At 41.0% G+C, this 127,126-nt stretch overlaps 1 protein-coding gene across 4 annotated transcripts; it reads left to right on the top strand.

The window, feature by feature from the left end:
• The first annotated feature begins 2,247 nt into the window (after window positions 1-2,247).
• PIK3CB (phosphatidylinositol-4,5-bisphosphate 3-kinase catalytic subunit beta) lies at window positions 2,248-115,871 on the top strand. Of its 4 annotated transcripts, XM_035334498.1 has the most exons (26): window positions 2,248-2,400; window positions 7,080-7,240; window positions 9,391-9,497; window positions 53,892-54,011; window positions 69,687-69,872; window positions 73,048-73,273; window positions 74,862-75,085; window positions 78,137-78,319; window positions 78,558-78,728; window positions 79,670-79,747; window positions 84,457-84,708; window positions 85,264-85,360; window positions 86,282-86,412; window positions 88,250-88,303; window positions 89,844-90,032; window positions 96,176-96,297; window positions 98,346-98,489; window positions 99,361-99,460; window positions 101,910-102,088; window positions 102,578-102,687; window positions 102,985-103,063; window positions 110,207-110,374; window positions 110,830-110,953; window positions 112,008-112,153; window positions 113,686-113,818; window positions 114,329-115,871. In XM_035334498.1, the coding sequence occupies exons 5-26, from the start codon at window positions 69,720-69,722 to the stop codon at window positions 114,464-114,466; spliced, it is 3,201 nt and encodes a 1,066-aa protein (XP_035190389.1). In that variant the 5' UTR covers window positions 2,248-2,400; window positions 7,080-7,240; window positions 9,391-9,497; window positions 53,892-54,011; window positions 69,687-69,719; the 3' UTR covers window positions 114,467-115,871. The 4 variants fall into 4 exon arrangements, with proteins under 4 accessions (XP_035190389.1, XP_035190393.1, XP_035190390.1 ...); XM_035334502.1 differs by lacking the exons at window positions 2,248-2,400; window positions 7,080-7,240; window positions 9,391-9,497 and adding an exon at window positions 33,917-34,068; XM_035334499.1 differs by lacking the exons at window positions 2,248-2,400; window positions 7,080-7,240; window positions 9,391-9,497 and adding an exon at window positions 34,954-35,015.
• Window positions 115,872-127,126: the final 11,255 nt, after the last annotated feature.

Here is a 127,126-nt window from a genome sequence, read left to right on the forward strand (position 1 = left end):
GGCAGTTTATAATTTCAACATCAGGAAAATGTGAGAGTATTTGAGTGAAGTGATATGCTGAAGTCAAGAGGCTTCTTGCCAGCAGAGAAGAACTGAGGGCTGCTTGTTTAAGGGATGCTCTGAGGTGGTTCAGCTTAACCTGGTGCTTATCCCACAGCGAAGTTCAAATTTGACTCCAAGCAAATTTGTCCTTGCAGTTTTCTCAGCCTGAGGATTTCCACAGCTGCTGTAGCTGCCTGACCAATGTACAGAGTGGATTTGTGCCTGTGGCCTTGTAGGGAAGGGAGCAATGTGCCAGTTTGGGGGACTGTACAGACACCCTTGTGAAAGCCAGCACGTCAACAACCCGTGATAACACCGCACCAACCCATGGCAGATATTCCCTCTCTGAAAGCTCCTGCAAGAGGAGGTAGGCGATGTCACTAATGGGGCAGAACTAAAGGTAGTATGAGGACATGCGAGCTCCCAGACAAGCTCCTTTCACACTGAGTTTTGGTTTTGGAGAAGGTGCTGCCCTTCAGACACACATTTTCTCCTTTGGACAGTATTCAACATCTCAGTCCCATTGCTTAAGGCCCACGGTAAGGTAGTGATTATATCTTCTGTTATGAGAAAATGCTCGGGTCACAGTTGACTTCTTCAAGGTCATATCCTTATTATTCAAGCCGAATGGGAAACGTTAACAAAGTGATTCCCTGGCCCTTCACTTCCTGAGAAAATGCAAATTTATCAGAACAAACACTAGATTTATTTATTTATTTATTTATTTTTCACATTGAAGATTCCCAGTATGTCAAAATATTCAATTTCCCATCCAGGAAGAGAAAAAAAAATGTTGATATCTCAAAAATTTGGGTTGAGGTGGGTTTTGTGGTGATACAAACATGCAGAAGGATATATGGCCAACTGGCCATGTCTAGAAGTGTGAGAAACAGTACTGACCACACGGAATGACCCTGCACTGCTTTGACTGGAGTGACTCAGCACTACCGACTGTCAAAAACTGACCCTGGGCAGGTTGGCCAAGCCTTGCGACTGCTGCTGCGCTCATTCGGCCACACCAGCTGCGTCACCGATGGTTTTCCTAGCCATAAGCCAGAGGAAGCAGGCAGACAATAGCTGCAGTGGTAGGAAGCTTTCCAGCCTCACCCCTGCTTCCTCCCTGCAGGAGGGGTATTACCTGCCTGTCTGCTCCTCTCCGCCAGCTTCACCTTCCTGCAGTCCTCCAGCTGGGACAGAGGGAGCTGTCTTCAGAGTCCTGCAGAAATGAGGTTGTTCTCAGGTTATGTTTTTGCCAGTGCACTGTTGCAAGCTCTGTAGAAACTGAGGCAGCATTAATAGCTCTACTTCTGCCATGTGAAAGAAGAAGGACATTCGGCTCTAATACATCAGTAAAAGTTAAAGCAGTTTCTGCCTTCTCTGTTACACTATGCATCAATGAGAATGTGGTAAAGAGCTTTTTTGTACTGCTTAGCATCTGACATTTCAGCACATCTTGTAACTGCGCATGGGGAGAGCACGATGTTGCTATATTTGTACTTGCAGACTTGGAACAAGAATAATATCTGGAGAGATGTGATGTGCACATTGAATGTTTTCCAGGGGGGCTGATGAAATCCAGCACAATGAAGTGTGAGCTATATTGAAACTTCAGGTTAGTAATGGAGGGAGGCAGAGTACATATCAGTTTTGAAATGGAACTGAGATTGTAGAAACTTGTGCCTGCTTCTCCAAACCCTGCTTAACTGTGGGATCACACATACCACAGTAAAACACTGAAATAATGGTAGTTGCTTTTTTTATTTTATTTTATTTTATTTTGTCTCAGTTACCCTCAAAATGTGTTGTTCCTTAATTTTGTCTCCTAGGATGTCAGTGATGGAGATAGGACCTCTCTCTAGTCATTTTGGGAGGGAGCTGTTGCTGTTACAAGAGCTATACTTAGGCAAGCCAAGCTTTTCCTGCTGAGACCATTGTACCGCAGTCACCTTTCTTTGCAGCAGCACACTCTCTGCCCATACTTTGGTCTCAACTGTTTTCTGTCAGATCCCTTCCTGCCTATTAGTGAGGTCTCTGGAATCACAGCAAGTTTGTAGTCAGCAAAGCTACTCCTGTTGTGTCAGGGCCCTGAGGGCACTAATAGGCCCTAATTAGCCTGATCAGCTTTACATGGAGTCTCCACCCCATACCCATGCCTGTGGACCCAAAAACCCAGTTCAGCTCTTCATGAGCCCTTCAGTCCCTGCCTGAACCCCATGATGTGAGTGCTTGTCTCCAGCTCAGCTCCAAATGTGCTTGACCATGGATCCTGCTGATCTGGCCCCCAACTGTTGTGGTGATGTCCCAGCCTGGCCTCTGACCTGCCTTGTTGCTGTGGATGTGCCTCACAGACTGGGACTGGTATGTTGGTAATGTAGTGAGGAAGCAGCTGCCTTTCGATATGGGAGGTGTGCCCGAGATCTAACCTCCCCATCCTCCTGAGGAGGAAGCAAGTTTTGTCTGGAGGCAAAGAAATTCCCTTGTGTGAGGTGCAGGAGTTCCTTACAGGCAGCTTTGTGCTGGGAAGGTCAGTGTGTCCTAGCAGGTGGAGATAAACTGCAGAGAAAAATGGTAAAGCTCTCCTGTCTGCCCTCCCCTGTTTTTCAATATTTAGTCTTAATTAGCATATTTGCAAGTTGTTTCTCCCTTCTAGGTTCCTTTCTTTGCTGCTCTCTGGGTTCTGCTTTGTCTCTTTTTAAGAGTAACGTCATTTCCCAGGTCTCCTTTGCTTCTTTGTTCACCTGTGCTTTGCTGGTAGTATTTCTTGTTTCCAGCAGAGGATGCTAAGGCTGCTCTTAAAGCTAGCAGGGCTCCAAGGCAGCGTGAGGGTGGCTTGCTTTCTCTCCTTCCAGAAGGCCCTTGGACTCACGCATTTCAGATAAGCCCTCAGATAAGCTCTCAGGGGCTTTCTGCCCCAGCTCAAAGCTGCTGCCCAGGCTGCCAGGGGACGTGTCCCCTTCCTCCTGTCATCCAGCCCTGTTCTCTGACCTCCTGCACAGCTGCCTGGGCTGAGGGCTCAGAGGGGACTGCACGTGGGGCCACGAGAGGCCATAGCATGGGTAGGTGAAAACACAGCCACCTGGGGTGTTCCTGGAGCCACAATATTGGAAGGACTTCTAACATGTCTGTTAGGGTGGTGGGTTTCCTTGGTGCTCGTTAAGTAGGGGTTGTGTAGATTCTTGCTCAGCTTGTTTCATGGTGTCAGACGCTTGTTTTCTCCCCCTGCCGTGAGGAATTCCTTTCTCTGCAGGCCTGGAGCTCTAGCCCTGAGCAGTGGCTCACAGCTCGCATGCTAACAGGCCCGTTGGGCAGAGCAGAGCCTCGGGCTGTTGGTGACTGCCTGCAGACAGCCCCCAGCTGCTGACTCCTGCAGTCCGTGTTGGACCCACGTGGGAGTTACAGAGAGCCCTTTGGAGGCATGGGGGCTGTGGCGTGGTTCCTCCCGGTGGAACCAGCTACTGCCTTTCCTGCTGCTGTGGGCGGCTTTTCAGGCGCCTTTGTCCCAGGGTGCTGAGCTGCAGGATGCTGCGGACCCGGGCCCTGTCAGGCAGCACCGCACACTGCCCGTGTTTCTGGCAGCGAAGGAGGATCTGCTGCTGCCATCTTCTCTGGGCCTGAGAGGCCCGAGGCTCCTCTAAAAAAATTGTTCTGCTTCCAGACCTGGCAGAGCATGCTTTCTGTCATGTTTTACTGTTGTTTTGCCATTTAGGCTGGAGTATTTCACTAAGTGATTCCATGTCAAAACCTCTGCTTTGGCCGTGCAAAAGCATAAAGAGCTTCACGTGCTCAGTTATCCAAGCTGTTCTCCTTCTGACCTTTGGGAAGTTTTCTCTGAAACTGACCAACACCAGCGCTATGTAACTGAATACCGTGCCGGGGAGGTGACGGCAGCGTTCGCTGAGGCGTTAGCGTGAGTGGTTTCTGCTGCCCCTCGGGCTGAGGGCACGCCGAGCTCCGCCGGCGGGGCCAGGCCCCTGCACCCCGGGCCCCGCTACCCCCAGAGCCGAGGCTCGGCCCCGGCGTCGGCTCCTTCACCCCGCGGGGCCCGGCTGACGCCGCTGCGGCCGCCAGGGGGCACCGCGGGCCTGGCGGGGAGGCCCCGCCGCCCAGGGGCTGCCGGGGGTGGCGGCGGCAGGCGCGGGGTCGGGCTGGGAGCGGCGCTGAGGGGCGCTGCTCGTGGAGGCCCGGGGGCTCCGCTGCCGGCCGCGGCAGGGCCGGAGCTTCGGCCGGTGCGCGGCCAGACAGAAAGGGGGTTGTGAGCGACATCCTCGTCCTGTGGGGGGCGTAGTGCTGCCTGCTGGAGTCCTTAGCCCTGCTGGCCTGTGTGCCGCGGGGGTTTAGCAGCCTCCTTTGCAAACACCCGGCTGAGAGGTTACTGCCCTTGCCCCAGGTGGAATCAGGCCAGCTTATAAAAGTGCATCTGGTCCCTTTCGGACACAGCAGGAGTCTCGGCTCAGGTTAAATCTCATGGGAATGGAATCCACGAGTTAATAATATGCTGTAGGGAAAGTGATTTATCATTTTAATTATTTCCTTCAAAATTGTGTTGAAGTCTTCTTGCTCTTCTAATAATAGAAGAGGGTAACTAGTTAATGAACATTCTTTATTTAAGTTTCCTTAAACACACTTTCTATCCAGCCAGTACCAGTCTTGTCAACCTCTTTGCACAGGCAGGCCTCCCACATCTGTAAGGCTGTGCTGGGGTGTGTGAAGCTAGTGACAACACCCCCTGGTTCCCAGGAAGAGCAACAATACTTCCTAACCCTTGTGGATGGTTTCTTAAGTCATCGTGCTTCAGCATCAGCTCTGATGCCATTCAGTGGAAAAATGAAAAGGTGACTGACTTGGCCACGGCTCTGAGGATGACAGCCTTCCGAGGCCTTATTCAGTGGAAGGTCTGTGTCCCAGCAATGGTCTCTAAATCAGCAGTGTTTTTGTTAGGGACAGAGCCGCAGGATTTTGGCCTCTACTTCAGGAAAACAGAGATGGCGAGGAAGGGCTGGGAGCAGGGCCTGCAGAGCCCAACCCTTGTGCCTGTCAGGAAGCAGCGACAGGAGTGTGGTGCTGCTGGAGGGATGTGCTGCTTCCACTGCTTGGAGCTGACAGCAGGGACTCGAATGGTAAGTTTAAGGTCAGTTTCACAATGGATTAAGCATAACCAGGACTTGTGTTACTATCCATCCATGCTACTGTCTAGACTCACATTAGATTATTGCGTGAAAACACGCTTCCTTTCCTCAGATTTGAGTTTTCCACTCTTCATTTCCTTGCATAGCCTTGCATTCAAACATGAAGACGGGAAAGAGACAAGTTCCCATCTACTGCATCAATCCCGTTTATTCCAGGGTATGCTTATACTGAGTCTTCTCTTATTCACCTCTTTTCAGGTGAAACCTGAAAAGTTTCAGTCTTTCACTCCAAATTTTCACAGGCCCTGCTTTACCAGCATCTTTGTCGAGATGGAGGAGCCAACATATTGAGGGCTGGTGTTCTATGCTGAAGCAGGCAGGGCTGTGGTCTCCCTCCCTTCCTAGTGCCACTTAGCTTGCCTACCAATTATTTCCACAAGCAGTAAGAGCAGCCATACAACTTCATGTAATCTCAGCTGTAGCATGTTCAAATTTCTCAGGTTCCTACAAAGATATTTTTTCACTGTTCCATACCTTAAGCATCCATGTGTCTTCCTGGCATCTTTGATCATAACTATGCCTTCCCATGAAGGCTTTCCTAAACTGTCTGCAGTAATACCCAGGTAGATTTTGTATTAGCATCATTAACCGTGAGCAGCAGTGTCTGAAAACGACCATACCTAATTACTGAAGTACAACTCTCTCTTAAAAAGCCCAGACTGGACTTTCTTTATCTTATGTCCTGTAATTGAAATTTGGCTTGAAGTGTTTCTAGCTACAGCCAGTAAATAGAAACAAAACCCAATCCCTCAGCAATAACTTATTCACCCATTGTCCAGCAATGTCTCAAATGATTTATTTGATGACTGTTACTTGGCCACATACAACGTGGGGCGAGCAGTGGAAATGATGTGCATTAGGACAGATAGGAGCACTGATGAAAAAGCAGATTTGACTATTGCTGAATGATTTAGTGCATAGGAGACAACTAGAAACTAGAGACTGAAATGTATTTTTCTATAAGGATTAGGAGAATGCATCACAATATGTATCTTCAAACCAGCTGGCATCCAGATATTGTTACCCTTATTTAAGGTTATCCCAACAGGCCAGCTCAGACTTTCCTGAAGTTTGCTTAGGTAATGACTGTTTCCCTCCCTCCCCCATGGATTTTGTCCAGAAAAAGTAGGGAACAGCTATCAGTGGGTTTCCAGTAGTGCCCTGAGCAGAGTGTACAGCCAGCACATATGAAAATAAGATAGCATTACTCCTTATAAGATGTAGCAAAATATGGCTTGTAGATATCACCACTGTTTTTCCACTTATACAGAGCATTGGTCATAGGCCAATAGAAAAACCTGCCAACCAAAATGTTTTAAGAAAGGGAACACTGTTTGAAGCCTGGCAATAATTTTTTTTTTTTCCCCTCTGAAATATGTGCTGAACATAAAGAAGACTCAGAAGAAACATCTAGTGAGGTTTAACATTTTGTAATCATGTAGATGAATTTGTAAAGGTTTTTCATGCTTTGTTGTTTAATAGATGAGCTATTTAATTAGTCCTGTTCAGTTAAACAGTAACTAAACACTGAAAACAATAGATAATGTAGTGCAGTTGGATGAATTCACAAAAAAGCAGTAGTATAACACTAAAATGCAAATGCCATGAAATCTTTGGTTTAAAATTACTTTGCTGTTCTGCCACTTTCTTTGTTTCTTTACGATACTGTTTTTTGCTTGCCAATGAAAACATCGGATGACAATAGCCATGAATACGCAGAGGAGCTGTCTCCCAGGACGTGTAGCTGCAGCCTCTAAACCCAGCATTATGGCAGCAGTCGGAATCCACGTGGCTGATTGTTTTGCAGACATAATGGTGCTGTATTTATGTATCTCTAAACTTGTTTTTCAGGATCTGTGGCTGCCTGTGTATCATGAAGCTTGCTGCTTAACAACAGAAATAAAGCACTCATCAGACAGAAGCGATGCGTCAGTGCAAAGTGGAATTCTCAGGACTAAAGTTTATGCGAGGCAACAACAAAATCCACTGTGCCATTCTCTTGGGCAACAAAGGTAATTTGTTATGCAACATAATGAGGACTTGTGTGTGACAGACAGCAGTGGCGTTCGGTTACAGGGCATTGGCATCAACAAGCACATGCAGTGCACAGATATGAGAATTGCTATACACTGAAAATTCAAAAGCTTTGATTGTTATTACTGTAATTTGTTTTTTTTTCTCCAACTTAAAACATGACAGAATAAACAAATAACTGGGACCAGTCCTGCAGTCCTTTATGGTCTGGGTAGGATCTTAATTGTTTCCTTTTGGATTGGTCTGTGTCTTAGACATGACCATCACCTAATGGGCCACAAGGTCAAAGCTCGCATGTGCTATGCATTTTATGTGGCTCTGACACATTTAACAGGTCTTCTGCCAGCCCACAGAAAGAGAACAAAGTGGGAAGTGAGATACCCTCATAATAGTGTTTACCAATACCCAGAAGTCCACGACGTCCCACGTGCTCCACTGCTCCTGTTGGTGTCTGTACTTCCAAAAGCCAGTTATCCTGCCTGTAGGGAGGCCGAGGTCATCGCTTATTTTATAGATAATGTAGCAAGTGGGCTGCATGCAGTGCTAGGAACAGAACTGTGGCTCTTAAAGCAGTGAGGTTCATCTGCTTTTCAAAACAAATCTACCTGCTGGTGTGATTGGGCCTCATGTTTATGATGACTTAAGCTGCTTGCTGCCTCCAGAGCTGGGGTTAGACCCAAAGATCCTGTTTGCTGACATTCCAGTGCTGTCTCAGCAAACGCTTGTGTAACTCACTGCCAGATTATATTCTCCTGGCCCACACTGAATGTTTCCCTTGTTGCTCAGCTGGAGGAGAGAGTCTGGGAGCAACCTCCTCCTGAGAGTTACAAGGGAGAGTTTGGGATCAAGATTCACTGATCAGTTTATGCAGGGGAAATCAAGACTGTGCCATGCTATGTGTATAGAGGAGGACTAAGCTGAAGCTGTGTTGGGAACCCTTGTCCTGGTACTCTGTAGGATTGGTTTTGTTTCTCCAGTGTGCCTGTGACATCGTACCTTATATGTGCAGTATTCTGGAGTAGTCATAATCATGCAGTTTTATTCTGTGACTTCTGTGTTTAATCTGGAGGTAACATTTGTTTTCTCACTCAAACCACACAGTCAAGCCTGGCTGGCCAGACTACATTAGCAGAAGCTGTTTCTGTAGAGAAGCTGAAGACTTCCATTCCCTTTTGGCTTGTGCCTTAAGCATCACTATTCATGGCAGGATGTCGGAGTTCTTCTGACTGCCAGTGACTCAGCAAGGGCCTGATCTGTTTACCTGTACTCAAACAGGAGCCTAATGACTGCTTAGTGCAGTTATGACAGCAGAACAGTTAAGGGTAAACCACAGAGTTAGCCATGACCTTGGCCAAGCTACCTCACTTCTCTGTGACTTGGATTTCATGGGAGCATTGTCACTATGAACTTACTTTTTGGGGATTTATTCAAACAGGTTGAAATTGCTAAACAAAACATGTGAAAGAGCTGCACTAAGTGAGTTATGGTGTAAAGCTGGGCATGACGCTCATGCCAAGGTTTTCAAACTGGTATCTCATTGAGAACAACTTTGCTTTTGGGTACCTAAACAGGCACCTGCACTTCATTTCCAGAGCTGCTGGGCACATGTCATTCAGCAGTGCCTTCCTCTCATTATCAGGCACATGGGGTTGCCTGGACCTGTTTTTCCTCTGTGTCTTTTTTACAGCTCCTTGAGCAATAGGGATCTGGTCCTGACGGAGATATTTTAGGAGCCACCATGATAGAAATACTTTGATACAGTTTTTTTTCTCTTTAATTTAAGCAAGGTTAATTTAATTACTAGCCTACATAATTAAGTCTAACCAAATGAATATTACATCATAAGAAGCAATAAGATTCCATACTGTGAGGATAAGAGGCAAACAAACCAACCCCGCCCTTCATGCGGAAGATGCTATCTGGCATTTACATAGATATTGTACACGTAATTAAAGCCATCCTTAACGTGTAATGCTGTTATTACAATCCTTGCTATTTTGTAGCAGTTGCTAGATCTTAGAATGAACAAGTGGAAAAATATCCCAGGGAATATAGAAAGCATTACAGTGACTTTGCAGGCAATGACTGTGTTAAAGCAAACCCCACGAGTGTCCTTGTGTTTTTGCAGGGGGAAAAAATCCCACCGTGTTAGCGTCTGTCAGGATGAGTGCCATCTTACATCACAAAACTGCTGATGGTGGAACAGCCTGGGCGCCGTGCACAGAAAGCTCACAGGTGAGTAAGCCGGCTGGCTCTTTCAACAGCACAAGTACAGCGTGTTTTCAAATTCCCCGTGCTGCTTGACTGAGCCGCAGGGTCAGGGAGAGGTGAGCGGCTGCACTAGACAGCCCTGCAGGAGCTGCCCTCCCAGAGGTACCGCGCTTGGCTGCGCAGCGTGGCAGAATTGTGCAGCAGTAGGCTGTCCTGTGTTGGACGTGCCGGAGGGTTGTCTTTCTGCTTGAATGCAGCTACTTGCAAATGTTCTGCTGCTTAGTTCCTCTGCAGCCCTGTTTTCAGGACCCTGTCAAGGTCAAGGCTGTTAATGGATGGGGCTGTGAGTGCAAGTCTTCCTTTCAGCCTGCGAGGTCCGTGATACAGGGGTGATTATTTATGACATGCTTGTGCAGTACCTAGTGCATCGAAACATCACTTTCCTCAGTACTTGCAACCTGCCTAGGAGCCACACAGCCCATGTGTCTCTCATGCATCTGTTGGCCCTGCTGCCTCTCCCCAAGTGGGCAGCTGGGCTACCCTAGCCTTGGGGCTCGCACCCCAGCTACTGTTCAGAGGAAGCAGCTGGAGCAGTAGATGCTGGGGGTTAAGGCTAGCTTCTAGGGCTTCCTTAAGCCAGCCCTTCCTTTTCGCGTAGGCAGGAAGTGAGCACGTGCCTTCCAGCAGGGCCAGCACCCAGAAACACTTCTGTCAACCTTGCTGACAGAGAGACCTCGAGGGTGGGCGCTATCCTGCATCTGTAACAGAGGATGCCTCCCCACTACCTCAGCTACCCAGCTCTGTTCTGAGCACTACTCAAGTTGGATATAGCCAGATAAGGAAACAGCTCAGCAATGTTCAGTTGAATGAAGTGTTGCACATAGAACTGCACAGAACTCACACCATTTCCATCAGCAGCTTGCCAGGAAATGAATGAGTACATCTGTGCAAAACCCAAGTTCAGAAGGATTTTCACATATGAGGACAGATTTGGTACAGATGCAGAAGGACGTGTGGAGTTGTATGTTCTAGGCATCTGCTTTACAGTCTTTGAAGTACTGTGTTAGGGACAGGCTCATCTGGGTCAGGATGGTGGAATTTGCTCCTTGGCAGGAAGCTTGCCATCTGATCGATCTGTGTAGGTGTTTTTCATGTTAATGAGGTATCTGTAGTGCTTTTAAGTCAGTATTGTGTTCAGATAGCATCTAGATAAGCCTTTCCAAATTCAGGAAATGCCCATAGCAGGATTTGACTTTAATAGTTAGAGGAACCATAAATTTGAAGATCTCCCTTTAACCTGCTTGCAGTCAGATTTGAGGGGCCTGCCCCAGGTGAATGCCATGGACAGGATGAGTGGGACTGTCAAGGACAGACCATTGACCAAATCTGTGGTTACAATATTGTAATCTAAACAGGTCTTCAAGCAGGTGTGTTAGAGGTATTTACTAAGTGCCAGGGCTCTGTAAGTGCCATTAGTAAGATGAAACTTTGAATTTGGCACTTTGGAAGTAATGGCAGGTCGGGTATCTAATGAAAAATTAAAGAATGAAATCAGCGGGAAGGGGGGAGCTCCCACCAGAGCAATAATGGGCTCCCTGAAAGCAGCTGGCACCTTCTGTGGGGACAGCCAGCCTGCGTTCTTCTTGGCTCTTGCTCATTCCCTGGAGGCTGTGGCTTGGCTTAGTTTCGGTTTTGTTTGTTGTCAGCACAGGTCAATTTGAATGTGGTCCTAGTGAAAACAAAATCTGAGGATCTAGATCAAAGAGTTTCATTTGTGTTTTCATAAGTGGTCCTGCACATTGCCGGCAGCAAATGGTTCCCTACCAGCTGTCAGTCATGCCGCAGCCCAACCTGAATTTCTCACTTCACTACAGAGCAAGAAATGCTCACGAACCTGCTGCATTAATACGGGCAAAGATCCCTTCATGCAAGGCAAACATTTGGGAGTAACAGGCCCGCTTGCCCTGCATTTCCCTGCCCAGGACACTTGGCTGCCAGGAGGGCCATGTGGCTCAGACCCCCTGCTCTGCCCACAGCTTGGTCTTGGCTCTCCCCACTGCTTGGGGGCTGCTGCTGTGTGAGCCCGCTGCCTTCTCTGCCCCCCATGAAGGCAGAACGCCGAGCGCTCCCGAGCGCCGTGCAGGCAGTCACCCTGTGCTGGGGCAGCTCTTGGTGCTGCTGCCAGGCACTGGTTCTAACACATGGAGAGGGGGAGGGGGGGGTTTGTGTTGGGTTTTCTTGCAGGATTCCAGGTCTTTGAAGCTATGTTCATAAAAGAAAATTTCAACCTTAAAAAAAATACATGTAAGCAATTGTAGTTCATATTTTTTTTTTGCCTTAATGGTTGCATGAAAAAAATCTTTAAAAATGAGATGCAGCTGTAACCTAACAGGCAGAAATTAACTAAAAATCTGTATGAAAATTCTTCCTTCCAAATTTGCATGATCTATAAGTGCTAGGTATTGACAACATCTCTTCAATGCCTAAATTCAAGAGCACGATACTGCTTTTTCCTTCAGTGTTATGACAATATTGTAACTGTACTTAATACTGTTACATGATGAGAATTAGGCAAGTGCAGACAAGCAAGAAACACTGAACAACACGAAGGCAATTCATTGTCGATTTCAGAGGATCATCGGGAGATTCTCATTTCTTATCAGGAAAATATGTAAATAGCTCCTGGGGCCTTGCTCAGATAATGAGGCAAGATCGATTTCAGTAAGCTGCCTTCCAGGAAAATTGCCCTCCTCGAGGTGTCTAATGAGAGTAAAAAGAAAAGCAAGAAGAATAGAAGGCAGTGATAGATAGTGAGGAGAATACAAAGGATACTTGGAACTGGTGAGGGAGAGGCATAGGATTGTCAGATCAGAAGAATACTAAATACACTGATAACTGACGATGAGGCAAGAGGAAACTGTGGTCAGGAGCGTGTGAGTTACGCTGGGCAGATGAGCTGTCTGCAGCCTGAAAAGACCAGCTGTGCTAGTGGACATCCAAAGATTTCTTCATAGCAAAGGCCAGAAAAAAAAAAAAAAACACAACGCAGCGAGTCAGCCTTGTCCCCCAGCAGCTGAGTACTTACTTCCACCTTTCCAGGCCACGCTTCGGTGCCACAGCTGTGCTCTGTGCCTGCTGAACAGCCCCTGTTAAGAGAGCACCATCTGCTCAGGGATGCAGGGAAGTCTTCTCCATGTCCTGTAGGTGGAAATGGGAAGTCTGGATTAGGATCTGCCATGGGAACACGTGGCTGAAAATGACAGCCAGCAGCACCTTCACTGCTGATTGTTCTCTGGCTTTAACTTGGCGTGAGTTCTCTTGGTATAGGTGAATTGTTCTGGTTCATACAGGGGTGTTGAAAGGAAGCAGTGTCCTTTCAAGGCATGGTTTAACCTACAGATAGCATAAAAGCAGCTGGAAAAATGCTGCCAAAAGTCAGTCCTGGAGAGATTCCTCAGTCAAAATCCATGAATTTTGCTATGGATATAAATTCGAAAGCACCAGAAGTCTCTGAGACAGACTGAAGTGCTAAACACTTCATGCAGTCTGGAACAGAATTGTTTCTCCTAGTTGTTCCTTCCCAGCTGCTTGTAGGGTTTTCATCACAGCTGCTCTGGATTTATTTAGCTGTTAGGATGGGTGTCTGTATTTAGGTTATTAAACAACCACTTCCAGACACAGAAGTGATTGCTGGCTCATCGCTGCTGGAAGAAACCAGCAGGATATATTATTTTTCCCTTAAGAAGGCAGTTGTTAAGGAGAGGTCACGAATACATTGGGGAAAGCAGCAGAAAGCTCCATTTTAGCCCAGATTAATTCACTCATCCCACTTGTCCTGCAGAAAAGAAGCATGTGACCGTGGAAAGGCCGGGGTGATGCAGAGCTCACAGTGAGCAGCGAAGGGCAGGTGGTTTCTCCTTGTGGCATGGGTTTGTACCATGTAACACCTGACAGACCACTGGCCTTATTCCCTCTGCAACTCCAGCTGGGAGCTGCCTGGCCGGGGTGCCCCGACCCCCTTCTCCTGGTGGGAGAGATGTGTGGTGGTGTGCTGAGGCTGCCTGGGGGAGGGAAGCCTGCACCCAGGAGAAGTGGCAGGGAAGCCCCTTCCAGCTAGGCTCTGCTGTTGGGAGAGAGGCCTCTGCGCATGGCAGGGGAGAGCTCTGGGGCTGAGGGTCTGCAAGGCGAGGCCATTACATGGCCAGAGCCCTCCCCAGAGGCAGGGCAAGGTGGATCTTGGCGGAGGCGGCTCTGCCTGCCTTTGCGCTGTGGTGTCAGGCGCCCTGCCCCGATCACACCCCTGTGTGACCCACATGGCTATGGGACGAGGCTTCAGGTTGCTAGTGCTCACTGCAAGCTGTTGCCCTTACCAAGCCTTAAAGGAATACCTGGCTTTAAAAATAGCCTTGTCACATTTTTATCATTTTTTTCAACTTCATAGATCTGAAAAGTCTCATTCCACGTTTCTGCGAGTTCCAAAGTCTGTAGGAGGCCATTAACTCCGTTTCCCCTGTCGATGAACGCCCTTCTTGCAGCTGGTGTCAGCCAGGGTGCAGGAGCACGAGGCTGACCCTGCCCGGGGGGGCTTCCCCGGCCTTCTGCTGGGGCACGCTCAGAGGCGGGCCGTTCTTAGAGGCACCCCGCGGGAGGCGCGGGACGAGCAGCTCGGTGCCGAGGGGGCCGACGGCAGGTGAGAAACGCTCGGGGGGCAAAGTCTGCGTGCCCGGCCTGCCCCCGGGGCCAGCCTCGCCCTGCGGGTGCTGCCGAATGTACCCTGCGAAAAACCGGCCGATCCCAGGTGTCGCTCGGGCCGGGCCGGGGCCGGGCCTGCGAGGGGGAGGAGTAGGTGGAGAAGAGGGCCGGGCCGAGCCGTGCCGCCCCCGGTGGGCCGGGCTGTGCCGCCGAGGCCGCCCTGTCGGTGTGAGCCTGCGGGAGCCGCCGCCGCCGCCTGCGGAGCCGGGTAGGGACGCGGCCGATTTCTTCTGCCTTTCGCTTCTTCCCTCCCCACGACCCCGGCCCCGAGCTGCGGCCACCCCGGCTCGGTACGGCCCGAGGGGGCTCCCCGGCTCGGCGCTGCCTCCCGAAGCGCCGGGGAGAGCCTCGGGGCGGGTGCGCTGCGGGCAGGTCCGCAGCACCTCCGGCTGCTGGGCTGGGGCAGCCTGGGGACAGCCGGCGACAGCCTGAGGCCGGTCCGGCCCCCTGCCGTGCTTCACCTTCCTCCTGGCGGCTGCGAGCGGGCTTTGGCGTGGTCCCCTCCCTGCCCCGGGTGCATCTCGGTGCCCCGGCCCGCTCAGGGAGGCCGGCTGGGCGGCTGCCCGGTGCGACATCCCCGGGGAGGTGACTGTCCCCTCCCTGGGGGGCGTTTTGGGGCTTTCCTCCCGTGTGACTTGGGAGGAGAGGGATGAGAAGAACGGGTGGGACTGAGGAAGGGTGGATGGTGGAGCATCAGAAAGAAAGCAGAAAAAAAGTAAGATGTAAAGCGCCAACAAGATGTGGCCGCAGAGGCTGGTTTTCCAGGGAAGCTGACGCCCCAGGAGGCTGGCACCGGCCGGTGGTGGGGACCCAGGGCTGAGGCTCGCCCCCGCTGCCTGCCAGCCTGAGGCTGGCTGCTCGGGGTGTGGGTGAGAGGTCGCCAATTAACCAGCATTTCAGCTTTTTTTTTTTTTTTTTTTTTTTTTTTTTCCTTAAATACTTTCCACGTGTGCCGTCCTGAACTGTAAGCTGAAGTTTCTGAATAAGAATCAGCGTTGTCTGTCTGCTGTACTAAGGTGTTTTCTCTAGCTGTAATTAATCACTGTGCTTTTCCCTTCCAATTAAGCTGCTCACTTGGAGCACTGACAGGATCAGCGTGTGTCTTGTTGTACTCTAGACCAGAGGTATTTCCAGTTTCAGGCTATTGTGTTCTATTGGCAAGTGCAACGTGCTGGAGGTCACTTGGGGCAGTGACCTGCTAAAAGCGTGAGCGGACTGGGAGGGGTCTGATAAGAGCAGAGCCTTCACTGCGTACGCATATGTGTACTTGGGTTTACTTCTTGCACACATATCCTGTAAGAGAGCTCAGAAAACTGCTGAGGTGCTACAGGCTATACATTGCCCTTAGGTCAGAATCTACACTAAATGTTCGCATGCCATGTTCCAGTAATAGCTTTTGTACATTTTATGCAGAGATCAGGGCGATGCAGAACATTTCCTGGTGAGCTCAGTCCCTGTTGGCAATAAGGGTTGATGGGTATTGGAGCTGAGATGCTGGAGAGGGGAAGAAATGGAGAAGCAATGGCTAAATACTTGCAATTCCCAAGTGTGGGAAGAGTCTGGCAGCTTCAGGGTCTGGCTTCTGTTGTTGGAGCCTCCGGTGTCCTGGCTCATCTTCAGCAGAGGTGATCTCAAGGGGCCCTGGAAGCGGTGAGGCATAGATCTGATCACCGAATGGATTATTTTGCAGAACATTTTAAAGAAAAGCATATGACTTTTGTCAACACTAGTAGTATATGTATTTTTCAGTTTTGGATGTTTTGACTGATGGCTTTGACTCACGTGCAGACCAGTCTCCTTGGCTGGGTGGTGACCAAGGAGGCTGGTGCAAAGTGGGCCCTGGCCCACCTGCACCACTGCAGAAAGAAATTAAAAAAATGAGGAGAATATAATAGATCTTGTGGTAGTTTGGGGTGGTATTTTTAGAAATAAAGTACTTGGCAGAGTGAGTGCTGTAGTGGAAAGACTTTTTCCTGATTAACGCCACAATTTTCAGGAGAACATCTTGAAGGGTATTTTGAGCAGCTCTGGGTGGCAGCTGGTAAGATCCAAAGTTCACGGAGGGCTGAGAAACAAATGCAGTTGATCTTCTTGCCTGCTTCTTCCCTTGACAGCATCCATGAGTGAAGCGCCCGCAGCCACGTCATCCTGGTGTGGCGCTTCCTTCCCCACGAGCAGGAGCCCTGCACCAAGCTGCACGCTCTGCTCCAGAAGCCCGCGTGGCGTATGTGGTAATGCTGCTCCCTGTCACACCCGGGTAGGTCTTGTGCTGCTTGTACGCCAGTACCCAGTTCCTAGGCTAGCAGAGCAGTGAGTATCCAGGTTTATTTTCCATGCTGCGGAGGCAGATGTGAACATTTTTTAGGACCTGGGAGCTGTGTTGGCATGCTGTGTGCTGTACACAGTGCCATTCTTGGGGAAACATTTCCTGAGCTGGTTCTAAACTTTATGACCTCGTCTGGCATGCTCTGAATAGCAGATCTTGTTTTCTGCCTTGGGTAACATTTCTTTAGTTTGGTGGTGAATTTTAGCAAAACCTTTCAGGCCTGTCCTGTGGGAATCCCGTTTAATACAGCCAAGCAGGGTGGCTGAGAGCCTTCCTCTGCAACAGCTGGGTATGAGCAGTGCTGGAAACAGGATACTTGGAAAAATGAACCTCGTCTCTGAACCATTGTGGTTTTTCTAATGAAATCAGTTTGCCACCTGCATCTCTCTGGGGTGTGACTCTATTTTAGAGATGTTGTAAATGTATAAACAACCTTCTGACCTTCCTCACTTCCATCTTTTGCTTTATTCTCAATTTCCTTCTCTTCCTCTTCATCCTTTCTCACAATCCTGTGTCCTTGCAGACATTCCTTATTGCTGGCTGGAGACATGTTACCAATTGAGCATTGTTTTGTAGCTACTTTAGACAAGAGGAGGAAAGAGCTTGCCCAGAGAGATGGAGAGCCTTCAGGATTTAATGAGTACTGCCTCAATATCACAGCAGCTAAGGTCTAATTTTTATTTTATTTTTTTGGAAGACATCACATAGCGCTGGTTCTTACCCTTTGAATCCTGAGCGTTTGCAGAAGCTCAGCAGAGCCTGCTCAGTGCTGGAACCTCTGTGTGCATACATTGTTCACAAAATGTAAAAGTTAATTCAGGGTGGACTTTAAGAATTCTGAATGGTGAGACTGAAATTCTCCAGTGACCTTTGATCCAGGAACTCAATCACCCTTGACAGAGTAATGCTGTGAGAGGTTTATTGTAAGTTTTTCATGGAAGCTTCTCAGGTATGAGGAAGTTGTATTCAAGGCCTGAATATTTGGGATTATATTTTTAATTTATTCTAATCAGTAAAAACAGCATTGGCACTGAAACTTCTGTGGGAAGGTTGTTTGTGAACTATTAATTATTTTCAGTCTACTTGGCATAATGTGAAGGATTATTAACATAACCAGTCTTGCAGGTGATGATAAATTCAGCAAGCATTACTTCTACTTTTTAAAGAGGCTGGTATTCATTATTAGTAGTCTTTCATGTAGAAGCCCTCTTCCAGCTGACAAAAAACCCCTATAGAACTGACCTAAACCTTGTACTTTGCCAGGAATTTAGGATGGCTTTTTATTTAAAATACAATTTTGCCCTCTGTTTAACATAGCAACCAGAAGCAGGGCCTTCATTTTGACTTGTAGAAAACAAAACATTATGATGATATCTCAACACTGCAAAGTTACTGTACAATAAATTCTGTGTCTTACAAGTCTGCCCTAAGAGGAGGAATATGTCTGTTAGATCACAGGGTGATTCTCATCTTCTGCTTCAATTAAACCTCACCAATATGGCCAGGAGGAAAGTTGTTTTCCATTGTTCCTATGTATTAACTTTCAATATTGAGGGTAGCAGCCTGAATCAGAGACGAGCCTGAGAATGCAACTGATGTTTAGACCGACCTGCGCTTCTAATCTACCAACAACCTCCTTTGTCAGGTTACTCACAGCTCCAACATAATACTGCTTTTGTGGCTTTGATGGGCTTTTTTTTTTTTTTTTTTTTTTTTTTGAGAATACATTTTATTTTCTTGCTGGAACTAGTATCCAGCTTGAAATGAAAGTCTATTCAGTCTTACCCATTTTACTGTCTCCGTTAGGTGTTTCCAGGTCATTTTCAAGCATGTGTTTGCTGTGCAGTACCGTATTATATTGACTACTAAAGCATCCCATGGGCTCAATGGCTTCTGAAAATGGAGCAATAAAACACAAATTCATGAGAAAGTAGCATAAGAATGTGAATGCACATCTATTATATTGACTGGAAGGCATGTGTGAAAAGTTAGCCTGCTGATAGTCCAGAGAGCTATTCGTGTATCTGTAGGAAAGGAGAAAAAGAAGTCTCTTCCCCCCAAGGCTCCCAGGTTTGTGGGACTGTGATACTCTACAGCTCCTTCAAACCTCTCATCCTTTCCCTTCCACTTTTGTCTCTTCTAGCCACATTGCCAGTAGGCAGTGTTGTTCTTCATTAATAGTAAATATCTTTTCCCTTAGTGGGCGGGTGGGGTGATGCTGTATCTGTAGTTACAGGAAGTTCATCAGTCAGTTGATTTAGTTACTCACTCGTGTGTGGGCAAGAGATGTGAGAGGGTCACTTGGTAGGGTTAGAAATATTCAGGTTGTTTTACAACAGGAGCACTGGTCTTCTGAGGAAAACATACCTTTCTGTAACACACCCTTACAGTGCGACCCTTACAGCTTTATCAGTGGCTTACTGAACTTTCCATAGTCCAAACAAAGCTGTGGTGCTGCCAGTTGGGCTAGTTTTTCTCAGTGTAGACCCTTCTTTTAGTTCCCATGAAATCTACCCTCTGTTCTTTTGATGCTGACAGATTTATGGAGCTTGAGATAAGCTATCATGAAAAATACTGTTTCTCCTAAGCTGAACATATTGCCTCAGCACCCAGAGCAGAGTACAGGGCATAGCCGACAAGCAATGATGGCACACGTCATCTTCACATGTCCTGCAGTCTTTTTGCTTCCAGTTAGAAACACAGAAATGGGAAGCAATGCAAATAGCTGCCCATGTCCCTTTTTTCCACATGCATCTCTGATTAAAATGCTGCAGATGAGTTAATAGTAAAAAGGCATGTCTGCTTCTTGTCGTGACTTCTAACCCAAGTTGTGTTTTGATAGCAAAGAGTCTATTCTGCCATTTGTTGTATGTCCCTTCTGTTGTGTGGTTGCAGCTAGTAGCAGTGTGTATGTAATCTTTATTTAAAAATACCCGTTACAGAGAACACAGAGATTGCAGAGAAGCCAGTGTTATCAGTACACATTACATTTATCCTTCAGGAATACAGCTTGCGTCAAAAGTCTGCAAAATGTCCTCTCAACTTTGTTTTCTAAAATACAGATTCAGGTGATTCTTCCTTGCCCTGCAGCTAAGCTGTCAGTGAGGGAAGCTTCCTCAGAAGGGCTCAAACCTTAATTAATACATTTAGCTAAGTTTCTGATGATTGACCTTTGTGACTTCTGCAGTCCTGTCAAGTTTTCTACTTGCTTGTTTTTTAGAGATTCTTCAGCTGCATGTGTTACCTACATTATTTGTGCTCTGTCTTTGGTGAGTGAGATGGGAACACGGAAATCCCATTTTCATGTTCCCCAGCTGCACAGGCAGTGTACTATAGTTGCACCTGTGTTGGCAGGGTTTTCCTGTGTTAGATTAATTTTGTTGAGCAACTCCAAGTTCCTCTAAAAGAAACGATTTTCCTTTCCTGTATGGCAAGGGAGATTGCAGTCTTCGGAGGCTGTAAACTTGTTTATATCTACCAATAAAGCAGTCGGTAGCATTCAGAGGTACCTAATTGTCTGGTTTAAATTCAGTTTGTTTATATGGCTGTTAGTCTGAGGAGCTGCTTTGAGTTCCTTTGCCTCCTTTAGAGGCTGTTGTCCTTGTAGCCAGTGTTTCATCCAGTTAGAAGTTTGCCTCTTGTTCTCGTTATTTCTTCATTCAGAGTCACAAAAGTTGCTCTCTGTGTTTTTCTAAATTGCTGTGGGTAGCTTTGACACTTAAATTCTGCAAGTGAGCAAATGTGGTTTCGAACATAGGTGCCCAGTTTTGATGGCCCTAAGCATTCGTGTGCAGCCAATTTTTACTTGTTTTCTTCCCCCCTGTCTACCCTGTTCAGCTGGTTGAATTGGCCAGCACTTTTGCCTCACACAGATAACTTAATCTGATCTAGTTAAAAAAGCCAGAGGAAATGACCTTTACCTACTGAATTTTACCTCAGACAATTTTTTCTCAGTCGTGTCTACTGCATTAAAGTGACAGATTTCTTACCTTGACATGGAGTTCATTTGAACACAGCTTGCTCAGAGAGCTAGAGCCTGGCCTTGTGCTCTGTTAGTTGGGCTAGCACTGGATTATTTGCGTCTTCTGCATGGTTCTGTTTGGTTGAATGTTGCTGTTTGGGTACACGTGTGCCCCTTGTCCTCCTAGCTGTGAGCGGAAGACGACGGCCCTGCTGTGGCACTGCCTGAGGCAGCTGGAGGGGCTGGCGAGGGGCCGCGTCCGCCTTTCTTAGCAGGGTGAGGACGCACCCTGTGAGGGCCAAACCAGGCAGAGGAGACACCTGCAAGCTGAAGCCCATGGGACATGTGCTAGGTTTGTGTTTTGAAGCACATTGGTATGACCCACGAACCAGAAGGAAGTCTCTTTCCCTGTGGTGTCCACCTTTCCAAGCCCAAGCTTCGCAGCGAAGCCTGTCCTCACAGGCTATGCTTGGTGGCAGAGCAGCTCGTGCTGGGACTGCCAGCCACAAGTTCTTTCTCTCTCCACAGTCCTACAGGTTTGTGAAACCCTGCTAAAGTAGCAGGGGCACACTTGGGGCAGTCTTATGTTCTTCACCTCTCAAGTACAAGTGAGTGTAAGTCCCAGGAGGGAACACGCTGTTATTACCGTTGCATTGAGGCCGAGGCGGGCTGGCGGAGATGAAGTAACTGAGCCAAAGCCTGCAGCACGGCTGATGGTTTCAGGTGCATCCTGAGAAGGCAGCCCAGTCTCTCGGGATTTCTGGCACGGTCGTGTAGTTATGGCTTCTGGGTATTTCCCAGAACTCAATGTTAAAACTAATCCCAGTCTTAAGGTGCACCTGTTACGGGCTTCTGTCAGCATACTCTGATCGTTCTGCTTTAAACTGGGAACAGTCAGGACAGGTAACAGCATGATTTTTAGCAGTCCTAGGTGGTGCTTGTATTTTTCTTCTGTGCTTGTATTGATGGCTTACTTGGGGGAATCAAGAAAGGGAAGGTCTTTTCCTAGCTGGAAATTGCCAGATTCCCCAAATGCCAAAACTTGGTGTATTGCAACTCTGAATCCAGCTTGTGGTTGTAGATGAATGCGAAGTCAAGAAATGATCGGAAGGGGAAGAAGGGAGAGTCAATAAGAGGAGGGACAAGTTAAGGACACAATTTGTCATTTTAAATGAGCAGGAAAATGTGGAGAGAATGGAACAACTCTGTGAGAGGACATTAAAATTTTCAATCTTGTTTCTAATTTAAGCACAAGATATAAAAATATGTATTCATATATCTCTCATATGACTTGCTTTGAAGGCCGGTAGGGTTTTTCATGAATAGAAGTCTTTGTTCTTCTCTCTGACCTGTCATACTCAATCTTATAAAATAGTAAGGACTTAGCAGCAACAATAAGAAGATATTTGAGATGGTCTCCTGATCCCACCCTAGCATCCAGAACCAACACACCAGTCGGTGTTTAGTAAAAGCTGGAAGAAATAAGCAGCTTGCTCTGCATATGCCAGGGCCACAAGGCTTATGGGAGATGTCAGGGCAGCAGAATGAGGTGGTGTCCCTTTGCATCTTCAGCAGATCTCATCAAGCCCACATTTAGCATTGTTGCTTTGTGTCTACCTTCTGCTCAGGAAAGAAAATCATTCCTAACAAGATTTGGGAAATACTGCTCAAGAGACCTAGTATTCCTCTGCCTACTGCTCTGTCTAGGTGGAATTTTGGCCACAAACCAGACTTTTGTGTGTTTTTTCCACCATGTACTACTTCGTTTGCCTCCTGCAGTGTTACTGGGTTGGACTAAAGGGTGTCGGCTCAGCTAGAAAGTGTTTTTTGATCAGATGTAACAAAAATCATTTGATACCAGTTTTAAAGCTAACACTGACCAAAACTGGAAAAATAACTTGACAAATGACAGGCTTCTGCCAAATACCTTAGAAAAGGTCATACTCAGCCAGCCAGTTTGGACAAACGCTGTGGAAAGAAACTGAGCTAAGCTATTTCTTTAAAGAAAAAAAAAAGTCTTAATATCATTACAATGTACATCAGATAGGAAAAACTGAAAGGAAAAGGGTGAATTTGAAACCTTGGAAAATTGTGGTCAACTAGATGGAAAGGGTATAAACAGATGGGATGAATTGGAAAGGGCAAAATGTACAGAACCTGGCACGTGCTGAGCACGTACTGGATTGCAAAGATGGTTCAGCTCCGCAGGATTGCTCACGTGTAAGGTTACGTGTGTGGGTATGTGGAATCAATCAATACAGACCCGAACGGGAGGCAAATTGTTTTTCTGTGCATTAAAAAGGCAGATTGCTAGTTAGGATACTAGGCATCTCATTATCTGTCAAATAACTTGAACTGGCAATAAATTTGTTACACAGGCATTTGTTCCTAGTCTCATGACTCTAGTAGCCTTACATCTAAAGCTAATGTATTCATATGCTATTACTTGCTAAGTGCAAAGCACTTTGCTAATATGCAGGTCACTTGTTTGCTACTGAGTGAACCGGTTGTGTATCAGCTGCGGCAGCTTCTTGGTGCTTCGATACTCGACACACGTGGAAGAGAAGAACTCATGTTTAGTGCAAAGACTGGGAGAAACAACCTCAGGATAGCTAAGGTTTGTAATAGTCTGCAGGTAATGTCACAGGTGTACCCATGTGCAGCATGATTTGCACTGCTTGGAGGTTATTCTAAGAGTTATCTTACTGGAGGGGTGATTTATTCGGAGCCCACCCAGAAGAGTTTATTCCAAACTGTTTTGTTTCAGGGAATATGTGCAGAATGGAAAACCAGGTTGTCCTTTTAAACTATGCTCCAGAAACGCCTTTCAGGTATATTTTATCAGGGCGTGGAAAAATAATATTACTTTATTACAATCTTCTGCATGTTTACAGGGCTGGAAGGGACAGGCCCCTGGAGGAGTTATCACTGGTTGTAATGAGAAACACAAAGCATCGTTGTTTGAGTCTCCCTCCTTTATTATTCTAATCCAGTGTTTACACAGTGCAACAGTCCCACTTCTTTATTAGATACTAATTAGAGTCTATTCATATTTTTCATTTCCTTTTGAGGGAAGTTATCTGATCTGTAACAACTTGAAATAATCAGTTTTTTAATAGAGTTCATATGGCCAACCCACTGCAGGGCTGCATGCCTATTCCCTGAGCTGTTGGCAGGGGGGAAGGGGAGAAAACAACAAGAAAACCAGGATCAGTTTTGCAAGATAAACTTATGGTAAATGATAATTTATCTGAGCACTGACAATTCCTAGGTATGTGTAAAATGATTAAGACGCAAGGTGTCACGGCACATTTTTGTCAGAAAACCTGGCATCCTCTAACAGGGCCTTATTTTGCTAATGTATGTGTATTTCTTTTTAAGCTCACGCATACCTGTGAAAAATGATAGTTTGAGATGCGACTAGATTAGAAGAGATGAGAGCACGTTTCTCTAATACTTTATTCAAGTCTCTTTCTCACAGGAGTATTTTGCATTACAGTTAAGGTTTAAAGGTTAAATATGCATTTTTAAGTTAACATTAGTGTTTTAATAATTAGAGTGTTTTAAGAGGTTGTTTTGAATATGTTATTTGAAGAAACTGGCACAGGATGGACTTTATGTGTACAGGTATTGTTTCACAAACAGATTTTTTCCTTACAATGTGGAGAAGATTTCTTTTTCTATGTTGTGGCTGTTGTAGGTAATGGATCTGTTTGTTGTTAACAGTGCTGGGGAGCAAAGATGCTGTTTTTAAGGTGCGTCAGAGCTGATACTCGATGCTTTTTGCTGTCATGAAATACCCCTTGAATCCACACTGTAACTGTTTGGCTCCAGCTGGAAGTTGTCTTTGTCAGAAAAACTTTGAAATCTAGTTTAATGACACAATGTGTGCGATGTTCCAGTTTAAACAGCTCTGCGTTTGTACTAACCTTATGGTGCCGCGAGAAATGCTGTCGGAGTTGCATGGAGTAGTTGAAGGCAGCGTGCTCTCTCCTACCGGCACGGCATCGCTGCTCCGTGTTAGCAACGTGCTGTGGGTTGGGATGTGGATCCCTGCAGCTGAAACGGGCTCACCAATGTCCTCTGCTCGAAACTCTGCGTAGTAAGGGTGTGGAGCTCTGGGTAGGCAGGTATGTAAACATTGCCATATGCCGAGTGGGTATGGGCTGTCACCACCCATTCTTGGCCTAATGTAATCTCTGTCCCATGCCAGATAACAAGCCTGCTCCTGGCTGCACTGAGCTCGTGCAGAGGGCTGGGGGCTGCTGCTATGCTGCCAGACACTGCTTTATGGCACGAGGATGCTGGGGAATGTCAGGGTGGCGTCTGTCCTTTCTTGTACGTGGGGCCAGGCTGCTGTGAAGCTGGGGGGAGCAGGGGTGGGGGGCTGGAAGGCGTGGGGGCCTGCAGGTCGTCCCCTGTTCCTGTGGGCAAGAGGAGGGGAACACGCTTTTGGTGGGTGGCTTGGGGCTGGGGGGGGAAGGTGAGTGTGAATGTACTTCTGCTGGCATCTTGTTCCTCTGCACAGAGAGCTTATACCTAACTGTGGTGCCCTCAGTATTCTGACTGAAAAATCAACTTCTTAGTTGAAAATAATTTCTCGAAAAGCCTAGAAGCCACTGGTCCTTCTTAAAGTCTGCCTAGCCCTGGCAGTAATGTACTTTGAAGTCTAGAAATCAGAAGTTTTATCCTTCTTACACCACAAGAGGTTATTTCACCTCTTTTGGGATTTATAAATGCAGTGAGTTACTGATTCTTAGGAAGGCAGCAGTGGAGAGCCAAAACTTTCTCCAGAGGCCTTTGCAGCTAGTTTGGCCTTTCCAGTGATGGTACGTCTATGGGGGAGCTAAAAGCAGCGAGGAGCTCAGTATTCAAAAGCCCTTCTTCAAAACCCTTCTGACTGAGCACTGGCATTCCTGTGGTAGCTGTGATAGCAATCATTAACTCATTGCTGCGTTGCTGGAAACAGTTTTCTGAGCAGGACCGGCTCGCTCTGGCGTGGGTTTTGCTTTGTGCCCGTCCTAGTGGGCCCGTACACAAAGACTAGCCCCATACCAGGTACTGAGATGTGCGCAACAGTTCTCGTGTTATTGTGACCTGATTCTGCCCCGATGGCCATGATTTCTGTTTCCATGTGCTTCTGTTTTCTTTGAACAGTCACTGCTATCAGTGCTGCAGTTACTGTGCAGAGGGTGGAAGCCTTCTGAGAGCTGGCAGCCTTGGCTCTGGAACTGTGCGAGGCAGTGCTGCAAGCTCATTGCTTCTCATCCCCATCTGGGAGACCAGGCAAAAAGGCTGCTGATGTAAGCATGGGGACAGAGAGGGGTTAGAGGAGGTTGCTTTCTGGTATATCTGCTTTCCATTTATTGCCCGAACAGGAGTACTTTTCTTACTACTTGCCGTTTTGTCTCTGGGAACAGTCTTCTTGCAACTCCATAATGAAGCCTGGGGGGAGCTCATTGCACTTTAAGACCAGTCTTCCAAAAAGTTTGATTGGAGCCAAATGATCAGTAAACATCAAAACAGGTTATTAATATCCTGTCTTTGGATGTTCTTGTGTTTTGCTATGCCAGAAAACTGCATGTATGCTATTGCTTATGAACGGCTATCACAAACCTGTTAAAACACTGTGCTAGTTTGTTATACTTTCAACTTTGAAGACCTGTTGTGCTTTTTTGTTTTCAAACAGCTTTGTGCATTAGAAAAAGATTTTGCTGGATCAGGGGGACCCTTGGTTCTAAGTAATGGCTCAGCGCTGCTGGTGCCATGGCCTCGGTCAGGCCCCAGGATTGCCAGCAAAATGTTTCAGTTGTGCAAAGGAGAACAGTGCGGCTCACCCTGCAACTGTCGGCCAGCCCTGTGCACCTAGCAGATGTTAAAAGAAGTAATTTATACTTAGAAAATGTTACAGAAAATGCATGACTTTGAATGGAGCTGTTGGGTATGAAGGTGAGGTTTTTTCCCAAGTGCTTTTCAGAGTGGAATTTGGTGTTGTTTGCTGGGAGTTCCTCAGATACTTGACCCTAGGTTGGTCTCCTACAGCAAATCCTTTGGGAATGTACAAATTCCAGTGGAAAATCCCAGAAATTTTCTTGGGCAGTTCTCCTTTGGGACTAATGGATTTCAGTCTCACTGGAGTGATCCAAAAGCCTATCTTCATCCGAGTGATATTTTAACATTTTTACATTCCTCCCTTGAAGCACGTCCCCTTTTGGCTAGTTTGCTCAGAACCACATTTGCCCCTGTTGTGGAGTGTTGGAGACAGTGAAGGAAGAGGAATTACTGGTACATGCTGTGCAAACATGTGCATGCCTGAAGCAGTACTGAATTCCAAGGGGATTTCCTCTACCAGTCTGAAAAGGGCTGTGGCTTCCCAACTCTGTGCTCTCACTCCCTGAGACGAAAATACATAGGCTCAGAGCTGGGGGGATAATCACTGGACAATTTGTGATGGGAAGCCAGAGGTTCATGTAAAACATCCTCAGTGGTATGAGAAGAGGAGAAGAACCCAGCATGCTTCCGACTGGAATTTGCTTTTTAGTCCTAAAATGTACTACCATAAGCGCAGTGTTCTGGGACATGAGGTTACTTCATTGCAGAGGCTGAGAGGCCATCAGAGAGATCCTTTCCTGAGTAAAGCTTCATTTGGTAAGACTTTTAAGATCTATACTGGGAGATAGGGAAGGAAGAAGCCTCCAGTCAGTGACTGGTAGGAAGAAATGCTTCATTAATATTAAGCTTTAGGTGCAGAAGAATGGAGGAAGATATTTTTTTCCACTGTCACAGAGGAAAGCAATAGCAGTTAAGCTGGGCCTGCAGCAGGAACATTTACTGGAAATGTTTACATGGTACTTAATACCTTGACATGCTTTATTCACTTGTGTAACGGTATCTGGGGTGGAGCAGGGAGGAATGGCTTTGCCGAAGAATGTTTGCTCCCCGTGGAATATTTTCCTGAGCATAGCTACATTTTTTGGCAATGAGAAACATTCCAGGAATAATAATAATAATAATAAAAAAAGCTCTTCAGACACATTTTTTTATAAACTGCTGGAATGCGTTCTCTTGCAAAGGTGACCCAGCCGTACCCAGAAGGCTAGCCTGGCCCTGAGCAGTGATATCTTGCTTTGTTGTACAGAAGAATTTCAACAGAAACCCTCAGTGAGCCCCTTCCAAGCAGGAGAGCTATGCAGTAAGTGGTGGAGCTACTTAAATGGATGTGGTTTTCACACTGGAAATGAAACCCCACTTTCCCTCTCAGAGGCTTAAGCAGCAAGCGCTCTCCTGGGCAAGCTGCTTCAGTGTGTGCTTCAGTCTTCTGATGTGTCTAAAGGACTTCCTGAACTGCAGCCAAATGCACTGTGCCTTGAGAAAAGGGCAAAACAGTTCATCTGCTCATACTAGCAATGTCACCGTGATACAGGAGAAGGAGATGGGAAGGAGAAACAGACTGGGAAGCATGAAGTTAAGCTGGCACCTCTCAGGTTGCCTCTGTGTTTATTTGGCATGCAAACTGACAGTAATGTCATGATTCACCTGCTGTAGGATTTGTTCCACTGACAGTGCTGTGATAAACAGAGAATTGGCATCATTTGCACAGTAGTTTAATCTGCTGGGGTGATTCATAGAAACGAAGCTTGCACACTTGTGATATATTGCCAGACTGAGTGGGTGAAAGAGGCGCATACTCGGACTTGGTTAATCAATACCTGGAAACGGTGTTGGAAGGAGGCTGAGCACAAAGCATGGAGCTGTGAAGTAGTAAGACGAGGCTGAATTTGTTAGTTTTAAAAGTAACGATGATATGCTTTCAGTGCTGCAATGAATTTGTTTCTTATGGCATCTAGCCAGGTTCAGTATCATTGACTATTTAGGACTAAAAACAGAGATGATGTGTATGTAGTTCAAAGAAACTGTCTAAACTGTAATTCCTAGAAATAACATGAGTCTTCCTGATTCAGGCTGACAGCACTTTCCAGCAACAAAACTTTGAGGTGGAATTGTTTCAAACTATCTACTGGCACTTTAGGAGTATTCCCAGAATCTCTGCAGCACTGTTTGTGCAGTGCCCTTTAATAACACTTCATGGACACTGTTCTGAAATGCATCAGATGCTGTTTTTTTGGAGGGTAGAACTCAAGGCTTGTGATGGTGATGAGTTAAATTTATAAATCCATGAGATGAAAGTGCTTCAGTTTGTTCCACCGGTGTTGCATGTTCTTGGTTCCCACTGATTTCACTGCGTCTTAGTGACTCTATTTGCACCATCTTAGCATTGAAAAACAGTTTTATAGCAAAAGAAACATTGATACGAATAGATGCTCGTAAATTAGTATGAGAGGTTTATAGGCACTTAAGACATTCTTAATAAGAAATCCATAAATTCTGTTTGCATGCCTAACTGCTAGTTACATGTATTTTGATATTCCTTTTAAAAATAGCAACTCATAAGTAGTATTAAAATCTTAACCTATTCATAAGTGTGAGGAAGCTCAAATCTGACATTTTAAGTAGGGTTTCAAAATTATAGTCCATTTATAGCTAAAAATAGATATTTTAAGAGGAATGATGTTGCAAGTAAGATGTTATTTTTCTTGTGTTTATTGATGTTGAAATCTCACATAGTTTTTTTTTCAGTCTGCTCTAATATGTAGGTACAGATACATACACTTATACTAGCTTACTAGTAGTGTTTAAATAGCAGTGGGGTTGAAGTGATCATGTTTTCTGTGGGCTTGTGAAATGCTAATGCAGTATCTGTGCTGGGAGCAGTAATAAAACATTTGCTTTTATCTCTTTCTTTGGTTTATACGTGACATATAGCTTGTGGGAGATAAAGAAGGACTTGTTTCTGAGCAAGTCTTTCATGAATCACAAACGGCACGTGACCAAATTCAGAAGTGGTGTTCACTGTGTGCTGCAGGTCAGTAAATGTATTTGACTCAGAGGGTAACCTTGTTGGTATAGGTTCAAGACTAGGGGCTTTAAAAGGTTAAAAACAAGGGCTAAAGACTCTGTTCTCTCCTATGGCAGTTCTACGCAAAATGGAGTTTTGCTAACCCTGATTTACAGCATTGACGTAAGTGACTGGACAACGATCTCTAAGCAGACTTGACAAAACATGAGTTCAAAGTCTTCCGGAACGCCAGATTCAGAAACAAGCCTACCTTAGCACATTCCAGAGCCACAGTCATTAAAAAGTGTGATACACAGTAGTATTCATGATCATGGTTACTCTATTCACTGTCAGTTGTGACATCTCTTCTGTTCTCAAAACAGCATTAAAAGAAAGGCCATCCAGAAAATAAGTATGTAAGGAAGGTGGGGGAGAGATGGGCTTCTTTAAGCCGTTTCTGTTCCAGTTCTCATAATTCATTTCTTCCCTAGTCCTTGCCCATGGCTGAGAACAGTAATATACCATTAACCCAAGGGATGTAAGACATGCCGTGCGGTGCTTGGAAGGGTGTCACAAGCCGCTCCTGTAGGGATAAGAACCTATTTTATTGCCTTTTCAATTGTTGGACAGCCTAATCCTAGTAAGCATTTTAGCAAAATGGAACTACTAAGCTAATTGTGAAACCTGATGCTTGATTTTCATAATTAGCACATTGCAAAGAAGAACGTAACTGGTAATATATGTGTACTAAGGCAAGCGTGGCAGCTATTACACTTAAAGTGCTATCTAACACATTAAAACCTGCTGGACATTGAAGCCTATTTTTAGTAAAGGAATAAATAAGCTGGCTGTGTCCTACTTTTTGTCAAAATGTGTCATGGGATCTTTATATTTGATTAGAAAAGTCAGCAGAAATAACACAAGGGAACTCAGTGTCTCATCTAAAAAGTGGCAATCCTAACAATCCAGTGCTTCTTTTTATGACAAAGAAATGTTAATAATAGGGTATGAGCTCAGCCCCGCAAAGTGGGCAGGTGAGACGGCAGCTAGCGGGAGATCTGCTGTGTGCCGTGCTTTTGATGAAATGTTACTTTGTGTTGATGAATGGAACTGTTTTTGCAAAATCCGTGTTAGGAAACTGGAAGAACTAAGAAGTATGTAGAAATATTCAGATATTATTTATACATAAAGAGCATATATCCATTAGACATAGCAGCGAGGTCACTCTGCCACTTCAGGATGCGCTTGCTCTTTGCAAAGCTCGTAGTCTTGTTAACTCTGAGCAACTTCTTTTGATTTTCACTGTCTGAGGCAACGTGCGTGTCCACATGCCCGATGAGCCAGCTGTCCTGTAAAGGGAGGCCTTACCTACAAACGTGTTTGCCATGAGCAGGTGCAGAACATAACCAACTGTGTACACAAAAGCTATAGCAACAGAATGAGTGACAACTGTGCTTTCAAGGAGTTCCTCTACAGGTAAGTTGTATCAAAAATGCTGCTTTATTACAACACAGTTGGCACAGAATTGGCATAAATGATCAAAAGCACCACCGTTGAAGAGTGTCTGCCTGAGTACTTCTAGTCATGGCTTCTCTGTGATTTGAAGCAATACTGTGGTGCACCTTCCTGGTGTGGATCTACGGAACAGGGAGAGAGGGCTCGCTCCCAGCTCTTCCAGGGACACCTGCAGCCTCCATACAGAGGGACTCTCCTTTCCAACTCCCCTGGCCCATGGTCTGGGTTTTGGGAGCCTGAGAGAAGCAGACGTGCTCTGTGAGCAAGCAGGGGAGCTTTGGTGGGCTGAGGCCCCTCTCTCCAGCTCAGACCCACCCTGGCATGCCAGCTCCTGCAGCTTGCATCAGAGGGAAAAAGGGGAAGGAGCTCAGCCCACTCGCTCACAGCAGGGCTCTGTCTGCCCTGACGGATGTATCAGCTGATGTGCTCGTACTGCTGGCGTGTTACAGTGGTCAGCAGAGGTCAGGGAGGTTAAGGAAGAGGCCCTCTGTTTCAAGTGGCTTTAGGTCATTTAAGTTAGGCATACAGTTTTAAAATGAAAGGCCTCCCGCTGAACTCAGTAAAGGCAGCAGAACAGTGAAGTGCAAGGATGACGAGTATTTGGGTGTCAGTGCTCTTTGAGGTCCTGCTTTAGATAACAGCTTGCCCCTCTGGCACCTCTACATATGCTACAAGTCCTCAGAACTTTCCCACTGCATTTTGCACATACCAAATAACGTCTTAGCAAAGCGGTGTTAAAGCTGCTTGTTCTCGCTGCAGGCTGTAGCTTCATTGGCCAAATTCAGCATCCATTTGTCTGACATCTGCATTTGCAGTCTGGTACTGAGTGTCACTCAGTCCATTATTTGCTGTTGCCTTCCCCTTGGTTGCAGTCAGCATACAGAACAAAGAGCAGCTTCTTACAGGAGTGGAGCTGCAGAACACCTTCAGAGGGAGCGTTACGCTTTGCAGTTGGAGCTAGGTGAGGGTCATCAGGTCTTCGCCGCAGCTGTAAGCGCTATAACAGCGTACCCTGAGAGGCCCTGGTGGCAGCGGGTGGCTTTGAACCCCTAGGTTGGTCCAACATCTGCAGAGGCTGGGAAGGTCCAGTGCAGCCGACCAGTTTTATTTATCAGCTGAGACTCACACCATATCCTCTTGTATCATGGCGCTTATAAGCTGTGGCATTAGATGGTATTGCAAGACTTTGACCTCATGCGTTCAGTCATGGGTAGACTTAGTAAACACCAAATTCCTTAGGAATGTCTTTAATATTTTCTTTTTGGGAGATTGAATATAAACTTTGCTAGTTAAACCTGATTCCTGTGTTTTGTTTTTTCTAAATACAAGGAACAAAACTGTCCCACCAGAATGATTTGGTTACTTATTAGCACCTCTTAATCTTTCTTGTTTGGCACTGAAATTTCTTTCCCCCACATGGTAACAACCTTAGGTGTTGGAGGATATTTGTTCTGGTACAGATGAAGACTTAAAAGGAGCAAATATAGGATGCTAGCAAGTTGCCATCAGCATTAAAGTTTTGTTATAAATGATTTCTAAGCATCTCCTGGTTGTTTTGTGTCATTGTCCTTTAGATTTTCTAAGCTGATTTTTTTTTTCCTTCAGACTAGTTTTTTCTGCTTTCGGCCAAACCTCCTTCACGCTGCGTTTCCACTCGCATTTTCTTTCTCCTCTGCCAAGGTCTGCTGCAGCGGTTCTGTGATGTCTGCAGATGTGCAGACAACTTGGGTGTTAGTTCCTTTTCCTGATCGTTGCAGTTACACAGGGCTAAAATAATGTAAGCCCAGAATGCTAAAAATGACACACTTTCAAGTGACCAAGAATGTGCCCTAGGTGTACAGCTGTTTCACATGCAAAGACATGACTCAGATACAGTCTTTTTAGACAAAAACCTTTTGTTATACTGAGAACATGTGTAACAATAGCCTGGGGGGGTAGAATAATAGAGCACTTGTTTTGTGATGGGGGTGGGGAGAGAATCTAAAAATAAGGAAATTGAAAATTAAAATTATACTTAAAACCTCATTATTTTTTTTCACTGACATCTAGGGTAAAAAAAAATAATGTTTATTGAAGATGCTTCATACAAGTTCCTTACCCATATTGCACACATTGTGCATATCAACTCCATGTCTGCCAAGAACATGAATGTCGTGCAAGTTGCTCGACTCTAATGTGAAGTACGCAGATAACTTCTGATTGAGATCTCTTCACTCCCACCATTAAATACTGAGGCATTAAAGCAAAACAAGAGAATTAAAAAAAGAAATTTGAAGTCTGGATCACAAACCTACAGAAAAACTGAGTGGATTTCACTGAAATCTATCTGTAGATGTAGCAAAAGGTGTCTATAGAAGACAATGTTTAAGTGTTTATGGCTTTCTGCATGACAGGTACTTCAAGGCATCGGTATTCACTTGAAAAGATGGCAGCACAGTAAATGTTTTAAAGTTTCTGGATTGTAGCCCTGTGGTTATTCCAGTAAGTCACTCGCATCATAGCTGATTTACACTTTACAAAGACTGTACCACAGCCTGTAGAACAACAATGTCACGTTGCAAAATCTTGAGTGAACAGCTCTTTTCTAAAAAATGTTGTCCAGCCTTTCCAAGAATAGTCAGACACAAAACCATTCGTCATCATGAAGGTCAACCAGCAGCCAAGGTTTGAATATTTAGGCCAAGACTATCTGGAATATGTAATGTAAAAAACACAAGAATTAGACTGGCTTGAAAAGTTGCGTATCTGGGACTTTTTGTGATACTGGTTTTCATAAATACCTCATCTTTTGGAAATACATGTCAGTAGCAATATACACTTTACACAAAAGGGATTAGTAGCTCCGTGTGCTGAACTGAACTTGATTACATAGGACGTGATCCGTCGAGAAGATACTGTCTTTGTGTGATCTGTACTCTTGCCTGATAAACCAGTCACTGTCATTTTAAATCCGTTGGCTTTTTCTTTTCCAGGAAGAAGGGAAGTCAAGTGAAGTTACCACACTGCTGCGGTATGAAGCAGCAGCATGACATCCAGAAGCGGTTCCTGCAGTGCTGAGCAGCCTCCAAAGAACTGGCTAAAAGCACGACGGGGAGCTGCGGACTGATACAGACAACGTACAGACTGTGGAGGCCGCTGGCACACGGTAGGAAAGGTTTCTCATTAACTTCTGCCGAGATTTGTGTAGATATTGCACTGCATGCTCACCTTAAAAAAAAAAAAAAAAAAAAGTGAATTTCTGAAAATAAACAGGGAGATCTTTGTCCTGCCCAAAAATCCCCAGCCAGCCCGTGCTGGGGCAGGTTTGAAACAGCCAGCCACCCACCCCGGGGTGTTTCCTAATCCCCATTTAATGAACTTTCAGCGCCTTGACACTCGGTAGGTGAAGTTGGTGAGGAACTAAACGCGTGTTTTCACAACTGGAGTGTCTGGAAGGTGAACAGAGAGCAACGTGCGGCGCTGTGAGAACCCGGCCCGGCGGCAGGGCTGTGAGGCAGGCACGAAGCCTGGGCGTGCTGCCTCTGGACGCAGCCGAGGACGAGCCTCGCCCTACTTCTACTGAGGGCAGCAGGAGCGTTACCGGGTGTAGGGGCGGGACGGGGCCGGCTGGCAGCAGAAGGACCTTGCCCCTTCCTGCCCCCCCCCGAGCCCCGCGGTCCCGGGGCCGCCCGGCGCTGCCCCGAGCGGCGGCTGCGGCCGGGCCCCGACCCCGGCCCTGGGGGCAAAATGGACCCGGGCTGCGCCGCGCGGGGAGGGACGCGCCGCCTGATTGGCCGCCGGCGGCGGCTCGATATTGAAAGCCGCGTGCTGGTTGGCCGGCCGGCGCCGGGGGGCGGGCCGGGAGGCGAGGGCGAAGCTGTCGCCATGGTAACCATCCCCCCCCCCCCCCCAGTGCCCGCGGAGGCGGCGGGGCCGTTACCGGCGGCGGTGCCGGGCCGGGCCGGGCCGGCGGGGGCTGAGGGCTGAGGGGCGGCCGGGGCTGAGCGGCGGCCGTGCTCCCCGTGGGGCTCCCCCGGCGCCTTTCGGTCCCTTCCCGCTCCGGCGAGCTCGGCAGGAAGGGGGCAGCTCTGGGCTGCGGCGCCTTGCCACACGGTAGTTGTTCAACCGGCGGGCGGGGGGAGGCGGGGGCTCTTGTGGGGCCGGGGGGGTGCCGGGGGTCGGGCTCCGGGGCCGGGTCGGGGTCTGCTGCCTGCCTGGGAGCTGGGGGGTGGCAGAAGCCCGTCGGCCTCGTGTGTGTGCTCAGGTCTGCACTGAGCATCCAAATGTGCGAGTACGTGAGCGGTCGTGGCGAGCCGACTGGTGGTCCTGGGGTCTGCGGGGTTAGCTGGGCTGTCCGCAGCCGTGTGTCGGCCGGTTGGGTGAGGGAGGGCTTCGGGATGCGCTCCTTGCTTTTAGGAAAGCTTACACGTAAAGAAATACTGCGCGTCCGTCTGCTTGTCAAAGGGCTGGGATGTCCGGGGGGATGCGTGAGGCTGGCTGGGGAATCGGTGGCCAGGTCGCTGGGGAGCTTAGGTCCAGAAACTTCAAACCAAGCGTTTCCCAGGCTTTGGGAGTTTCATGCCAGCAAGCAGAGCTTTTGAGAGGGCTGAGAGAAACAGAAGTCTTATTCAACAAAAATGCCTCGGTAACTCCTTTCTCCTACTTTGGGGGGTGGAGAATGTTAGGGATCTTAGGGATATCAGGAATAATTTCCTGTGGATTAACTTGGAAACATGTTTTGCTGGAGTTTTCGCCTATAATTATGTGAACGTCTTTTTAATAATTTCAAAAGTTCTGTACAGTCTTAAAATACATTTGTTAGAGTCAATTTAATTATCTGTTGTTTTTTTAATAAAAATCTCTTCCATTGAGTCAGGTTTCACTTCCTTGGAATATCTGATGTCATAGATTTGCCAGTTCCCCAATTGTCTATAGAGTTTTTGGCAGATCTCCAAATTGTAGAGTAGTAAAGCCTTCTTAATAAATAAATAAATAAAAATCTTTCTTGGATTCTTGTGATGTAGTAAGGAGAGAACACACGTTGCCTCTTCCCTCTGATTTCACTACTCCTTTCCCTTTCTTGGAAGTTGTACTTAAAGTAAGCTTGTAGAACATTGCATGACTTCTGTACAGCTTGCATATATTTGCAATGTACTCTTCTTGGCAAACATGGCATTTAAAAACAAAATTCCATAAAAACATAATCTGTCAGAATGCTACACATACTGGGGGGTACAGGAAAAATATTAACTGCTTTTATTTTTAAGGTAGGTGGAAACGCATGCTAGCATTTGGCTGTTTAGCTAGAAAGCCAGTGTTGTGTTTCAGTGACCGGAGGCAGAGTTCAAGTGGCTCGGGTGCTTTTTCATAGATCTAGAGATACACAAGGAAACTTTCCTAGGTTCTCTGAGTTGTCAACGTGGCCGTGTGTTGCGGATCTGGTTTTATTTGACATTACATTTTATGCAAAGTCCATGACAATTCTTAGGTTTCAGATGGGTTTTCTGACTGCCATGCTTGGCAGCAGCAGCGTGTAAGTTATTAACTAAAAGTTAGCTCTTTTTCATAGCTGCCAGTTTCTGTGTAAGCAGTGCAAGAGAGAAAAATCCAAAATAAGCATCATTTATACAGGTACATAGAAAAGCTCGTGGTTTCTCTTGCTTGTTTTTGTTTTTAATAAATGTGTGTTTGTGCTTACACTTAGAGTGTTGATACACCTGGTGGCACAGACTACATCTCAAGTCTCAATTTGTTTGCCTCAAATCTGAGGACCTGGAATCCCCGAGGGCTGAAAAAAATTTTGGTTTTAGTGTCTGAGCGTGTTCAAGAGTTTGTTTTGTGGCAGTGCTGTTAGTCCTCCCAGAGTCGCTCACCGTGGGAAGGTTTCCATGTGTTTTGCTGGGATAACTAAAATAGATCTTGTGGCAAATACCAGCTTCAGAAATTTGTCAGGTCTTAAAATTAATTGTAAGAAATCACAGTAAAAGCTTGTAATCATGCAGTTTTGCTTTGGGACGGCCCAGGATTACAGGTTACAGCAGGTAAAAAAGAGGTGCCACGGTTAAGGTTGTGTATCTCTCTAATGCCTGGACTGTCAGCTCATGGGCAGCACTGACCAAAGAACGTTGTTGTTGCATGATTGTCTTTTACAGTCTGTCAGTTTTACAAGGGTAAATCTTTATCTTAAGCCTGGTGGGAGTACCTTCAGGAATGTGGTGCCATTTACACGTATTGCAGTCTCGGGGTGAGGCCCCAGTGAGTAAATATGCCTGTGAATAAGTTGCAAACAGAGTAACCCAATTTACACCCTGGCTTTAGAAGATTAAAGAAACAAATAGTGAAACTGATAACATCAGACAGTTGCCTTTGACAAGAAGTAAGGTTGGTGCAGTTGTACCATCTGCCTTGATTTGTTTGTTTGCTTTGCTTTTTTTGGTTGGTTTTGGCAGTTTAAGGTGGCTACAGTTTCATTGCCCGTGTGCTGCAGAAAGGAGCCTTTCCTAAAATTGGTTGTATGAAGGTAGAGGGCCCAGGTACGGTCTTTGCTACCTCCAGTTCGTGGCTTTGGCTTTTGGCCATGATGGGGGAAATGCTCCGAGTGTTTTACAGTTGCATTAAAAAAAAAAAAAAAAAAGAGAGAGAGAGAGGGAGATAACTTTAGTTACTCTGTTTCTTACCTTAGATACTCTTGACTTAAAATTGGGAATCGGTTGTACTCTGTCACTTTGTGTCTTTGGGCCTAAATCGACCTATGGCAATACTTGTTTCTACGTACCTTAAAAGGAGCATTAAAAGGTACTGTAATTACTTTCTTGATGCAAAATGTACTTAATATAAACTTCACTATCTAAAGCTCACTTTTTGTTTCTTTCAGAATTGTTAAACATGCATGATTTTGATAAGTAGTCTTGCATTACATTTTCACTATGAAAATGAGTTGTAAAGGACTGCTGTATTGTAATGATCTGCTTCTGTATACTTGGTTGTTACTCACAGTAGTTACTTGGATTTTTAGAATAACTTTGTGAATTCCACATCAAAATATCTTAACTCCATCAAAGATACCAGCTTCTAGTTTTAGGCCTGTGTTGTTTATTCTGCGTGTTGCTGTAATGTTGAATAGTTTTATTTCTGATGTATGATCACAGATTTATTTATTTAATTCTTCTTAATTTTTAACAGGAACTGTTAAACAAGTGATACATAGTTCCTTGGGGCAAGGGTGGAGTGAGTTGACCTGGTGGGATAGATCTGCCTCTACAAATAAATGCTTCTAAGAGATCATGAAGAATTGGGAATATTGCTCATAAAATAGCTGTATGAATATGCTTTTCTGCAGAAACAGTGATGATTGAATGGGAAAGTTATACCCTGTAATGGAAAAAGAAGTTGTGTTGTGGATTTAATTTTTGCATCTGTATGTATGTTACGGCATCTTTCTTCTTTGCATGAGTTTCCTCTTAAGAGGAGGAGGTGAGAGGCCTCTGATTTCTTTTTATGAGTATCATAGATAATAAGTATATTTATGTCACTACATTTTGGAAATTCACTTTTGAGGAATACCAGAGTTTTAGAGTGAATGCTGTAAACTTCACAATGTTCTTCCGAGGCTTTTTTTCCCTATGGTGTCCAGTGCAGAAAGCAGAGGCTTTTGGTGACATCTTAATTCAGAACTGATGATTTTTTATGTGGTGTGGAGTCTAGTAAGAACTTGCAGTGTTTGCTCTTGCGTTGTGTCACTTCTGTGCTCCCCTTGCTCCCAGCCCTGTACTTACCGACTGGATTTACAAGAGTACGCGGGGATTCAAAGATGAGTTCGATGATGCCAGCCTGGAGTTTGGGTCAAATGGCAGCAGGTGCACGGTAGCTTGTTTGGGTCATAGAGGTAGATAAATACTTTCATGGAAGACATGGAGCATCATTTAGGGATGTTGTCAGTTAATAAGAATTAATTAATAAGAATATTAGCATGTCTTTGGTTATATTATATTGTTACAAAGCATTTGCTAATTTTCAGTGGGTTTGGAGGTCCTTTGTTTGTCTGTTTGAACACACAGAAAGGATATTTAAGCAAAGAAATGAAGTATTTCAGCAGTAAGTGCAGGGCCTGTCAATTTAGTGAAGCTTTTGTGTGGAACACGCAATAGCTGATGTTCAGGAGGATGGACCCAATGTTTTAAGACACTCGCAGCCCTGCTCTCAGAGTGTTTTGTGACAGATTTAATGCTGAAGTCTTTTGCTTGGATTAAGTTACAGAGTGTGCGAAGCAGTTTAAAAATCAGAGTAAGTGTCTAGTTTGGAAAATATTAAAAAAAACAATAACTAGAAATCAGAATCACAGAACTGTAGGGGCTGGAAGGGACCTCGAGAGATCATTGGGTCCAACCCCCTGCCAAAGCAGGTTCCCTACAGCAGGCTGCCCAGGTAGGCATCCAGACAGGCCTTGAATATCTCCAGAGAAGGAGACCCCACACCCTCCCTGGGCAGCCTGTCCCAGTGCTCCGTCACCCTCACCGTGAAGAAGTTCTTTGGCATGTTGGTGCGGAACTTGCTGTGCTTGTGGCCATTGCCCCTTGTCCTGTCCCCACAAACCACTGAGAAGAGGTTGGCCAAATCCCTCTGTCTCCCACACTTAAGGTATTTATAGACATTGCCCTCTCAGTCTTCTCTTCTCCAGGCTGAAGAGAGCCAGGTCTCTCAGCCTCTCCTCATAGGGGAGCTGCTCCAGGCCCCGTAGCATCTCTGTGGCCCTCCGCTGGACTCCTTCCAGGAGGTCCCTGTCTGTTTTGTGCAGGGGAGCCCAGAACTGGACACAGTACTGCATGTGAGGCCTGAGCAGGGCAGAGTAGAGGGGGAGGATCACCTCCCTTGACCTGCTGGCCCCTTCCTTTTAATGCACACCAGGATCCCCTTGGCCTTCTTGGCCACCAGGGCACACTGCTGGCTCATGGCCAACCTGTGGTCCGCCAGGACCCCCAGGGCCTTCTCCTCAGAGCTCCTCTCCAGCAGGTCACTCCGAGCCTGAATACTTGTGGTGCCTGAGATTCTTGTGGTAGCTGTTTATTGAGCAATGCCTTTTTTATCTTTTGTAAGCAAGGTGCTTGCGTGATGGGTTTTGATATTATTGTTACTTTCATTTTCTAGTTTTTTATACAGTTAGCATTTTGATGTTCAGGAGTATACAGCATCTTACTAGTAGAAGAATATCAAGCATACTGGTTTGAAAACAAGATGATAACATATGTGTCACTGTAAATAAGCCCCCAGAAGACTGATTTTGAGTACTGCAGTATGGTACACAGGTGAACATCAACATGCCAGTGATACTGCATTACCAGCCTTGGCAGTTTAGACCGCTGCTTCCTGGTGGTGCAGGCTTGTGCCCCTTATGGTGCCTTATTGTGGAGTCCTCTCACACGGACATGTATTAGAAATAATCCGTGATTTATGAAAGATGCGATTCTGTAAAATGGAATCCGTATAAGAAAGCACTCCTCGGTGACAGCGGTGGGACGGATGGGAACCAGTTATCACAGCTGAGGTCCAGCAAGGAAACAGGCAAGGAGGCTGCTGTAGTAAGGGCTTGGCAGCCTGCCACTGGAGGTGCACCAGGGAGGCTTCGAGGTTGTTGTGCTGGAAGTCATGGTACTGGGAGGTCTGCGCTTGGATCCTGGGTGTTTCAGTGCTTGATGATGTCGTGGGGAAGTTTGGTGGTGTTGTCTTTCATAGATTCCCTTTGGAATTACGTGGGTGTTGGATATTGGGATTTATATTGGGATTCTCCATTGCAGAGTTCTGCAAACTCTCTGGGCTTGCAGGGAAGGGCACCAGGGACCCAAGGGAAAGGCATGGAGCTGTGTCAGGCTGGGTGTCAGGAAAAGGTTCTTCACCCAGCGGCCGGTCGGGCACTGAACAGGCTCCCCAGAGACGTGGCAAGGCTCTTTGACAGAGGCTTTGGTTTTTGGGTGCGGAGCCAGGGGTGGGACTCAGTGGTACGTGTGGGTCCCTTCCTACTTGGGATTTTCTGTGGCTCTGTGGTTGGAGTATTTGTATGTGTAGCCCTTAGTGCTGTCTGTCTCCAAAAAAAGGAAGTCACAGCGTCTGTACGGGAGAAGCAGTGCACTGGTTTCCAATTGTAGGAGAGGTAGGAATAAGTCAAATCGTGGAACTTGGTGCGTGTGTTAGAAAAGTAAGCCTAGTGTCAGTAAGTTGGAATTTACTGTCTAGGTATCTCAGGGTGCCCTGGTCTAAGCAACAATTCAAGCCATCAAAGTTGTTATGTACAGAAGGTTGGCTGAGTCAGGACCGGGATTCCTCTCGGCAAGGAAGAGTGAGTTCTTCATACACAGCCAGCAGTAAAACGAGCGGCTGTCTGTGTATGCAGCCTGCACAGGCACCTGAAGTGTCAGCAAGACAAAGTGCATGCAAGTCCAGTAATTAATTAATTTATTAAGGGGGGGGGGGGGCCCGCAAGAGTCCAAACCTGAACTATAGATTTTTTTCTTGTATTTTTCTAATATATGGTTTGAATTAAAGTTTCTTGAGTTTTACGTGCACCCATGTGATGTTAGGATCGAGCCATAATGTGAGGAGATGAAGAATGCTTGTCTGCATCTGCAAAGTATTTTCAATTGTTTACTCTTCATAATGATTTCAGGGCAAAAGGTTGTGTATATGTGTGTGGAGGAGAGCTGTCTTGTTTTTCTTTTCATTTGAGGAGTATATTTGGGAACGTGTGTGATAAATGCTGACTGGAAGGTGAGTAGTAATTTGTGAACTCTCTGGAGTTCACAACAGCGTGGTTAGTTTGGCAGATTGTCAGCAGCAAATGATACATTAATCTTTGGAGCAAAGCTCTTGCTAGCTAAACCAGAAACTTTCCTTTCTGGTATTAGCAATACAAGTAAGGAGGGACCGATTGTCAGTCCTCTGCAGGCTGACACTGTCGGGCTGTAATGTAAGAGACGCGCAATGCCTGTGACAGAAGTCCTTCTGTATTTGGTTGAAAACAGGAATGACAAACTTTCTAGTATACTGAGAGTTTGCATCCTTTCTAGTATACTGAGAGTTTGCATCCATCTACATTGTTAACTTTTCTTCAAATAATAACTTCACTACATTTATACAGTTTCAAATAAAACATTGTAGTGCTGTAAAATTTCACACGTACCACTCCGGAGATAGGGATCACAACTGTACAGAATATGGTCAGCCTTCGTCCTAGACTAGTTTTGTTTCCCAGCACTTCAGAGTTACTGTTTTACATCTACTGATGGTGGTAGTGATATACTGAAGTCATTTTTTTAAAATTAAAAATGTTTATCTGTGCTTTAATTAGCTGATACATAGCTATGTTGAAAATTCTACTATGCTCAAGATAATGATCTGACTATTCTTTATCTAAGTAATAATAAAAATATTTTCCTTCACTGAATTGTTGCTAAGATATTGGGTTACCGTTTTTTTTTTACTACCAAATATGATTCTGCCAAGCTTGTTAGAGTTCAGCCATTACAAGTATATAAATTTTTTTATCCAGCAGTCTGTTTGATAACTATGGTAGTTTCTATTTCCGATGCTGAAAATAAGACGGGTGTATGAAAAGCTAAAGCAATAAGAATAGCGGACTGGTACTGTATAAAAAGAGGTTATTTGGTAGGAATTTGAGCTTTACATCAAAACCAACGTTTCCAAGAATGTGAAGACAACTGAAAAAGTTAGAAGTAATATTAAGACCCCAAACAAGTTTTTTCCTCATAATTTCTTATTTGAATTTTTAATAATTTCGTCAAGATTTGCAGCAGCTCTTTGTCTTTTGAAATTGAATCCATGTATCAGTTACTTTCATTGTTTCTATCCCTGCAAATACATGGGATTCAAATCACTCAGTTTTTACCATAAAATGACAAAGTCTCGCTATTCATGATAAAATAATAAAGACCTCATCTATTTCCACTTCTTAAATAAAGAATTTTGGTCTCTGTAATTTTTCCTTTACTCCATTTTGTTTAATGTGAAAGCTTCAACGTTAATTTTCTTGGGTGAGAAATGCTGTGGGGAAAGTACTGGCTGGGGACCTGTAATAATTAGATTTTGTTTCTAAGTGTGTCACACAGCTGCAGTTTGAGCTTGGAAAAATCTGGCTATCATTGTGTGTTCTCATCTGTGCGTCAGGGATGAGACTTTATTTTTCTTTCTTTCGTGTCTTTGCTTGATAAACTTCTCTTGTATTATGTTGTTGAAGATACGTGGTATCTGCTACCACCGACCTTAAAGTGCTTGAGATGCTGCTTTAAGATAAATGGAGGCATTTAATTGAGAAATACTTTGTAGTAGCTATGATAGTTGAAATGAATAGCAGATAAGCCTTATTTGCTTTATATTAGGATGAAGAAATTGTAATTGTATTTTTAAGTGGCCTCATTTAAAACCAACCACCACCACCAAACAATGTTTAAGTTGCCCCATAATGACAAATTGTCCCAGCTGATGCACAGCCTGACTTTGCCTGGTCTCTGGGGAAATGCTTTTGATGAAGGAAAATCTCCTTCATTGTATCGTTGTTATTTTTAAAGGAGAAATTATTCATAAAAAGCAGGTAGAAGCAGACCATAGTACAGCAGCTAAAGACTCTTTAAAGCTTCATACTAAAAGATTAAAAGTTAGAATATTTAGTGTACTGCTGTCATGGGAATAGACGTTTGAGTGACTAACCCCTTTCTATTTATAGCCATTTTCCGCAATATTCCTGTTCCAGTTAAATTCTAGGTAAATTTCTGAGAAGGCAGAGCAGTTGTTCCTATGCCTCTCACTGCAGGTAATTATTACAGCATCCCTAAGTTATGTTCTTCTTCATGTGAAGTTCACAAATCCAATTGCTGTATTTTCAGGTTTATTTGCACTTTGATAACTCATCAGCTTCCATTGTGTACAAGTACAGGATTTGATGAGGTCTTCAGCATTTGATGGATCCTTGTATCTTCCTGTCAATACCTGCTGATATTTAAAATACTTCTACATTACGGCTTAAGGCTGATCTTCTGGGATTACTGGCTCATGAGAATGAAAGAGGTTGACTCTGTGCCATACTGATAAAGCTCAAACACAAGGCTGATAGTCTGGAGACTGATAAAAATGAAGGGAAAAAAGTGTCTTGGAGTCAGACCTAATACAAACCAATTATTGTGAAATTTTCCCACCCTCTTGATGCCAGGAGGTGATTCTTCCTCGTTAATTTAATTGGGCCTTGTTGGGCAGGAAAGTAGCATGATACTTTTTGCTGTGTTTTTTAACTCTTTTTGTGGAGTAATAAGGGGTTGCTGTCTAGGTAATTGGTTTGACCCCTTTTGTAAGGAGGAATTTTCAGAAATAAGGGCATTCCTGAAACTTCAAGCCCAAGCTTCTGCATTTAGGTGATTAATAAATCCATTTACCCTGAAGAAAGATTTCTTGGGATGCAATGGCAATGAAGTGGTCCAAGAGTTGTGTAATTTTCTGTTGGTCTGTGATGTGCTTTACTTTGTGATTTACTTGTAGTAAAATCAGATTACGGAGAGACTTCCAGGGTTTCTTACTGACTTATCATGGGAAAGAACTTCAATTTCAATTTTCAATGGCACCCTTTTGTAAATCAAGTTTTTGCTGTCAAGCGTGATGGTGAGATATTTTTTATTATAGTCAAACCTTTATTTTTTCTGTGAAAATGGAGAAGCCATTGCTTTCATTTGAAAGGGTCGCTTTTTTCATTACTGAATTTACTGCATATTTTAAAAATTCCTTTCTTGATTGCATATGCTGCTGCTCCAGGGCTCTTATGCTCCCAGGTTCATACCCCTGGTGTGCTGCTGCTGCTCTTTGGAGGTGAGGCAGCGTGCCGTGCCAGGGGAAGCTGTTCTGGTGGAGCGGAGAGCCGGTTTGCTAGAGAAGGGCTCTCCTCATTTGCTGTGGAGGAAGGAGCTCTTTCTCATTTATCACAGAAAGAGAGAACTTTTTTGTGCCTATTTCCAGAAGCTGATCTATTGTCAGTCTTGTAGTTTAGGAGTAGGATGAAGATGTTTGTTAGGGCGCATCTGCTGCTTCCTCTCCTTAGTCCTCCTACACCTACCCATTTGGCCCTGGGTTTGTTGTTTTCAGTCCAGTCTTCCTTGCGTTCCTCTTCAGTCTTACGGTTTTAGGGATGTTACATAGAAAGTTAAGAAGGTTGTGTTTTATTCTTTCCATCTTGCTACTTGTGGTTCATCTCAGTGTCAAGAACTGGTTTCCAATTGGATTGTGTTGAATACAGACCTGTTCTTAATGTGCTCAGAGCAGTTTATCCAGCAGAGCATCTACAGCAGTAGTTCTCCAGTGCTGGAGATCTGCCAGGCAGGTTGCTGTCTTTGTGAAGGAAGTGTATTCCCCAAGTAGTTCTGAGCTGTACCAACGCTGCCATCACACAGGGGCGGAACTGCTTAGCTCTTTGTGCAGGCAGTTGGAAAAAGCAATCGCTAACAATACATCAAAACAAAATGAGAACAAACAAACAAACAAAACCCCTACTGTGAGCCTGGTATCAACACAGCCGTTGAGTTATTATTCCTGTGTCTGGTACTTTGATCAGGTTTATTTCTGAAAGCTATTAAATTTATTAGTATTGGGGTAAGAGGCAGGGAATGGAGTTTTGTGGCTTTTTTTTGTTTATTTTGTTGTTGATTTTTTTAAAAGGAAAAGTTGGTGATGCTAGGAGTTATTTTTCCCGTTAAATAATGGATGTGCCAGTTGATTGAGATTAGATCTTTTATGGAAAGAGGCTTTAAGGGAGATAGTCTGGCAATATATACTGCTTTGCAGCTTTTATGGTGTTGAAGAAAAAGTAGTTAATGAAAGGATAAAAGAATCTGCTGTAAACAAAATTATTAATGCAAAGGGTTCTACTAGAAGCTGTAAATGTGATTGTGTTCATTTATGTTAGAAAATTGGGTCTCAAAATCACTTCCAGTTACATTTTGTATTGTTAATGGTGCACTGATTACCATTGTACTGCCAATTGCAAATTCATACATAAAGACAAGAAAGAAAAGGGAGATCATAAAGCTGCCATCATTTCCACGTTTCAGAGAAAATGTAAGAGCTAAGCCAGAGCCCAGACTTGTATTTGGGCTTGCTACTAGTTTTCTGCTCGGTTTTGCCTGTTTTCCCCCACCCATTTAAGTGCATGTCAGGTTTTCTGTTGAACAGCTGGTGTGAGCGGGAGCATGGCTGTCCTTGCTTTCTTCAGACCTTGCTCATCTTGCTTCCAGGTTCCCCTTTCTGTGCTGTATCACAGCTGAGGTTCTCGGACGGTTTCTACACACCCACAGAGAACCCAATTTGTACATTCTGGTCTATAACATGTCACCCTTTGACACCCTGAGTTTTCAGCACCAGAGTATGAAGCAATAGAAGTCTCACTAACTGAAAGAGGGGGGAGTGGGGAACAAGAGCAAACGAAAATGCACTGCAGTTCATTGCCCAGCAGAGCTTAGTAGATTTGCTTTGGAGTGCTGGATGGAGCTGAGGGTAAACTGCATTTGTGAAGTGCTGGAATTTTTCTTCCTTCATCACAAGCATCGTTAGCGATTACTTCTAGTTCAGATCACATTCACTGTACATGTTAGTGGTGAAACACTGTTGATACGTATCATGAGTACTGTTTGGAATTAAAACAGCAAGTCAGACTGCAGCAGTATGGCTTTGAAGTAAACTTAGACACCATCGTGTTAGTTCAAAATCCATTGCAATCCCCACTTTGGAGCTTGTTTTAATCATAGAGAATAAAGCCTTTAAAACTGGTGTCTGGAGCAAAGTGGGAAGTAGGTAGCTTCACAGAATGGCTCCTAACAATTATGAAAAATCAGTTGTTTAGCCTGACTATTTAACTCTACTAGCGTGTTCTCATCTAAGATAAAATTAAATATACTACAAAAAGCAGAATTTGGGAACTAAACAACAGTAAATCTGCAGAGTTTCGCCATATTAGGCATTTAACACCATGTAATTGGGAAGTGAAACATCAGCATGTGAAAGTACTGAAGAAAACTGAGTGCATGGAAGAGATCACAAGAAACAGAAATCAAGAGTAGTCCTATTCTTAATAACATTTTCAAGTAACTAATTAATTGTCACGAGATCTTTGCAGAACCAAGATGAAGGCTCGTTGTTAAGTTTCTCTGTTTAAAATATTTGTTGTTAACATATTTGTTGATTTGGTGGTAACTTTTAGATGGGACTAGTAGGATTTATTTTGCAGTGGTTTTACATCTATGATGCAGCAGTGATAAGAAATTGCATTACCAATAAAGGCCTTATTCAGGTATCCAAAATTGTGATGAAACGCCTAGACAGGGAGAGCTAGGCACCTAAAAAGTCTTTCACAGAGTTTAAGACAGAGGGAAATAATGGAGAAGGACTTCATAAAATTTAGAATGTCTGAAAATGGGTTTAATTTAATGAGTTCATTAAACGAAAATACACAATTTCTTAATCAAAAAGCAGTGGTGGGAAGGTAATATCGTGCCTTAACAGGTCAGTTGACGTAGTGTTCTGTGTTATGCCAAATAATTAACTGAACTTCAAAGGTAGGTTTTAAAACACTGGTATGGGCTGGACTTGTGGCATGATACAGGACCAAAAGAACCAGTGCATCTCTCCAAGTCTCACAGGTACTGGAACTGCTGTGCTGCTGGCAGTGCCCTCCCCCAACTTAAACAGTGATTTTCTGCATGTTCTCAATACTGCTCTAGGTGTAATGACAATCAATGCAAGATCAACTTTTCTTTATGGCATTCAATCTATTTTAGTATTCAGAAAGATGAGGTTCAGTGATGTGAGTGCTGAGGGTGCACAGTGACTGCAGAGCAGTTGATTGGCAGCTCATTAACTATTGCAGACACCTCTGTGCGTGGTACAGGGGCTTGTGACGGGGTGCTGGGTCCTTTTGCACCTGCCTAAACTCCTCCTCAGTGGTTCGGTTAACTGAGCCTCAGGCCCTTGAGCTTCCCACTCTGCGCACATGTACGTCTGCAGGTACTCCTGGGAAGAGGGGCACTGCTGGTGACATTTCAGCGACTGTGCTCTCTAATGCTTCACCTCTATGCTCCAAGTCTAGAGAACTGAAGAAATGCTGCAGCCTGGGGGTGCAGGTGAGGTGTGGGCTCTGAAGGGAGGCGAGGGAACTCGTGCCTTTGGGCAGATGAGTCTGAAACTGTTTCTTTGTCACCAACTTTGGAGCTGCTGAGCCAGTTGAGTAACCATTTGTGCCCTAAACTGGATTGGAAAAGGAAATGAGCTGGAAAATGTTACTCATTTGACCCCCCTGTTCATGAATCAATACAAAGCAAATCTAAGCACTTGTTTGTGAGTCATCAGAAATCATAAAAACACTGCCATTTTTATAAAAATGGTCATGGGCAGCCTAGAACTTTGTGTGTTTTGAACTGCAGAGCACCCTCAGATCTAGCTTGTTCTCGTGCCCAGAATCTCTCCTGGGATGGTTTGGTGTTCCCTGATCGCTGTGATCCGCACAGCTGCCAGCCCTCTAAAACCAAGCACATCTGCAGTCTCTCCCACTCTTGCAGAGACGTTGCTAATCTCGATTTCAGCATGCTGCCCTCAAATTCAGAGAGTAGTAGGTTGGCAAACAGAGCAGGAGAGGAAAAAACTTGCTATCTTCCAGAGTCTTTTTTAGTTAAGCTTCATTAACAATGGTATGTTCTACTTCTGCTTTGCCAGAGGCATTTCTTTTCAAGGTGGCAGGGAGAAGAGAAACAGTTTAATCATTCTGAAACACAAAACAGAAAAAAACCCTGTCTGCGGCTTAAAAAAAAAAAAGCTTGTTTTTTGTTTGTTTAGGTTTTTGTTTCAGATGGCAGATTAGGGTCAAAAATGTCGCTGTCCTTTTCTCCTTTAGTCGAAGGTCCTTCATTGCCCTGTACCAGTAAGGACCCTGAGTCTTTTGATCTTTTATTGACTTTATTGTAATGGCAAAAGATTGTCATTTGCCCTCCACTTTGGTCATACCTAGTTATGAGCTAGAACACATGGGAGGCTTAAACACACCTGCTGGAGGCTGCAGGGGGCTCCCAGAGCAGAGCCATGGCTTCATGACGCTGGCCCTCTGAGTGAAGTGAGTGTGGTTGCTTATGGGGTGAGTCAGAGCAGCCAAGTGCAGGGCTCCCGCTCTGAATCACCCACCCGAGAAACACAGTTATTGTATCAAGTTATTCTTAATGAAGACACATAACTGAATTTAGCTTCAAATCACATTTCTGGCTATTACCTGCTTAACTTGCAGAGGAACGCTGCCCTGTAGTTTTTCAAGTTATTCATGAAAATGCTTTGTGGTCGTTGTTTTGTCCATATTAAGAAAGGAAAAACAGATCAAGGTTGTAATTGACCAGTAGCTCTGACACGTATCTCCTGTTCATCTCATTTGGCTTAGAACTTGGTATCCTGAAGCTTCGGTTTCTGCTTTTTTTTTTTTTTTTTTAATATTATTTATTTTCTGTGGCTGTTTTCACATGACGAGAGCTTGACAAATACGCCTATTTTGGTTTGTTAAGAAGATCCTGTATGAGATAGGTGGGCTTCACAGAACAGTCGGTTGTTCTGGATTTTGAACTGAGGTAGTTCAGTAAAGGCTGAGTTGTTTTTTTTATACTGTTTTTGACCAACTACAAACACCAACGTAAGTAGAACACAAAGCAAAGCGCTCCTGTGTGTAAAACAGCATGCTGTTGATTGAAATATTTTATCTTGGTATTGGTGCAGAAATAACTGCCACCTTTAAAAGGTCAAAGTGGTCTCTCCTGTTGAAGTGACCACAGTCAGTGCGTAATTAGGATGATGCTTACAGTGCTGTGGCTTGGATCAGGCTGTGCACAATATGATGCAAGTCCAGGGACATCATTTGATCAGATTCAGGCTTTAACTTGGATTTTCAATGTTTGTGCTAAGATGTGCAGCGTGTAGAAGCTGGAGGTTACTGGGATTTAACCAAATGCGCCTTCTACCAGCTCTTCTTTTTCTCACTGTTTTAATTCCTGAACTTGTGGTACAATAGCCTAATTTCTGAGAGTTCTTAAACAATTTTCTATGTATCATTGCTGAAACATAGGACTAGAAAAGACAGGAAAAAATGTTGCTTATTTTTCTCAATGCTGTGTTCACTGGAAGGTATTTGCTTGGTGTATTTCTGATAGCTAATCTCCTCCTTACCTCACATTCAGGAAAATAGAGAGTTTTGTCATTGCTGAGTGGATGCTACAGTACCTAACTCAGCTTGACATTCACTTGTCCAGTCTTCAGTGCTATTGAGAGCATGAAATGCATGCAACGGCTCTGAGGTAGCTGAAGATGTGAACCAAAAGCTGCTAAGTACCCTAGCTGTTTGTTTCTTTCTGTGCAGCTGTCCAAAGCATCTGCTAGTGTTTGAGCAGAGGTCCTGACACCTTCCTCAGTGCATTCCTCTGGAGCAGGAGATCTGTTTGCAGGGAGGAAAACTGTCAAGAAACTGCTGTCTTGTCAGTTAGCCCCCTCAGAGTCCTGTTACCTAAAGCACACGTGGAGCGTGCTAACAAATGGTTCCTTCATATGCTCTAGTCAAATTCACAGGGGAGGCTGCCTGGCAGGTTGAGAAATTGTTAGAGCGGAGAAGACTTGAAGGGTCAGGAGCTTAGTGTAACTTCAGTGTGGCATCTTATGCTGCTGCTGAAGGGTTTTTATTTCTTTTCCTTATTATTAGTTGGGTTTGAGTGGATCACTTCTTCAGCTGATAATTGCTTCGGGTTTACATTAGATGCAACACAAGTTTTAAGCAATGGTTTCTTGTACATTTCCCCCTTCCATTCTGGTCCAATTTTTTGTTATGCATTTGGAAATGTTTCCGTGGACATAACAAAGCATAGAGGGGGTAGCTGTAGAGCTATAGAAAGTTTAACTGTATTTAACGGTATTGCCACAGATGTTGATCGCCACCCAGCAATTTAATGATTGTTGAATTATTTTGCAATATGGCATTTTTTAAAGATTAACATAAAAAGTGTATCTGTGTAAGAAGGACGTGACGAAAAGATTCACAAGAACAATTATTTTGCAAAATGTTCATTTGTAAGTTGCAAGCGAAAACAGCGCTGGCTTCCTGCTGGGTCCCCAGTGCTTTCTGTAGAAGTGGTAGGGGTGGGCTGAAGGTGTTGTCGTGCTGTGCTTTTGGTTAAACTCAGGGTCAACAGACCCGTGTGGGAGGCCCAGTGGTGATGGCCGGGTGGCAACTCTATTTTTTCCACATTCCCCAGGGAGATGCAGTGGGGAAAAGGTGTGTGCTCATCAGAGTCCAGGTTGTATTCCCTGCTTGAGACAGTTGCTTCAATCTTACTGTTAGGCCTTCTGATCTTTGCTGTGTTCCCAGAGGTTGTGTTTGCATGTCTCTGGTGTGCTTGGGGCTCTCACTGGCCAGCTAATCGGTACCTCGGCCTGTTAGGTAAGACAGTCACCGGCCTCTGAAAGACTTCCCACTTGTGCTTTGAAGGCAGAACATGTACTGGTACTTGAAAGGTTGTGACCAGATGTGATCTGCGTTTATGCTCATAACCATCTCTCATAACCTCTGTTCTTGTCGCCTGAAAAATGAGAAAGATTGGTCAGCTAGAAAAATAAAGCTGCACGCTGTCATCCTGTAAGGAAGGCAGGGCATGTTTCGAACACCTGAAAACAGTAGTGAGTAGTTGGTCGGCATACAGCAGCAATGCTTTAAGGACCGGAGGGCCAGCCACCCCCTGGCGGTCCACAGCCTGCAGTTGGCTGAGGAGCAGCAGAAAGCACATTGAGGGGGCGGGAGGGGCAGAGAGCAGCTGGCATTGGAGTGAAATGAACAGAAATCCAGCAAGTGAGGGACTGTGGAGAAGATGAGAATTGATAAACTTTGACAGGAGCTATTCCCAAAGTGCTGGCTTGTTAAATGTGTACTATTATTGGGCCCTAGATGCTCCGTGACTTAGCCACGTGCCAGCCTTCAGCCTGAGTACCAGCGTATTGGCCACTGCCTACTGGAAGCACCTCTTGTTTCACCCCAAGTTCCGAGGAAGGCCTGCGGGGTGTTAGCGCTCCTTGCCTGTGCAGTGAGCTGCAGGTGAAGGCTTGACCTCCAGCACTGCCTTTCTGAGGTGGGAATGATCTGGAGCATCACAGGAGCCGAGCAGCCATGTCTCATTCCGGGTCCCAGTCTGCAGTCTGGTGTGAAGAGAAAGATACGAACGGGACAGAAGACTCCAAGTAGGAAGAGCAGCAGTGATATGGCTGCCTGCTTTTTCTTCTGATGCAAAATGCACCAGAAAAAAAGCAAAGTGCATTTTATTTGTCTTTGTGTCAAACTTTTGGGTTACTTTCTTTTCAAATACCCTTCTAATCAGAAAATCTAACAACACTTCTGTGTTATGTACATTTACAAACTTGATTCGTTCCCATTTATAAACTTAAAGCGGGTGGATAATATGCCATAGGGAAGGAGTAAGGTCACCATTTATTCCAGGGTATCATGGCTGATGTTAGAAAGCTGTTAGAAAGCTACTTTGCCTCTGGCTCCCACATTCCACTTGGGAGCCTTCTCTGTGGTTTGCCAAGCTCTCTGGAAACATCTGTTACTGTTAGGGTAAATTTGCATCACACACACCAGTAGTGTCACCTGTGCGGTTTCAAAACGCTGTTCTTTGCTATGTTGCTATTGACAAGCATCCCATGAAAGGTTTCTCGTGGATGTAGGATGTGTGTCAGGCTCACACGGTCTGATTTGTAAACACCTGACTGGTTATCCGGAGCCCTCTGGGATGTTGGGGTAACCAGTTTTTAGTTAAAATAACTTGCTTCTGCTCCAAGGTGTGGGACTTCAAACATGCGCTACATACATACATACATGCCCCCTTTGGGGGGCCACAAATGTTGAAAGATTGTTTCCTAGGGAGGAAGTTCTGGAAGTAACTGCTATTTATCTTGTATTTGTAGTGTGATGTACTTCACGCTCCCTCGCAAACTCCTGCATTTTGGCCCCTATTTTTTAATTCTGATTTTAATTCTGGTTCCACTGATGCCTGACTGGTACTTTAGCATTGGTTATAAGACTTTTACACTGCTTCTGTGCCCTTACAAGTTTTAAATCCTGTAAGACCTTCATTTTTCTCTAGTCTTCCTTTTTGGCTGTTGGAGGCGCCTAGACTTGAATCATGGGAAGTTTCTGGACCAGTTCACATCTTTCCATATCAAAACCTTGCTTCCAAAATACTGTGTCTGGAGCTGTAATTTATTTTTTTTCATATGTAGGCAGGTGGGGCAGCAACTGCTTTTGCCTCAAAGGCGCTGAAGAAAGCTAAATTGCTTCCCAGGGCTCTACAGTGCCAATTCCTACTGAGGTTCTGCTCTGCATGGGGCAGGGGAAAGGCAGCCCCTGCTCCTGATCGCTGAGCTGTGTTGAGTTCTTATAAGCACAGCACAGACAGACTGTTCAGTGTGTTTTAGAAGAACCGTTCGTGGGAGGAGGAAGGTAGTTACCTGCCTTGTGTTTTGTGGCTTGACCTGCAGATAATATCAGTGCAAAGTGATAACACCGCTTTGTTGTCAAGGCTGGTTTAAATATTTTTGTTTGTTTAATTTTGCTGAGAGCCTGGTTTGCATTGAAGTGCCAGATTCTGCTCCTGGGATGGAGCGACCCCGGATGTATGTACAGATTATACTGTTATTGTTATACCTATATGGTTAGAAGAAATGGCATCTTCCACGTTTTTCCTTTTTTTCTTTGAGTTTGAGGACTCGTCACTCATTTAATAATTAGATCGTGTGACATGAATATGACATTATAGTGTTTGAAAAGAACGTGTGATTAATTAGAAATTTCTGCACAAACAGTTTGCGGCACCATTAAACAAAATGTGAATTGCTGAAGCTCTCATTTTGTGAATTACATTATGTTGTGTTTTTCTTTTTTAGGTCACATTTAGGTCATCTTGTAGAACCTTCCAAGAAAGTGAGGGAAATAGTAGGAAAACAATGTTTAATAGAAGTAACTTCACTACACAGTTGGACTGAAACAGGAACGGGTTCTCTGAAGTAAGTATTACAGTTAATTTTTTGTCTTGTGAAGTCAGTAGCCTAGTTATTGGGCTATCATTTTATTTAACTTTGAAGTTGCATTAAAAAAAAATGAATTACTCCATGCTCACTTCAATCAGTTGTTAATGGTCACTCTTTTGAACTCTTACTGAAGCACCTGCCATCCTGGTAGCAGTTTATCTTAGGAAATTTAGATGGGCTTTATTTCTATTTTTCTCTAGGATCCTGTCTGTTCTGGGTATGGTTTTGAGCAGGAAGTGGCCTATTGCAGTGGCTGTTGCATATAAACCCAGAGCTGCTGGCAAATATTAAAGCCTTGCCTGCATCTCCAATAGAATTTGAAAACTGTTTTGTCTGTAACTTTCCACTTTTAGTGCTCTGTGTGTGGCTTGGATATTTTAGAGTATTTCATGTTTAATGTAAATTTTTTTTTCCTTTTTGATAGATTACATTGTTCAGTGGGAGTAAACATGCTCCATCTTTTGTGAAGCTGTATTTTTCTCTCTACATAGTATAATATATATATAGTATAGTATAATATGTATACATTTTTCAAATATAAAGGAGGCACAGGAAAATTTACTAGGTTTGCAGTGTTTATACTACAGACTCCTGGTAGACACCAATGTTTAGAATTAAATTAAAGAATCAAATATTTCCTTTCTCAGTTAGCCCTTAATAGCTGTGCTGTTTTTTCTGCTGGCTTTCTCTGCCAAGTAAATTTGAATTCTAATTTTCAAAGTGATATAGATTGAATGGAAAGGAGACAGAGTCCTTCCACCCTAGAACAGCCTGTAACCTGGTGATCTGAACAGAATGAAAAAGAGGGACTGGGGGGCTGCGTCCCCTCCAGTGGAGGGTATCACTGAGGTCTGCTGCCCCTCACCTTGGTGTCTTCATCCCATCACTGACTAATGAATGCATAAAGATCTGAGAGGGGAGTTGTCTCCCTTGCAAGCCACCCACCCCCAAAATAAAAAACAACAACCAGAACACTAGAACGAGTATTTATGTACTTTACTCCAGGGAAGGGAAAGCCATATATGTACCAGTGTGATATAGGAGCCTCCCCGCAAGCCAGTGATACGAGTCTGACATTGTCACTATCGCTGGATAACTGTTTTAAACCAGCCTGGTTGTTTATAGCCGCATCCTCCCTCCTTCTTCTCGACAGTAATTTCTCTTCATGTCTCCCATTCTGCTGTTACAAGTGTCAATGCAGTGAAATGGATGGTGAATCCAATTGATGTTATAACTAACCTGGCAGAACAGATGTTTTTAGTCTTTATCAGTTTTTAGATAGGGTCTGTATCAGTACAACACGAACACTTAGACAGTCCAAGGAAAGGAATGAATAGCTGGGACTGGGAGGAATAATGGGTCTAGCTGTCACTGGCAGTGTTGTCCTGTATTGCAGTTCCATCATCCATCAGCCCAGCAAAAGTCTTCAATTTATGAATCTCAGATGTATGTTTTTCTTTGCTGTGTCTCATTAACTTCCAGCTCAATGTTGTCTCATTTATGGTATAAGAAGCTTAGCTACCTACCTCTGGGACAGTGAATTGCACATTTTGGTACCAGAAACCAGAAGTTTACATAACTGACAAAGTATAATTCTGAATTACTGTGTCCTTCAGTTGCTTGAGATGGGAATGTAATATTTTTTCTATCAACTTATTTGCATCAGATGGGGGATGTTTAAACATCATTGTACAGGTTAGAAATGGGGGAAAATCTGCATAATGTTTTGTCTGTTTTTTTTTTTTTTTTTTGGAGGGGGGGTTGCTCATGCTATGTGGTATGTGAATGTAATTTTGAAAAAGTCATTGGAAGTGCACTTGAATGCATAGTTAGGAAGGAAAAAAACCCTGGCTATTAGAACTGAAAGGGAGTGGAAAATTAATTTGGTTTTCAACAAGTGTATTTTGGCATCTTGCTTTAATTGCCCAAAGGAAATGACTCTTCACAGCTTCTTAAAAAAGGGATGTGTATAGGGGTAGAAAAGTGTCTGTGAACCTAGTAAGACAAGCTAAACTTTTCCTACTTGATATTTTTTCCAAAGTGGTTTTAATTACCAGAATAACACATCTGTACTGATAAATTTAAAGTTTCAAATAAACAAGCATTTAAAGAGTTTGATGAGCATGTTAGTTCCCTTCCTCTAAGTACTTGAACTTGGAGCGAATGCTACAAGGCTGTCGGCACCTGAACATGTGCATTACTGATCCTAGACCATCTGTGGTCAGTAAATATATTCTCAGAAGCTCCTTGTAGCACCTGATACATGAAGTCTGACCTCTGCAGTTTTCAGAAACTGATTTAAGTCCCTTGACTTTTTACTATTTTACTAGATGGCATAACGTAAATACAGGCAGCTGTGACACTGTCCCAATAAAATAATACCTGTTTGCTGCTTACGTACTTATTGTGACAAGCTAATTACTGGCTCCAGTAATCAAGTTACTGAAACAGATTGGCAATAAAGTTGAAACCAAGCTCTCCAAACAAATTAGATACAAAAAGGTCCACAGGAGGCAGCTTGAGGCACTGTAAGCCATTGTGTACGGGTTTATGCAAGACACGACACTAGCTCATGCGTTCGGCACCGGCTCCCGCGTTAGGTAGCCAGTAAACGTGTGCTTCCCTCCGCTCCTTCCGTGACTCCCTCGAAGCCTCCCCGCGAGGCGTCCTGCGGCTGGAGTCCCTCAGCGGGCCGCGGCCGCCCCTCAGGCCGTGGCCGCGCGCGGGGCTGCGCTGCGCCCTGGCGGCGGCCGAGCGGAGCGGGGCCTGCCTGCCGCGGGGCAGGAGGAGGGGGGCGGCCGCCCCTCGCTGCTCAGCGCCGCGGGGCCCCGCAGGGACCAGGGGGCTGGGAGCGGCCCGGAGAGCCCACCGCAGGGCTGCTGCCGAGGGGACGGGCGGCCGGGGCGGGGGGCGCGCCCGCGGGCTTAGCTTGGAGAGGGCGAGGGGGGAGAAGAGCGCGCTGCGGCTTTGCGCTGCCTGAAAGAGGATTGCAGAGGCACGGCCAGGCTCCTGAGAGGCGGAGAGAAAGGCAGAATGCAACTGACAGAACGCACGGGTTCCCCAAAAGAAATCCAATTGAACAGAAGGAAAAATGTTGACTGTGAGGGTGCAGCAGGTTGCCCCGGGGAGGCTGGGGGGCGTCCGTCCTTGGAGGCTTTGAAAAGTACCCTGTGCTTTAAGTTGGATGTTGCAACAAGCTTGGGACACGGCAACTCCCAGAGGTCCCTTCCAACCTAAATTATTCTGTGATTCTTTGACAATCTTAATTATTTTTGGTCCTTATGGCCAGGACTACTTTCAGCTTTATTCCATTAACTTCATGACAAAAATATTGATTGCATGCAATTTTTATGTTTATTCTTTTCTACCAACTGGCATTATATTTCAGGTTGCCTTTATGAATGTCACGACAGGTACATAAAATATATCCAGCTGTTTGCATTAGACACAAATTGCTGTGTTTCTTTCAATGCTTGTTCAGTCCTGAACAGTCCTGTTAATATAACAAAGGGCACTGAGTCTGTGCAGTGGGTGACAATGAAGCTGGTACTGCAAGAGAACCTGCATCTTGATGCAAATTAGAAATTCAGACCAGATTGATCTCTGGAACAAGAGACCCACCAGGAAAAATGTCTAGTCTGATTTTTTTTTTTCCTTCCCTTACAGAGCATCTTTCAGACTTGTAGAATCCATAGCACCTCTATATTTGAATCCTAAGCATAGCCTGCTTATGTGATAGCTTTGTGTTTCAATGTGTGCCCTCCTTTTCGGAGAAAATTTCACTCCTAATTAATTTCCCACTGCTTTTAATTATTTTACTTCTTTAACCCCTCTTTCTGATGGATACAACTTGTCTGCTGGAAGATTACCCTCTTTCCTAGAGGTTTTGATTGAAAGATCAGAAATAATTGAGAAGTGAATCTTCTAATCCCTGTGTGAAGAAGTATCTATATATAGGAAAACCTCGATTTCTGGTCTTTTTTTATAGTAGGAAATCATCTAGCTCATAATTTAGAGATACAACATTTTAATAGCTAAAGGAAACAATTGGCTGCTGGTGAAATTTGAAGGTCTAGGTCCGTTTATACAATTTGAGATGAAATATTAACCATTTATATATTTAAATGCCTTTTAAGTGGCATGTTTACTTTTCCTTTCCTCCTTGTTTACAGTGGAAAAAGTAATTATCCTGCATGATAGAACAGGCAAGAAGACACTAGGGGACAGAATTAGTACTGGTTTAGTATTTGCTATTTTTTGCTAGAATAGGAAGAATAATCTTGTACAATTCCAGTATGACAACAGAACATGAGGGTAAGAAGCGGGGAGGTTACAGGTTGCTTTGTAGAATAAATCAATAAAATCAAAACTCCAGATTTTAATGCATCTCTTCAGATTTACAACAGACACATTATGTAGTCTTCTGAAATAAGAACAAACAAACAAACACAACTTATTTTATGTTCAGGTATGCAACCCAAGAAACTTTTCAGTCTCACCTCTGTTAAAATGACATCTTTTTTCTGTGTTGAGGTTCAACTTTTTCTCCTGCTTCCCCCTTCAGTCTGACTGCCCAGTCCTACTTTTTCTCTTGTGCCAGTTCCATTCACCTTTTTTGTTACGCTTGATTTTTCATTTTGCATATATATTTATATATATATAGACACATATACACACAGGTGGTGTTTGTGGCTTTAATTTGGAAGTATTTGTATTTCAAAAAAACATATTTTTATATTATATATTGTGGTAATGTAAATTCATGTATATATATGTGCATTAGGGCTATATGCAATATAGATATTATAAAACAGAACCAACAGGCAGTTCTGAATAATTCAAAGACATTTAAGCAGAATTCAACATATCCTAATGCTTTGTGTTACCCTTTCCCTGATACATAAAATACCTACAGTGTTCTGGATTACCAAAAGCAAATTATCTAGGTCTAATCTGCCAAGTATATAGTCTCACTTTACTGAGCTGGACTATGCTAGTGCAGAATGCATTGGTCGTCATGTCAGGTCCCACTCTGCCTACCATTTTTTTTGAAACCTCCTGGAATCTCTGAAGAGAGCAGTTGACTAACTTTCCCGAAGGTGAACGTCCACATATGTTCTCACCAGCATAGAACACTGGATTATCCAACTCCCTGATTTGGTCAAGGGTATCATGTTACCTGCTATTTATATGATGCTGCTTTCCTAATCAGCTGCTTTCTTCCACTTCTTTATATTCTCTCCATTCTTGACCATTCAGAACTGGATTCCGTTGCACTGAAAGAGGAAGGATGTTTTCTTATAGTGGTCCCAGCTTCAGTGTGATCCAGTGATCAAATGCACCTACAGACAATTTCAGACAGTAGCATTTAAATGTGAAGTAAGTTCTTCTCTCTGCAACTCACTTTAATTGTACAATACACAAAGATGGTTGGAAGCTCATTATATATATGTGTGTATATATGTATACACGCACATCTGAAATTTTATAGATATGTATCTAAAATATCTATATACCAATTTCAAGATAAAAAAAGGATAGCCATGAATTAGCTGAGAGAAACTGTTACTTTGGTACTCATTATCAATATTGTACTCTCTGTAAATTGTCTGCAGTCGATATCAAAAGCCTGGGACTAAAGTTTTATTCAGTTGTCTGGTTCATTATGAATAACCTTTGGAGGGAGCAGGAACAAAGCTTATTCACCTGAGCATAAAGGAGTAATTTCCTCTTATCTTCATTGTTCCTGCTGGTTCTGGTAAGTCTCCAGGTCTGGAATACCATTTTAATAATGCCATTCTCTACCTGTACACTTGTTTTGCAGGAAAAAGTTTCTGACGATGATAATCTCATTTACATGCTATTTTAAAAATTATGCTGTCATTGAATTGTAGAATAATTTTCATAAGAAGGGACAACCAGGGGTCATCTAGAATAACCACCTGCTCAAATCAGGTTGCTTAGAATTAAATTATATTTTAATTTGAAATCAGCTAACGTTCACATTTTTGTCTTGTATCTAAATCCTGCTGAAGTCAATTGCAAATTCAAGCACTCAGCGTTTTTTTAAAGTGGGCCCACTTTCATTTAGAGGCATTAGTATCATAATAAAAACTCTGTTTGTGGTGGTTTTAAAACCCTGGCTCCAATTTTTAAATTGTAATGTATGCTGCCGTGGGTACAGCAAAGGAATTCTGATACAGAAATAAAGTTACACTGGATGAACAGATAAAATAATTCGTGGCTATGGAAAAAAGACCCAGTGATTTTCTTTTTTTATTGGTGGAAAATTGTCTGTATTTCATGAAGAGAATGAGAGAATCGAGACTTGAATAGTTACGAGACTCCTCTTGCTACCAGTCTGAGCACTGTGAGGGAAAGACATTTAAATAAGGCGTTTTATGTTTTTTATATGTAGATATTTTTAGAAAACAAAATGATATTTTTATTCTGATTTCTGGAGGAATCCTGACTAAATGGGCACTTAATTTTCCACTCCATGGGGCCAGCATTGAAATAAACTTCTGGGAAATATTTATAGTAACACATGCTCTTTAAAAGTAACTTCTCAGGCTACACTGTAGATATCTTAGATTCTTAAAATCTTTGCTATTACAGATAAATAACCATGACATTCCTGGAGTGGAAAAATCTTAGTTTTGCTAATTTAGGCAATTGCATTTACAATCAAGTTGTTTGTATTTTATTTTTAAATTTGTAAGCAGTTTGGACTATTCAGTTGCAGAAGGCCAGAATGGCTTTCTGCATAATATATGGAATAATACATAATATATGGAATAAACCTTAGTTGTGTGACTTACTACTTTCCCCAGAGCAGCTGTGGCTGCCCCATCCCTGGCAGTGCCCAAGGCCAGGCTGGATGGGGCTGGGGGCAGCCTGGGCTGGGGGCAGGGGGCCCTGCCCAGGGCAGGGGGCTGGAGCCAGGGGGTCTTTGAGGTCCCATCCACCCCAAGCCATTCTGCCATCATTTGTGATGATTCTGTCTGTGCATCAGATCCCGTCTTTAAAAGAGGGCTCCTAGTAATCTGGTGTGAACTGTGAGTTCTAGTGAACAGAAAATAGTCATTAGCTCATGCATTGCTTAGCACAGGTGCTTTCCCCTGTCCCGTTAAACCTCTAAACAAACAGGCTGCAGTTTCGTTTCGCCTAGTTTCATCTCTGTGCCTACTGCTGAAGGTAGCAGCGCTGTTCTCATGCCGCCCTTGCTTCAGCTGTAGTGCCCGAATGCCACAGGGTGTCAGGTTGTTCCCTGATTCGATGGAAAACAAGCGGTGTTTGTCCGCAGAGCTATTGTGCTGTGTGGCCAGGGAGGTGGGCGATAGACTAGGAAGGCTCTTCTGACTGCACACTGCTCTCCCAGTGAGCCACACGTTAGGTGGGATTGCACGCAAGACGCAAAGGGGCTTGGGAGAGCAAAGAGGTGGCTGAGGTGCTCCTGTTACGGTCAGTACAAATACAGTGGGAATCAGCAAAGTGGGAGTCCCGTGCAACTGTCTGAAACTGGTGCTGGTCTGGTAGCTGCAGAACAGGCGGCTTGGGCCCACCAGCTCTGCTGTAGCAGCAGCTGTGAGTTTGTTACTGTTTCAGTAGAAGAGGATGTCGTTCTCCAGAGCCACCAACAGGCACACTGACCCCCTGTGTGTATTTGACTTCACCCGAGTCTCCAGAAGAAACCTGAATTCTTTCAAATATACAGCAGGAGTTTTGCCTTTGATATATTTTTTAATGCTTCATAAGTTCCGTAGGACGTAAGCCTTCCTACATGTTCTTACTCTTTTTACATCCTTGCTGGTAGATTCTTTTCCCTTATTTGTTCTCAAATGTTTCCTCCGTAGCGTGTTTATCTTTTTATAGTACTAGATGTTTGCGTAGTTAGAAAAATGATTACAAAGATTATATTGTGTAAGTGCGTCGTGTTTCTTCTGCTTAGACTACGTGATATGCTGCTGCTGTTTCCTAGAAAATTACTGTGGTCAGATTGTCATCTAGTCTGTTTGGGACAGTAAGGTATTGTTTCAACACTGTTCTTGTGTGTCTGGATGGGGTGGCCCTTTTTCAGCTGCTTTCACTACTGCAGGCCTTTTTTTTTTAGCCGCTTGACTGCCACGTGATAGAGCGAGCAGTAGATAAAAGGCAGTATTGATCACAGTGATGGTCATCGTGGAATGTGGTGCGCAGCCGTTGTCATAACTTTATATAAAGCAAAAAGCTGGATGAGCAGAGTGCTCTTAGATTTTACGTAATCAAAATAAGCTAGTTTCTGCTTTGCCCTTTGTCCATGTATATATTAATATTCGTAGTGAAAAGAAAAAAAATAAGGCTGTGTTCAGGAGTTTTTTTTTTTTTTTTTTTTTTTTTTTTGTAGCTTAGCAAATGTAAATGACTTTTAACCTGAGAAGCTGTGTGTATTTGTGCTCTTAAAATGTGCCTGTGTTTGAAATAGTAGATGAAGCAATAAGTAAATGAAAGTTTCTTCATATGGAAACCACCCTCCTCATGCACAAGGGATTTCTCTCCACCAAACCCTCCCTTGGCTTGGTGCTAGGAGGCAGCCCTGGGTGGTGACTGCTGTGAGATATAACTGAAGGTGTCGGAATTTTCCTCCAACGTTGTGTTATGTGGGTTTTTATATTTACCAGCTTCCTCACAGCTTCTTTCACTTGTCTTTTACTAGTTTCTTTTCGTTTATGCTTCAGGATAACTGATCAAACGTTGCATTAGATTTTACTTTTAATTTGAAATAACAGAAAAATACACCTCAAAGGATGGGTCTTAGGGAATTAGTAGTGAGGTTGCAAGTATGAAGGAGCGTTTCTAACTTAATGGCATGGTGTGACATTTCAGAACTTGTGCTTTTTCAGTACGGCAATTTTAGAAGAACTTACCTGACACGGATTAACATTGGTTGTTGCTTATGATCCATGTGAATTTGTGGGTACTTCTGAATGTCTATGTCTTTAGGTGATGTGACAAAGTATTTTAAAGGGAAATAAAATTAGTTTTATTATCTAACGGATGAAACAAACTATAATTTCCTCTGGTCTCTTATCAATTCTTTTTCTTTTCGATATCTGTAAGTCAGCATAGCTTTTCTTTCTTCAGAAGACAACTAACTGATGCTGGTGTTGATCCAATTGTGTCAGATGAACACCAAGAACTTTCGGAATTATTTAGAATATAAAACATTGTTTTCTCTGAGATACAATTGAGGAATGAGGAGGTATGGAGAAATTCAAAGAGAATTCAAAAGAATTCAAAGAAAAAGAGGAGAAAATATAAAAGCGTGTAAAACCATTCACTTGTTTTCAATTTTAGCCTGTCTTTCAGAACTGGAAGTGATTCTAAATTTCTTCTGCTAAATGAATAGCTATAATTTTCCTGGGTAATTATAAGGGTCTGTTCTCTGCTATCTTTGTTGAACTTCTTCATGGATTGCTATTAAAGTAGTAGGTTGAATTTCAGCTTCAGTATTTGTTCAGGTCATGCCTGTACTTGTCCAGCAGTCTTGAACATACCCAAGGATGGAGATTCCACAACCTCTGTGGGCAGTCTGTTTTAGTATTTGATGACACACATCAAAAAAAAAAAAAAAAAAGAAAAAGAAAAAAAGAAAAAAGCATTCCCTGGGCACATTTTACAAGTTCATTGCATTGTTACTCCATTTCTAACCTTCTGCAGTGCCTCCTGAGTGTGCTAAGACTCTTGTTCAGCACTTTGGTTCAGGATAGCCTTGTGAAATCTCCACTCCCTTGCTAAACTCATTCTGCCCCTCATATCTTCTGGGATGGCACATAGTTTCATGTCAGATATTTGCACCTCCTGGTTTTAACTCCTTTGCATGAGCAAGGTAACTATATGATAAAGGTACAAATCAATTTACCATCTCTTACTGCAGTAGTGTGGAACCTTTGCAGTTGGGTGGTTTTGGGCTTTCTGAAGCACTCACCAGGGAACTGAGTTTGCTGCAAGCTGATCTCGCCTACCTTCTCAAATCCTACTCATCCCCTAGTCTAAACACTAAGTCTTGTAATGGGTGAGGAAGTTCTAAATGTGTAGGTTTTGTTACCTGATACTGTGAAACGTCCCAGTGGTTCTGCTGGTGCCTGCCACTTGCTGACAGCATTGTCTGCATTTTATTTAAAAAGACCCCTTTTTGTACCTGCACTGTATAGCCCAGGCATGTATGGTTCTAGTTCCATGTTTTGCTTAGAGGACAAAAATATGTGGCTAGCAATTTACAGAAAGATATGTAGCTTATTTTTGACTGTCATCTTTCCAAAGCCCTCTTAGGAATCAGTGAAGAAGCAGCCTGATTGTGGTAACCATTTGTTATTTTTTTTCCTTTCCAAGTTGTTAGATGATGAGAGATGCTTTTGTGGGGGAGTGTGGGGGTGGACCTGCAAGGTCTACAAGGTCTCTTGGCTTCTGGAATAGGACTTAGTTCTAAAGCCATTTCTTCTGTCTGCCTAGACATGGTAAGTCTTTTGAAAACAAAGGAACAACAGCGAAGAACCTAGTGCCTGGGAACACATAGCTGTTATGGTTAGCTGCTCAGAGCTTGTGGTCTGTTGTCTGTCTTTGCCTCCTTGAACTGTCTGATTATCTTGTGATCAAGGTCATAGTGCAGAGAAAGGCCAAAAAATTAAGTTCTGTAACTTTCACATTGATTTCACAGAAGAAATTCTCACACTGCAGGAATTCATGATTAAGGTATTTAGAATTCTCTTACTGAGCATTCATTTACCGTAGGCATTTAGTATGTTAACTGTGTTTTATTTGGGAATTCTTCTCGCTGCTGAAAGCAACTGAAGTGTTAGTTCGTGCATGGCTTCAGTCTGGGCTGCCCCAGAAGGGTGGTCCTGGTGAAGTGTTCCCATCAGCATGGGCAGCAGGGAGGGCGCAGCTGTGCCCCTTCAGCCTGGCGTTGTATTGACCATACCATGCTGTGTGTGTATTAGGAAAACCATCTTATGGCACGGTGTGGAGGCTTATCCTGCAAGCTTTCAGCAACTAGGTTAGTTGTTCTGCTTGTCTTAATGCTTGATACATGTACCAGATGTACATATTTACACATGGAAAAATTGCAGGCACTTGTCTTGGCTTGATAACCCCGGTTGTAGGGCCTCTTGTTTGCGGGCGTTAAATACATAAATACAAAGATGAGGCTTAAATTTTGTTTCTCTTATTGTTCTGGAGATGACCTACTAAACTGTGTTCCGTTTCTTTCGATCAGCCTAAGCAGCTCTTTCTTCTGGTATAGTAAAATATAGACTGAGCAGTTTTGAGCTTCATCTTTATGTAAAAATATATTTAAATCTGAAATGTGTAACTCAAAGTTTGGAGTAAATTTACATTTGGCATGCTGTCTGTGCTACGTACCTGTGACATAAGAAAAACATTTAGTATTGAGCTCTGCCCCTGTTGAATTAAAGCAGTCATTGATTAGATACTTGTTGCCAAGATTAAGCACCGTTTTAATTACTTCCTTCTTTTGTGTAAGAAGTTGTTTTTACAGCAACTGCGGACAAAAATAGCTATGAGGTTAAGAGCCTGAAATAGCTTCTTAGTATTATTTTGAAGGTTGATTTTTTTTCCCCTTAGCTGGAAGTTAAGATGTCCCTTGTGTTATTGCTCCCAACGCAGATGGCTTTCTGCTTTTGTTTCAGTTACTGGATGGGAATTGGTTCGGCACCAGTGCCCCAGTGTGTTTTGCAGCTCGGTCCGTGACTCACGCTCACAGCCACCTCGGGCTGGCAGTCAGCGCTGTTCTCCGCATAAATACTTGCTCTCTCTTCACCCCCGTGACGTCAGCTCCTGGTGGAAACTGGCTGCTGACTGTGAGAGGCACTAACCTGTTTCGTTGAGGAAGGAAACGTTAAGTAAGTGCCTGAAAGCAAGAATAGCTTCCCAGCATGCTCAGATTGGTGTAACCATCGCTCTTCCCTTTTTAGCTGAAAATGTAAATAGACATCAGAAACTTCTTAAATTCTGTGGCAAAAGTCGGTAATTGTAAGCAGATACCTTAGAACTTTCTAACTGTGCTTCGGACTGTCTAGGTTAGAGGTACATAGCGGCGTTTTTAAGTCCTGCTTCTTTGAATTTTCAACCTGCATTGGTGTACTGACCTTGCAACCATCGCAGATGTTGTAGGAAAACCTCCAGAAGAGGATTCCAATATATCTTACACTGAGTTAAAATAGAAATTTCAAGTGAAGTAACTACATAGATCAGATTAATGTTGTTTCTCCTTGCTGCTACTCCTGTTAATCTAGTGCTTTATAGTAAGTTATACGTTCTATAAGTCAGCTTTACCGTGATGACTGTGGAAAGCAGCTGCCAGCAGGCTGTGAATACACAAGTATGAGTGCAAGTAGGAAAAATCTTCAGTTTTAAATCATTCCAGTGAATTTTCTGTGATTGCTATTGTCAGTTGCAACAAAACCGAAGCAAAGATATGGATAGAAGTTGAATAATAATACCCCATTTAAGGAGTAACTCACTGAGGATAACCTAATTGGTAATGAGGAACTCCACATTTCCTAAGACTTTGGGGGTAGGTTCTATGTTGTTTTTTCTTTTTTCTTTTATTTTTTTATAGTGTTATGTGTTGCATGGTGGGGTTAAGTTTTATTTCTTTCTTTTAGCCAACTTAAAGAGATCACTCACCAAGATAAATCCATGAATGAGTGAAGGGATGGATTTGTAAAGATCTAGTAATTAAGATAATATATTTTCATGCCTGACTTGTTTTTGTCACCAGGTCTACCTGCTCCCCCTAACCCCCAATCCTTTTTGTTTTGATTCCATCTAAATTATTTTTTATTATTATTTTTGGAAATAAGAACCTAATGATAATAAACTCTTGTTGATGATGATGATGGTGGTAATAAAAGCTCCCTAATTGTTGCATCCGTTGAGTAAAAATGTATACTTATGTATTTCTGTTTTCTGAAAGTTGAAAGTTTTTTTTTTTTTCCTGTTTGTTTTTACTAAAAAATGTCCTGTAATTTTATCTAGTACAAGCAAAGTATTGAGATCCATATCTTTAGCATAGTAACAAGATGTGTTGGTAGCATTCATGTTCATGTATGTCTCCACAGCTTCAGGAAGGCTGAACAGAAAGGCTTTCAAATGGGTCTTGTTACGCAGTGTGTTTACTTGGCAGGTCGAGGTGAGACATAGGTGCGGTGTCTCATATCTAAGGCAGCTTTTAACAGGCAAGCTGAGAGCACAGCCGCAGCACCAAATAGCTGCTTTCAGTAGTTAGCTGGGCACCATGCGGGGTTTAGACTTGTTATTCCGTTGGTGGCCGACGAGCTTTAGGAGGTTTCAGTTCCTTCTAACCAGTACAGTCTCTTTCTGTCCTGGAGGTTTTCATCTCCTAAAATTTTCCAAATGTCAAAACGAAGCGTTTTATATTTTTCCAGAATCTGAAGGGATAGAAACCAGTTCTAAGAACAATGCAAAGATATATGGACTGGGAATATTTTGGAGTGGTGGTTTTAAATGGTACTAGTTGTTTAAAAATGATGATCAGTAAAAATTACCCCTGTGCAGCCCTTGGTAATGTGTACAAAATATTAACAGCATATTTGTCAGTAACAAGTTATGTGGTGTAGTAGGGTTTGTGCAGCTGGTGTGTAGTGTGACCTGCTGCAGGCATGTTCAGCCTTGCCCTGTGCTGCTTGGCTTTGCTTGATTTATTTCATTGCAAGCTGTCTGTATCAAATCAAAGAGTGCAAAGAGACTTCCTGAAGCAGCACTTCTATATCCCTGTTGTCAGTGAGGACCATGATGCATGCGACAGAGGATTGTTTGGTTTAAAGGCCTAGCAATTTTAAAGAGCTTTAAATCGAGTTGAATTTCTGTGAAGTACAAATATCAAACAAACCTATCTTAACGAAGCATTAACTTCTGTGCATCATAACATCCAGATTTATTTACTGGTGCTGTGACTTTTCTGAAATGAAGCTGTTTACCAAAGAAAAAGGATGAGCAGCTGGAGAGGGAGGGGAGTGAAGCACCTCTGATGACCCAGTCAGTCTCCTGCGGTTTGGTGGCCGCTTCCACTACAGTGTGCTATTAAGGTTTCTTGGTTGCTTGCTTTGGGAGGAAAAACAGTAATGAACTGCTTTGGGTTTGGAAAACTGTATTCATGAATGTGTTGCATAGATGTTTGGGAAGTTTGGTGCACGGCATAGTAATTATCTACAGTTCTACGGCATGACCAAGTGAAGCACTTACGTACTGATGAAGGTATACATACACGTTTAGCACCTAGAGAAAGGATTCCTTTTTAAAGATGGATTTTGCATAGTCACTTAAAAGGAAAAATGAAGTGTTAAGCAGACGACTTTGCCATGTAGTCGCTGTTAATGATTGGATTTCATATGGTCGTTGTGCTCATTTAATTTTTTCTCTTTTTATGATGATGCTCTGTGATGCTGTAAAGAGCAGCCCAGTGTATTGGTTGCATCTTGCTTTTTCTGCTGGTGCTGTAGTGAGGGAAACAGCTTCTGTTAAGCAGAAGGCCTGATTTCAGAGCAGGGAGGGGATCCGGAAGAGAAGGGAAGGAGTGATGAAAGTAGCGGGAAGCTGCAGTAGTAGTGGAGTTGCACCACAATCTGGTGGTTTTGGGTTGGTTTCTTTTTTTCAACGAGTGGTGGTTTCTCACCTTGTGATGTCCAACAAGAGTTAGACAGTTGTGGAGTTAAATTCTTCTGTCCTTCTTGGAGAAACCTTTGGTAGAATCTTTTACAACTTCCCATCTCTTTATCAGCTGAAGGACATTGTCTGGATGAACAGGAAGCTAAATACTTGTGTTTCTCTTTCAATCACTGTTCACTCATCTTAAGAGAATGAATTGAAGACATGAGACTTTGAAGGTCCAAAACACTAGTAGTACTATTAAGAGTAATTGAAAACTGAAATTTGAAAAACTGACATATAAAGCACAAGTAATCAAGAATCCAGGGAAGTGAACTGAAGAAGATGGCACAAAGGCTTTTCCCTTACTCTGTGGGGAAAGTGGGTGTAGCTTATGCAGTGAGTTGAATTCAATGGAGATGATATTTAAGGGAGAAAGCAAATGGAGATAAATGTCTTTAGAGAAAAATGCCACTTTCTAATTAAATGCTGAAGAAGATTTTGCCTGCTATTAATACAGACTTTCAGGTTGATTAAGTCACTCTGGCAACATTTGTGGACATCTAACAGTAATTTTGCTAATACAAAAATTAGGAAATTATGTATTTTCATACTAAATCTTGTCATGCTTTGTCCAAAAAGTTTGTTGCATTATATATTATACAGATAGTTTTAGAGAAAATGTAAAATTAATTTCTGACTTAGTTTTAGCTAGCTTCTAGTTAGTTATTTATTTCTCTTATAGCTTAGTTTAAATTATGTAAACACCACAACAAGAGTACTTTACCAGGCAAGTGCTCTTACTATACTAAATGGAATTAATGAGTGAAACTATGAATATGTGTTTGCAATACTGGCATTTGAGACCCTAGACTTGCAAGCTGAGCTGCACAAGCAGACTTACGTAAACTTTCCAAAAGCTTTAAAATGTGTGTCTAATTATAGAAGGTTAAGTATACTGAATTTAATTTTTTTTTTCCTAAGGCCATGTGGTTATGATATCGTTGAGATTCCATAATGCCTCCTGCCGTGACAGACAGCCTTGACATCTGGGCAGTGGATTCACAGATTGGTGCTGATGGCTCAATATCTGTGGACTTCCTATTGCCCACTGGAATCTACATCAACCTGGATGTCCCTCGAGATGCCACCATATCTCATATTAAACAGGTAACACCAAATGGCCAATTAACTTATGTTTGGAATGTGTTCTGTTTCTGATTTTTATGTGCCTTTTGGCAAATCAAGTAATGAATCTGGGTAGGCCTAAAAAATATATTAAAATTGCATTCATAGCAGAATGATTGATACAGATGTATGTCTCTGGGGGTGTTGAATGTTTTTGGGCAGACGTCAAGGTTCAGAAAAATAACTTCTTGCTGATGGGTGCACTTCAGCAGAGATTACCATGATTGTTCCATGTTAATACTGAATTGCTACATCTAAACTGTTAACATATCATTAATTCATTGTACATTTATTTAACATTTCTCTGGTAAGTGTGGAAACAGGAGATGCTGTGTCTCATTTGATTTTTAATACAGAAGTCATATATTGAGCTCCTGCTTCATTTGATTGACACCAAAGGTGGATGCCTTAAAAACTACATGTGCCACTTCTTCAGTTTGTGTACAAGTGTCTTCTTGTTGGGGCATCACTTGAAAAAAGAATGAAATCCTTGATTTATTTGCTGTGTGAAAGGTCTCTTTCTAAAATGAGTGTGAGAAATCCTTGTCTGTTTATGCAAAAGAAACAATTTTCGTTACCAAAGAAGGGCACTGACCTTTTTATTTTTTTAAACTTTTTAATCCTTTTGGGACATGATACTGCGGATTTTGTATTTTGGAAGACAGTGTTACAAACAGTTCACCCAGAGAATATCTTGTGTAATTGTAAAAGGATGGAATTAATAAAATCTGGTTGCTAAAATTACAATAATTTTTTTCTGTTCAAATTTGAGCAGTGGATTTTATCCGTTTTTAATTTTGGTGTTTCAAATGCTTAGCAGGGGATAACACAGTAACAGTAACATCTTCTGTACTCTTTAAGCCCATGTTTGTAACACTGGGTAAGAGCATTTCTGTGTTAGCTTTCATACTGATGTGCTGTAACATAGATCTGAAGTTATGGACATTCTGTGAATTCAGTGCATTGTTTTGACTGTGAAAATGTTTAAAATAAAGTTGAGGAGAATAAACTGGGGGGTTACAAAACTTAGAGTCAAGACAGAGGGACAAATTTATGTGCGTTCTTATCTGAGCCTGTCACAGCAGAGGAGCAAAGGCTATATTAGTGCTTTACGGTCTTTCTTCACTGATCCCTTATTTTATTAGATGAAATGCTTTTATCACTTTATCACAGTTACATTTCCTGGAATTACTCACTTCTGTGGTCAAAAATGCGTGGCAATGGAATGCCTAGGATAGGTATACCCTCAGGTTACAGAGGGAATTCATGGCAGTGCTGGGCATGGAAGCAGATCTCTGGAGGATGAGTGTGGTAACTTTAGCCTTCAGCCCATCTTTCCTTTCTGGACTATGTGAAAGACAGAAGTTGGGTAGTAAAGTTACTTGAAAGGATAAAAGAAAAGACTTCTAACCTAAATCTTGAAAGTGTGCATATAACTGTAGCTTCTTAGATCCAGAAGTCATTAATCTAAAATAGTTTTTCATAACTCTGTAACATCCTTTTGCCAGGCAAATATTGGTAATATGAAGCTAGCATTAAAATAACTCACCTAAGGTTATTAGACCTTATTGATGTCTTCCTTTTTCAGTCTGATTCCACTTAACTTTATTTTTGTTACAGAAAATTCTTAATCTCATGCTTGCATTTGTCTTTATATTTTTTTTTTCCTGTGAAATATATTGTTAATGGAAAAATAATGTGAATTTGTTTTAATGACTTGCAGGTTCTTTGCTCTTCCTTTCCTCTCAGCTTTAATTTAGACACATCACTCTTAATTCTTCCTTTAGTACAAATTTCACTTGTAGGATTTTAGGCATAGCATTCCTTAATTAAAATAATTTCTTTTTCTTAAGGGGTATAGTAAGTATCTGGTTGCCTTGCATGGAAGAGGTTACTTTTAACCATTTCCTTTGGTATGGATTGAGATTGGAGTCTTGCTGTTAGGTAATGCCATCTAGTAATAAAGTCACAGACTGTTGAAAAAGGGCTTGTTATTAAAGCTTGACATGTGCAAAAATACTTGCTTTAAAAACTATTTATATGTATATATAAAAAAAAAAAAACAACATGTATGTAAGCACCAACAATAAGGGACCCGTTTGGTTTTCTTGATGTTTGCAACACATCAAACCTTAACATGCTTATAAACAGGTACTGTTGATACTTAGCTGCTTTTCAAAGAAAAGGAGGACTTTCATGGAAATCACTGAATTTAAAACAAACAAAAATGAAAACGTAGCATAGTGTATTAACAGCTTTGTTCCCAGCACATTGCTGTGACAAGCGCTAATTTGGGGACATTTGGATTCATAAACAGAGGACTTGAGAGCGAGTATAAGGAGTTTGTCTTGTATGAAGAACAGTTAAGATTAAAATAAGTGGGGAAAAAATGAAAAATAGGACAAAAACATCCTCACATACAATTTTTAGTAGTATTTAGATAAAAGAGAGTTCTATTTTATTTCCAAATTTAATTTCTAGTAAGAATTTATGATGGTTTCTATTGGTGTTACTGAAGGTGGAATCTGCTACGTAAGCATTCGTTTCAGTAAAACGTTCAGTGCCCTGTGGGTGACTTACATGTCTTGGTGACCTGCAAGTAGCTTACAAATAAATTTAGTCTGAGCTTCTGCAGACAACAGGGAATTTCTTATTCAGAAATCAGTTCTGTAGTGGGAACACATTGACCGTATATTACAATTGTCACAAGGCCAGGTGCAGCTGGGTGCGTGTGTAAAAATCAGGTATAGACATGTCTTGAGGAAGGAGGATCTTTGGTAGGAAGTGATGGGAACGGGTGGAGGAGAACAACAGTTTGCTGGTTGGCAGCAAAAACATCTGCTTCCAAGATCAGTAATGCTTTATTATCCTATTGAGTGACAGGCACAGTCCTGCAACTTTTCTGGAGATGGGACTATACAGTGTCAGTCCCAGGATGAGCATCAGGATGAGGGTTAGCACTGCTCTTCTCACCACCTCACATTACTTGTCCCTGTGTACTTTTAACCTCTGGAATGTTTATGCATACTAGTTACTGCATAGAAATAACCACAGGATAGAAACTAAAACCAAGACAAAGCAAATGTGTAATGATATATAGGGATAAAAATGAACCAAGTTATCAAACATGCTACTTTTTTTTTTTTTTTCCCTCCAGCTGTTATGGAAGCAGGCACATAGCTATCCGCTCTTCCATCTCCTTATGGAGATTGACTCTTACATGTTCTCCTGTGTGAATCAAACTGCTGTACATGAAGAATTAGAGGATGAAACACGAAGACTTTGTGATGTTAGACCCTTTCTTCCTGTCCTTAAACTAGTGACAAGGAATTGTGATCCAGGAGAAAAGTTGGATTCCAAAATAGGTGTCCTCATAGGCAAAGGTAATTACATTTACTTTTCATTTTTCAAAGCATTTGTTTTGTAAGAGGGTCTTATTTGCTAACAGTGGAAAAAAAAAAAAAAAATTCCTTCTCTTTTTGTCCCTGACAAAATTTCCCTTTCTCAAACAAGTATTGATAAAGTTTAAAATAATTTAAACACTAAAGATGAAATGTCTGAAAGTTGGTGAAAGCTACTCTGTATTGCAGTTCAGCACTATGGTATTACTATACAAAAGGAGCAAATTTTATCTTACGTGATGAGAGAAAAATTTATAATATTATTATAAAATGATGGAAAGCATAATTCCTGAAAAGTGTTATCATCTAACAACAAGCTGGATACACAGAGGGAACTAGAAATTACTATGGGTTTGGTATACATGTTTTCTCAGTTGGTTAACAATGTAATTCTTGGTTTTGCTCTCAATTGTAGTGCTGATTTTCAGCAAACAATGAAAAGCTATTTTTAAGGGTTTTACAGTAACTTGTTCTTGATGTTATTTCAGAATTTTCAGCTTTTAAATTAGTCTGGTTATACAGTGAAGATTGATAGGGTCATGTGAGGTCGTACCTCTTGTTATAAGACAATGAACCATTGTTAGCTCTTTTATAAAGACTGCAGGTTTTGTTTAGATTTCAGCAGTACACTGTCTGCCTATTTGTTAAAACCAACAATGGGAACAGTTAGATAGTTTAACCATTCAAACATATTCTGACACATTCCATGAGATTCATATTCTTTGGTTGGATATTTTGCTTACTGTAGCTGCACAGGGTCCTTCTTTCAGCAACCCCTATTCTGTATCTCAGTAGTGAAAAATGTCTTCCAGTCTAAGCTTATACACTTAGTGTTTCATTCTCAAAGCGTGTTTAGTGCTTTTTGCAATTTGGACAATGTCCTTCAAAGTTTGGGAGAAATGAAAGAAACACTCTTGCAGGTCCTAAACTTCCTGAAGTACTGAAAAACCACAGCTGTGGGGGCTCTCCACTGCGTATTCTTCGTTTATATATTTTGGAAAACAAACTTTATTGGACTTGGATTGTTGAACTTTTGGTCCTGTCACTTTTACTTGAGTAGAAGGTTTATTTTAATCACTTGGAAAAATCAAGAATAAATTTATCTATTTGCAGTCCCACTCTCCTTTTTTTGCCTTTTAAACAAAATCTAAAAGACACTATCATCTTTCAGGGGGTAGAGGGGGAAGATGATAGCTTAAAAACACTTCCTCCCACATGCATTTGTTATGATGCATTTACTGCGCTTTGTTTGCATTGTCTCGTCAGGAGAGACATTAAACTTCCCAATCTATTTCAAAATCAGGGTGAGGTTGAATTTTCCATTTAATGTTAAGCGAGGCATTGCTTCCTGCTGTTTAAATAATCATGCTGGGCTGCATGGGAATTGTGAAAATAACTTTGCAAGTCCACTGATGTACAGGAGGAAGTACAACCCAACTCACTTTTGAGCACTCATTTTAGATAGAATATCTGAAGAAAACCTTACTTTAAGATACTAAAGTTTGGGGAGGGGTGGTGAATAGATAATCTGTACAGGTAGGTACAAATCACTTTGACTGTACTCTTGTAGGTCTCCATGAGTTCGATGCCTTACAAGATCCTGAAGTGAAGGACTTCCGAGCTAAAATGCGGAGAATCAGTGAGGAAAAAATTCAGTCACTTGTGGGTCTTTCCTGGATGGACTGGTTAAAGCACACTTACCCACCTGAACAGGAACCTGTTATCCCAGAGAACTTCCAAGATAAGCTGTACAGTGGAAATCTTGTAGTGGCCATTCATTTTGATAACTGCCAGGTAGGAATGGTTATTCATCATACTTAATGTGCTGTTCTTGATTATGATCTGAGATGGAATGTGATTGATCATGCAGAAGAAATAAGAGTATCAATGTTACGATTTTTGATTCGGAAAGCAAATTCTTTTACTGGGTTGACTGACTTTTGAAAGAAAGGGAGGAAGCCAATGGACAGTCATGAACTGAACTGATGTCAAATTGTAGTTCTACTTTTTTTGCTTTTAAAGTGAAAATATACAGCTCTTACATTTTGTATTATTTCATGTTTATTTAAAACATAGAACATACTTCCAAGTTGTCACATTTTTTTTGGCCAACTATTATTGTGTGATTTCACTGGGGATCAGTTGTTGGTCCAGGAGATGCTGATGAACTGGGAGACGCTGTATTTAAAACATTTCTTTATGTGCATGATTCATTTTTTAACATCTTTAGGGTTAATCTGCTAACAAGGTTGAGAAATAAGTGCAAAAAAAGATGAATTATTATTCCCTAAATGAACAAATACTAGCTGAAACCAAGAGTTACCTTTTTGTTTCTTGTAGTCCAGCTAACAGACCCCATAGCTTATTTTTTTAAAGAAAAAAAATTAGTTTCCTCATAAAACTACTGTACTTTATTATTTTGATGATAAAGTTGCTATGATTCTACCCAAGTCTACCAATTCTCATCCACATTTTTACACTGTTCTTTTTAATAACAGTGAGGTGTTAGCATGGGGAACCTTAAAATCTTAGAAGTGTGCAATATATCAGACTATTTTTATTGTCCATTTTGACCCAGTTGGTAGGTACTGACGTTGTGATGATTAAACTGATTTTATTTACAAAGCTTTATTTCTGATACTTTCTTTATTAATGCTAAAAATGTGTATATCCAAAATAAGAAATCATATCTGACTCTGGAAACACTAAGCACGGAGATGAATACTACACTCGGTAACCAGTAAGGCTAGCTGATGTTGGGTACGTAGGTGTTTTTACAAAATCAAACAAAAACCACAAACAACATAACAAAACCCCTACATCTTAGTGGAGGACCTGCAGTTTTGCAGGAAGAACAAGAATATGTATTTGTCAGCTTTTATATACACATGATAATGGTAAAAAAGGAGTGCAAAAGTTCATGCTGGTACAAAATGCATTTGACTGCCACTGTAATAGCTTAGGCTGCTGACATTTCAAATGTTTCAGATGCTTCTGCTGCCAGTTCTGACCTTCAAAGCTATTAACAGTTCAAATCAGAGCTGTTGTTTAGAGCAGTAAACTCTGTTCCAAACTACTTGCACTGACTACTAAAAATCATCTCAGGAGAATTAAATAGGAAAGTATCTATACTGTTGTGTCCTTTCTCCAACTTTGTGGGAAGAAAAGGTTTCATTCCCTGTCTACTCACTGTCAGTTATGACAGGAGAAGAAAGCCTTCACTGTTTGGCAGAATTCAGAACAGGAGAAGCTGTTGTGAGCCATGCAGAAACTGAGAAAATTAAAAATGAATTTTGTCTGACTTTACACAGATAGATTTTTTCCATTGGGACTGCTTGGCTTCTTACTGCTAACCTTCTGTATAAATAAAACAGGAGTAGTAAGAATGAGAGTCAGATGACACTGTTTGTAAATAACTTCTCTTAGCATGTTTACATGTTCATGAATGTGTGCACAAAAAGAATAAAAAGCAAACACCAGAACTTGATGAAATCAACATTTGCAAATACAGGTGTGCAGAACATAATATGGTAGATGAATGGAGAAGAAAGATTTCACAGAGGACCTTCATTTATGTTTCTTTAAATGCATGTAAACCTTTCTTTTCCCCTAGTTTAAAAAGCAGTAACTTATTACCTTTACCTTCTTAAAATCAGAAATCAAAACTAAAGATACTATAGAAATACATAAATAGCCTTTAAAAGCTTGATTAGAATTTTGCTTTGGAAATGCAGGATTTCCACACTGTATTCAGAATGCTGTGGGTATTTACTGCCTGTTTTCTGTACTGCCCCCAGATTAGATGGTGTTTCTGTACATAAATCACATTAACAGCTTATTCTGCTTTATTACTTGAAATTTTATTTTTCTTCTGATATATAGAGGATAACTAGGTAGTGGCCAAAAAGGAGAAAAAAATGACACACCTAATACTGATAAATACCATTAAATCTATACATTACTTTTTTTTTTCTCATTCACGTTCTAAAATGTAAGGTTCTAGATCAACAAACTGATATAGACGCCTTTAAATCACTGTTGAATCAGTTATCTTCAATAATTGAGACCAATCCTGTGAATGTGAACTTGTTTTCTAATAATTTTAAACATACACATGAGCCACATGCACATTTGACTTTGAATTGTTCAATGATGCATCTAGTATAACAGACAGTAACTTAGTAGAAATTGTAAGATGAGTAACAAACTCAAATTTAATTTTATGAATTCGAAACAACTCTTTGCAGCTTAATTTTAATATAAAGATCAATTTCTTTTCAGTAGAGGTTCCCCAAATGTGCTACTGATACACTATTGATTCTGTTTCAGTAAAATCTAAAAATAACACAAAAATCTGAAATAGTTTGTTCAAGTTTGTTTTATTTGAATTTGGATAAAGTCCTGCATTCTTAAAAATACCTTTTAAAAGGTATAACTTTTAAAATAGCTTTTATTGCTCCAGTCACGCTGAAGATGTCAAGGTTAAAAATGGCCTATTTTAACACGTGAACAGTGTAGAAAAGTTCAAGTAGACCATTTTTTAACTGAGCAGTAACACTGAATGCTCAAGTTGGAACAGAGATACATATGAGAATATTTAACTGTAAGATAGCTTGAAGTTGCACAAATCTGTATCAGTTATATATTTCTTGGAGGCTTGTTTTTAAAGATTTATCCAAATACATCAGAAACTCTTTAAAAAATTATCTGAATTACTTTATTTCTAATATATTCAGATACTTTTGAAAACTTAAGATTTTATTCATTATGTATGCTACAGTTTAAGCCTTGTATGTCTGATGGTGATGAGTTTGATATTCAGCATCCCTGTTTGTGTTTTGTTAGGATGTATTTAGTTTTCAGGTATCTCCTAACATGAATCCCATCAAGTTGAACGAGCTGGCAATCCGAAAACGTTTGACTATCCATGGAAAAGAAGATGAGGAAATTGACCCTGCTGATTATGTGCTGCAAGTTAGTGGGAGGCTAGAGTACGTTTTTGGTGATCACCCATTAATTCAGTTTCAGGTACATAAAGCTCTTTCTAACTTAATTTAATGATTAGTTTCTAGAACCTTGGCCAAAATTTCACCATACATCATACATCGAATGGTGAGCAAAGCTGTGCTTCCTCATGTCTGCTGCACTTTCAAATTGTAAAATAGTTATGCACCATTTCCTTAGTATCTTTGTAATATAATACAGCTTCTTTGATTTAAAAGATGTAGGAATATTCCATTAATAACTATTTTCCATGGTCTTTTAGTATATACGCAACTGTGTGATGAACAGGACTCTTCCTCAGCTGACTCTAGTTGAATGTTGTACCATAAAGAAAATGTGTGAGCAGGAGATGATTGCCATAGAAGCTGCCATAAACCGAAAATCATCCAACCTTCCTCTTCCTCTGCCACCAAAAAAAACAAGAACAACAACTGTAAGTTGATGTGGAGAGTTGCAATATCTAAAAGGAAAAGAGAATTGTGGAATACAAATCACAATGCCTGGGATTTCTGCTGCTACTTCAGTTTCCCAGTATAGGTCTCCTTGGTCTACTCAGAGCCCCCAGTTGCTTGTCAGAAATAGCAGGCCTTGTGGCTTTTGGGATAATTTTTACATACTCTTGCCTCCTTCTTGCCCTCTTCCTGGCTTCCACAAAAAGACCCACCGTCCCCTTTTCATTGCTGTTGATTCTACTTTTAACCACAAGCCAGAAGAGCAGGTAATAATCTGGTACCAGCAACTGGAGAATTTACTGCAGAGATCAATATTCTGCAGCTTCAATGCAATGTGTAGGCTCCACTAGGTTGGACAGTGGTGGTCACTGTTCTCTTATATTAGCCCATGTATCTTGCATGCTGTTGCCACTTCAGTGACGGCAACTTTGATGGCATCATATAAATCTATATGATCATCATATATATGATGGCATCATATAAATCTAACTTTTCTTTTAATGTGGTGCTTTCCTTATTGTTAAACATACCATGGATTTATGACTCAGTTATAAGTTCTGTACTGCTGTTCTAAAGAAAGTGGCTTTGCTCTTTTAAATATTTAGCATATATTGAGAGTATATAATACATTTGAAGGGTTATTATGAATTATCAGGAAATAATATGCAATGAATGTTCTTTTTTCCTCCAGTATCTTCACCTGAGTGTTTTTTCTACTTTTCTTTCCCTTTAGAGCATCTGGTATGCTTGTGAAGTTATGATAACAAATTCATTTTTTAGGATTTCAAATTTATATTTAAAAAAAAATAATGTATTTTTTAGTTTGTATTTATGGCTTTCCTGAAAATGTTTAGTTCATAAAATAGGTCCAAATATGTTACACTGATCATGAGAAAACTTGCATCTTTGTTTCCCTCCTCAGAGCGTATGGGATGTTTGCAGCCCTTTCAAGATTACTCTGTTAAAGGGTAATAAACTAAATACAGAAGAAAATGCCAAAGTAAGTAATTACTTCTAGTTTCAGAAGACATTCTGTTCATCATTTTAATGCTTTTCTATGTTTAGTGAACTCAGAATGAAACCAGTTTAAGTTCAGTGAAAGCGTATTTTCACATGGTTGTATTGGTGCTATTGCTTAAGAACTTGCTTTATTGCTAAAAGTATTGCTTTATTGTCTGAAGTTGGATATGCACATTAGAACATTATTAATTACAGACAGTATGAAATGTGTGTTCATGGGATACTTGATTTTTTTTTTAAGATGATATCTGTAACTACTGGTATGGGTATGATATGAGCTTAGTCAAACTAAGCTGCCATAAACATCTGACAAGCAAAAGTAGATTAAATACTAAACACTTTCATGGGAACTTAAAGCAATTTTGTACTCCAGAATAAATTCTCTGTGAGTCTAAGCACTGGTAGCATGCTTCTGTACAGTCTGTCTTTTATTGTCTAAACATGCTGAGTAAACACACACACATACAAAAGAAAGCTGTAGTAGCACTTCCTGTAAAATGTACATGACTGGGCTACCAACTGTTTTACAGACCACAAGTTGTTAACACGTGGCAGTTTTTTGCACAATTACTTTAAGACCTCAAAAGACACTTGCCATCAAAATAGAACAGCGTTAAATTCCTTTATTTGGTTTGACAAACAATTATTTAAGTAAGTTCAAAAGAAATTCAATTAGCCATTGATGTTTGCTGTTCAGATGCTTTGTTGAAGATACCCAGTGCATTTTTATTCAAAGCTACTGTCACAACCTCCGTGTACATCAGGAATACTTCATGTTACTACATAGCTAAATGGACCTTAGTTACACTTTTACTCTCTTAGACAGCGTGGCTGTGGAAATGGATGTCTGCAAAACCAGAAGTTTTCTTTTTCTATATCTAAACCATTATTTAGTATTCTGTATCTAAACCATGTCTTAGTATTATCTTCTTAGCCTTACACTCTGTAGACTCTTAGGGCTTTGAAATAAAAGGGAAGGAGGAGAAGGTGGATTCCAGAAGCGTTGTAGCTTTCGTATATATTTATATATTTCAAATATAGATATGTATATACCACACATGCTTATAAAATATGAGCTTTGATTAATTACAATATGCATTTAGAAGAAAAAGAAAATATGTTGAGGAAAAACAATGAAAATTAATAGTTCTTTAGTATTGATTCTTGTGGACGCTGTTTAAGGAGTATTTTGAATGCATTGTAGTCTTGAAAACCTAAGTGCCGTAGTTACTAAATTTCATGCATTAATCTTGCAAGCTTGGGCATATTTCTCTGCGTTGTCTACCTACGCTGTTGTGGAATTGTTTCACTATTGAGAACATATTTGTTTCCTAGTTCTGATTCCTTAGAATGTAATATTTAATTCACTGCTATTATTCCCCTAGTTTCACTGTACTTTGGACCAAGCCAATATTCACTTTTGCTGAAACCACTAATTCATAAGTGCAGGGTTTATAGTGGGGGAAAAAATGTTTGTTAGATGGGGTAGCGCTCTACCAGCGTGAGCTGTGTTGAGTATTTTCACCTAGAGCACCAGTGACTTCATTCAGCTAACACCCAATTTTCCAAATACATGATGTCTGAAATTGCTTTTCTTTTTTCTTGCTATTTGGCTGCACCATTCTAACATACTATTTCATTCATTCAAAAAGGAGTGTCAGGGAGATAAGAAAAAAAATCCACTCCTTTATATTTAACAGGAATGGAAATCATAAAATTAGAACTGGTCAAAGGCAGGCAAAACAGCAATGTGTTTCAGAAATACCCTGGCTGCTATGTTACTATCAAATTTTATTTGATCACTTGAATTTTTCGCATTAAAGCATCTTTTTATAATTACAAAGTGAAAGAAACTTCCCCAGTCAGAGAAGTCTGGTGGCGTACAAAGTGATAATATCAGATGTCAAGAAGTCAAAGAACAATATCAAAAACTATGCAAATGTGAGTTTAAAACCCCAGTTTTAAATAAATCAGGTAGATTCTAGAACACGTACTGTTAACTGGTTTTAAAGCACAAGCAGAGAATACACTAAATGTAACCATAGTGCCATAAGATAGCTTTCAATCAGCGAAGGAATTTGGTTGTAAATTCAGTTGAACATAAAATAAATCTCCAAATTTGTTAGTAAAGCACCATCTGGTGACTTGTTTCAAAAACACTGTGAACCAATTTTCATAGGTTCTCTGGCATCAGCCACAGACAGTATTTCCTTTTTGAAGAATATAATGCTGCAATCTGTAATTAGATTTCGAAAAGAACTGTAAATGTAAACAGGAATTTTGACTGCATGAATATATACATACATAGTTTCATATATGTATGCATGCACACACAGTCTGTATACATCTTAGATTGTCTGAAGTAAGATTTCTTTGAAGTGTATTCTCTGTTTTATGGATGTTCATGTAGCTATTCATAACTCACAGTGGGGAAGCATGCCAAAAATAGGTAAAAGTGGCTTTTATGAGTATCACTGGGACTCAAGTGAATGTCTTTTGAATTGAATATTTCCTGTCAGTGATTGGGAATAAAATTGGGATTAGATGTATATATGCAAGTCAACTGAATCAGTTTAATAATGAATGTTCCTATAGCTCCTGTGTCAAGGAGGAGTGAAATTTACTACAGAGTGTTCTCCGAGACCTAATACCTCTGCCTCTGCTATGTCAGCAACCTCTTGATCTGTGATAGTAGTTTAGTTTTATCCAGAAATTACACTGAATTATGAACATCTCCCACTTTCTCTAACAGTGCTCAAAAATAACAATAGCTTAAAGTGAATGTTAGGAAGGCTGTTTAGGGAACATAAGGAACCTGAAAAATCAATTTACCTTTTACTCCTCTAGCTGTAACATTGATAACTTCTTTTTGAAGGTGACCAAAGGACTATAGACTGTTTCTCCTTCACTGCCTATCTTTCTCCATTGATATTTTGAATGTCACCTAAAAGAAGTTGACATATTTCTTACTTTGTCATTTTGGCAATGAAAAACGAAGACCTCCTTGTCATTCTTACTGAAACTACCACGAGTATGGAAACTTGGAAATGTGCAGTTTTCTGTGTACATATGTTATTAAACAGAAATGCAGGAATTAGCCACATCTTAGCATTGACCTATAATGTGTTTACTTTCAGTGCCAATAACCCCATCTTTTTCTCTTCTCTCCCTTCGCCTTTCCTGTTCCTTGTTTTTATAGTTCAAGCTAGCCGGTCTTGTTGGTTTCTGGGTGCTAAAGACAAAACAGAATTCCTGGGAATTATGTACGTTATTATTACCATTACAGGTGATTTCTGATGTCAGTCATCAGTATCCCTCCATACGTGTCTATAAACAGTTGAAATCAAAAATGATTTTTTTCTTAAGTTGGAAAAACCCCTAACTTTTCTCTTCTTAGAAGCACAAATTGGTTCTAGCTGGAGATTAGAATTTAGATTTCGCGCAAATAGTCTCACCTTTCTCATTCTGTTGTTGTTGTTGCTTGTTTCCTATGCTTTCTTTCAGTGTTAGGGATGTTAAGTTAAAAGCCTTTATATATGAATTTATTGCATTTATTACTACAAATGAGAGATTATTACTAGCTGTATGTGGCAATATAATTCAGTATTACAAATCGGCAGTCAATGTTACTTGAACAAATATATTTTGATTTGGCTATCAAAATGCAATTTTTCCATCTATATAAACAGTCAGATGGGAAGAGGCTAATCTTTTGTATAATTTGGAGTTACTTCTGCTATTGAATGGTATTTGATCTGCCACTAAATTATTCTACTCCAATTAAGTGTGACTCACCTTTGTTTTTTAAAAATAGGTATAAAATACCTCTTCTGTTACTCGGCTGCTCGTTTTAGCTTCTTTAAAATCTGGACTTGTTTTTTTTCAAGTTATCTCTGTTGTTACCATGTTTTAAAATGTCCTCAGACCAAGAATAATTAAATGTATTTGAGGTAGACTCCGGTATATCTGTGTTTCTAAAATATTTTGGTGAGAATGCATGGGGAGGGGAAAAGGAAAGGTCCTGATGAGGATGCATAGCTAATTCAATGATGAAACAAGGAAGAGTTACTGTTTTAGCATGCAAACTATTTACAATTTCTGTTTTCTAGATGAAATCAATATAAAAGCAATTTAGTATTGATTTAGGCATGGAATATTTTCTGGAGGAAATAAGTCATATGAAAAGCCAGGTGTTATTTTTTATGCCCGTCGTTGAGTAGGTTGAAAAGCATCTCAGAACACAGATTTGGGGGGGTTTGTTTTCAGCAGAGGTAATTTCTATGGAAAGAATTTTCTATAAAAATACGGAAAATTCCTATAGAAAAAATGCCATGACACTTCTTATTTTCCGTAGTATGTCTTACTCCTCGTCATGTGTACAAAGCAGCATCTGTTAAATAGAGTGCTGGCTGTTTCCGTTGTCATTAATAGATGGAATCTTCTAATTTTAGTTTGTACAAGTAATTTCTTCTTCCATAACATGCTGGCCAGAAACATGAATAGCAAAGTAAAAAGAATTTGTTCTCAATAATTGTTTGTTTAATTTTAAAATCTCAAAATTCTTGTTAGTTTTCAAGTTAGAAATATCGAATAAATGTATATATGTATGTTCTGTGTAGTATTCTGTGCAGAATTCTGTAGGCTTTGTGGCAAGTTGTAATATTTTTTTCTCTCATTTCTTTATTGCAGGTTCATGTTAGGGCTGGTATATTCCATGGTACAGAGCTCCTTTGTAAAACAATTGTAAGCACAGAAATATCTGGGAGAAGTGACCACGTTTGGAATGAAGTACTAGAGTTTGAAATAAATGTCTGTGATCTACCCAGAATGGCAAGGCTATGTTTTGCAGTTTATGCTGTGATGGATAAGATGAAAACTAAAAAGTCAACTAAGGCAATGAATCCCTCCAAATACCAAACCATTAGGAAAGCAGGAAAAGTGGTATGTCTTTTTTTTTTTTTTTTTTTTTTTTTTTCCTGGGTGTACTTCTGAATTATATTTCACTAAATATTGAAAAATCTTTCATTGTCTTCACTTCAGTGTTCAAGAATACGAGATGAAAAAATATATGTATTTAAGAATCATGTGTATGAAAAATCTCATGTTGGTATGAAAAAACACCTTTTCTTACTTCTCGGACACTGAAAAAGGCATCAACGTTTTGGTTATAAGCAAGTTGGCAAATGGCTGCTTAACAAATTAGGTTTTTAAAAGTTAGTTTTGTTCTAACTCGTAGAACTTGAGAGAAGTTCTGATGGGAAAAAAAATGAACATCTTGGCTCACATTCAGAGAAACATATTTTTTTTACATTGGCAGAGTGGCATCCTTAAATTAATTCTTACTGTCTCAAAGGGACTGGAGCACATACTGAAAACTATGCTTCTGTTTAACTGCTTTTCTGAAAGACAGCAATACTAAAAAAAAAAAAAAAAAAAAAAAAAGGTACCAAAACTCTGGCATGTTAGTTTCCATATAATTTTTTTTTCTTTTAACAGCACTATCCTGTAGCCTGGGTAAATACCATGGTATTTGATTATAAAGGACAACTGAAGAATGGAGAATTTGTACTGCACAGTTGGTCATCATTTCCTGGTAAAGTTTAACTTTTAAGACTTCTGTTTGAGATAGTTGAGACTAAAGAATACCAGTATCAAATAGTAGAGTACTTACTACATGCGTGTCCAGTTCTCTTGTCATCTCTTTGCTACTCGTATTTTTTTACGTGGATAAATATATAAAGTCTTAATGTCTTTCATGAAAGTACTGTTTATCAGGAAAAAAGAAAGATGAGAGCCTGCTTGAAAATAGTATTCTTAGTGTTTTGTTATGGAAAGAAAATCTCATGAAAATAGAGATCCACGTGTATACCTGTTGTTATCTGTTTTTTTAAAAATGCATTTTAGTTTTCATTTTGTTCGCTGTGCTATGTATCTTAAACTAAACAGGGTAGCTATATTGTATTTGACAATATTGGAGTCAGCAAAAAATGTGAATTAGAATTTGGTTTTTAAGGCTTCTTTCTAAATGATTTGGATTGATTAGTCTGAAATCTGCAGTCTGAAAAAATTGCAGTCTGAAATCTGCAAGTCACTCTTAATTTCATCCTGAGAAATACTGTATCAACCTGGCTCTAATGCTGGGAAAAAAAAGTGGCTTAAAAATTTTTACTCTTTTTCATACAATTTGGTAGTCTATATACAGGTTTACAGAGACTGATCTTATTGGTACTACATTTAGGGATTTGGCTCAGATAGCAATATCCTAGTTTCCCTTGATGTTATGATTCTTTTGGAAAGAGAAAATATTTTTTTTTCACTGGTGATAATCCAACATCTGTGAATGTAGGATGTACAGATAGTGTATACCAGAAATTCAGTGCATTGTAGAAGTGCAAAACATGTCTCTGTCTACTGTGTAGAGTAAGCACTTTCTGAAAGGCAATGACTCAATAATATTTATTTATTTTAATAGATGCCTGGCCTGCAGTATTAATTTTTCTGTCTAACATTTTAGATGAACTTGAAGAAATGTTAAATCCAATGGGAACTGTCCAGACTAACCCTTACATTGAAAATGCAACAGCTTTGCACATTAGATTTCAAGAATATTCAAAACAGCCTATTAATTACCCTCCCTTTGATAAGGTAAGGTGTGACAGAGTAGTCATGAATGCTTGTATATAAATAGCTATTTCTTCCTTTCAGCTCTGCTTTTTCCACTGAACTCCCCACTTCCTGCAGTTGTTTGAACTTGCACTACATTATACCACCCTCTGTTGGTGCAATACATGTTCTTGTGATAAAACAGGATTGAACATACTGTAAGAGCTAAAACAGTGCTGACTAATTGCCTTCTTCGTTTTGGTTAGCCAATTTACTCTTCACGCAGGCCTTTTTATTTCTCAGTTTTATAACTGCTTTATCTGTAACACTTTAGGGTTCGTTTTGCTCATTACACTAAGTAGTTTTTTTCTTTAGAAAATAAATGCTTTATGCTGTTTTCTTCTAAAAATAGCAGTGGAATGTGGAAGTGTTTCTTAACACTTGTTAGTTCTAGTTGCTTTGTACCTGAGGTACCAAGGATGTTAAAGCATTGAGGTGAATACAGACAAAAGTTTTTACTAAGTTATTTTATTTATTGACCTTAAGGTAATGTCTGATGGCCCTAACTATCCATTGTAACTTTTACTTGGCTGCCTCTTGAACCTTACCTGAAAAATCTTGTATATCAAAGTAAAATCCCAGAGCATTTTTATAAAGTGATTGCAGAGCTGGTAACGAAACGTTCAGTGAAAGTATTCACATTTGAGGAACTGCCACAAAATGTGCTCTATTCTGCTCCTTTCCTTTTTTCTTTTCTTTCTTTTTTTTTTTTTTTCAGTAGCTTTTGTTTCTTTTAATTCCATAGAGTTAAGAAACTGTTAAGCAATAAACTCTAGTATCACTGGGAAAATCAGAGCACTAAACTACCCGATTCATTCCATTTCTGTGGATGTACTGAGATTTCTCCCTTGGAAAAGAGGGCAAGATACCCAGTCTCAGAAAGATTCTCTTGGTGAAAGGTGCAGTTAAATCAGGAGCAACATTGTAGCTGCTTGAATTATGTCATCTGAGAATCTGCTTTTCAGAATTGTCTAGAGGAGACTTGCTTGGTGTTTGGCTGCTTTTAATTTTCCCCATGTTTTTGGTTGTTTCTGCCAAGATAATGGAGAATCAGATGCCAGATCTTTATTTTAAGAAACGTAATGTCTAAAAATAGATGAATCTTTGGATCACAGCATCAATCCATTTGCAGTGAACAGCTGTTTTGGGGCTGAGCAAGCAGAAGTGCTGTGACAACTCATAAGAAAGTTGTTGTCTAAGGGAAGAGTCGCGTATTGGGCTGATTAATGATCAGTGCTGCTGATGCACCAGTGAGGGGCTTTCAAATCAATTGAACCAAGATGAACTTGCAGAAACTTTCAAAGTGTATTTGCAAGTAGAGTAAAACTCTAAGAAGCACAAGGGGGCAAGCATCAAACAGGATTAGGACATTGAACTTCACTTATGATTTTGCACAGTATGTGAGTGGGCTTTGCAGCCAAGTAGCAGATATAATATGACATTAATAAGCATTTCATACAGAGGAACTAAACACCTGCAACAACAACAACAAGCAGGTGTGCCTTGTTAAGGAGTTTACCTACTGGATATTTGGTCTCTGATTAGTGAGTCTTCTGTGGTTTCCCATGTTGTCTGATCAAAGCTGATAGAAGTCTTCTCCCTCTTTATCCAATTTTAGATGGAGAAATACTTTCTCCATGCTATACCACTGTATATACATTATAATAGTGTTGTAATTAGCTAAAAGATAGCAAAATCTTCTTATCTGCTTCATTTTTATAGTGCTCATAACTCTTTAGAATACTTCATTTTTATGATCCTTATTCTTTCAGTCAGATTTGTATTTAAATCTAATGTATTTTAAAACATCTTTTTGCAGATACTTGAAAAGGCAGCTGAGATTGCGAGAAGCAGTGACAATGCTGCAATGGCGGTAAGCATGTGCTAAAGGCAATATTTTAAATTTAAATAAGTTGTATGTATAACAGGTGCATAAATACACATTTTTTTTGTCAGGTGGAAAACCTGTGCAGAATGTTTTTTTAACAATAGCTGTTTGTTTCTGCTATCAGTCCTGATTTTACTACCATCTTTTCTCAACTTCATTTTTTTTTTCATATTCTATTAATATAAAGACCTTTGGCCAACCTCTTAAAATTACTCTGAAACTTCCTTTAGCTTTGTGAAGATAAAGTTGGCTTTGGTATTAAAAGCTTGCCGTGTTGTTTTTCAGAATATTATCTTGAAACTAATTTACTCCCTTCAACTGCTACATCCTTACTCATATGCAGCAGTTTTTCATCTCCCATTAGTTTATGGAATTCTGTTGTTGCTGATATTATTGCTTTAATTTCTGCCCTAGCAGCTTGCATAAGAGTATAAAAGGACAGAGGTAGTAACTAAGCCAGTGTGAAGATGCATTCATGCAAATGTTATGTTACTGATTCAGAGAGAGAAAACAGAGCTAAATGTCTGGAAAAGACAAGTCTGGATTAGAAGACAAAAAATATATATTTGTACACTTAGCAACCACACTTCCCTTTGGTTATTGTTGGAAAAGTGTCTTTTGGCTTTGTTGTGGTTTAACCCGGCTGGCAGCTAAACACCACACAGCCGTTCGCTCACCCTCCCCCCTCCCTCTCTGGGATGGGGGAGAGAAACGGGAAAAGTGAAGCCTGTGGGTTGAGATAAAGGCAGTTTATTAAGATAGAAAATAATAATGATAATAATAATAATATGTACAAACAAGTGATGCACAATGCAATTGCTCACCACCCGCTGACCGATGCCCAGCCCAACCCCGAGCAGCCGGCCCCCCCCAGCCCGGCTAGCCACCCCTATATATTGTTTAGCATGACGTCAGATGGTATGGAATACCCCTTTGGCCAGTTTGGGTCAGCTGTCCTGGGTTTGTCCCCTCCCAGCTTTTACTGCACCCCCAGCCTGCCCGCTGGCAGGACAGAGCGAGGAGCTGAAAAGTCCTTGGCTTAGTATAAGCAGTGCTCTGCAGCAATTAAAACATCAGCATGTTATCAGCACTCTTCTCATCCTAATCCAAAACATAGCACCCTACCAGCTACTAGGAGGAAAAATAACTGTCCTAACTGAAACCAGGACAGGCTTAAAAATTTAAAAGCATTATTTATATATCAATAAAATTTGCTAATTTGAAATACGAAAGGATAAAGCATACATATGCGTCCTAAACAGGAGTTTTCCCCATTGCAGTTGGAAAATAGAAATATTGCCACCTAGTGTCGTTAACTTTGAAGTTATTACTGAGAAACTTCTGTACACTGCATTTTGAATAACTGTACTAGTTGCAGTTCTTAGAACTAGCTTCAGAAACCTGAAGGAAAGGCATAATCGTTGTTCCCCTGTATTTCATGACTTTTCTGCCTGGTATAGCATTTGTGCTAAAAATAACAACCTTACTGAATATATCAAAGCATTATACTTTTCTCATTTTCTAGGGTCGAGGTGGTAAGAAGTTTTATATTGTGCTAAAAGAAATAATGGAAAGAGATCCTTTATCTCAGCTCTGTGAAAATGAAATGGATCTTATTTGGACTTTGCGATATGACTGTCGTGAAAATTTTCCACAATCATTGCCAAAACTGCTGCTGTCTTTAAAATGGAACAAACTTGAAGATGTTGCTCAGGTAAGGGAAAAGGCAAAGATGGGGTGGAAAAATGCTGCAGTTAAATCATGAGTAAATAGGTTTAGTTTTGTTTTTTCCTCAAGTGTAGAAATTGTCGAAATGGTACAATGAACTTCGGTTTATACAACTAAGACAAACGTCTCTCATATTCCTGTTCTTTTATTGCAGCTCAAATGTAGTAAATTTTCTTAGAAACGGAATATTATGTTTGATTTTTAAACCATCTTTAACCTATTAGTTCAGTGGTCCATGAATTTCTGTACAATGGATCAAAGCAGCTTTCTTGTGTTATTTATCACATAGATTTCATCCAAGCTCTTATTGTATTGCTATATTTTAGTAGAATAGTTGCACTGAATGTATTCTAAATATGCTTGTCCTTACGTTGCCATCACCTCCTCACTCAGTAGAGTAGTGGGATGGCAGGATTGTCTGGCAGGATTCACAGACAGTATTTATTCTCAGAATGGAAATCAGACATTATTAATTAGACACTTTCACTGAAGTGGCACCATGGTTAACAAAAACTAGAGAAAGGCTAGTTAATTTTTAAATATTTGAAATAACTGGAAGAAAAATTCTGACCTTTCTTTAATTGTGTTGTCTCTTATAGAAAACTTATTATGTTAGGGAAAAAGTTGTGGTTCTTCCACTGGGAGGGGAACTGATATGCCAAGGCCAGTCAGGCTCGAGCTTTCTCTAAACCTTGAGATCACTGCTGAGAATTCAATGTTTCTCATTTTCTCACAGCTTGTCAGGAGTTTCAAACCACGTGGGAGGAGAATTATGCAGTAATTCATGTGTGTAGCATTTTAACATGTTTGATATTGCAGAGAACTTTTAAAAACCTGAAGCATATTTGAAATATAAAAGCTCTTTAAAAATCAGATGCATCTGGAAGCTCTTCGGAGCTACCTCTCTGCTGTCTAACCAGATGAGGGCGTTTCATAATCCAAGTTTTTCTCCAAATGCAACGAGTGTTTCTGATGTCCCTTGACCTGCCCTTTTGAGCCAGTTGCAATGCACCTGGGATGTGGATCTAGCTGGACTGTGCTTCTCTTAATAAAAGTTCCAAGGAAGAATGTAAACAGAGCAGTGCGTATTTGGTGAATTTTCTTGCTTGTTTCATAGGCCAGTTAGATCCCACTTCCTCTAGGTCACATCAGTTAACATTTTCTCATTTTATTAACCTCTGAAATTATTGCAACAATTGAGTACTGCTGCAGTCAAAGTCAGGAAGTCTGTATCTTGAAATGTAATTCACAGTGAATGTACGTACTGTTGACCATGGCTGACCACGGCTGATTTTGAAGCAAGTAACGCCACTTACACGTCTTTTCAGAATGTAACTCACATTCTTCATTGATTTTGGTCATTCATTATTAACAAAACGTTTCTGTATTTCTATGGGTTCTGCACCAGATTTAAAGTAGGTTGCCTAGAAATTCTGATACGTTTGTTCTGAAGTTTCTTATTGTGTGTCTGGCAGGCATAGCTGCTGTTTGTATTTTCAACATCTGCTTTTATGGTATTAAGCGTCTGCTCAGTGTTAGTATTTATTTGAGAATTTCAGTACAAGTATTCATGATACGGAAGTGTTGATGGCTGTAGTGCTTCTTGATATAAAGACTGGTAGTGTTTGACCCCCATGGGCTAAGGATTGAATAGAAATTTTTATCATGAGTTATGGCTTCTTAGCATAGAAAAAGTACACACTTTATATTGTATTAATGGAAAAAGGTCCCTGCTCGACATCGCAGGCGATGCCCTCCCCTTCTGGCCCCACCTTCCCAGGTGCCCTTACGCAACAGGTTTGAGGCCCTGCAGATTGAGAGACCAGTGGGTGAGGAAGAGGTAGCAAGTGTACCCAGGAGGATGACTAGGGCGAGGAGGTCGACTCCACGCCTCAGGACTGCCTCCACCAAGAAAGAAAGAAGGGTGATTGTTGTGGGAGACTCTCTCCTCAGGGGAACAGAGGGCCCTATTTGTCGGCCTGACCCTACCCGTAGGGAAGTCTGCTGCCTCCCTGGGGCCAGGGTCAGGGACGTTGCCAGGAAGCTTCCCAACCTGGTTCGCCCCTCTGACTTTATCCTCTTTTGATAGTCCAGGCAGGTAGTGATGACATTGAAGAGAGAAGCCTGAGGGCTATTAAACGAGACTTTAGGGGACTGGGATGGTTAGTGGATGGAGCGGGAGTGCAGGTGGTGTTTACGTCCATCCCTATAGTGGCAGGGAGGGGTACAGAGAGGACACGAAAAGCCCACCTGTTAAACACGTGGCTCAGGGGCTGGTGCCAAGACAGAAATCTTGTTTTTTTCGACCATGGGGCACTTTACTCGACACCCGGCCTGATGGCCGCAGACGGGTCCCTATCTTTTAGGGGAAAAAGGATCCTGGGCCAGGAGCTGGCAGGGCTCATTGAGAGGGCTTTAAACTAGGTAAGAAGGGGGATGGGGCTGAAGCAAGGTTTGTTGGAGCTGTGCCAGGGAGAACAATAGCAAGGCCGGGGGATAAGGCAATGGCCCAGCTGAAGTGCATCTACACCAATGCACGCAGCATGGGCAACAAGCAGGAGGAGCTGGAAGCCATTGCGCAGCACGCAGGCTACGACTTGGTTGCCATCACGGAGACGTGGTGGGACCACTCTCATGACTGGAGTGCTGCAATGACTGGCTATAGGCTCTTCAGAAGGGACAGACAGTACAGAAGGGGTGGCGGTGTGGCTCTCTATATTAGAGAGTGTTTCGATGTTGTAGAACTCGAGGCTGGGCATGACAAAGTCGAGTCCCTTTGGGTTAGGATCAGCGGGGCCAACCAGGCTAGCGTCCTGGTCGGGGTCTGTTACAGACCGCCAAACCAGGATGAGGAGACGGATGAGGAGTTCTACAGGCAGCTGACAGAAGTTGCGAAATCGTCAGCGCTGGTTCTCGTGGGGGACTTCAACTTCCCTGACATATCCTGGAAGCACAACACAGCCCAGAGGAAGCAGTCTAGGAGGTTTCTGGAGAGCGTGGAAGATAGCTTCCTGACACAGCTGGTTAGTGAGCCTACCAGGGGTGGCGTCCCGCTAGACCTTCTCTTCACAAACAGAGAAGGACTGGTGGAGGATGTGATTGTTGGGAGCTGTCTTGGGCAGAGTGACCATGAAATGGTGGAGTTCACTATTCTTGGCAAGGCCAGGAAGGGGACCAGTAAAACCACTGTATTGGACTTTTGGAGGGCTGACTTTGTGCTGCTGAGGACACTGGTTGGTAGAGTCCCTTGGGAGGCGGTTCTGAAGGGCAGAGGAGTCCAGGAAGGCTGGGTGCTCTTCAAGAGGGAAATCTTAATGGCGCAGGAACGGTCTGTTCCCATGTGCCCAAAGACGAGCTGGCGGGGAAGAAGACCAGCCTGGCTGAACAGAGAATTGTGGCTTGAGCTTAGAAGAAAAAAGAGGGTTTATAATCTTTGGAAAAGTGGGCAGGCCACTAGGGAGGACTATAAGGATATCGCGAGGCTGTGCAGGGACAAAATTAGAAAAGCCAAAGCTCATCTGGAGCTCAATCTGGCTACTGCTGTTAAAGATAACAAAAAATGTTTTTATAAATACATCAACACGAAAAGGAGGACTAAGGAGAATCTCCATCCTTTACTGGATGTGGGGGGAAACTTAGTTACAAGAGATGAGGAAAAGGTGGAGGTGCTTAATGCCTTCTTTGCCTCAGTCTTTAACGGCAATTCCGATTGTTCTCTGGATACCCAGTACCCTGAACTGGTGGAAGGGGATGGGGAGAGAGATGTGGCCCTCACCATCCATGAAGAAATGGTTGGTGACCTGGTACGGCACTTGGATGTGCACAAGTCGATGGGGCCGGATGGGATCCACCCAAGGGTACTGAGAGAACTGGCAGAGGTGCTGGCCAAGCTGCTTACCATCATTTATCAACAGTCCTGGCTATCGGGGGAGGTCCCACTTGACTGGCGGCTAGCAAATGTGACGCCCATCTACAAGAAGGGCCGGAGGACTGACCCGGGAAACTACAGGCCTGTCAGTTTGACCTCAGTGCCAGGGAAGCTCATGGAGCAGATTATCTTGAGAGTCATCACGCAGCACTTGCAGGACAAGCAGGCGATCAGGCCCAGTCAGCATGGGTTTATGAAGGGCAGGTCCTGCTTGACGAACCTGATCTCCTTCTATGACAAAGTGACGCGCTGGGTGGATGAGGGAAAGGCTGTGGATGTGGTCTACCTTGACTTCAGCAAGGCTTTTGACACCGTTTCCCACAGCATTCTCCTCAAGAAACTGGCTGCTCTTGGCTTGGACTGGCGCACGCTTCGTTGGGTTAGAAACTGGCTGGATAGCCGGGCCCAGAGAGTTGTGGTAAATGGAGTCAAGTCCAGTTGGAGGCCAGTCACTAGTGGCGTTCCCCAGGGCTCGGTGCTGGGGCCGGTCCTCTTCAATATCTTCATTGATGATCTGGACGAGGGCATTGAGTGCACCCTCAGCAAGTTTGCAGATGACACCAAGTTAGGTGCGAGTGTCGATCTGCTCGAGGGTAGGAAGGCTCTGCAGGAGGATCTGGAGAGGCTGCACCGATGGGCCGAGGTCAACTGCATGAGGTTCAACAAGGCCAAGTGCCGGGTCCTGCACCTAGGGCGCAATAACCCCAAGCAGAGCTACAGGCTGGGAGATGAGTGGTTGGAGAGCTGCCAGGCAGAGAAGGACCTGGGAGTGATGGTTGATAGTCGGCTGAATATGAGCCAGCAGTGTGCTCAGGTGGCCAAGAAGGCCAACAGCATCGTGGCCTGTATAAGAAACAGTGTGGCCAGCAGGGCCAGGGAAGTGATTGTCCCCCTGTACTCAGCTCTGGTGAGGCCGCACCTCGAGTACTGTGTTCAGTTTTGGGCCCCTCGCTACAAGAAGGACATGGAGGTGCTTGAGTGAGTCCAGAGAAGGGCAACGAAGCTGGTGAAGGGTCTGGAGAACAAGTCTTACGAGGAGCAGCTGAGGGAGCTTGGCTTGTTCAGCCTGGAGAAAAGGAGGCTCAGGGGCGACCTTATCGCTCTCTACAGGTACCTGAAGGGAGGCTGTAGCGAGGTGGGGGTTGGTCTATTCTCCCACGTGCCTGGTGACAGGACGAGGGGGAATGGGCTAAAGTTGTGCCAGGGGAGGTTTAGGTTGGATGTTAGGAAGAACTTCTTTACCGAAAGGGTTGTTAGACATTGGAACGGGCTGCCCAGGGAAGTGTGGAGTCACCATCCCTGGAGGTCTTTAAAAGACGTTTAGATGTAGAGCTTAGGGATATGGTTTAGTGGGGACTGTTAGTGTTAGGTCAGAGGTTGGACTTGATGATCTTGAGGTCTCTTCCAACCTAGAAAATTCTGTGATTCTGTGATTCTGTGTATTTACACATTCAGACTTATTTTGACTAGTAGTGTACTGTTTTAGTCTTATTGCTATATATATTATTAAAACATATCCTTGGTGGGTAGCTTCATTAAAATGCAATAATATTATTGTATGAGACCTCTAGATGTTTTTTCTTCGTAGTAGTTCGAAATAATAGACTAGTTTCTCTGCAGCTTTTTCTAGCACATCATTGTCTTCAGGATTGAGGGTTTTAATTATTATTATCTAATTATTAATATCTAATCTGGATCATCCTTTCTGCATTTAAGCCCATTACTATGTACATGTATGAAAATGCTTCATTGGTTGAGATGGATAAATATTTTTGGTAAAGATCTCTCTTAACAAAAATGGTCCAAAACCTTTATTAAGGGAAAACTTGTATTTTTACCAGAATACTTACATATTTATGAGAGTGTTAATAAAACTTTCTCTAAATTTTACTGAAACTCTGTTTCTAAAACACACATCTGGCATTACCTAACTATCGTTTACTGTGCATCTTGTCTATGTATGAAGAAACAGATTTTTCGAGTAAATGTGAATGAGGCCTACTGCCAAAAAATCGTCGGGATAATTTTAAAGGTTGGTAAACTCAACCAGAAGTGGGACCATTTTCCCACTTTTTTTCTCCAGCCAGACCAATCTGTTTCTCTCCTTCTGCTAGTATGAATGCTTTCATGGGCAGTTATACCCATCTGTTTTCTTAAATAGTTACTTTACCTGTAACCTGATAGTCTTCTTTTTAAAACAGCTTCAGGCTCTCCTTCAGATATGGCCCAAGCTGCTGCCTAGAGAAGCATTAGAATTATTGGATTTCAATTATCCAGACCAGTACGTGAGAGAATATGCAGTGGGATGTTTAAAGCAAATGAGGTGAGTATATCGTATTAGTTCAGCATACAAGGTTTTCTCGAGGGGAAGAAACTTCATTTTGTATGTCTACAGAAAAAGAGAACCCCAAGAAGAAAGACTTAAATGGACTGTCTGCTGTGAATAATGACCACATTAAGCAGTCTTTCTGGATACACAAATCGGAAGCCACATTAAATCCCTTTACTCTGACATCTTATATTCAAAGATTATTATTTTCTATGCTGCTAAGAAAAAAATGGTGTGCCTTTGTCCCAGAGAGAGTTGTATTCACTCCTTCCTTGGACAAAATTGAGAACCAGATGTTGTGATAACTTGTTTATGATGAAAAGTCAAAATGTTACAATAATCAAATATTTACAAGGAGTGGCATCCAGCTACTCTGTCATTTTGTCAAGTATTTGCTGTATCATTTAATAGAAACGTAAGCTGTAGCATACAATTAAAAAACTAAAAAATTACTAATTTGTTTAATCTTGATAGTAATCTGTGCTATCTGTAGTTCTTTCTTTATCACACATAATTTTGCTCTTCAGTGTAACGTAGGGCAAGCTTTGTTTAACATTATCGTTTGCAGCATTACTGCATTTCCTGTCCTTGAATTCTAAAGTCTCTGTGGTAGTTCTATGATTTTTTTTAATCGTCAAGGCTATATATTGAAAACAAAAATATTTTGACTTCTCTCAAATAAACAAGAAATTTAACTGCTGGGCTATCCAGATAATACTGAATTGGTACATTTGGAATTATTTCTAGTACTCTTAGTTCTGGTTCTGAAGAAAAATTATGTTCAGTTGGGTATCAGAAATCAGTTTCCACCTTATTTATAAAGGCAGTTGGTAAAAGCAAACAAACAAAAAACAACTACAACCTAAAGGTAATTCTATTAGCTGAAATAAAAAGGTAGAAAAAAATAAATACAACGCAGTGTGATTGAATATTTTGACCAAGTTACTGAAGGGTTTCAGAGTAAGATAAAGAGAACAAAAGAGTCCAGTATTTGCATCTCTGAAATCCTTCTGTGATGCGCAGAAGCTTCCTGTTTCATCCTAGGCAGACAATCTGAATTCTTCAGGCCATTTATAAAAGGAAAGATACTTGAATGTAAAAAGTCAGGGAAAGTTCAGAATTTTTCTGGAGTAACGTAACTGTCAAGTGTTAAGAGGTTTGTTTTGGCTCTTTTTTTTTTTTTTTTTTGGGGGGGGGGGGGGGGTACAATCCTTTATAGAAAATTATTGGAATTATTTTTATTTTGTCAGTATTACTTAGAGTAGTTAACTAACAGAAGCTTTTAAAAATTTTGTTTATGAACTGTGGCTAAATACTTAAATTTGCCTTTCTGAAGTCCGAGTACTTAGGGCATTGCTTGGTGTCTGAAAGATTTGTCTCAGTGATTTTCCTCATACTCTAAACAACATCATGTTTTTGGTAACACACGATTGATATTTTACCTCAATGGATCAGTTTGTGAATGTATCTTAATAAATTAACACCTTTCAGCTAACAGGCACTGACATCATAAGACAGGTTAATGAACTACATTCAGTAGAATGAATACTGCTTTCCTGATTTTGGAACAGGTATGCAAGTATTCTTAGTTTTGCCTCAAGTGCCCTTCTTGCCCATGCCTGTTGGAGTTAGCTGACTGCTAGGTTTCAGTGATTCCAAAGATAAAGCTCCTCAGTCAGAGCTTGAGGGGTCTAAGTGGAGCCAATATCCAGTCTGGAAACATTTGAAGTAATTTATCTCCTGGATGCTTAACCTAGCACTCAGGGTGAGATGTTGATCTTGTAAAGGCCCATGATTAAATAAGACATTTTTACTTACAGGTTTGATGACTTTAAGATTCTGTTAACTTAATGATAAATTGATCAGTCTAGCAATTGCACTAAGTTGTGTATTATTTTTCTTCTTGCGACTGAAAGATTGAGATAAACTCTTCCTGTTGAACCTAGATTTGCATAGTTGGGTTTGGCATATGCATCTGAATTTCTGGAATGTCATTAATCTAGTTACTTTTTTATCAACTGATTTTATGTACCTCATTCTAGCGATGAAGAGCTCTCTCAGTATCTTCTTCAACTTGTGCAAGTCCTGAAATATGAACCTTTTCTTGATTGTGCTCTCTCCAGATTTCTATTAGAGAGAGCACTTGCTAATAGGAGAATAGGACAGATGTTGTTTTGGCATCTAAGGTAAGAATTTTTCCCTTACATCTTTCTGGGACTGTTGGTCCAGATTAGACTTTTCATAGGCAGATCAAGAATTTTCTTTACCTTATTTAAAATATATTACTATGCTTTGTAATCCACTATTTGAAGAAAATAACTTGAAACTGCAGTCAGCTCTAGATAACTGGTAAGTTAGGTTCGTGTATGAATTTAGTGTTTGTTTTGACTGTGCTTGCAGTAAAAGTACAGTATTTATACCCCAGAGAGAAAAATACTATTTTTCAAAGTCTAACAGAAAATAAAAGTAATTCTGTGTGTTGTTGCTACATTTGATGATCAGTTCTATGAATTGCAGCTATCTTGCAGAATGAATGGATTTATAGGTTGATTCTGTCTTCAAAATACAACTAAATTATTCCAATATTTCTAAATAACAAGAGCAAGTACTACATGAAAATGTTTTGGAGAATAATTGTTTCTGCAAATACGGTTCAGTGATTCTTTCCAAGTGTACCCCTCAGGAAAGTTTTGGCTTTTCCTTACCAAGATTTGAGAATACACAGTTTAACATCAGCCCTGACTCTCAATATCATCTTCTATCAATACTACTATCTTTAATAAAAGAGGTTCCTGAAAACAAATACCCAGTAACTACTTCTTATCATTATTGCTTCCAGAACAGTCCTAGACCTAAAAACAAGCATCATGTGTTGAAACTCACCATTCCTTATGATTGTTTTATTACTTCCTATGAAATCTGCCTTTTTATTTTATCTAATGACCATGACATATTTTTTTGTTGTTTCCACTTTATTTGCTTTAAATGCTAGTCTGTAAAATTATGTGGTCTGTCTTGATAGATGAGATGCTTTTCTTCTGTGGTGTTCCCTTATAGGTCAGAGGTTCACATACCTGCTGTTTCAATACAGTTTGGTTTGATACTTGAAGCTTACTGCCGAGGAAGTGTTGCTCACATGAAAGTGCTTGCTAAACAGGTATAAGCTTCCCTCCTTCTTTAAATCTTGACTTACTCTAGCTTGTAACTCAAATGCTTGTACCATCGTTCCTGTGGGTCATATTGGTTACCTTGACAAAGTCCCTCTGTTTAGGAGAGAGGAAGGGATGTGGGGAGAGAAGGAAGCATGAGCTAGAGGGAGAAATGAGTGGGCTGGATAGATGGATGTAATGATGGAGCAGCCTTCCCTGGTACAGAAGGCAGCTAGTGCTGTGGGGGCCTCAGAGGTAGAGACCTGTTTTTGTAGTGTTCTGAGAAGTGCGGGATCTTTCAGCACTATGCATATGATCTAGATAGAAAAGTAGACTGTCCAGATTATTAGGTGAGGAATGGTTTCTATGCACTTAAAACTTGTGACACCCCCAACCCCCATCCCATCCCATCAGAGCAGCTTGTAATAGAAACTACTACACTTCTATCTAAACTTCATATGGATCAATCCAGGATTGCTTCTTACAGCTTTTGCTAAAACGTAATGCAAAAATCCTGTATCTGTAGAATAATGCAGTACTCCCTGGAAACAGGTGTTAAAGCAAACCAAATACTCATTTTAGTGTTAATACAGATTTTCCATTTAAAAAAAAAAAAAAAGGAGAGAGATTTACTTTTAAACACACTAGTAAGTTTATTGGCAGATCAATAATAGAGACTTGCAAATCATGTTCTGGAGGCTGTAATGCAATTTGAGCGAGAAAATTTAGATTGCTACCATAAAATCTTTAAAAATTATAGCTCTGGAATTAATGTATTTGCTAGATCAAGGAAAATGATGTATCAAGGACAAAAAGGCAACTCAGTAAATGTTAGTCTGATGTTTGTTATTTCTAACAGTTTTGATACTGTCAATGTTGAAAATGTACTTCAAGAAACAAACAGAACAGGCATGTACTGTTGTGCTCTTTATTTCTGCAGTTCACAGACCATTGAAAAGATCATCTCTTACATGAGTGCTTGTTAGTATTGTCAAAATCATAAAAAGATTAGGTGATGAAATGCTTAAGCAATAGACCTAAGGTCAGTAAAGTTTTTGTGCACTTCACAGGAAACAAATGTCAGTACAATCAAAGAAGGGGCAAAAAAATTTCCAACTGTGCAAACACGGAAGAAATTCAAAGTAGAAATACTTCAAAAAGTTCCTGTTTGTACAACACAGGTTCCATTTTGTTCCCTTGTCACTGATGTTTGTACAGCTCCTAGAATAGTGGAAAAGCAGAGCGCTTTTAGTTTTGACAGATGGCTGACCTGGCAGGTCTCCATTGCCTCAGTTTTATAATCAAACTCCATACAATTTCCACAGCATCCTGCTTAACAGGGTTCAGTCTGTCTGTAAAAGTGGTAAGTCTTGACTCAGCACCTTGTAAGTTAGACTGAGGCTTCCTTGAATAGAAATAATCTTTTACAATTATTTAAGTTGATGCAGTTTGCTAGAGAATATTGCAGCATATTGCTGAGCATGTTAACTATGGCTACTGTCAATTGTTACATACTTCATATTCTGCTAACAAGTTGCTTAGATGTAGGTGCAGTGTAGAAATTATGTTTGTTGTATGTGCTATGTAGGTTTGTTACCAAAGGGCTTTTGTCTGTTAACGTTATGTATATTTATTTTGCTAGTTTGATTGTTTTCTTACAAATTGTACTAGTGGAAAACTTTCTAAAACAGAATGAATAAAAAAAAATGTTAAACCTGTCTTTTTACACATTCTAAAAGTAAATACCGCTTAGATGATGCATGCAGATTTGGAACATCCTACTTGATCAGAGCATTTGCCTTATGCCTAATTTCAGCAGAGCATTTACTTTATGCCTAATTTCAGCAGGGCTTTAATGAACAAACTTTTGCAGAGCAGAGTCTTAAATATCGAGCATGTGTAGTTATGTATGTGACAAATGTCTGCAATTTGTCATGTGGCCATATGTTGTTGTTTGCAACTAACTGAATGCATATAATGAAGCATCTTCATCCATCGCTTCAAGTAATGTTTGATTTTTGTAGAAGTATGAAACACTCAATTTCTGTTGACTTTAGTATGGATTGAGGCACCTATGTTATTCTTTATTTAATTTGTGATTAAAACTGAATTTTGAAGGAGGATTTTTTGTAAATTTATCATACATTAAAATGTCTTGTCACTGTGTTGGAGATGTTAAGTCCTGCTTTAAAAAGTGACTTGAGGTTTCAGAGATTTCATCCCATCAATGTTTTTGTTACAGAAATGGTACTTCCGGGATATGAATAATTTCCAAAAGTCTATTGTCATTTGTTTCAGAAATGCCATCTTAATTTCTGATTATTATTTCCATTTTATACGATGCTGTAAAATTGCTTTATATTTCAGATAACTGCTTTTTGTTTTCATACTCAATTTTATATTGTATTACATGCAAAGTCAAAGCAATACGTTTTAAAGATAAAATATCTCTTTCAGGTGGAAGCCCTTAATAAAATGAAGACTTTAAACAGCTTAATTAAGCTGAATGCCATGAAACAAAGCAAAGCAAAAGGAAAAGATGCAATGCACACGTGTTTGAAACAAAATGCTTACAGAGAAGCGCTTTCTGACCTCCAGTCTCCTCTGAATCCTTCTGTTATACTTTCAGAACTACAGTAAGTTAAGAATGAGTGAATAAAGTTTCACTGTAGCTTTTGAATGGAAACACTAAAGTAGAAACGCCTATGTGCTTGAACTTCCTTTGGCTTTATTGTTTAGCAGATATGCTGTCACAGGGAATGCTTTCTATAGTGAGAGAAGGTCTGTTGGCAATCTTCCCGAAGCTAAATAGCAGTAAAGTTTGAAGATTTTCATGATCCACAATGAAACTTAATACTCTCTTAGTCAACATATTACCATAGCTAAACATATTTAAATATAAGACTAAAAGTGCCAATCGTGGTGTTCAACACAGTTGATGTATGACAGATTCATCCATAACTCAGTATGCTCTGATAGCATAGTAGCCGAATGAAAGCTGAGGTAACATTTAAGTAATTCCAAACTGGAAATATACATTTTCTGTTGTGTTTTTGAACAATGCTTAGTCCTGTTCAGCTGAACTATTTTTAGTTGACTATAATGCTTTTTATATTTTCTTCTAGCGTTGAGAAGTGTAGATACATGGATTCTAAAATGAAGCCTCTATGGATAGTATACAACAATAAAATGTTTGGAGGAGATCTTGTAGGGATCATCTTTAAAAATGGTGATGGTAAGCAGTGCTGAGCACTTTTTTCTTTATTCTCACACTTGCACTTAAGCTTTGTTGCTCTGTATTGCCTTAAATTAAACATGGTTTACTATAGCATCAGCAAACAAATTATGCATCCTTTTTTGACTAGTTTTCAAATTACAGATGTTACCAGTCATAATGAAATGGTTAATCCTGCTTTCACATTTAGAATTGAGGATTTTTAGATAGCTTTTTCTGAAAGCCTTATAAATATTAGATGGTTTTTCTACAAGAGTCTTGAGAAACTGAAGTAGCAGTTTCAACCTTCCATTATAGATCTCCGGCAGGACATGTTGACACTCCAGATTTTGCGTTTGATGGACATACTTTGGAAAGAAGCTGGCCTGGATCTCCGGTAAGGATCTCTTAAGGGTTTATTTCATTGGAGAGTCCACTCTTACCAGAAAAACTTTGCTGTTCATGTGCTTTCCCCTAAACATCTGGAATGATGCCAAAAGGTTTCATTTGTCATAGCCAAGGTGAGCAGGCTATAGAAGGCCCTTACCTAACTAGATGGCTTCTGTTTGCAGTTTATTCCCCAGATGGCCCACATTACAAAATAATTTAGCCATGAATAGAAATAATGCAAGAAGTGAAGTTAGATATTGATATTTTTACTTATTATCAAGCAGGATATTTGTCCTCGTGCACTGTATCTTTCACAGTGTATCTAAGTCGCCATGGTGATTATAAATTGCTCTCTCCGCAATGAAAATGAAAACATTTTACTGTTTTCAGCCAGACAAAAAGCATTGTATGAGGTGAGGAAGCAATTCTTGACCAAAAGGTCCAGCAGGCAGGTTCTGTGCATTTTGTTTAATTTGTTGGTTGGTTATTTTGTTTTGTTTGTGTCTGTGAGCTTTCCAAAAGTATGTATTTTATAAACTTCTCAAGTAACAAACATGTCTATTACCTGTCATAGGCTTTTCAGGTGTATGCAAAAATGGGAGTTCACTTTGTGATTCATGGGAATTACAGCTCTTAGGTTCTAATACACATGTGCAAGTGAGGTACAAATGTAGAATGCGAATCTGCTGTCCAGTGAAGAGATCTTTATGTGAAGGCTTTCTGTAATCTGTCTGGTGTTTGAGCAGTACTGGTCAAAAATTAGTCATTGAGGATTGCATCTGGAATACACAGGCTTCTCTAACAGGCAAGACACGTTTTAGAAATTAGTCAACTTCAGGTATTCTAATCTGAGAGTGGGGTAATAGGAGGTTAGGACTATTTATAATAAAATTTCGCTGACTGGTTGAGAATTACCAGAGTTGTGGAATAGCCAAACAATCAACCTCTTCTTTTTTAACATTTTCTTATTTCTGTTGGTATTATTTCTTAATGGTAAGTATGGTTTCTGCAGCCATGGCCATAAATGAATACATTTCTGTCCAAATACGTTTTGTTTTTATTTACGTATAAATAAAATACGTATAAAGAAAATATGCATATTTTCTTTATACGTTTTTTATTTATACGTTTTTTATTTTTATTTTGCAATTTCCTACAAAATGTAACAGGTTTGTCTGTCTTCTACCTACTATATATGGGAACAGTCAATATGGATTTACCAGGGGTAAATTGTGCCTGACTAATCAGTTGGCCGTCTATGATAAAATGACTGAATTGAGGGGATGTCCTTACCCTGACTTTAGCAATGCTTTTGAGTCTCACTGCTGTGCTATTCTTGCCTCTGAGTTAGGGTGTTACAGTCTGGATGGGTGGGCAACTACATACTCTGCCTGGAGGTTGAAAACAAATAAATGGTTGCTGGAGTCTAAACATATTTGTACTCTTAGCCTTGTCAATAGCCTGTGGTGAAAGTCTTGTTATTCGTATGTAAGAAAAAGTATTTCCATCTGTTTTATGCTTGCTACCTGCTAATCCCCATTACTGCATCTTTTTAGTTGTATTTTGAATTCTGGTAAATAGTGGGTAATCATTCATGTGTAAGACAAGATTCTGTATTAAGAAAAGGCTGGCAGGAAAGGTGGTATATTTAGAGCCAATGCTATATTGGGAAAAAAATACTCTGCAGCTTCCTCAAAATTTGAACTTCTAAATATATTTTTGATGCCATTTCAATGATGTAGTTCTAATATGGCTATTATAAAAATCAGTGGAGAATAAGCATGGTGTCCTAGTGTATTTAGTACTAAAGAGGTTTTTATGAAGTTGAACTCAATAATATTTTGTGTTAAAGCTTCCATTCCTGCTTGCAGGCATTGTAAACACCTTTAACATACGTTCTGAAATCTAACTTAGCATTCTTTTATTGTTAAAATGCCATTTGGATGTCAGAAAACATTTTTCAGACCAGAAATATCTCTGAATCTTGAAGTCTTATCCAAAGCAGCTTTCTTACCTTCATATACCTGATAGGATAAGCTTCTTTTCTTTATAGGAATACTGCTCCAAAGAGTATGAGGCAATGTTCAACATTATTATACAACCCTCCGGTAGGAGGGAAGCTTTTCCAGCCAATCTATGCATCAGATTTAGTTAAGGTAATTATCAAATTCTAATTTCTTGATAGAAAAATAGTTCTAATGATTCATATCAGATTCATATTTTATTATGAACTGTTTGGACACCATAAAGTCAATTTTGTATGCCTATGAAACAGAGCTGAAATCATTTATATTAAGTGTAATTGTAACTGTTTATAAGGCTAGAAATACTGAAATATCATTTGAAATACTTCATTTGGATTCTTTCATCTCATTTTTTCAAATTTTGTTGTTCAAGCGTTACGTGCTTCACAAAGCACATAACATCAGCCCGCAGATAATCCCTTAACCTTTCAGGAAAATGTGCTACTTGTGGAAAGATTCCTTAGAATGAAATATGGGATAAAATAGGAAAGTGAATAATAGATTGTTCTGGAAGTGTATGTTTGCTATGGGGTAGCTGAGTGTGTTTTAAGTTGAACACTGATTTGAGAAAACTTTAGATAATTTATATCATTATAAATAGACTGTGAGGGGACTGATCCAGCATTTAGGGGCAAGGACAACCTCTGGCAGCTGTGGAATCCCAGATGAGGCATAGTTCAGTTGCTGCCTTCCCAGAAGCTTAGTTTGTGCTTCCAGCCAGGGCCACACACTGTGCCTAGCAAACAGGAATAGTGATTGGGAGTCATCAAATGTGCTTTTCCTGACTAATGCGTTTTTTTTTTAAACTCAACAAAGGGAAGGCAAAACGTGGCTCTGATTTTTCTTAAAACTCTCATAAGAAGAAAAATGTAGAAAGGGGAAATAGTGAGAATAGCAGTTCTATAATTGGCCTCTTCCATTTATTTACATAACTGTGAGCATCTTCCTTCCATTCATCCTTTCTTAGTTCTGATTATAAAATAAAATTCTGGGATTCAGGTAGGGCTATAGTTCTACATCTTACAAAGAGATTTTAATGAGGCAATTGCCAAGAAAAGGTTCTGAAATGGCTTTAACTGGCAACAGAATTGTGCAAAACATCCCTCTGACCACCTGGAGGATGACAGTGCAGCTAAGAAGTTACGGCTTTGATCTCTAATCTGTGTTTGCAGTTTACATACTTATTAAGAAGTGATAAGTCCAAAATCTATGAATCAGCAGCAGTAGTAATGAGTTTTGTTGCCCTGTTCATGAGTCAGGGCTTTTGGATTGCCTTTCGTTGCTTGGGTTAAGAAACATCTCTATCAAGTGAAAAAGTAGTGTCAAATATTCCTGATTTCCTGAAAAATCCAAATTCATACATCAGTGCCAATGAGTGGAGTCTTTTCTTCTTGCTCTTTATCATCCTTTGAGGTTTATGTTTCCCTGACGCTGTTGTTTCCCTTTTTCCTTTTGTGGATGCGTAATGGATTTTGTGCTTTTTAACTTTTTTCCACTACAGAATGTCTGATAACTCCATTCAAACAAAAGTAAGGCTTCTAACTTGTTTCACTAATGTAAGTGCAGAAACACTCACTGCTTGCCTCTGTCTTCTTCGAGAAGTTATTCCCAGTCAAGAATATCTTGTCACAGCAGATCTTACAGCTTCTCTGAAGCAGGGATCAAATGGCAGTCAATATGCTGCCGTTGAGGGGTTCGGGGTAGGATCACTTTCCTTATAATTGTACTGCAATTCCCAATCACTTACTCATTAGTAATTTAATATGAAATCTTAGCCCAGTCTGTGTGTTCTACTAGAAGTGTAAAGCAAGCACAAAATTCCCAGTGGGATTTCTCAGCTCTGGAGAGGGGCACCAAATATACATGGGTTTTGAGATCTGCAAAGGTGAAGGAGAAAGTTTTTGGTTTTGTTTGTTTGTTTTCAACTGTCAACTAATCTGTCTCTTGGGTAAAGTGGCCTCTTTCACACATGGTATGTTCTGTTGTTTAGGTTCCTGTGTGTGCATTCTGACTAAATATTGGAACAAGACCAGGGTTTGTATCAGAAAAGGAAATTTATGTGTGTGCAGCAGGATGCAACAGTGTTCTCCAGTCGGTCCTTCATCCTGGGCTGTCACTGGATGGACTGTGGAGTAAAACTGCTGAACAAAACTTCAGGTGCAAATTGCATCTGCTTCTCAGTACAGACCCAACCATTAGACAACAAAGGCCATCAGCAAAGATGAACACTACTCTGTCATTTGGAGAAGGCTGACTCAGAGTTCAGTTCACCTTAGGCATCAGTCAGTCAAACACCAGAGTAATTGGGAAAAAAAAAATATATATATATATATATATGTACATATATATTCTTTAAATAATTCCTGCCAGACATACAAACAATAAAACTACCGATTAATTTCTTAGGCGAAGTATTGAAATAGTTTGCCTAAGATGTTAGCAAGGTATGTGCTACTAAACTTCCCCGGTTCTTTCTGTAGTTTCTCTAGTTGTTTTCTTGTACTCTAAGCATAGGCAGTTATGGAACAAACTTACTCACTTAAACAATATTGATATTGAGGTTGCAGCTACAGAGTGACAGAAAGAGACTTTCAGAGGGTCAACCTCCTGAAAACTTAAAACTACAGCTGTTACATTTGCTTCAGAAATAAGTCTGAAGTCATGCATGTGGGGCTAATCATAGTATATGACATAACTTTCTATTATTTTTATGAGGAATGTTTAACTATTACAAATACCTGTCACTGCAGAGGAGCATAACATCTGTCTTCCTAGCATGCTGTGGGGTCTGCAGTGTGCAGCTTTGAGAGCAAACCTTGCACCAAAAGGTGTTGCTGTTGCTTTCCCTGTATTACAGCACTGAAATTGTGCTAAGGGAGAAGTTAGGATTTTATGTTGCTTTAAGTCTGAGGAATTTAATCTTTGTTGAGTGATCTTTACTGGGGTGAATTGTCATAAAAGTATTCAGTACCTAGTTACTTCTTGGGCAGACAGAGGGAGTTCTCCCAGCAACTTTTTCATTTCATTGCCTGTCTGTAATGAGTTTTTGTTTTCACTGCCTTAATTTGTGTGAAGTCTGGTGTTAAGTGGTTTTGTGCAAGGGAAATCAGAGTTCACAAAACCTTTGAAAAATACATTTGTTACAAGTTTCAAGTGTGTCATTGTCTTGAAACTGCTGCACGCAAAGTTCCAGAGAATGTGTTGATCAAGTCCCAGAACTTGGGGTTGTATTTAGAAATAATTAAATTCTTGAAATAAAGAACAGTATTAAAGCATCTTTTCCCCTCCATTTATGGTGCGTGACAAAAAAAATGAAGTGGAGAAAGAAAATTATCCTATCTATCAATCCAGAATTGCAGTATGGATCTGTCAGTGGTCTTTGTATGACATTAAAAAGTAGGGCGCGTATCCTGCTGACAGATGTCAAAGTCAGAAAGACCAGGATGAGATGGAAAGGACCCAGAGGATTTGTCCCTAACTTGACTCCTGTCAAAGTGTCTCTCTGACAAGGATGTTTTTTCCTCCAGTTGTAAGCATACAGACCTCAAGGGGCTGAAGGCTTTCATCATTGTTTGCTTTTGAAGGGGAAGTTGTTGGACGGGTGCCCAGTTAAGCTGCAAGTAGGGTGGGTTGAAATGCCATGGAAGAGGGCCAGCGTGCACTTTAACCTGGCAATACTTGGCTTACGTTTGTCATGTCGTGATAAGGATGGGCAGTGCTTCCTCGTGTCCTGAACGCTGGCGTTCGGTAATTGCAGTCACCCGGCTGTTGGCTGGGAGAACCCTTCAGCACAGAAACCTGGGGTTTTTAATTGGGAGGTAGATTAGAATACTAAAGGAAAGAAGGTTCCAAATCTGCACTTCTTTTTGGTTGTTGTTTTGAAGTTGGCTGTTTTCTAAAAACCCTGTTGAATCTGGTTTTCTGTTTGCTTTGCTGCCAGTGGAAAAGAATCCCCAGCTCTAGGGCTCTTACTGCTTATACCCCTTCAGCTGTGTTATCGCTGTGGTAGAGAAACTGTTTGGTTAGCTCACTGCTGGTATAGTAACGAGCTCCAACTAAATTTTCTGGAATTTTATTTATTTTTCTTCTGTGGCAGGGGATAATAGGCTGTCTCGGTGAAGAGATGTGGTTCTGCTCTGAAGCAATCAAGCGTAATATCTGTTTTCTGTAAAATACAAATGACAATACCTCCACCAGCAGTGCTTTCTATCTATACACACATGCTAATTTAATGTCCTGCTATTCTTTATAGTGCTACTCTATAGCTGTGTACTGCAATTAGATTTTGCATGCGTATCTGTGTTTTTTTTTTTTTTTTTTAAATTTGTGGATCCATGTCCCGAATTGAGAGATTATTCATGACCCGAGATGCCTACAATGAAAGTAGACACCTCTATTTGTGGTGCAGTGCTTTTGAAGAAAGCAAATGTGATGGGTTTACTCCTCAGAAATGAACAAAAAGCTTTGGAAAAATGCACTTACCTATTTAGACACATCCCCTTGATTCAAATGTTTATTTGTCTTTAATGCAACAATATTGTTGTAGGTTTTTTTGTTAGAGATAGTGTATAAATGCACAGGAATATTCTTATGTATCAGGTGAATCAAAATATGTATTCCTGTTTTTCATTAGCTTTCTATGCTTAAAATTAGTGATACCAGGAAAATACTGTTTTGTGTGTATATTTTCAAAAGGTTTCTCTAGCATTTTAAGTTGAGTTAGGAAGAATAGGGCAAAAGGATAAGACCTTGGTTTCCATTTACACGATTTATAGTCTAGAATAAACTTGGAGTGTAACAGTTGTTCGTTTAGCCAGGAAATTAATAAATGCAAATAAAGGGCTCCCTCTATAGTTTCTACTATAAAATTACAAGTAACTACATTCAGTAAAATGGAAAAATAAGGGTTGCTCAGAATTTCTTTTTCTAGATACGTATATGCAGTGGGAAAAACGAATGTTTTAAATTAATCGCTGATATTTTAACTTTGCAAGTAATATCTGTATATTAACTTCCAGAGTTTAATGTTCAAGTTAAGTGAATATTCATCCCTCTGAAAGTATCTATATACTAACGGAGCATTCTTACTAATTTTGTTTTTAACATTAATCTTTATTTTGTTTCAGGATATTGCCCTATGGCTGTTTAGCAACTGGAGATCACTCTGGCCTTATTGAAGCTGTTTCTAGTTCAGAAACCATTGCTGATATTCAGTTAAATAGTAGCAACGTTGCTGCTGCTGCTGCCTTCAACAAAGACGCTCTCTTAAACTGGCTGAAGGAATACAATTTAGGGTAATTTCTGTAAATATTTTCTGTAAGTGTTTCTATAAGCTACAGGTGTTAAGGAATGTGTGTTTGTTCTGTCAGGTATGCTTTTCTTTTGTTTTAGTATATCAAACTCTGACTCAGATTCAGGTTGCCCTTGGAGTTCAAAGAGTGGTCCAGATGTAATTCTGATATTTGCAGCATTCTGATTTCATATTGTTGAATAAGTTATTCTAGACTAGGTCAAACAGACAAGCAAACAAACAAAAACACAAGAAAACTACATGGGTCTTAAATCTTGATGCCATTGCCTTTCATAGTATTTGGACTTCTCCCCTTCTCCGTAGCTACGTGTGGTTGTGCAGCCCCTCTCTACAGTATTTTCTCTTCAAATACATATTCTCTCGCAACAATCCTTTTTGATGTTAAGGCATGACATGAATTACTAGTAGAATGCACTAATATTTGTTTTGGATTTTTAGAGATGACTTGGATCGAGCCATTGAAGAATTTACTCTGTCTTGTGCTGGCTACTGTGTAGCTACTTACGTGTTGGGGATTGGTGACAGACACAGTGACAATATCATGGTCAGAAAAAATGGCCAGGTAAAAATCCTTTTTGTAGGCAGAATAACAACAGCATCTCCTTTGTACAAGAATTACCTTGGAAACTCTGATTTCTTTAGTGTCTCAGTAGAATTATATCTAAAAGCTCTTGGATTTCTTTCATTTACTGAGTATTGAGGAGAGCTTTAAAGAAAGGTTTAAATGTGACTAGTAGAAGGAACAACCAATGCCTGTTTAGTAAGCTATTATTTGTCTGTGAGACTGTTCTGTAGATATTTTTCAGAGCATCTGAAAGGCCTGTTAATGGTTCAGATTCACTGAATAAAAGTCCTCTCAAAGTATCGTGCAGAAGACCATCCTTAAATACACGAATTACAGTTTTGAGCAACGTATTTCTCCTGAAGTTAGTCTCTACAGCCTACTGCTGCAGAAGTTTTCAATATGCAGCTGAGTGCCAGTATTACTCTTTGGCTGTAAATCTCAAAACCTAGAACCTAGGTAAAATAAAAATGCATTTGCTTGCTGAATAGTTACTTTCTACTCTTTTTTTTTTTTTTTTTCTGCCTAAAAAACACTGGAAATGGTTATAAAAGTGAGAGTTTTATAGATGTTTGCAGTATTCTTTTAAGTTTTTACCTAGTAGAAGAAAGCTGAAATGTCCTTATCTTTGATTAGGAAATGGGAAAACTGTCACAGGTTCCTTGGGATTAATATAAATTCTACTAGCTTTGCTCCTGCCTGTAGGAAGCCCTTGGATACAATGATGTTAAGCCTTGTGGGCTTATCGTTGGGCTAATTTTTCTGATATTACCAGTAAGATGTCAGAAGCTTGAAACTGAGTTAGTCTTTTCCATGTTAACTTGTAACAGTGGTTACTCATAAAAGTGTTGATATCACTGACTTTTAAAATAAATCTTGAAACACTGTAAAACTGAACACCCCAAAAGGGTTGAAGCCATGGGCTATGGAGAATTACATCATGAGTTAACTGTTCTTGACACCAGCCTCCTGCAGAGGTACTAGAAAAATGAAATTGTTCATTGGAGAAATTACTCACTTCTATGTTTCTTTTTGTTTTGTTTTCTGTTTTTAGCTCTTCCACATAGATTTTGGGCATATTCTTGGGAACTTCAAATCCAAGTTTGGAATTAAAAGGGAACGGGTACCTTTCATACTCACCTATGATTTCATTCATGTTATACAACAAGGAAAAACAGGGAACACGGAAAAATTTGGTCGGTGAGTATTATTTTGATCTCTTCCTTTTGTAACTGAGATGATCTCCACTGATAATATACAGCACAGCAAGAACCTGTGTGGATTTGGTTTTGCTAATTTTCCCATGTAACTGTGTCAATGCATTTATGTTACAATCTACTTCTCTACTTAAACTGGAATATGTATAGAGATTACTTTGTACATCAGAATCTGCGGTTTTGCAGTGAAAAGGTACAGTCCCTTTCTGTCTTCTCCAGTAGATGATGCAGGAGATGGCAGCTTCTCCTGTGCTTGTTTTGTTGTTGTTTTTGTTTGTTTCCCACTCTTAAACCTTCAGCAGCACTCGGTACCAGGGAGGGACTCCACAGACTATTTGTCAAGCAAGATGAAGCACTGTTCTTAAAGGACAGTCTCCCTTCTCCACTTTCTGTCCATCAGTGTGCATTCAATGTGCTGGTACATCTTGGGTTAGACACCTACAATGGAAAACAAAGGCATGTGATGATGGAAAACTACACTCCTAGATCCTACTTGTTAAGGCAGATTTTTATTTTTCCTTTCTGTATCATTCCCACTAACTGATGGGACATCCAGCTGATGGATGTTTTGCTCTCACTTTGCTATCAGTCTTCACAGGAAGAATTTACTGTCAGAGAAATAAAATTAAGCATTTAGATATGGATCAAGAAATATAATGACTACTTCTGGAAGAAGAAGCTGTGCATACATTTGTAATGGTGTGTGTAGGAGGAATGGAAAATGACTGCCAGTGAACCATTTCTCTCTTTGAGAGTGAGCAAATCAAGCCATAGCTCCATTTTGAAAAGCATGAAGTAAAGGCTATTAGGTGACGGCTATTGCAAGACCCACAGAAGATGGTGTACTTTAAATGGCAGGAGGCTTACACTTTCACTTGAAAATTACCGCAGAAGAGAATTTGTATTTGAAGTATAATTCCTTAGTCTGAAGGGGTCTTCCAGTTTCCTATGGAAATTTACAGATTAGACAGTGGGCAGAATACAGTGACACATCTAGGGATACTGAGCAAGTTCTCAAGTGTCTGTGTGACAGCTCTTGGTGCCAAATCTGGCAGTCAGTTCAATTTTGACCATGTTAGCAGGAAGGAATTACTTTACAGGGATAGACTGCATCAGCAGGAACTACTATAGAGCCTATGATTTTCCACCATAGGTTCGCTATATATCATCACCAGGGCATTTTACCTACCAAATTATCAGCGAGATGGAATGCCGGCATTACCTTTGGCTTTTTTTTTTTTTCTCTTTCTGAAGAACTCTGCTTGTTGTAAAGCTTTTGGACTTTTGTACCAATGTTTTAAGGACTTGTTGGACAGGTATGGGATATTTTGTAGTAATGCATTGGAGGTTCTCTAGACATCGCTGCACTTTTTCCTACAAATGTCAATTCTATTACCATGTTCCTAGGATATATATTTAGTCCAGATAACAATTTTTGGAAATGATTACACATTTGTCAGCTGTGTAGGTTCTCATGTTGTGTTTATTGCATGTGTTTTGTGGTTGCATGTAAAGGTTCCGCCAGTATTGTGAAGAAGCATACTTGATTCTACGAAAACATGGAAACCTATTTATAACACTCTTTGCACTGATGTTAACTGCAGGGCTTCCAGAGCTAACTTCTGTCAAGGACATCCAGTATCTCAAGGTAAAAATAAGATTTATAGCTTATCAGGACCTAACATTTTTCCAGTATGTGAATTTTGATTCAAAGATGAATAAATTTTAATTGATTTCCATTTCTCTCAAGATTCCCATAGAGTTCTCAAAGCATTCTTTTTCAGCTATGTAGAACTGTCCTCTGAGTCAAAGGGAACAGTGAATATACGTTCCTCTCAACCATTCTGTGATGAATTCTGCATCCCTACGTCTTATATGTAGTCAGTTTAGGGGTGTTTTGCCTCATGGCTCAATGCACAAGCATAGACTTGTAAAGGTGAAACTTATTTGCTTAATTATTTTCTAGTTTTACCTTTAAACCCAGAAAACGTCATTGATGCATTGTTAAATGAATAGTAGGCTAAAAAGTGTCAAAATAGAAAAAAGCAGAATGTGGATTGTGTTAAGAGGTGAAGGAGGATCTAACTATGGTTTTAAAATTTCTAACAAGACTTTTTTTTCGTGTGTGTTTTTGTCTTGTTTTGTTTTACTATCTTAGGACTCTCTTGCCTTAGGGAAGAGTGAGGAAGAGGCACTAAAGCAATTTAAGCAAAAGTTTGATGAAGCACTCCGGGAAAGTTGGACTACTAAAGTGAACTGGATGGCTCACACTGTCCGAAAAGATTACAGATCCTAGAAGATTTCTGGATTTGCACTAAGATGAATGTTACCTTGATAAGTGTTTTTTAAATGGGATCTGTAGTATGGACCAACAAAACTTTATTTAAATAAGAAAGGAAACAAGGCAACAACAAAAAGAAATGGGCTGAAATAATTTCTGATTCTTTTGCACTCTGCTTCTGAATGCTTGATCCCAAGACTGTCTCTACAAATAGTGAACAACATGGATAATCAGTTCCTGCTGATTTTGCACGCTGAGAGCTACTAGGCATTTTTAAATATTCTTTGGTACTTTATGGAGGTGTAAATATTTGTTTTATATGTTAGGGTAATGTACTCTAACACACTTAGGAGGTTTGAAGACCTCTGACAGAACTGTTTTTTGTTTTAAAATCAGGACTTGAAGAGTAAATTTTTGTTGATATTCTAATCTAGCTAAAAATGACCATGTGTATATTTTTCATGTGAATTCTGCCATAGTGGCACAGATGCATTAATTCTACTGTAAATAGCAACCACAGTATCATTGTACTACAGGGAGCTGCTTAATGTCTTATACTGCTGCCGAAAGAAGAGTAGACAGGCATTTGTAATACAGGGGGAGGAGGTGGTGATAAAAGGGGAGACACCTCTGAAAATGATGCAGCATCCAAATGTTCAGGGTTGCGCAGTTTTCTTCCCCTGACATAATACACACAAAAGTAGTCCTTCAGTAAGAGAAGGCTGGGCCAATTCCAAACATGTCTGAAAATCTCCCCTTGATAATGGTCTCCCATTCAGCCTCTAGGGTTTTGTTTTCAGCTCCTTAGAAGAAGAATTTATTTTGGGTTCAACAAGAAATTCCTTACAGCCATATATAGAAATTCTTATCCTCAGATTACGTGTGCCATGCAAATGTACTGACTTATAAACAAGTATGGAAAATTTTCATTAAATATAGTACAGTGATTTTTAGAGCATACAAACCAAAAACCACAATGCTTTGGAAAGCAAGTGTTTTTGAGAAAAGATCATTCCATAAAACACCAATGAAAATCATTAATATTTTCTTTCTGTATTTATTAAAAGCTTGCAGTAATGTTGCTTTGCCGAGATATCTGTGTTGAAGATGGTTACTGAAGAAACTGGATATGTTTTAATTTATTTAGTGAGGTACCAGGCTTTTAGGTGCTTAAATGGAGAGCAAATTTGTTACGTGCAATAGGAACTGCTGGTTAAAAGATGTAACATACTGTTTCTGAACATCAGCAAGGTAGACTTTAACTACTGCTTGTTCTCCAAAGAACACTGGTAGCTCTCAATTCCTGTTGACATTTGAAAGAGAATTAAACATATATATTTACTTTTTGACTAAACAGTTTTTTTGCATAGAAATGTTGTTTTATGTAGGAATTTAATTAAAGGTGGTTTTACTTTGTTGAGAGTGGGGTTTTTTATTTTGGTTTTGGGTTGTTTGAGTTTTTTGGTCCTAACTGGAGAGCCAGGATAGCATTTTATGTACTGGTTTGATTCTCATTCTCTTGCCCTTACTCTTAGGGCTAGTCTGTATAAAATGACCTCAGCTTCTAGAATATTGTAATAGTAACATTTTTCATTATCATTATATTGTAGTGATGTAGTAGTATTTAAGGAATGCCATGTCCCACCCCTCCCCCCCCTTTTTTTTGTAGAAGCAGATGGGAGGAAAGGTTAAAAAGAAATTACTGCATTTGACAATTCTGAAAGAAGTCATTTTATCCTCATACAAACTTACATGCTGTGAATTGGCTAAGTAATAATTCCTACACGTTATATTTGTCTGTGAGCTGGAGTACTCAAACATCTCTGGGATGCCTTGGTCAGGGAGACACAACCTTTCCCAGAAGTTGCGATACAGTTGGCCCGTTCATCTTGACTGGCCAGCCTGCAAGGTATGTGGTAGGAGGGAGCATGGTCCCTTGCTCGCACTTATCATGAAGAAGGCAAGCAAGTTCCATGTTTTACCACAGGCTTCTTGTGAGACTTAGAGCAAGTCAGTCTAGCCTGTGTCTTAGACTCCCATCTATAAAAGTGGAGGAAGTAGCAGTGACCTCCAGATGCAGGAAAGTCTTCCCAATTACCACTGGGATAATGGGAGGTGGTGTAAAGATAAACATCTTTAAAAAATCATGAGATTTTTTTTCTATGCGACTTTAATGCAGGTTATAGATGTAGTTGAGATGGGCAATGTCATTTGTTGCCCATCTTCTTTGAAATAGCTTGTGTTTAGAGATGATTATAAAATACTACCTCTGTTCAGTATTTGTATTGGTAAATAGCCTTCAAATAGGATTTTAAAAAAACTTGCATTTGGTTGTCTTTAAATCACTACATTTACTCTTGACAATTTATTAGCAAGAGGGGAAAAAATATTAGAGGCCTGTTATACAGTGTGTTTTCATGTTTGGCAGCAAGAGAAAATGATGCATTTTCCTCATGTAAACTGGACTTATTTGGTCTTCGGATTGCTGAGAGGGTAGCATACCTCACAAGAATGCTTTTCCAGATTGACTTCTCAGGGAGGAGCCTTACGTTAAGCAGTGCTTATAAGGTAACCAAAGTTAACTTTGTGACCCTTTCATATTAAATTTTAAGTGTAGCGCTGGTCTGCTGAATTATGTTAGGAGGAGCAGATGACCATTTTCCCTGGGTTTCCATAATCTATGCTATTTTGTGGCATAGAGATCTTGGTTCAAAAGAAAACACAAACAACAAACAGAATTGCTTTGCAAAAGTACCAGAAGAGACTGTCCCTTCTGCTTTTCCTCATCCATGAGGAGAAATCTGGGAATTTTTTGAAATGAATAACCATTTCTGTACCTACCTGCCAATATCCAGCTGTAGTGTTGAAGTGGTAGGTTAATTTCTGCTGAGCAGGATCATCTTTTTTTCCCTCTTCTAAGCTCTCAGACCGTTTGCAGCATTCAGAAGGCATGACGTGCTCAGATTATGAGAGTTTCAAGATTTTGTTCATAACAGTGAGTAGAAATAGAGCCTTTTTAAAAACTGTGAAAGCTTTGGAAAGGATGTAGTTTTTTGCACCTGTAGAAAAACTAATCATAAGTTGTGAGTTTGGGTATAAAACACCTTCAGTTCAGATGGTCCCATGTTACGTTAATTGCTTTTCCCCAAGTCTACTTCTAATCTGATCTGCACATTTCCAGTGGGAAAATGATGCTTTTTAAACCAATCCTGCTTCTCGAGTCCTTCATTGTTTCTCACAAGGGAAAGATACCTAGACACTGTTTTTAAAAACAACTGAAACTGGGTGTATGCAGCATGTATATTCTACATGTTGTGTATATATACAATACATGCAATGTATATGTTGTATATGTTCTGTTTCTCTTTTGCATGACTAATTGGTGGGTCTTGCTTTCCTTACTTTGTATTATTTTATTTGTAACTAATGGTGACAAATGCTGCTTTTACAATCCAGCTTGTCCTATTTGCTCTTTAAGGAAAAAGATTCCATGGATTTGCCTCTCACCAGTGGAGTTACTTCCTTTCTCCTTTATGCTCGTTTCAGTTTTAATTGACAGTGGTGTGTTGATTGTTAAATCGTTCACATTTTAGTGAATACCTTTGACAGAGCCTATTCATGTATTTAATAGAGTCCAATATTCTTCTTTAATTTCATAGAGCTATTGAAATGAGATAATTAAGTGTTACAGGTTCTTAATAATTAATATGTCAGGTTAAGATCACAGCTTTATTTCTTAGGAATTATTTCAAGCCTAAATCTTCTAAGTATGTAATCAGTATTTCTATTACTACTACTTACTGATACTTTTTCACAATATATTGTATTAATATAATTAGGAGTTTCATCTGGCTTTAAAATCTGAAACTGAAATCCTGTGCCCACACAATGCATTCCAGCATTTAAAAGCTATTTTAATTGTTTTAAAAATCTTTCTTTTTCTGTTATAATACTGCTGAGATATGAGGGAGTAGAGTTGTCATGATGGAAAGCAAGCTTTACTAGGTTCTGCTGTAGAAGATGGCAATGCTGCATTGCTTTTGGACCTCACAGTTTAGATAAGACATTCTTTTGTAGACAAATGTACCTTATTCTGGCTCGGCTCCCTAGATGAGAGCCAGACTAAGCTCAGGATAGTGGTGGTTTTATTGCCTGACCACAATACCACTCCGACTACTCTACTATTTCCAGGGCAAAGCTTTTTTGTTTGAGGCACAGCTGTTTGCTACCGACTTCTGGTGGATATAGTCTGGGTGTAAGGTTAGTAGTGAAATTACTTCTGTAATTGGAATATCTTTGCAAATCAGTTATTAGTAAGACTGTAATAGATAAAATCTCGTGAGATGTAAATGGACATAGGAATGGCTGATCTTCCATATTTTAGCATCTCAGTTCAGAAAACTAGCTTTGCCTTTCCACAGAAAATTTATTTAGATCTCATGGATGTGAAAGGCTCCTCTAACAGCTTCTGTTGGGCATCAGCATACATAACCTATTGCCCACACAGATCACTTCTTAGGGAGCACAGCTGATTTTCAGTTCAGGGACCATGGAGTCGGCAGAGCTGGATTTCCTGACATTCCCATGGAGACATGGGGGACTTTTTCCTATAAACCTGAGTGAGCAGAAGGAACAAATGTGATCTGGGGAATAAACAACGGCAAGCAGATCTTTGGGGCAGATGTTAATAACTGATCCAGGAAAGATGCAATAATTTTAACAGGCAATGCTACTGAGAAAATGGCTACCATGTTGCTCGTGCTACCTCATGGCATAATAAAAATCATGTAGTTGTTCTTTTCAAGTGTGACTTCATGACTGGTGAAGAAGAGGGTATTTGTTCCCACCAGTAATTCCTAGGGAAAGCATTTATCCTGCTCATATTACTAGCTCTTCCTCCAATACTGTGGCAAAATAGCATTAAGTGTTGATGAAGTGGGAAGAAGAGAAAGCTCTTTCCTTTAATGAGGTGGGTTCGCAAACTATTTTTCCTTGGATGCCTTTCCAGCCCAAGAGCCTCCATGAGGAGCTTACTGTCACTATCTGTCCTCTAGCAAACCACAATGGAAAACTGTACCAGTCAGATACTGGCATAACTTCATCTGTTATGTCACCTCCAGAACATCTGTCAGCTCAACTATATGACCTATTTTAACAGGTTTTACTGTATTGGACCATCAGATTTAATGTGCTGCAGTTGTAATGAGGCAGTCCTTCATCCTTTTAGCCTGTCACTTTGTTTTCCTCAGGTGTTTATCTCAAAGTTTCCCCTGGGGTTGCTTGTTGAAGTGGGATGGGGCTAAATATATATTCCTTAAGTAATTGTATGGCTCACTCTTGGGAAATTTATGAAGGATCCCACTTTAGGAATAGATGTCACAGGGAAACATAAAAGGTTAATTCTGATTTGCCAGGCACCATTTGGCTTTTATGAAGCAAATGAGCGGAAGCAACAAGCAAGCACCATGGAAACATGGTTTCCAAGGGATTAAAACCCTTTGTAGTGCAAGGATGTTTGTAAGATCCAAGTTTTTGTCTTGGAAGTCTACATCTGTTGCTGGGAGTGCCTACAACCACTGAAGTTTGGGCAGAGGTTAGGAATCTGAGAGTGGCTCATTCCTGTTTGAGAATCCTGCCTGAGGTTTTCTCCTGCTTACCTTACCTACTGGGTTTTGCCCAGTGAGCATTCTCTGGATGCACATTCTGATTTGACCACTTGTACAAAAGCCAAAGCAGCTCGTTCTAGTTTCTGAAATTGTTTCTTTACATCCTCTGCATAAGGAGTGTTGAGTCTTCATCTAGTTTATCTCAAAGGGAGCTGAGCACTGTTGCCTGGGAATGTGGGAACGACCTTTACCTGGCTATGGATTCCTCCTTTTGAAGCTGTTTTCCATGGGGCAGGGAGGTGGGTAACCAACAACATTAAATTGGATGATGCAGCACGGTTACAGCACTCCCTAGGGACAGAAACAATGTGGATTCCAATCCCCTTACCCAACATTCATTTGATCAAAAATGGAACAGCTCCCAGAGGGGAGGGAGGGAGGACAGAGAGAGACAGAAGGAGACAGAGATTCCTTGCTCCTGTGGATTAGAGACTTGGGAATTTAGGAAGAGGAGTGATTAAACAGAGATCCAGCTCATGTTCTGTTTGCTTGGCTAAAAAAAAGAATTCTTAATATTTATGGCTATATGAGACAAAGTCTGTTCAGTCTGTGCCCTACCAAACAGCAAGGAATTAATCCCACATACAGAGCTGTGGCAGCATGGGAGGAAAAGACGTAATCTGCTCCAGAGGCTGTTTGTATGCTTACCCTGTATTTCTGAGTCCCATACAGGTAAACAGTCTTGTGTACGGCTGACCGCAGTGCCACCCACCACCTAGCGTGGTATATTGGCTTGTCACCTTCCTGCTCTCCTGATTGTCACTGGGCAAGTCCTTCCAGGCTCTGTGAAGGGAATGGAGATGGACAGCTCAAGGTGTGGGTCCTGCTCGTAATCTTAACATTGAATACCACTGTTTAAACTTTGCATACTGTTTTAATCAGTGCTGCACTACACAGATCTTCAACCCAAATAAGGCTTAAATACTTACTCTGTGAGTTGCTATTGTTATTACTCCTCTTAAGGAGAGGTGCTGGATTATAAGATAGGTGTTGAATGTCTGTAGAAGCTCAGAAATTCTAGAAGGGCATTTGAATGTGATCTGCAATTTTCTGTGGCCAGGATAGCCTTTAGAAGTTCTCTACCCTCCCCCCCCCCCCCCCCCCCCCATCAAATTATACACTAATGCCAGTTAATTTAAAATAAGTTTAATATTTCAGTCTATAAGCAACACTGAAACATACCTGTGCATTACAAACGTAATGCACCCAGTGGTTCTGCATTTAATATTCACTTTCTCTTTTGCAGCTCAATGAGATAATCTTTTTTTTTTTTTTTTTTTTAGAGGAAAAAAGAGAAAGCTCTTTGAAGTTGCTTGAAACCGTTCCCTGTTCTTAATAGCTGAGACACGTTTAGCTCCTACTTACAAATCTTTGTTTGCAGAGTTTGTACTAGTTAACTGAGTGAATGACATCTGCTACATATAATAAGTACGAACAACAGTATGGCTGTAGTTGCTGATGCTGCATACAGATTGCACAGACAGATGGCTCAGCCTGAATGGATCCAAGCTTCAGCGTTTTGGATGTAGTCAGGTATCAACAAGGCACCCCCACCAAGTCTTTAATCACCTCTGTGTATTTGCTGGCCTTTTGCAATCAATGTGATAGAGCTGTCACGTCCTCCTCTGTCGTAGTGATCGAGCAGGCTGTGGGCAATGAAGCTGCTTTCTGAATGCAGTGTCTCACATTTTCGGCAGACAAGGATTTCACACTTCGGACACATTTTCCCAGAGTGTGGCTGCCTTAAAGAACATATTTCCTCTCGTGCTGGCTTCAGCTTTTTGGAACCTTTCCTGTGCAAACATTTCCTCTTGTCTTCAAAAATCTGATTCCTTCCCTGAGGGCTAGAACAGTCAGAGGAAAGAAGGGTGGCAAGTTTAACTGATACATTTCCTAGATGAATGAGATCATCAGAAGCAATTAGTGTTGATTTATGAACCCTTCCTGAGGTTCTACAGCATTCAACAAGCAGGTGCATTGTGCGGTCTCCTGCAGAATACAGGAGTGGGCAGAAAAAGAAGCCTGGCTCTGTTGTTGTAATGGTAGTTACAAGCCATTAGTTTTAAAAACAAAAATGCAAAAATGTAAAATAAATTAAAATAATAATAAAAGTCGTAAGTCAACTAGCTAGATAGGAGCTTTCTCCACAGTTCTATGTATCTTTTCTGTGGGTAATCGTGACATAAACCTCATGTATTTGCATGAAGATAATTTTCATGCAACCACGTGCATCTCAACTACAGGCTTCTGGCCCAATTGACTTCATCTGTACTATCATAAAGGTTATTTTTCCATTTGCGTGCACAAATAATTATGTTGGCTAGTAAGACAAGCCCTATTTTGTACTGGCTTTGAATAGAGGTGCAGAGGCTGGAGGGAAAAAAATAAAAAAAAAGCACTCTCAATGTTTTTTATATAAGATAGGACTTATAAATCAAGCCTTTAAGCATGTTCCCCTATAAGAACTCACAGAGCAGCACTGAGCCATAGAGATCTTCTGATTTGGCTACACCACTGTGAAAGTTCTGTAGACCCCAATGGCCAGAATCTTCCTAAAAGCACTGCCGTGTAATGTGTCTGTAAAAGTACATCCAGTAACAGCTGAAGACTTTCCATTAATGTGAGAGTCCCGTGGGAGAAGGATGTTATGTTACTGCTTTTTTTTTTTTTTTAGATCAAACTGGGAAAACCTGTATTTGTCACTTTCAAATAAGGATCAAGGTTTGGACAGTACAAGAGGAAATTGTACTTATCTGCATGATTTAGTGAAATTATAGACAACAAAGAAAAGTCACAACTGTAATTCACTAACTTCTTGGATGGTCTTTGACTGTTTCCACTCCAGTTCCCCATGACTGCAGCAAGATAAATTCCAAAGCAGAGCCCTTGGTATTAGTTGTTCAGCAATTGGATCACTCTGAGAGAAGAATCTGGCTCTCAGGATCATTTCTGGCTGCTGTATTTTAATCTTATGTCAAGCTTGTAACCAGCTGCCGTGGCTATCAAGCTTAATGTAGTTAGCTGAGTAATTGCTGAGACTTGCATGCACTTCCTGCTAAGACGGTAATTTCATGATCATTATCAAAGACAGACTCTTTTTAGGAGATCTGTATAGAAAACAGCTTTTGTAATGGATGAGGAAAGACACATTTCTAGATTTTAGCATGATACATAGACTATGTTTACCTTATGTTAAAGAAGAGTAATGTCAATTACAAGTACACAAGAAGAGAATTTCAAATACTATAAGAACGATGAAACTACCTTAAAGCTAACTGATGCACCAAACAGTAAGTTAAAAGTCATTTTTGCCTCTTTGCTGAATTTGGTGATAAAAGGAAAGGAATAGTTTTTCATGGCTTGTCTTTTTGTTTGTTTGTTTGTTTTGTTTTTTTTTGTTTTTTGTTTCCCTCTGAAAAGTAGCGAGCATAAAGGCACAATGTAGGGAAAATAAGCAATGCAACTCTCTAGCACAAACTTTGTTGAACAGTGAGTTTGGGTGCTGCTACATTGCCAGTGCCGCACCCTGGAGCTAGGGATATTGGTGCAACAAAAAACTGTTACTCCTAGAAATGGGGCCCTGGGTTATCCCAAGTGGCAGCTCTCTGAAGTGCGTGGAAAAACAGGGATGCTGCCCCTCCACATTTTTTGTGATGGATGGAAGGATGCTTAAGAATTGATTGCAAAAAAAGCATGCAGACACCCTAGGTTGGAGACCTTACTTCTGCCAGTGACTTGCTACTTTTTAGTTCAAATTGTTTAATTAGCCCATAACAGCTACCTTGTTTGTGGAGTTAATACACCAGATGTTACAAAGGTGTTCATGGCTCTTTGAGAGGTGCTCTGGAAATGTGTATAAATACATTTGTTTAAAAATGTATACAAAATATAATCTCATAGGTACTTACAGTTTATTCTTAGGAGACCCAGAGAAGAGACTCAATCCAGCAAATCTTTTCTTAAATAGTCGCTCTCGTTTTTTTCGGCTGTGCTTCCCATCTCCTGTGCTTTCTTCTGTAAGTTCCTTCTTTCCTTTCTGCCAGCTCATTTTATCTGTTGTAACAACTGCACCTGCTTAGATGAAAGCAGAAGTCTGAGTAGCTTTTTGAAACAGTCTCTCCCTTACTGTGTTGCACCTGGCAAAGTCTCGATCTGTTTCCCTACAAACCTGTAAGAGTCCTGGTTACGCAGAAGGTTTAGTAGAGATCAGCAAGCAGGTGCTTTCTATCAGACGGAACAAATCCGTGCTTTGAAAAATTCTGCAGACAGGAGACTCTAGATATTCTTACTCAACCAGTATTGCACCTAATTACGGAAAGTAGGCTTGGACATTAAATATAATACATACTTCCCTCTATGTGCTCTCTTTCATGATTAGGCTCATTGCTGAGAAGCAAGAAAGAAGGAGGCTCATTTGATAAAAGCAAAGAACCAGGAGCCAATGAAACAGTTTTGCGCAGAGAACAGAAGCAAACAAACGAATGTTGTGAGATGGAACAAACACTGCAAAGCAAAAACCAGAAGCCTGAAAAGATGAAGAACCAACTGGGGATTTTAGTTAAGGCTTGGAAATTGTTTCCTTTTTCTTCTGATGAAGCAGTTGATTAGTCTGCATTTCCGCATTGCATTGCTTTGTCTCCAAGAATTATCCCTTTAGCCTCACTGATTGAATTAGTCTCTCTGCTCTACATTTGATACTTAGTAATTGCATTAACTTTTGGTAGCTTGGCTTGGAGGGTAGTGTACACCCCCTCCTAATGATTGGAAGCTCTTGTCTGTTTCTACCTGCTGTTCAAAATATTTGTCGTGAATCATATTCTAAACTAAGTCACACAAAGTTTGTAGGATCAAAATCTCTCTATATACTTGATAAAAAATAAAAATTGACAACCATTTTGAACTTCTCACTGTTCTGACTTAACCCTTTATCCTTCACCCCACATTCCTCACCACCCACTGAAACCAGCCTTTAAAGTACAATTCTCCCTTAACTAGTTCTTACAGTAGGATATACGCAGAAAATAGGGTCTCCCCTTGCCAGTGTTTTACCTGATGAGAGCCCAAAAGTTTTTCACTGTTATATACTTACCAAGAATCTATGCTGATGTATTAACAAGAAAGTATAAATTCCTAGAAGGAACAGAGCAACACATCTTGCTACCGTGCTTGGTAGATACCCCCACAGCTTTTTAGCAGATCCTAGGTAAGTAGGAACTGTTCCTCCCACACAAATGGCAGAAACTATTTCTATGAAAAATTAAAAACAGCTTATTTACCTGTACAAGGAAACTATAACAGATTTCTGTACTATTGAGGAACGAATAAAAGTTGTGAATGAAAGAAAATGACCCACCTCATAATTAAAAGACTTCAGTTTTTAATTTCTGATTAAATAATCTGTGAATTCAAGACCTGTATTAAGCATACAGTGGTGTCGAGGTGAAGCCTTGCAGAACAGAGCAATCTTTGGCTAATAAAAAGCAGCAACCAGGGGGGCAGGAATCTACCTTACCTCTAAGAAGTGAGCTTCAAAGGCTTCTCACTGCCAGATCTTTCAATGCTAATTCCTCTTGTCTAAAAGATCAAGAGAAGAAAATGTTACGTTGAGAGTACAGATGTAAGTATATGAAAAGTGGTGACAAAGAATAAAAGATACACAGAAGGGGTCTTTTCTAAAGCCTTTTAGTCAATAATAATAACGGAAAAAAAAAAAAAAAAAGGTACTGTGGAACATATATTGTATTTAATTTCAGGCCTTTTCAAGATGCAGTTGTTTGGCTGTGTGCCCAACATAACTCTACTGCTGTAGGGGGAATTCCTCCTATGCTTCATTTAAATGTGTTGCTGTATCAGAAGATCTGAATACCCAGAATTTGAATGAATGATGATGGATTTCTTTGTTTTTCTTCCCTGCTTAGATCTTATGAAACTCAACTACGGTTATTTTCAATATACTGATTAATTGCCCCCAACTTTTATAAGTAGCAAGAGCAATTTATATGGCCAGTCCTTAAACAAAGAGTTCAGTGGCTCTTTAAAACAGGAATCCTGCTTAAAGATCCGGGAGAAAATAAGTTTCCTTTGGATCAAACAACTGAAGATCACAAGAGTGGACTGTGTTTTAGGAACCTCAGTGTTGCATGTGTATGATGTCTCTTAAAAGCAAGGTCCAGTACCTGCAAGTCTTCAGATGTCAAAACTCCCTTGCAGTGATGTTTGCTGTTCACTGCTTTCATTCCTGGACTACTGGCACAGCGTGGTGGTACCTTTGTAACTCCTGTAATATGAGTACGATTTCAGGACCAAATATGAATTCTGGAATTTTTGTTTTTTAAAGCAACTTACAAATGAGATTGACAATTTTCCCTACTCAGGTCTGGTAGGCTTGAGATACAGGAAACTATTTCCCAGAAACGGAGTATCTCTGCAGCCCTGCCTCCAGTTGCAGCAGCACACAGCAGCCCTGACCCAGCCGATATCCCCTGGGATAAAAGAACAGAACAAGAGGTAAACTTCGTGGCAGAGACTGTCATGCAAACACACAGGGCAACGGATTCCAGACAGGAAGAGGGAGGTCAGGAGAGAGGCAGTGATGTGATTAGCAGCTTGGGAAAGTCTTCTGTGTCCTCAGGATGCAGCTTCTCTGATCCAGTTCTGTATCAAGTGAAATTTGCTTGAATTATGATTGTGTTCTTTTTGCCACCACAGGGTGTCTCTGCATCTCTTCATACACTAAAGGCGTTGGTAGCCTTCAACAGCAAGCTGCATTATCTTTCAAGGGAAACACAGGGCTAAAGGAAAAAGTCCCCCAGCTCAGCTGTGGGTTTTCTTCGGGATCATGAGCATGCTTGGACTGGCATGGTGATGCCTTCATTAGTCAGTGGAAATTTCTTCTCTGGCAAGTAAAGCTACAGTCCAATGATATAGTTAATTTGTTTTTTGAGGGCTCTCCCCTACCAGATCAAAGCAAGCTGTGGCCGTGTGATGGTACGCTAATCTAGCTTAGGTT

This window comes from Oxyura jamaicensis, chromosome 9 (assembly GCF_011077185.1).
Source record: "Oxyura jamaicensis isolate SHBP4307 breed ruddy duck chromosome 9, BPBGC_Ojam_1.0, whole genome shotgun sequence".
In the NCBI taxonomy this organism is placed as follows: Eukaryota; Metazoa; Chordata; class Aves; order Anseriformes; family Anatidae; genus Oxyura; species Oxyura jamaicensis.

Excerpts from the sequence above, each read along its gene's own strand:
- PIK3CB (XM_035334498.1), top strand. The coding sequence starts at position 69,720 with ATGCCTCCTGCCGTGACAGACAGCCTTGACATCTGGGCAGTGGATTCA. Across the intron at positions 75,086-78,136 it reads TTCATTTTGATAACTGCCAG|GATGTATTTAGTTTTCAGGT; the intron begins GTAGGAATGGTT and ends GTGTTTTGTTAG. Across the intron at positions 79,748-84,456 it reads ATACAGAAGAAAATGCCAAA|GTTCATGTTAGGGCTGGTAT; the intron begins GTAAGTAATTAC and ends TCTTTATTGCAG.